Source organism: Archocentrus centrarchus, chromosome 22 (assembly GCF_007364275.1).
Source record: "Archocentrus centrarchus isolate MPI-CPG fArcCen1 chromosome 22, fArcCen1, whole genome shotgun sequence".
NCBI classification, from domain to species: Eukaryota; Metazoa; Chordata; class Actinopteri; order Cichliformes; family Cichlidae; genus Archocentrus; species Archocentrus centrarchus.
In genome coordinates, this window is record NC_044367.1 from 16,160,887 (window position 1) to 16,305,065 (window position 144,179).

A 144,179-nucleotide genomic window follows, 5' to 3' on the forward strand; every position below is an offset into this window, starting at 1 on the left:
ACCTGCAACCACTCTACAAACAAACTGGCTGTTGTGGCTAATATTGTCCTTTGTGTGCAGTGTACCAGCCTCAGGCTCTTGTCATTGTGGCCTTGCACATGGACTTTAACTGTGCGTTTCTTCCTCCAGGCAAACCCTGCTGATGTGTTTGACTCTCTTTCCCCAAAGCAGTGGGCTACAGAGCCCAGCTCGGGAGCGGCCTCTCTGCATGAGATGCCTTTTCCTCATACTGTGGTCTGCTTGCCTCAGTGACTGTGGTTTTGTTTGTTTTCATGTTTGAATCCTCCTTGTTTCGTAACGCATTGTTTTCGTCCCCTGACGCATTGTGAAAGCATGTCTTTATGGTCACAGCACTGACTTCATGAAACTTTTCTCTAGCTGCGGAACTGGGAGCAGGAGACATGTTATTAAGTGGTGTCTGCTGACCTCTTGTGGTCAGCATAAAAAGTGCAGTTTAAAACATGCAAGCGCAGCCAGTTTCATTCTGTTTCCAATCATATCCTTAGTGGAAAAGTTTGTAAATTAAGCCAAGCAGCAGTACAGATAGAATTCATTTACATTTGCATCTCATTTTCTAGGCCACTGAATTATTTGTTTTTTTTCCACATTCACATGCCATAAGAAGGTGCTGAAATGCCAAATTCATATCTAAAAAATACTGAATATCACACTTCAATACTTTTGTGTTTTCAGTGACTTAAATGAATGAGGGTTTCGTATTTTGTTTACAAACTATGCAACTCTTTTTTACTGTGTAACAAAGGCAGTCAAATTGTTAATATTTGATATTTTCCTATACAGATCTTTGTTTGTGCAGCAGCTTCTGCAGAATTTAGATCAATTATTTATGCTCATGCTCACTCAAAAGATATTTCAACATGTCATAGCAGGAAAAGCACTTGTGGAAGTAATTATCTCACCACTGCTTTTCTCGATTTAGGTGTGCCCACTAATCATGATAATGAGCCAACATAAACATACCAGAGTGGTGACACCGGCGCTCCTCAACAGAATGCAGCTTTTAGTATTTTCAGATACACTTTCAATAATGCTATAACTGGTGATTATAATCATTCATGTCTTCATCGGTTCCTTGTCTGATAAACAAAATACAGGAAAACTGTTTAAAATGCCAGTCGCAATTTTGTGAAGCCGCAGTTTGTTTGATAAATATACAGTTTTTGCAGGTTTGCTTCTACACATCACAACAGTGGGTTTTAAATCAAAGAATATGTGATTGAAGCACAGGGTTTCATCATTAATTCAAGGGGTTTTGCAAAAAATACATTCACTAACTGTTTAGGATTACAGCCATTTCAGAGGCTCAGAAATACTTGGACAATGAACTGATGAGCAGTTTCATGGCCAGATGAAGCCTGTTCCCTGGTTATTCCATGACAAGTGAAGCAGACATAAGGAACTGAAATCCGAGCTCATGTTCCACCTAATAAAGCCGCCTGTTACAGCACAAAGTAACCGAATTTTGTCATTAACTCTGGCTCTAACTTTGGCTAACCGGAAGTATAAAACCGAACAGCGGAAGTAGCAGTCTGTCATGGCAGCCTACGTGTGCTCTTCCAGAAACCCGTGGATATTTATTATAAAGTTCATTATAAAGTTTTTACAGAGGTATAGTTACTATTTTCATGACACAGAAACAGATTTGTTATTTATAATAACAGGCTATTGGTATTTATATAATTTTAAAGATATAAATATTGTTATTTATAATAACAGGCTATTGGTATTGTAGCGATTCTCTTAGTTAGAGAGCGTGTTGATGTTGTGGGATTTCGGACTGTTCGGGAGGTTCGTGAAGGCAGCATGGAGAGAGAGAAAAGACCGAGAGCTTGCCTGTGTGTGTGTGTTGCTGTTCCGTTGTTGTAGTTGTGGTTGGCGTGGCTGTGGCCTACAGCAGCAGTTTTTCTGCTAATAAAGACGACCTTTGTTGTGAACATCGCCGACTGTGGAAGTGTGTTTACAACGTTACATTGGTGTCAGAAGTCAAACTGCTAACCGTCGGCTAGCCCTGCTTCGGCTACCTCAGTTGACAGCCTGCGCTAACTATGGCAGCGCAGCGAGATGTGGCCGGGGCCCGCCCGAAGATCAAGAGAGAGGCTATGGACAGTGACTTTGGGGGCACGCTGGGTCCTGAGGGAGCGGACAGTGCCGGAGAGCGTTTGGCCCGCCTCAGACGGACTGCCAGAGGCCTGGCGGCCGCCGCTGGCTTTAGCCCATCGACTGCAGGAATATACGCGGGCGCGGAGACGCCCGCCCCGAACAGCGCGGGGCCCGTGCTTGGCGATAGTGGCGCCCGGCCCTGCCAGGCAAATGTGAAAACCCCCAAGTACTCCGGTAAGGCTGACTGGGAGGCCTTCCATGCTCAATTTGAACTGTTAGCGCATGCTGCGGCCTGGTCCACAGACACTAAAGCACTCCAGCTAGCCTTGTGCCTCACTGACGACGCTTTGGCATGCCTGCTGCTGCTTAGCCCAGCGGAGAGGGGTGACTACAGGGCTCTGGTTGGTGCTCTGCAGCGGCGGTTTGGGCAGTGTGGCCAGCCTGCTGTCCTGCGGTCCGAACTGACGAGTAGACGGAGACAACCGGGTGAGCCGCTTCGCGCTTTGGCTAATGACATTGAGATGCTAGCGAAGAAAGCATATGCCCACATGCCCATCGACGTGCAGAACGAGCTGGCCAGAGACCAGTTCATCCGCGCCATTATCCCTGGTGAGCTGCGCATCCAGACTCAACTTTCCCACCCCCGCAATCTGCACGAGGCCCTGGAGATGGCCTTGGAGAGGGAGGCCGTGGTGGCTTCTGCGGGGTGCGACCATAGCGAGTATGACCCGGTGGTGAGGGCTGCGGTGCCGGAGGCCCCGGGCCAGGGGGTGCCAGCTTGGGCGGCCGAATTGACCGAACTGGTTCGAGGCGTGTCTCTACAATCTTCACGCCGCGGTGCTCGTCCTCGCCGAGACCCTCCTGTTTGCTGGACGTGCGGACAGCTGGGCCACATCAGCGTGCGATGCCCAGACCGTGCCGGTGTTCAGGGAAACGCCTCAGGGCCTGCGTAGGCGGGACGGCGCAGGCCCCTTCTTCTGTGTCCCAATCCGCCGGGGCGCCGGTGGACAGAGCCCAACGGTACAGCTGGGGGTGTGGGGCTCAGCTCCCCCCAGAAGCAGACGACAGCACAGAGTCCGCGAGGGTGGTGGGCTGGACGCGTGCAGGGGATTTTTGTCACATCCCCATCACCCTGGCAGGGGCTCCGTGCACAGCTCTGGTCGACACTGGCTCCACTGCGACCTTGATGAGACCTGACGTGGTGCCGGTAGGAACCCAGTTGGAACCAACTACAGTAAAACTGCGTACAGTGACTGGTGAGTTAGCCCCGATGTTGGGAAAAGGACTGGTCCCTATTCAGGTGGGGGGCCTGGGAGTGAACTTGGAGGTGTGGGTGGCAGCGGTGCAGGACGTTTGCATATTAGGCCTGGACTTTCTGCGGGCCTCACAGAGTGTCTTAGACCTGGGGAATAACACGCTGACCTTTCCAGGGGGCCCCATGGTTGACCTGGTGCGCCCCGCACAGGCCCCGAACCTACACCCGCCAAAGTCGAGAGCAGCGGGGGTGCACCATGAGGCACACCTTCCGCCCCCGATCTACCCCCCTGCACCCCTGTCCCCTGACCCTGATTTAGCCACCGTGGTGGGTTCTCCTGCCTCAGACCAGCACACTGTAATGGGGGAGGGGGATAGACTGGCAGTAGTGAGGGACATATGGACACGTAGCTGCCAAGATTTAGATCATCCACAGCGGGAGGAGCTGTGGCAGGTGCTGCTGGAGTTCAAGGACATTTTTGCTCTGTCAGAAGACGAGGTAGGCTTAACTCACCTCCTGCAGCACGACATTGACACGGGAGATGCACGGCCTGTGAAGTCACGCCCTCGCCGCCTCCCCCTGGCGCATCAGGCTGCGGCTGATAGTGCGATCGGGGAGATGCTCAGGGCTGGCGTCATTGAACCCTCCGACAGCCCCTGGGCCTCGGGGGTTGTGATGGTTAAAAAGAAGAAGAGACCCAAAATGAGATTCTGTGTCGATTTTAGGCCGTTGAACAGTGTGACTAAGAAAGACTCATACCCGCTGCCCCGCATTGATGAGTGCCTGGATTTGGTTTCCGGCTCTTCCTGGTTCTCCTCGCTGGACCTGCGTAGCGGGTATTGGCAAGTGCCCCTCAGCCCCGCAGCCAGACCAAAGACTGCTTTCAGCACAGGCAGGGGGCTGTGGCAATTCCGTGTTCTCTGCTTCGGCCTATGCAATGCGCCGGCCACGTTTGAAAGGTTGATGGAAAAGGTGCTGGCCGATATTCCCCGACAGGAATGTTTGGTCTACTTGGACGACATCCTGGTCCACGGAAGTTCCTTCGAGGCAGCTCTGGCATCCCTGCGGCAGATTCTACAGCGGATAGCGGCAGCGGGCCTGAAACTCCACCCTGATAAGTGCTGCTTTATGAGGAAAGAGCTGGAGTTCCTGGGACACAAAATCGGGGGTGAGGGTATCAGTACGCTGGAGGAGAAAGTGCAGGCGGTGAAGGACTGGGCAACCCCCACAAACTTGAAGGACTTAAAGAGCTTCCTTGGTCTGGCGTCCTACTACAGGCGGTTTGTAAGGGGGTTCTCCTGTATTGCTGCACCCCTGTTCCGCCTGCAGAAAAAGGATAGTGACTTTGACTGGTCAGCAGGATGTGAACAGGCTTTTGAGCGGCTGAAAAACGCCCTAACAGAATCTCCCACCCTCGCCACCCCGGACCCCAGTCTGCCGTTTATTCTAGACACAGATGCCAGCGATGTCGGAATGGGGGCAGTGTTGAGCCAGGTGGGGCCAGCGGGGGAGAGAGTGGTGGCGTACTTCAGCAGAACCTTTAATAAGGCTGAACGACGCTACTGTGTGACGCGAAGGGAGCTCCTGGCCATAGTACGGGCAATAAGTCACTTCAGGTACTACCTTTGTGGCCTGCCCTTCACTGTCCGGTCAGACCATTCAGCCTTGCAGTGGCTAATGGCGTTTAAGGAGCCAGAGGGGCAGATTGCACGCTGGCTGGAGGAATTAGCGCCATACGTCTTCGAAGTGAAGTACCGAGCGGGGGCTCACCACGCCAACGCAGATGCCATGTCCCGCCGCCCCTGTGCTCCAGCTGGTTGCCGGTACTGCGAAAAGCGGGAAGCCCGGGAGGAGGAGCTCCGGGCTGGGGGAGAGCATGATTCCGGGTGTAGCGGAGGTGAGCTGGCCTGCAGAGTGGCACAGGTGATTGACCCGCTCGAGTGGAGAGCGCAACAGGAGCAGGATGTTGACCTCCGGCCAGTGCTACAATGGGTGGAGTCTGGTCAAAGACCGCAGTGGAGCGGAGTGGCTGGATACTCACCTGCAACTAAAGGACTGTTTGTGAAATTTTCAGCTCTCCGAGTAAAGGACGGAGTGCTGCAGAGAGCCTGGAAGGAGCCAGCTACGGGGGAGGAGAGGTGGCAGGTGGTGGTCCCCAGGGCCCTGAGGGAGGCAGTTTTGAAGGCCTCCCACGGAACCGCCGGGGTGGGGCATTTTGGAGTTTCCAAAACCCTTCGGCGGCTCCGGCAGAGTTTCTACTGGGGGCAGCTCAGGAGGGATGTTGAGGACTTTTGCCGCCGGTGTGACCTCTGTGCAGCGCACAAGGGTCCCTCAGACCAGTCCCGGGCCCAGCTACAGCAGTTAGCAGTGGGAGCCCCGATGGAGAGAGTAGCAGTGGACGTGATGGGGCCTTTTCCACGCACAGACAGAGGAAATCGTTATGTCTTAGTTGCCATGGACTACTTCACAAAATGGCCGGAGGCATATGCCATACCCGACCAGGAGGCGGAGACGAGCGGCCCTTCATAGAGACAGGCTGGCTCCATATAAGGGTGATGTGCGCCCGGTCCAGTCGACCCCCCTGAGAAATGAAACAGCCACAGCCCCAGACTCACTGACTGTGCCCCCTTCTACTGCCCCACAGCTTCCTCCACTTTTGCACCCCATCCCAGATCAAAAGCAGGGTGCTGCAGGACAGCAGACACAGCCCCAAGTGTCGTCTACAAGGGGGCTGCAGAGGCAGAGAAGACCCCCAGGTCACCTCAGAGACTTTGTACGGGATCCCTCGGGGCGAGGGATTTAGTGAGGGGGGGGCAATGTAGCGATTCTCTTAGTTAGAGAGCGTGTTGATGTTGTGGGATTTCGGACTGTTCGGGAGGTTCGTGAAGGCAGCATGGAGAGAGAGAAAAGACCGAGAGCTTGCCTGTGTGTGTGTGTTGCTGTTCCGTTGTTGTAGTTGTGGTTGGCGTGGCTGTGGCCTACAGCAGCCGTTTTTCTGCTAATAAAGACGACCTTTGTTGTGAACATCGCCGACTGTGGAAGTGTGTTTACAACGTTACAGTATTTATATAATTTTAAAGATATAAATATGTAATGGGACATAGCCAAAATGATGATAATAAATGATGACGATGTGGGTGGCATGGTGGTTAGCACTGTTGCCTCACAGCAAGAAGGCCCGGGATTCGATTCCAACTTGGCCTGGACCTTTCTGTGTGGAGTTTGCATGTTCTCCCCGTGTTTGTGAGGATGTACTCTGGTGTCCTCCCACAGTCCAAAGACATGCACTTAGTGGGGCTAGGTTAATTGGTGATTCTATATTGCCCATAGGTCTGAATGGTTGTCTGTCTCTCCGTGTTAGCCCTGTGACAGGCTGCTAACCTGTCCAGGGTGCACCCTGCCTCTCGCCCTATGACAGCTGGGATGGGCTCTAGCCGCCAGCGACCCTGAAAAGTAAAAGGGGAAGAAAATGTATGGATGGAATAATAATGATGAAAATAGCACTCAAGGCACGATCTTCTGATAGGAACGGAAATTCTTTGTTTCCTACGGTTTGTTTTAAGGGGTGTACATGTGTCGTTGCACACAGCGAGAAAGCTAACGTGCTAAAAATTAAATACATACATTGCCATGTGGAAGTTCAAACATGTAAAGTAAGTACTGTTGATTTATGCACCTGCAGGGCTCGATTCTTTCTTAGTTTACACGTCCCTGCTGTTCACGCCATTTGCAAATATCCTACGTTGTTGGTTAGACGTAGAAGTGCGTTGTTCATATCACCTGTGAAATAGTATTCAAATTATTTGTAATCTTAATTATTTTTTTAAAGATTTTATTCATAGTACATTATTTGTCACATGAATTGATAGATTGGCGTTCACTCATCTTCTCTGTTGTATGTTTTGCCCTAGGTACATTGAGAGCATCACCAACTGGAAGAAAATCTCAGAAAGTGGGGACTGAAAATGCGTTGGTGTCCAGTATGTCCGAAAGCTTTTCTGCCGCCATATAAACTGAAGCGACATTACTTTATCCATACTGCTCAGAAACCCTTCATCTGTAAAGTCTGTGGAAAAGCTTTCACACAGGCCGGGCATTTAAGAAAACATGCTCCATGTCCACAGTTTTTTAACTAATAACCAACAACCAAACTGCAGTAAACCAGCAGTCAAGTTAAGAGTAATTGCAACATAAAGCTATCACCTGTGGCTTCTTTTAGTGGCAGTACACCCAAAAATATACTTTATATAAGTGATGGCACAATAATTCAGAAAAATATTTCGAATGTTGTGAGTACAGTACTTCAGGGGCAAGTTGATTCTGCAAATGTGGGCACATCTGCAAGCACTGCCCATAATAGAAACACTTGCAAAAGTCTGCTTAAAGTAATTTCCTTCATTTCACCACCTTTGGATTCACTCTCAAACTCATAACAGTACAAAGCAGTTGGAATGAGGCAGTGAGTCAACTCAGACCTTTCCTAAAATGGCAAATATGAGAGTGCATTTAGTACCACAAAGCCTGATCTCCAATATTAGCAAAATAACTTTGAAACACCGGTGTCATAAATATCTCAAAACCTTCTGTTCACCATCCAAATTACGATAACGTTTTCTTATTCATACTGGACACAAACACTACTTGTGTCCAGTCTGTAGGAAAGCCTTCAGGCAGAAGGTGCACTTAAAGTCTTATTTATGCTCTTCAAATAAATGTTCCCTTACTGGAGATACAACAAGGGAAAGACAGAGACATTTTAATGGAAATCAAACCTCGGATTTGCAGCCTCGGTCATCACTCAAACCACCCCTCCATCTCAATCCTGTGAATTCCTCAGTGGAGCTGGAGCTGGAACCTGAGCAAGACTGAAATCAAATCGAATGCAACTGTAAAGCTAGAACAGCCCTTAAACCCGATTACTAATAATACGTTATAACAATACGACCGGCAATACATGAAACATGGAGGCTTGAAACAATTCCATAGTCAGATCTGTAGTCGATCATTTTAGTTGGAGGTTAATTTGATCCAAAATTCACAAGTGCTAAAAATAATTAGGAAGTCTTACCCCTGTGCAAAACAGCAACACTGTGAAAGTGTCCAATTCAAACTCAATAAGACACTGGGTAAAATTGACCTTGGTAATGCAGACCCCTATGGCTCTTTTCTCCTAATAACAGCAGGAGAAGAGCAGAGAAAAATCTGTCGTGCTACCTGCAAGCAGCGAATCAGTGCTTTATATCAGTGCTGCATTTGTTAAAAATGTTTTCCTTCTGCATCCAAGCTTCAACGGCACATGATGATTCATATGGGACAAAGACCCTTTGGATGTGAGATATGTGGAAAGCGGTTTTGTCAGAAACCGCACTTGAGCGTCAGCTGTTGGACTTATATGTGGTCTAAGTGCAACAACCAGCGATCGCATTATATCAACCGACCACCTTCTAGAATTGGTGGGTTTGATACGGTGGCAGATGTTCCAGCTCAGAGAACGTCGGTGCCAATAAAGGATTTTAAGACATCTGCTGCTGTAGTTTCTGTACAACATGTGGATCAGAACACTGCTATGATAGGACACAAACTGTTGCCACATACACTAAAGAATAACAGGGTTGTGCCTATGAGAAATGTTTCAATAGAGACTTTGAAAAAGAGACTGCTAAATCACCACAAAACCCAAACAGTGCACAACACAAGTGCTTCCAGTGTTGAAAGTGTTTTCCAAGTGCCTCTAAATTACAAAGGCATGTGATGGTGCACACAGGCATGAAACCATTTCATTGTCCTGTATGTGGGAAAGCGTTTAGACGAGCTTCTCATCTGAAAACCCACGAAAGAACTCACTATAAAGGAACTCAGCCAAGCCACTCAACCAAGGCAAGAACGTCAGCAAACTGAAAGTGACAAATGAAAAGCAGCTTTTCCCAACAATCACTGCTCATATCCCATCACAGAAAAAGTCTGTAAACAGTCACACTACACTTTCAGAATTTGCAGTTGTTTGTAATGGGGTGAATGAACTGCCCTGCAGCAGGCGTGCAAAATCCATTGCAAAAGTAAACAGCCTCTTAAAGACCAACTCTAAAAGTATTGTGTTTTGTAAGAAAGGGAAGCTTTGTGTGTGCAGAATATGCTCTAAAAACTTTACTTCTCCATACGAGCTCTCAAGACATTTGGTCACTCATTCTGGGACAAGGCCCTACAGATGTGCTTCATGCAGCAACACTTTCACAGAGAAGGGTCACCTGAGCAAAAATGCAGACAGAGTAACAGGACCTCAAACAGCATTCAAAGTGGAAGGATAAATGCCAGACACCTTCCAGATAAGTGCGCTGATGGTTCAGATTTGAATGCAAGAGAGGAACCAAACTCTCTGTATGCCAGTGTTGTAACCACCACTGGCATGATGAATCAGAAATAAAGCAAAGAAAAAAATTGTAAGCAGGCTACATACCATTGGGGTAATTCATTTCCCACCAAACTAGATTTTGTAATAGCTAAGCTATACCACAGTCAAAACATGCCAGCTTCACTACTGTTACATGAGTATGAGAATAAAGCACATGATATAGAAATACAGTTTCAGACCAAAGGAGTTACAGCTAAAAAAGAAGGTGCTCTGTGATGAATTTGTGGGTTCAGTAGCTGAGAATCGGATCCAGTCAAATGACTACTTCTGTGCACCACAGTGTTTCAGTACGTGACAGGTGCACTGCGAGTTTTCTGAGTGAAAAGCATCTTAAGCAACACATTTGTGCAAGTAATGTTCAAATGACAATCTAAAGGAATCATTGTGGCATTTGCTATAAAACGGTTGTGTCTATCTCTAAACTCACAAGGCATTATGTTGTCCATACAGGGTAGAGGCTGTTTAGGTGTGGCATTTGTGTCAAAGCTTTCACACAGTCTGTACATGTCAGAAAACACCAGCTGACTCGTTAAAGTGTTTGCTTTTGGTGTAACATTGCTTGTGTTTGTAATGAGAAAAAATAAAATTTGTTTTATTTGGTATTTTTCTGTGCTTCACATTAAATTTTCACATGTTGATATAGTGGAAAGTTCTCAAAAATTATTAAGTTTTGTGCTTCTTCACTTGTAAACTGTCTTGTTCTTTTAGCTGCTCCCTTAAGGGGTCGGCACAGTGGATCATCCTTCTTCATCTCAGTCTCTCTGGCTTCCTCCTCTGTCACACCAACTATCTGCATGACCTCCTTCACTATGTCCATGAATCTTCTCTGCAGTCTTCCTTTTTTTTCCCCTCTTGCCTGGCAGCTCCATATTCAGCATCCTTTGTTCAATATATTCACTGTCCCTCCTCTGCACATGTACAAGCCATCTCAAGCCCGTCTTTCTAACCTTCTCTCCAAACTGCTCAACCTGAGCTGTCCCTCTGATATATTCGCTGTCCATCCTGGTCACTCCCATTGCAATAATTAGCATCTTCATCTCTGCCACCTCCACCTTCAGCTCCACCTCCTATCTTTTTGTTAGTGCTGTCTCCAAACCATAGATCATAGCAGATCACGTGACCATCTTTTAAATCTGCTATCCTTCTGTCACAAATTACCCCTGACACTCACCTACTCCACCCGCCTACCCTCTCTTCTTCACCTCTCTTGTGTACTGTCCCTTGCTTTAGATGGTTGACCTCAGGTATTTAGACTAATCTACCTTCACGGCCTCTGCTCCTTGCAGTTTCACTGTTCCCTTAAATTATAAACAGTTCATATCTTTATATGTTTCATTACTTCTTCTTTTTTCTATTTTTTAACCAATCTATTTGTCTTGTAATTTCACTAAGATTTTTTTTAAGCTGATTTAATTCCCCCAGCAGTTTCCAGACACAACATTTAACTTCTGTTGTCAACAAATATGAAACCGGAGGGAACGGAACGGATTGCAAGCTTTCATAATTAGGGGACGGTTTGAGAGACGTACACTTGCAGGAAGTTAGTCGCATGCAGCGCGTTTGCTTGTGTAGATTCGTAAGCAGCAATCCGACGGCAGTTACGCTCATGCTGAAATAAAAATAAAGGTTAGTGAGCTAAATTCTGCTAAGCTTATGTCATTGGTTAAAGTTACTGCTATTCTCTGAACTATTTCTGAGTCAGTTGGATCTCAGTGCTACTATTTAGCTATATCATCTCACCGAGAAGGCTAAGATTACTAATGTCATGTTACTACTCTGTGAACTTATAACGCCAAGTTTGGCGTTAAATAAAGCGCAGGACAGTCAGTTAGTTAGTGGATGTAACTGCATATACTAGCACTCTTTGTCAGTTATCCTGCTTTACTTTTTAGCCCCGATTGCGAACTTTCTCAGTGTTTTATTACCGTTTATTCGTCCATGTTTGTAAAGCCATATGTTTAATACACACAGGTTCGGAATCGTTAGTTTTGGCGTATCGATACTGCAGGTTTCAAACAAATTATTTGTACTCTCTCTTTTTTTTTTCTCCCTCACAATCGTCTTTTTATTTTAGCCGTTGTTATGGCCACCACGGAGAAAGAAACCCCCGCTAAAAAGGCTGCTGCGCCGTCTGTATCCCAGATAAATGCGGAATATGTCACGCAGGTAATCAGCATTTATTTTCTTTATATGTGTGGTCCAGTACTGTGCTTTTACGTTTTCCCATGATGCCCTTATATTCTATGTTGTGCCATATATACAAAGACAATGGTTTTGTTTGGGCTAAGGAGATAGGGCAGGTGGTTGTGACTATGCCATAATGTTCAGTGCTCAAGACAGCCAGCTTTTGCTGGAGATTTTTACTTCTGTGTGTTTGGTAAGAATAAAACATGCAAACTAGAAAAACACAATTTATATATTTTCTTTACCCTTTAGGTCTTCCACCCATACGCCAACCTCTAATCATTTGTTGCGTTTTGCATGTTCATGCAGCCATATTTAATACTGTGGATGATTTCTTCTTTTCAGTTGGCTAACAAATATTGGGCACCTCATGCAAAGAATAAACTACCCTTTGACCCTAAGGTGAGTTATTTGCACTTTCGAGGTGTAGGTATAACTCCTATTAGTGATTCACTGGCACTTTTTGGCAAATAAGAAGACATTCACTGGTGAAAATAGCCAGAATTTTGTGTTGTGCCACGTTATTATGCTGTCCTTATAATTTGGATCACGTGGCAACAAAAATAAAACAAACAAATGAAAGGGCGATATTGGAACTGCTTATTGGCCAAATTGTTATTTTAATCATAGGTATCAGCCCAGAACCGTTGCATTGCATAGTTTTGGTCACGTCATATGGACTAGTTTTATCGTATCTTTAAAAAAAAAAAAAGTGCACTTTAATGATTTTGTTTCAAATAGTCAAAAGGCATAAAGTGGCAGCAAGCATGCTACCTAACACAGAAACACATTTTTTAACTGAGTTTTTAACTGTGCTTGCGTGATGATTTCAGTGTTCTTTGTGGTTTCTTTAGGTGATGAAAGATATTTATGAGAATGAGATTCTCAACTCCAAGTAAGTTTCTGTTGCATTTTTTCCCCCCCTTGAACTGCCTTTTTTAATGCAAAGAACACATTTTACTATTCATCTGTGTTATACATTTTCAGATTCGCCATTAGGAAAATTATGCTGCTTGAATTCAGGTAAGATATTTTAACTCGCATTTCTTCACATTACCATTCAAAACAATCATTGGGGAAAAAAGAAGAATTGTCAGCACTACTTACTGAATGGTTAATAATTTATTATTTTCTTATCTTTCAGCCAGTACCTTGAAAACTACCTGTGGGTGAACTACACTCCAGAGGTGTCCAGCAATGCCTACATCATGTCCATTTGTTGCATTGTCAATGAGAAGTTCAGAGAAAATGTTCCAGCCTGGGAGGTAAAATAGAATGAATAAACAGTACCTTATTGAAGTTTAGATTAATTGTCGTTGCATGTTGACTGCATTTGATTATGCTTGCCACCCCTAATGCAGGGTCTTTCTTTTTAACATTTTCTGTTGCTTGGTGTATTTCAGGTATTCAAGAAGGAGCCCAACCATTTTCCATTTTTCTTCAAATGTGTGATGGAAGCTGTGTTGGCAGATGAGCAGGTTGGCCTTACTCTGAAGGAACAAACTGTGCTCCTGGTCTTCTTGGACCACTGCTTCAACAGTCTGGTATGTACCACTACACAAATATCTAATAACTAACCATCTGGAGAAGTTAGTGTTATTCTGCAATAATACAATAATGTCTGCTCCTATGGGAGTCATGAGTTTATATTTTGGTGGGAATATTTACATAGTTTAAAGTGACATAACTTGTCTATTAAAATCAGTTTAGAGATTTTTTTTTTTTTTTTTTTTAAATGTTGCTTTGCTTATCAGGTGTAGGTGAAGAGCAGGTGTGGTAATATAAGCTTAGAATTTTAAATTAAGACTTTAGCAAAAATAGATAATTGCTGTTTTACTCCAAATAAAATTTAAATTCAGTTACATGACAATTTAAGTAATCAAATTAAGGACAGTTTCTTACAGTATAATGGAAGCAATGCCAACATGCCTTGCCAAAGAAGTGAGAATTACTCCAGTTATTTGTAATGTCCACTAGGTGGCAATAGTAGACAAGCCAGGACAACCTAGGCCATCTCCCTCTGTATCCTCTGCAGCAGCATTAAACCACAGGGAAGCATTGCAGATGTCTCACTTAAAAATGTGCTGTGGTAGCCTGCTGCCCTTTGATTGTATCCCATAAAGGCCTCTAAATATTTTAGTTGCAGACTTTTATTAGGGGTTTGAAGTATAATAAAAATCTGTTATGCACAATGCAGTTTGACAAGCCGCTCTCCCACTCAGTCTTCCTGTCTTTCTTTTTCATTCTCTCTCGCTGCACTTTCCTCCCAGGAGGTAGATTTGATCAGAGAGCAGGTGCAGCAGCTCATCTCTCTGCCAATGTGGATGTGCCTCTTACCAGTAAGATGTCAAACTATTATCTTAATTAAGAATCTGTGGTGGTTATTTGCACACCAAGTAATGTCAGTGTTTGCTAATTTTAAGTGAATGAATTGCTTCCTTGCTGTGATGCTAATCCCTATTCAAACTGAATCATTACTCATTTTTTTTTCTATCATGTTTACAGTCCAGACTCCAACATGAACTGAAGAAAGTTCCCAAACTGCAGAAGTTCTGGAATCTAATCAAAAAGAAATTTGATAAGATGGATGCTGACGCAGCTGAGCAGTAATGATATTTCCTTCGCTTGCGTGTTAAAAAAAAAAAAATCTATACAGATTTAGAGAATCTGTTTCTAGCTTGTTTTTGATTTACTTTCTTTGTGTTTCCTCAGGGCAAAGAAGGAGAGGACCTTCCTCTCAGCTCTTATTAAAAAGTTTCATGCAGTTCTTGCATCAATTCCACCAACAGGTAAATAGGAAAAAAATGATTTTTTGTCCTTTGGGAAATAGTTTTACACAACTATTTAATGTGGGCTTTCTTTTAAATCTCTACTTCCTGAAAGTTTTTTTTTATAGAGCTCAGGTGACTATCTTTGGAACTTTGGCCCCAAATTAGAGATCCAAAAATCTCAAAGGCAAAATGTGCATGTCCATTCTCTTTGTAGGATTAACAAGTGCATCTCTGCATGGTCCTCTTTTATAAATCTTAGTCATAGTAAGATTGTACTCACATGCACAAGCTTTCCACTGTGGTTTTTAACCATGAATATACACTCCTTTACTTAATCATTTGCATAATGAAATGCTGTTTGCACCTCGAGCTATTAGACATGGCAGTGAAAACAACAGCAAAAAGAAGTGCAGTTTCACTGAAAGAGAAACTAAGACACTGAGACATGGGCAGAAAAAAATGTCTTTTCATTGAATCATTGGCAAAAGTAAAACTACTGAACTGAAAAAAGTAACTGAGGCTGTCAACTATGTGATCAGCAAAGAAACGGTTGTACAGGTGAGAGACAAAATAGTGCATCTGTTCACATAAGGGAACCAAACCATTACTACACTGCTGCAGCTATTTGTAACTGTCACAAGAAATATACAGTTAATAAGAGCCCTGACAAAATTTAGTAAAAACTCAGTTGTTTGCAGCACAGTTTCTGAATAGTAGATCATACTTAAAATATGTGTGCTGTCCTCGCTCTGAGTTTCCCGTTTTCACCAGCTAGACAGCGAGATAACTATTGTGTAAACAGAAAATAGTAATAATGAGAAATGCAAGCCATATGAAAAAGCTGTCTTTTTTATTTTTTTAATTTTCACATATCAGGACTGACTTGCTATAAAAATACTGATTTATAAATACCAGCTGGTGTGTGAACTGGTGCACACATGATTTTACATACTTTACATACATCTAGAACAAGCACTCTTGAAAAGCAGGTATTGCCCATATGAACCACCACAATGCTATCCATTGTGTTTTCCAGCCGTTCTCGGCTCATTCTCTTCATTGCCTTGATGCAGCTTCTTCAGAAGAACTGGTTAAATGTTAGTGCTCAAAGGTCAAGGTCATTGTGACCTCAGACACATGGATATGCTGACTGTAACAAAATTCCACACAAATGTCTAATAGGATAAAGTGGTGAAGTGATACCAATGCTGTTTTATACCTAAAAGGTCAAAAGTCGCTATGACATTGTAATGTTCTGCATAAACACCCTTCTAGCATTACTGAATGCCATATCTCAGGAGGAGGACTAGAAATTGTGACCATATTTAACATTTGGTCAGATACTGGATTGTCTTCAAGTCTTCCCATGTGTTATATGGGTCTGGACAGAAATAGATGTAAACTGTTGCCAGTTGCATCGCTCCTTCCTTTCTTTTTGAGTTGTGCAGCTGCCCAAGGAGGATGTGTTCCAGCTGCCATACAGCCAACGGCGCTCACCGCTGTGTTGTAATGCAGGCCGACACGCAGGCCCCCCACCTGAATGCTAAAAACAGAATGTGTGTATACGTGTTTTTAGATAGAATTCAAACCTGACAGATTAGATCAAAATCTAAAACCCAGTAGGATCCACATCACTCCAATACTTACGGCATGGCTCACCTTCTAAGTGCGCACATACACACTTATGCACCAGCATGCCTAATGAGAGCTGAGGACCCAGCATGCTGCTGTGCTAGCCATGCAGCATCTCATAGCGAGGCTCACACACTCAGCACGGCACCGTGGCGTTGTCCATATGCGTTTGCTGTCCTCATGTCCTTGTTGAAAACTACACATCATCCTTTAAATCCTCTAATATTCCATGTCTTTTTTTGGCTTTGTCTGTTCATCATATTTTATATGTTCCTGGAAATATGGATTTCCTGCACCAAAGATATAACCTGAACAATGCTGTCCTTCATTTTTCCACAGGGCCTGTGTCCATGGACCAAGTGCATTACTCCGAGAGATTCATTGAACTCATGATTGATTTGGAGGTAAAGCACAACCTGCGTAATCATAGCCTTATTCAAGAAACATAACCTTCTGTCATATTTGCTTTTTTTTGTTAATTTACATTGAGAAATAATTCATTCATTCTTCACAGATTATACTTGTTTCCATGTGATTCTCGGTACAAGTGTAGCTCTACAGTATGTTTGTAATTATGATATCCTGATGAAGGAACTTGTCTAGACAGCATTTTCTGCAGATCTCATTTCCCTTTTGTCCTTCAGATTTATAGCTAACTCATGTCAACAACAGTCACTGGATAAATGCTCTGCATCAGCTTCACTCTCGGTGCTTCTCTGATTCCTGTCTGCAGAGCTATGCACTGTTTGAAGCAGTAGCCTGATAGTAGTATGAGAGGTTATTTTCAGCCTGATGGTTTTTGGCATGTGGTGTAAACTGTAAATCATAATATAATAAAATGACATAATGTTTGGAGATAGCCAATTAAACTTTTCATAAAAGTTATGTTTGAAGGAACAGTTAGTTAAAATATCCTTGTTTTGTTTTGGGGGTTTTCTTTTGTTTGTTTTTTGTTGGTCTCTTTAAATTTATAACAGATTGCAGATTTGAATTCATTTTCAAATGTCTATTTTGTGTTCTTAATTTATCTGCTGTGTGCTCTGCTGTTGCCTGGAAACTTGCGGCAAAGGTCTTGCAGGTGAAAGATAGTTATTTAAAAATATCCATTTCTTTCTGCTGTGAGCTGCAGTGTTGTTTCCTGTGAAATCTGCATGAAAAAAAAAGTCTGTATCCCAACAAATCTGAATGAAAATCATGTTGTATCATTTGGCCTGTTAGTTTTTCACTTTGAGAGGCTGTAAAAAATGTCTCCTTAATCTACAGACCCCTGGACTGGAGGAAAAAACATAAACATAGCAAAACTTGATTTAGTTGCTGTAGTTGCCATGCAGTCGAGTGTATTCTACACTGGATAATCATGGTGCATTTTTTTGTCTGTTACGGAGTCAAAGTTTGTATTTTGATGGTGATGAAATGGCTTTTAAAGATAAGAAATATTTATGACCCATCTATACATTTTGTAAAAGAAATAATTAACTTTATATAATGTTCAATTTCTTACTTATAAAAGTGGTGTTAAGACACAGTGTCAGATAAGTTGTTACTCCTGCCTGGGCAGACCTCCTGTTACTACTGAGCGAGCACAATAGATGTCATCTGGCTCTCTGCTGACAGACTGGCCTTGCCATTCCTGGCAATGGCTAGTAGCTGGGCCATTGACTGTCCCCAGACACATCTCCTGTCCTTCAGCACTATCATTTTACAAAGCCTCAGTTGCCTGAAATCCATACTTCCCCCCTCTGATGACAGCATGAAAATAATTGCAGTGAAAAATACCCCTGTTATCATGTCAGTTCTGTGTTGGCTGTCAGGACTGTGTTGAGATCAGAGATTTCTGTTGCATATAAAGCAATGTGCTTTTTCGCCATTTAGGTATTATTTCCTGCACATGCTGCCTTTGAACATCAATTTTCACTGATTGATATAGATATTTTGTTTGTGTTTTGCCTCGCTGTTTTGTATTTCATATTTGGTTTCACAACACTTTTTTTTTTTCCAGGCAGCACTCTTTATAGTGTGAATCTGTATGCTGTAGTCACTCTCTCTCACTCAAGAGTGCTCTTTGTTATATTCTCACCAAAGCAGCTCTGTTATCTCTTTTTGACAGGCCTCCTCTGTTCTTGCCTTTATGTCATGTTCCTGTGCTGCAAGCATCAACCAGATAAATAATGACTATAGAAGTAACTTAGACAGTTTTTGCCATGTTGTCTTCACATCTTTCTGGCAACAGAAAAAATAAGGCTATCATATGTTTCAAAACAACCTCATGACATACAGAGAGTAATCAGTTAGATGCATTGGTAGTCATGATGCTGAGAGATGTGGTTATTCTCGAGCCACTTGGTTTCTTTGACCACTAAGAGGTAGTAACTTTTTTGCCCTGTAATGAACTGTGATCAGAAAATTTTCCAGAAAATGTTTTTCCACTGAAATAGCATCTTCCCCTTCATGTTTCTACACTTGAAATTTTTGTTAAATTGATATTTGTGATAGATTTGAGGTAAGGAATTCTATCCACAGATTAAACGTGAGATCCACTGCTATAAACATGGTATCCTGTGTGTATAGGCACTGCTGCCCACCAGGCGTTGGTTCAATACAGTGCTGGATGATTCTCATTTGGTGGTCAGATGTCACCTCTCCGGCCTCACCAAGAGAGAGAAGGAGGGACACCTCTTCTGTCAGGTACAAAAAATGAGCAAATATTCATTAAAGCTTGCAATGATAATATTTGTGTACAGAAAAAAATATTGCATTTGCTTTAATATCATTTTTATATTTAGAACTAACTTGTGTTACTTGCTCATCCTACTAGTTGCTGGACATGCTGAAGTTCTATACTGGTTTTGAAATCAATGATCAGACAGGAAATGCCCTGACTCAGAAAGAGATGACCACTTTGCACTATGACAGAATCACTTCTCTGCAGGTAAGCATTATATGAAATGTTTGTACATTCATTGGCATACACTATATGGACAAAAGCACTTGGCCACCTACACATTACACCTACAGGAACTGCTTGGCCAAGGAAACCCATGCCATGAAGCTTCCAGCACACAGTTTTTGTGCTGATGTTAATACCATAGGAGGTTTGAAACTCTGCAGTTACAGAGTCAGCAGTGTTGGGCGACTTTTACTCACTATGCACCTCTGTAACCTGGCTTGGTCTGGCTGAGTTGCTGTGGTTCCTAAATGCTTCCACTTTGCAATAATATCGCTTACAGTTGATCATGGAATATCAATGAGGGAAAACAATTTACCAACTGACTTGGTGCAGTGGTGGCATCCTATTATCATACTGCATTCAAATTCAGTAAACTCTTTAGAATGGCCAATTCTTTCACAAATGTTTGCAAAGCCAGACTGCATTGCTAGTTGCTTGAGTTTATACTTCTGTGGCAATGGGACTGAAAACACCTGAATTTAGACATTAAGAGGTGTGGACTAATGCTTTTGTCCATGTAGTGTAATTTAGCCATACAATGTAATTCTTTGAATTTGCAGCGTACCTCACAGTTGTCTTTAGTTTTGTGCATCTAGAAATCATGTATCACATCTGTTTTTTATAGCTGCAATAACAAATGGAAGAATCCTTGAATCTGAACTATTTCCCCATTTTGACACTTATTAGAATTGTTATCAGATGTTGTCTTTATGGGTGAAAGAGTTAACATAATGCCAGATTCAAGATTGTTGCCTTTTTAATATGACTTTGGAGATCTTAGGAAAATATATGGATTAATGAGCTAAAGTGGGGGGAAATAATGATTTGATCCCCTGCTGAATTTGTAAGTTTGCTCACTTATAAACTGTCTCTATTTTTTATGGTAGTTTCATTTTAATGGAAAGAGACAGAATATCAACCACAAAAAAAAAACACATTACATAAAAGTTATAAATAGATTTGCATGTCATTGAGTGAAATAAGTATGTGATCCCCTACAACCCAGCCACAGATTGGATTGCAGGTAATCAATCGATCAGTCAATTATGGATACTCCTGATCTCAATTTGTTATGTGTATAAAGCACACCTGTCCACAGAAACAATTTCTTCGATTACAGCCTCTCCACCACCATGGGCAAGAGCAAAGCGCTGTCAAAGAAAAGAAAATCTTGCAGTGCCAACAAGGTCCCCCCCTGCTGAAAAAAGGCACATGTACAGGCGCATCTTAAGTTTGCCAGTGAACATTTGAATTATTCAAACATCAACTTGACCCACCGTGTTTGCAGGAAGAGAAATGCTGAGTGTGACCCAAAAAACACCATCCCCACAGTCAAGCACGGAGGGGGGAAACATGCTTTGGGCTGTTTTTCTGCTAAGAGTACAGGACATCTTCACCACATTGAGAGGCCAATGGACGGGGGCCATGTGCCCTAAAATCTTGGATGAGAATCTCCTTCCCTCAGCCAGAACACTGAAGATGGATTGTGGATGGGTCTTCCAACCCATCCATACTGCCAAAACATACTGCCAAGGCAACAAAGGACTGACTAAAGAAGAAGCACCTCAAGGTCATCCAGTAGCCCAGCCAGTCTCCAGACCTCAATTCTATAGAAAATCTGTGGAGGGAGCCAAAGCTTAGAGTTGCCAAGCATCAGCCAAGAAACCTAAATGATTTAGAGGGTTAGAGGAGTGGGCCAAAACCCCCTCCTGAGATGTGTTTAATAACCTGGTAACCAATCTCAGGACACATCTTACCACTGTGCTTGCTGTCCAACAAGGGTTTCTCCACCAAGTACTAGGTCATGTTTTGTTTGGGGATCAAATACTTATTTCACTCAGTGACATGCAAATAATTTATAACTTTTAATGTTGTGTTTTTCCTGGATTTGTGGTTGATTTGGTTGATTGTGGTGCTTTGGAAGTGAGCAAACTTACAATTTCTTCAGGGGATCAAATAATTATTTCCCCCTCTGTATGTTTTAATGGTGGTGTGTATCTAGATATCAGTTTCTTTTGTTTTCTGTCTTGCAGAGGGCAGCCTTTGCTCATTTCCCAGAGTTGCACGACTTTGCCTTAGCCAATGTCGCAGCAGTAGACACCCGAGAATCCTTGACCAAACAGTTTGGGCATCTAAGGTAAATAGAAACATTTTAAAAAAACATTAAGAAATAAGGAAGTAGCATGTTGTGAAGGATTTGTTGGGAGGATATCCATCATAACTATTAAATTAGCTAGCAACAGAATATTGTTTTAGCTGGGAGGAATGCAAATGTGTAAATGTTTTGCATATTAATTAGATGTCAATGACTGTTTTTGGCATTTACCATTCTGCCTTATGTCCAAGAACCTTTGGACTAGGGTTTAATCCCGGGATCCGGGATTCCCGGGAAATGCGATCAGAACCATTTCCCGTTTCCCGGGAAACGTTAGACGGGAAACCGGGAAAAAAGTCGCGCGCGTTGATTTGACTTTCAGAAAGAAAAGAAAGCTTCAGAATGTTAAATTTAAGGGAATATTGAGAGAAGGGTTCGTTTAATGCGAAAAGCATTACTCTTCATTTCAGGCACGTTCAGCCTCCGTTTAAGGCTGGCTTCAGCCTTCATCTCAAGCGTTTTAATAGAGGTATTACACAGTTGTACTTTTTTCCTCTTTAATTTGTTGAAATCGTAGGCAATGTGTTTACCCTAAGGTATTTTGTATTATATAATTTTATATTATTATATATTGTTATATTGCATTATATAGCCTATAAAATATGCCTGCCCTGAACAATAAAGAAATATCTGTTTAACTTCGAGTGTTTCTTTTCCTCGTTTGCAGCCGCTTACTAACAATCATGAATTAGGATACGGGCCTAATGTGTGAAGAAATTATCATGAAATAGATTGCTTTAACATATTTCGCTTTTAAAATGGAGTTGAGTAAAATGTATATTTTTTAGGCTATAAGGATTGGCCAGTTTTTCAATAGACGATTCACAGCGAACCTACTTTAACCCTCAGACACGGTGTTATAAATTTGCTGTTGCCAGAATGGCAATGACCAAGTCGTAGTGCATTACTCAAGGCCCTGTGTTATGCCATATTATAGTGTAGTACGGTAGTTAACTTTTCAATGACTATTACAGCGTTCCACTGGTGGAGATATAGCGCAACAGATGTCGCCACGACAGCGTGGCTGAGCCTTTATCAATGCTGTGGAGATGAACCGTATTGTTTTGCACCAGCAGTTGTAAAATCGCTTGTTATAATTCCATGTACAATGGAGGAATATTCGAATTATATTTGTTAAGGGAGTGTTGAGGAACGATACAACACCGCATAGCTCGAGCACTCGAATGTCGAGATGTAGGTTTTATTGCGTTAATCAAGCCGACGTTACCCCCTACTGGGCATAACAGGACATAGCTGGAAAGCTACCTCTACAATATCACAATAGGTTAAGGCCGACACAGGCTACAGAAGGCCTAATTAAAATAAAAAAATAAATAAACTTTTTCCCGGGATTCCCGGGAAATGGCTCGTCATTTCCCGGGATTTGATTCATGTCATTTTCGGGAAAAATATTAAACCCTACTTTGGACTTCAAAAGCTCAAACTCCCAATATATAGGTCCAAAAGCATTAGTTGCTAGCAAATTGCTACTATGTTCAGAGGTTCTCCTGAACACCATAAGCTACAAGCTACAGTTGAAACGAAGAAGGAAAAAATCAATAATGATGTTTTTAGCTGACCACAGCAATATAGTGGGATTTTTGCTTACACAACAATCCCCCCAACTGAGGCCCGTGTCCATGATCATCTTTCTCCTGTGCTGTAGTACAGCAGCGCCACCATTGCCGTCTGACTTCCCTGCTAAATGGCAGCTAGTGAACCCTTGAACAGGCAGCTGGTACCAGCCAGAGAGAGAGGCACGCCTCATTAATCTAATCGATTTGCAGTGGCTTGAGAATAAACTCTTGGAACAGCTGTTTGTCAGATCATATTAGCCTGCCAAAGAGCCAAAAAGCACCCTCACTTTGATGAACTGGCCCGTGTGTGTGTTTTCACTTGTTCATATGTAAATGAGATTGAAAAAGAAAATGATTCATTAGTAATTCGTAATTGCTTCAAGGTTTAACCTTTTCTGAAGTTGACATTTTCAAATTACTGACCTGAACATTTTTTTAAGGTCTTTAAATCAGTGTTTTGGCTCTGCATTGCGCTAAGTCACTGACTGATTACTGTTTTGTTTGTACAGTATGGGAGTTCTTTATTTGTCACAGTTGTTTGAACAGCTCAAAATTTGTCTTAGCTGGCAGTGTTTCCACATACATATTTTTTCCCACTTCAGTAGTGGATTATAAATACTTAAACCCCACGCTAAATTTCTTTGAATCAGGCAGAGGGATGTGAGCCAAGCTGAGCTGAATCAGGTAAAGACTTAGTTGAACCATTTCTAGGAGCAGGAGCTCTGCTCCTTTCCCCCAGAATTAATGTTTTGAATATAGCAGGAACTGCATTGTTCACTGCTCCACAACTGTCACCGAAGCAGCTCCTGGGTAACTCCAAATATACGATCAGATTTAACGAGGCACTTTTCATCCAAACAACTCGCGCTAATGCCAGTTTATTCCAGCTGTGCTACCCATGGGCTAAGCTCCCAGTCAGTTGCCGCTCTGAATTTATCTGCTAAGTCCCCAAAATACACAAACACAGCATTATTGCATAGCTAGCCCACACTTATACACAACCTTACTATTACATATACACAAATAAACATAAACACTTTTTTCAGGTATGTTAGTGCCATTTCAGGTCACAAACGAATTGAATGATCAAAAAGAAGCCATTACTGTGAAAATGGGAAGAGTCAGCCATCACTACAGAACACATTAAAATAAGTACCATGAATACTTGACCTATCACTTGTACAGATCCTTAGATTTTATAGATTTATAGTGTTTATGGAAGTTTTTTTTTTTTTGCCTCTGGGACCACTGTGGCCAATGCCATGATGTTTTTAAAGTGTTAAATCACACCTTAATCTTGCATGAAATAGTGCTGATTGCATCTTGTGTGCTAGGAAAATAAATAAATAAAAATCTCCACATTACAGCCTGCTTCACTTTCCCCCACTTCTAGTATGAAGTAATCCACTCAGTGAGATAATGTGAGATAAGAATTTCTAAACCAAAACAAGAAAATAAGGTTTCCTCGGAGGCTTCCACTGTTTTTATTCCATCAGTCTATTTTTTTAGCAGATGGATGTTAGGATTCTTGATCATGCTTCGGTAAGAAATTTGGTTATGTTTGTGGTGTGATGCACATGTAGCAACATGTTATATTATAAACTGTTTGGGTGTGTTTGGCAAAAGAAACATGTAACCCCGACATAACTGGGGGTTAAATTACACTTTAATATTGCATAAAATAATGTTGATCGCATCTTGTGAACATCAGCTGATTGCGCTACATGAGGAAAAATCAAACAAAGAGGGGGCAGTATCGGATTTCAGCTTGTCTGTCAGGTGAACCACCAGTGCACCTGACTCAGCCTCTCCTCCACACAGTCCTCATTTATAAAGTGCTCTACAAACCTGAGCATTATAGCATTATAGTGGATTTTCCCATTTCAGCGAAGCTAGCCAGCAAGAGACAGAGAGTGAAAGTGGACAGCTTTTTCTTATTTGTTTTTTGTTTTTTTTTTAAACATAAAACTGTTTTAACATAACATTACAAAAGTGACCTCACTTTGACTGTTTTTTAGTTTTAGTTTCTTTTTTTCCACTCAGTTATCAGTTCTGTCACTACTTAGCTAGCATAAACTAATTTAAGGCTTTTAGCGACAGCCCACCAGCCAACACACTGATGTCACATTCTGTGCTGGCACAAGATGGCACTACCCATATTCTAAAAACTTCAAACACTTATTTCTTAAATCCAGCTTCACAGACACTGTTAAATCTATGACTGCATGGTGCAAATTAAGCTTAGTGCATCAGCACCGCCTATCCTTATGAATGTAATATCAGGAAAATGTTGAACGAAATTCCTTTTTATTTAGAAACTGATTAGAAGTTATTGGCCAAAGGTGTAGGTCATAGTGAGCACTTGACACATATTTTGCAGTAACTTGAGTTTTGGTTTACCCAACCCCCCACTCAAAAAGTGTGTAGACATGATACACAGTAAACTTACCTTAGAAAAACTCCTGTTACGCCACCCATCCTTACCATACCCTGCCAGTGGCTTAGCTGTCAGCACCCTTGTTGTCTGACCTGGTCTAGCCAGCTGCATTACTTATAGTGAGTTGTTGTGCTGCTGTTATTTTGTTGCTAAGGGAAGGAATGTCCACATGATCCATGGCAGGACATCCACTGGGCCACCAAACTGCATCATTGGCAGAATTGCCACCCCACTGCTCAAGCGGGGCATCACAAGTCGCAAAATGTATGCACATACACGGTTACAGTTGGTCTGTCCACGTGTGGCTGCTCAGGCCTGTCAAAGTGTGTCCAGCCCTTGTCCCTTGTTGGGCACCAAACCCTGACTGTGTCACAGTGTGTCAGCCTGATTAAAATAGTTCTGTATGCAGAGAGCCACACCTCAGCCTTCCAAAGCGGAGATGGGCTTTGATTTTCATAATCCTGTCTCATCAGTGCACCCCGACCCCTTAACGCACACGCTGACAGAGCAGGATTTCAGTGTCAAAGCAAACACAAGTACTTTATGCTGCAGTGTTAATAAGCACAAAGACTTTGTTAAGGCTCTTATCCTAACACATTCACAGTGTTGCCATTTGAAAAAATCTCTAAAGAGGAGATGTTTTCCAAAAAAAAGAATATGAACCTAGAACTTTAGGTATTTACAAAAAATTACCAAACACAGCATACCAAATTTACACCCATGAAATCTTACTGCTTTTGTTCATTTTCCACTTTTTTGATGCTTCTAGCATGTTTTTAAAATGTTGGGACCATTGTTAATTTTGACAGCAAATTTTGATTTAGTTTTAGTCATAGTCTTTTGATGAAAATGTAATTTAGTTTTAGTCATAATTTAGTCATCTGAATAGTTTTAGTCTAGTTTTAGTCAACGAAATTATCGTAAGAATATAGTCGATTAAATCTACAGTTGATTTAGTCGACTTAAACATAAAGAGTGTAAAATGTAAATGCTTTTTCTTCAGTTCCCTTGAATTAGTCATTATACACACTTACACAAAATTAAACATTTATTAAAGGTTATTAAAAGTTATGGAATATTATTAATAATAGCATTAGCGTTTCACCTGCTTCCCACACACCTGATCATTAACACCACCTTACTGAGATAATCCGAGCGTTTTACAGCAGGACACGCTCTGAAAGGTACAGGGCAGTGTTCAGGACTAAGATCAGGAAAGGCTAACCCACCGCGGTGTGGAGATTTTCTCTAAACACAAACGCTAAACTGGGAAAAACACTTTACCCTGCATGACATTAAAATGCTTACCTTTGCAAACCAGTCATCTGGGTGACTGGTTTGCAGATGTCGTTTAAGATTTGTTGTGTTTTTACCCGAGATCGTCGCCCCACATGGTTTACACATCGTTTTGTTTGTCACAGCGTCAAAGGACAAATGTGTCCATTCGTCGGCTCTTCTCTTTCTCCCTGCTGACATTGTTTACCTAATTTAGTTGTATCGGAAGTAAAGACAAATCACAGGCTAGTTTGTCCTTCCTGGATTTAGAGCATGTTTGCACAACTGTGCGTTTGATTGGATATTTTCCTAACTTGTCCCGCCTTGTCACAAAATTACGTCAGTTCTGATTGGATGTTTTCCTAACTTGTCCCTGCCTTTCACAAAATTAAATAAGTTCTGATTGGATTTCGTCCCCGGCAAGCATTTTCATCTCGCTTTCATTCGTTGATGAACGTGTCAATTTTGTTATTGTTTTTTAACCTTTTAGGTAGTTTTTAATTAGTTATCGTCATGAAAAAAAGGGTCATCGACGAAAACTACGACGAAAATATTTCGTCAACGAAATTAACACTGGCTGGGACAGGGGCCGCCATGTTGTATCACCATCTTCCAGCATTTGAAAACCAAGGAAAATATTAAATGATTGAAAATAGTTCCCTGTATTTCTTGATGTATAATTTCATCCACTCGGCACCTTGTGTTTTTTCCTTTTTTTTGTGTGTTTGTTTTAATATAGTTAAGCATCTGGATTCTTTTACTGCTCTTGTCATATGTGCAGAATGTTGTTTGGCATTATCTTATAAGTTGCTCATGGTATGTGCACTACTGCAATACCATACAATCTGAAATGCTGAATTTTGAACTGTTTGCTAATAACAAAAGTGGTCTCTCTTCTGTGAAACACAATATCCACGATTCTCCAGAAAAGAAACTTATAATTTGGAATCATAAGACCACAGGATGGTTTTCCACTTCACAGCTTCACTTAGTCTTGTTTAAATTCAGTTTTTCTCTGCATCAGGGAGTTTACACGTTTCACATTTGCTGATGCAGTGAATGACATTGTTAGTGGTTATAGGAGTATACTCAAACATATGGTGTCTTATTTAAAGTAATGCAAGATCATGGCCATTCAGTATTGTGCAAGGTTCTTTGTGCTTGTATTTTAATAAATACAATTAATTGTTGAACAGTTTCCCCCCAATAGTGTTGTACCACTCCCCGTCTTCTAAAAGACTTAGTACTTTTTTTTAATAATAAAGGGAGAGGTACAGATTTTAAAGAATAAAGCTCTTTATAAAATGATTAGCCTTATGGTTGTTCCTGTTGAAATTTTCATCACTTGAATCTTTACCAAATCATTAGAAAGTAGTTAGTTATTATTTATCTCTGCTCAAGACAAAAGTGTTAGCTTCTGTTTCTAACTGACTGTTTATCTTTTTTCTCTATAGTCCCAATATGCTCCACAAGGTGGCCTCATATCTATGCCTGCTGCCTGAACTGCCTGAAGGGCAAGACACCACTATTGAGAAAGAGGTTCTTCTTGAATTGCTGGTAAGCACACTGTTGGCTTTTATTGTGTTATCTATGCGAGCATGTCAGTTTTTTATGATGAGTTTCTTGAAATTTAAAAACTGAAAGAGGAAAAAACCATTAAACATTATGTTCCCGTTGTTTTTCTGTAATTCAGATATTGACATATTTATTCCAGTGTTTGTAGTCAACGGTTAATGCTTAAGACCTTTAAATTAGTAAAGCTATACATCAGAAATTGGCTATATGTCAACTGAAAATATAAAAGATGTATCAATTGTGTTTATAAAACACTTTATTTTATTTTACAAAACATTCACTGGTCACTTGGTGATACGGTATAATAGGTTTGGCTTTTACATTTGAAAGTAATTAGTCTCTTGACCTTCAGATACATATAGTATTCCCATTTCACTGGCCTTTCCCCTGTGAATTTGCCTTCTAATCCAATAAATGCTTCATGTGGGCATTTCTGTAATGTTGGGTAAATTGTAGACAGTACTGATGAGATGGAGAGCCGTTTATTTCTTTCCTTTTATGGAATCTCTTGAAAAGCCTAAGCTTTGATTGTGCTCTCTGGATGCCCTTCCCTTGCTGTCCTTATCTTCTTTTTAAAAACCTCTCCAGGAATCTGGTGGACCCTTGTTCATCTAGTCTCTCCAATACACACTCACCTATTTATTGCAGACCTCTTCATCAAAGTGGTTGTTTCAAAGCTGTCCTCATGCACAATTACCTATAAGAAGTGATGGAGAAGAACTGTTTTGTATTTATCTGATTAAATTATCAGCCAATAGGGGCGCCTGGGTGGCTTAGTGGTGGAGCCGGCAACCACATACGTATGCCGTGCCGTGTTACGGTGCGGGCGGCGCGGGTTCACGTCCCGGCCTGTCGCCAATTTGCCCGTGTGTCTTCCCCTGTATCTTTCCCCCATTTCCTGTCTCTCTCCACTGCTAACAAAAGCTGCTGTGGCCAAAAATGCAATAAACTCTTGCCAATAAACATATTATTTGCAAGTATCAGTCAAACAAACCATTCTTTAGCCAATAAAATGATGCAGATTCACTATATGGACAAAAGTACTGGGACACGTGTCTTGATTTTGGAATTCGGGTGTTTTCAGTCCCATTGTCACACATGTATATAAAAAAGCACCTAGCTTGCAGTCTGCCTTAATGTAATTTGTATAAAAATGGGTCATTCTAAAGATTTCCCTGAATTTGAGCATAGTACCGTAAGAGGATGCCAGCATTGCAACAAGTGGATTTCCTCCCTCCTAGAGAGTCCACAATCAACTGTTTGGGAAGCACAGACGCTCAACCATGAAGTGTCAGACCATATAAAGTTACAGAGCGGGGTCACTGAGTGCTGAGGCGCAGATCCTAACATTCTCTGGCATTAACATCAGCACAAAAACTGTTTACCCAGAAGTTTCATGGCATGGGTTTCCATGGCTAAACAGCTCCTGTTAGTGTAATGTGTAGGTGGTCCAGTACTTTTGCCCATATAGTGCAGATATGTATAGCAGAGGAAATCAACAGCCGAACAGAAGAACTATATTGGTTTTGGAAAGAAAAAAAAGGTTGTAACTAAAGGTTTGTCACCTTTATTTCTTTTATGTCTTCTGGCAAGGGAGGAAGTTAAGATCCTAAGATCCTAAACATTGGGCCAAACGGGCAGTGCAGCATTTATTGCCAATTTCTCTCCAAACATATTCTGTGAGTCTTTATCTCTCTCTTGCTGTTTCCCATCCACACGCAGGTGTCTCGTCATGAGCGCAGAATCTCTCAGATTGAGCAACTTAACCAGATGCCCCTTTATCCAACGGAGAAGATAATCTGGGATGAGAACATTGTGCCAACAGAGTATTACTCAGGGGAAGGTGTGTGTGTTATTAATTAATGTGTGAATTGTTACTAAGTTGGCATGTCTGTGAGATGATGCGAAGTAGAGTACGTACTACTTTATCTGTGTAATCTGTGGCTCAACTAAAACACCGGGATTTAACTGACTTTACCATCTAAATGTGCTTTAGTCAGTATAAACTCAATTAATGAATTAAAAATGTTCTCTTTAAACTTTTATATGTATATGTGTGTTTTATCTTTTCAGGCTGTCTGGCTCTACCAAAGCTAAATCTCCAATTCCTGACCCTTCATGACTACCTGTTGAGGAACTTTAACCTCTTTCGTCTAGAGTCCACCTATGAGATCAGGCAGGACATAGAAGATGTGATTTGGCGCATGAAACCATGGTGAGATGTCCTCACTTTTGTTGGCTGCACAGAAAACCTGATCCATAGTCCCTTGTTAGATTCTTAGCTAAAATATTATACCACTGAAAGAATAGTAAAAACATGTACGTTGAAATAGGACTGATAAACATTAGTGTTTCTTTAAATTAAAAAAAAAAGCAATAACTAATCTACAGCACACTTCGTCTTTTTACTTTAATAAATGAAGATTTTTATCCTCTGTGTACCTCTCACATGGTGACAGAGCACAGTGATAATAATTTATGGCATTTGGCACACCACATTTTAAAACCCATTGCTTAACATAATAAGTGCTCCCATTATGTCAAGTTGGTGTACCAACTTGCTTGTTGTTCCTGCAGAAGTAAATAAGTAAGCAGTAGTGCCATGTGTTGCCCCAAATCCAGCTGATTTTCATTCTTGACAATAGCCCACAGCGCTTGTCTTAACTTCTTGTTGTGTCTGTCTTTCTAACAGGCAGTCAGAGTATGGTGGAGTGGTGTTTGGAGGCTGGGCGAGGATGGCTCAGCCAATCACCTCTTTTTCCATAGTTGAGGTTGCCAAGCCCAACATCGGAGAGAGCTGGCCTGCTCGTGTTCGAGCTGATGTCACTATTAACCTCAATGTACAAGATCATATCAAGCATGAGTGGGAAGGTAAAAGAAGCTGACCGTTATAATGTCAAACAAACAGATTACAAAAATCAACCCTCTTATGATGGATCACCTTCCCATTTCATATTGCCTTGGTATACTTTTAGCTTTCCTGTTTTTTTTCCCCCTCTTTATTAAGTCTCTGAACACTTCTACGGCAGTTTATAACCACCATAAAGTCTCCCCCTTACTGCTGTATTCTATCCCATCAGGCTCATGACCCTTTTTTCGGCCACAGAGCCTCTTTGTTTCATTTCCTGGCAGCTATAGATAATGTCAACAGGAGCTTGATGGACGTGATTCACTAGGAGCATAAAAAGCACACCAAAGCCTCTGACTGGCTGTTTACCACAGCTTTCCAGAAAATGATGCATATTGGATTGATTATTATCGAAAATGAATGTACAGGAAAAAAATGTAATCACTAGATTTAAAAAAAAAAAAAAAAAAGATGATTATCCACTGGATTAAAAAAATATATTTGACTGACATCACTATTCTCTCTACTGCTGCATTTGTAGTTTTATTTTTTGTAATTCAGTGAGTGAGAGATATTACTTCCAGTAATTCTTTCCTTAGAGCTTCAGGTTTTAATGATCAGGCAAATGTTGACAGGGTGGTTCATCTTCTTCCCCCACAGTACTACACACTCTCATTTCTAGTTCTAAGTCATTTCCTTTCCTTCTTTCGGCATCAGCCTGATTCCCATAAACCTTTAATTTCCCTGTAGGTCTGCGGAAACATGATGTTTGCTTTCTGATCACGGTGCGCCCTATGCTGCTCTACGGCACACGTTTTGACCGGCGTCAGTCATTTGTGGACCAGACTGGCCTTGCGTATGTGAGAGGCTGTGAGGTGCAGGGTATGCTGGATGACAAGGGGCGTGTCATTGAGGAAGGTACGCTCATATATGTTTCTGCCTGCACGTATAGGCTCACACACAGCAGTGACACCTTATATCCATCTTCCTATCAGACCTGTACACAATCAGCCCTAGCAGCTGATCCTCAGGAGAGGGTCAGAATGGTGTCATCATGGTGACTGTCACAGTGAGACCTGGCTTTTTTTCACCTTAAGACGCCATTAACCTGTGGTCAACAACACCTGAGAGCTATTGCCCCTGCCCTTTGTTCTATTTATTGGATTTAACTGAAGGGCATGCTCTGGCTTGCTTTATCTATGAGGACACTCAATGTACTGGTCCTGTGAAATTAAGTAATGTGCTACATAAGCTACATTCACCTTAGAAACAAGTTGTTGCCAACAACAGCAGATTCTGGCATTAAAAAAACGAAAAAGGAAACATAGTTCTGCAACAGTGCTCAAAGCAGTGTTGGCTGGTTCAGTTTTTGGTTGCAAGTGTGCAAGTCAGAACATGCATCCATGTGCTGAAATATCCTTTCATCTGGTTTAAATATGCAGAGGAGAGGGGCTTTCTAAATAGACATGCCGGAGAATGTGTCCCAGCAATGTTGGCTTGGTTAAACTTCCAGCTTCCCAACGGGGATAAATGGTACTTTGGCTTGCTGTGTGGAGGGGAGATGTCATATAAATCACTGGGCACTTGGTCAACCTCGGGGAGGGGGCGACACAAGACAACATGTACATTTTGGGACACTCATAACTGACTGACATACTGTCTTATAAAAGTGTACTGCTCAAATATAGAAGATTTATATGATGTTTTAAAATGTGTTCTTAATAACTTGAACAAGGTATGTCCCCTTAAATCAAGTATTGATTTAATCCTGCCTTTTAATAACTGACGGCCTAATACAGTGGCATAAATATCTGTTATAACAGCTGATACACTTGCATCCAACTGTCTACATTGTTACTGAATAGTCTTGAGGGTGTAACTTCCACTCTTAAACCATCACCACACCCATTTTAGTGTGGTGGAATTTATTGTTCCCCACATAACTGTGCACATGGGCACACATGTCAGAAACAGACAGGATTGGTTTCTGCTCTGTGCCCTGCAGCTCCACACAGAATCCATTTAGAAATCTGGGATAGCTGCACACTGCTCCACACAGGCTCCCTATGAGAATAGGCCTAAAGCTCATGGCCAGTCAATCAAGTGTCACCATGTAATTCCTCTTCCTGAGGAGGCATTGAAAGTCTTAGTTAGCTCTTTTTAAAGAGGGTTTTTTTTTTTTGTAATAGGCATTAAATTACTCTGGTTTTATATCTGAGTATTAGCCAGTTTAGACCCACTTAACACTGACTTTTATCCTTTTTCTCTGTCCTCAGTTTTACAGTCCTGACCTATACTTAGACTTTCTTTAGACTGTGTAAAACTTTGTAACACTGTTTTTTAAAAAAAAAATGCTATACAGTTTCAGATTTTTTAGGTTATGATTATTTCACTGCTGTAATAAGTAAATCCTTGCTACTCTGGTCTAGGTCCTGAACCAAAGCCTAAGCTGCATGGAGATGTCAGAACATTCCGAGTATGGCTAGACCCGAACCAGTACCAGCAGGACATGACCAACAGTATTCAGAGTGGCACTGAAGACCCATATGAGACCTTCAACATCATCATGAGACGCAAACCTAAGGAAAATAATTTCAAGGTTTGGATTGCCTTACCTTCAGACCTTGAGCTCTGCTTCTACCAGCATCACCCTGAGTGATGTATCACCCTCTTTAGTGTTCTACCTCTCAGGTTGGGGCCAGGGTGACTCTGAGGTTGCCACTCAATCAAGGCTCTATCAATGATCCCCTTAACTCTTGTTTAAGGCTCTTCTTGTGGAAGCAAACTCGCAGTGTTTCAAAATATTATGCTTGCTGTGACAAGTATTACTGTGGTATACAGTCAGTATAACAGGCACGTGTCCTTAGAAATTTAATAAGATGCAAAACTTTGCCCAAGCTTTGATTTTATGACCTGTTAAATAGATTTCACGTCATGGAATTCGAGTCATAAGAAAATCCATCATGTGAGTAAGTGAGACTAAAACTTAAAAATACCAGTTTTGTGTAGCTTTGCTCCATTAAATTGTTAACTGGGACGAAGAAAACGCTTAGCTTTTTTCCCCTTCCTGCATCTCTTCTAGAGCTTTTCATTACAGCATTGTCAAATCTGCTATTTCTAATTCTGTGCATCCATTTCTGTCTTTCACAGCCACAGCAATTACAGATGTTTTTGAAGTATTTCTTTTTCTGAATTTGAAAAGCGCAGCAACTAACTGGTATTCAGGCAACATTCCTATCCATCTTTGAAGCATGACAGCCATAAAAGTAAACACGCTTACCCGTTTGATGCACAAAATATTAGACAGTTTGCAGCTCATTAAAATATAACTGACAGACTTATAAATTATCTGCTGTCCCATCAGCCTACCACAAAGGTATTCTTATCCAGCTAAACTGTCTTTTGTGGGATGGATGTCTGTTTTGTGGTGATCTCATCTGTAACACGTTTCTCTGTCTCTCTGTTTCAGGCTGTGCTGGAGACCATCAGACATCTGATGAACACAGAATGTGTCGTCCCAGACTGGCTTCATGACATCATCCTAGGTTATGGTGACCCAGGCAGTGCGCACTACTCAAAAATGCCCAATCAGATCTCGACATTGGACTTCAACGACACCTTTTTGTCACTGGACCACTTGCGTTCATGTTTCCCTGGTTACATCATAAAGGTCGCTGAGGAGAACCCTGAACTTCAAGTTCCCCCATTCAGGTGAATTTTAAAAGAAAAATGTTAATCAACTTTAAACATGTCTGCTTGTGTAGCCATATTTATGTACTTGTTATAATAATACTGTTATAATAATACTTTGTATTTATCCCTCCTTTCTTTTGCTTTACCAGAATCACATTTCCCACCTCAAACACAGCAGACAAAGGGAAAAAAAGAAAGGCTGATGAAGAAGAGGAAGACAAGACCTTGAGTGTTGAACCCTATGTCACCCCCAACCGAGGGCCATATCCCTACAATCAGCCCAAACGGTAAGCGATAAACACTCATACCTTTCCATTTATCATTTCATGAGATTAACTGTAAGCTAGTTGTACAAGATGGTCAAACTCTTTCAGTCAGTGCAATGACCTCTTTTTTTTTTCTTTTTTTCTTTTTTTTAAGGTAATTACACCTTCTACCCACATGATATAGTACACTAGTATATTTTATAATGTTATGTGCATTAAATCCTTAACCTTGGATTCAAAAACTTAATGTCAGTATAAGCAAGTATGGAGGTGCAAATCTCTAAGCTGTGTGTATTGTAGGTACCTTACACTGAGCTACTGATCTATTCTGATATGTGTCTATAATTGTCTCCATGGTATCTGCTGTGTTTTGCATGTAATGTGGTGGTGGTTTGGTTGTTATGCCCATATTTATAGATGAAAATTTAAAAGTGAACAGAGGAGGCTTTAATATTCCCGTACTACTTAAAACACCCCAAAATTGTGCTACATGAAAAATTGCAATTCATCCTGTGCTGCCTGAGCAATTTCAGTTTGCAGTTTGATATTTAAATCTTGATAGCAACAGCATGTCTGTGGGGAGGCCCTGACTTAGCAATCTTTCAGTGCAGTTTCCAAAAGCATCTCAACACTTGCAGCACAAAGCATCTCTTAGAAAAACAAATGAAGTCATTTGAATACAAATGCGTTTAAGCTTCCAAGGGTATTCAGTGTCAGATTACTTGATTCATAAATTTCAAGTATGTACATGTCTTACAGGAATACAATTCAATTCACTTCTACTCAAATTGAAGCCATTCGAGCTGGGATGCAACCAGGACTAACCATGGTAAGGATTTAGTGTTTGATGTTAGGAATTGCTCACTGTTTTAAGATTGAGTTGAAGCTGTCCATAATTTATTTATTTATTTATGTATTTGACAAAAAAATGTTCTCATGTCCATCTTGTAGAGTGATGACAACATTGACTGAAATGTCCTGTGTAGTTTCGGCATTGGCAATTAAATGGTCACCCAAAACTAAACTAGGATTACATTCACCAGTTGGCATGCACAACCAGAAGAAATTTCACTCCAAACTGCTTTTTTTTTTTTTTTTTTTTTTTTTTATAAATGTCAAAAGTTGTTTAACACACTTGTGACAAGAGTGCTATTCTGTTGTGGTGACTGGAAACTGGCAGTGGGATCTAAGTTATTTATTGTGCAGCTAGCTGAGGTAAATATGGCAAGAAGGCTATAAGCAGAGTCATAAAACAACTCTGTATGCATGCCTTCCTCTGCCACTCACTTCACCCCTTCTAACCTTTCTTTTTGGCATATGTAACAGTCATTAGCAGCCATAACAAGCACACACTACCTCCTGGTCTGCCTAGCTTTCATGTAGAGAAACGAAGGAGCTGATTATGCACTGATTTATGCATGAATATGTAATTGTGCTTACTAATTTTAGCAGAGATTACTCACCTGAGAGACCCACACTAAGACCAACCTGTTTCATGAATATTTATTTAGTAAATTTAATGTGCTGTTCCCCCCAGTTAAGTAAATATGAAGCTTATTATCATGGTAACTTGTATACCCGGAGAGGCTTAAATATTTATGCCTCCTATATTCCTCCTACAGCTTTCTTCTTTGTTTTAGTGGCTCTCTTGTTACAGGCTCTGCCTGCATGTGCGTATCAGTGGCCTAGCTTTACCTTTCTGTTGTCTGCTGAAAGGTTGCCTTTGCATCTTATCTTCCAATTACCAGTTTTTTTATTTTATTCTTTTTTATGTCCTACAGTTAAAATGCTTCATTCCTTTGATATAATCCCTTTTTTACTTCCTGCCTCCAGGTTGTGGGACCACCAGGTACTGGAAAGACAGACGTTGCTGTTCAGATCATCTCAAACCTGTATCATAACTTTCCTGAGCAGAGGACCCTCATAGTCACACACTCAAACCAGGTCATTACTCCCCCCATCCAAATACACACACACACAGCACCTACATACAAGTCCTATCTCTGAAAAGTTTCCCTAACACATTGATCAACTAAATGTAAAGCCGTCAAGAGAATTTAAAGCTTGTGCTCTGTACTGCCCATTAATCAGGCAAGAGTCTTATTCTAACCATGCAGGAGAAATTAAAATCTAAGCTCCCTTGTGCCCTGGTCCCCCCCCCCCCCCCCCCCCCCCCCCCCCTCAGTATTTAATCATAAAGTAATCTGCTGTTGCTTTAAACTAGTGGAAGCATGCCAGAAGGAACCTTAACCACCAGAAGCATAGTTTGATTATAATTATTCTCCTGCAAACGACCCCCTCCCCAATTATTTTCCTTGCAGAAGTTCACCTTATAGCCTGCTAAATACTTAATTTAACACCAATATATTACATATAAATGAGAGATTTTTATTGTCTTATTTGTTTTGTTTGTTTTGGTTCATTCCACACAGGCTTTGAACCAGCTCTTTGAAAAGATTATGGCTCTAGACATTGACGAACGCCACCTTCTGCGTCTGGGCCATGGAGAGGAAGAGCTGGAGACTGAGAAAGACTTCAGCAGGTGAGGACAGCAGACAACAGGTGGAAAGAAGTCATGCGCGCACACACACGTGTGCAAATTGGTCCACCTAAACAAACAGTAAAGCATATGTGAAAACTGAGACATGAATTCCCTCAAGTGAACAGAATTACAGTGTATCTAAATTTCAGAGGCAACTCACAACACACGTACATTAACGCTGTTTCCCACATACACAACGAGTCTGAGACAGTACATGCTGCTACACTCATATGTCAGGCTTTGGACCTGGTTTATTTTCATTAGGTATTGTTGGACTCCCAGTCCTTTCCACCAGCCTAAGGGATCTGTCTCAGCAGCCAAGCACTTAGAAGCAGCGCATGCCCAAGTAACCCATCCATAGCTATTCTGGACCACAACAGTTGATCCGTTGGTTCTACCCCCTTTTGAAAATAAAAAAATAACAAACTAACAGCAGACCATGTAGAAAGAGTTATTTGGATCTACCACTGTTTGAAGTGTTTGCATATTTCCCTAAATATTACAGGATATTAACTGGTGCAGCACCACATGATAAGTCAGATGGGAAAGTAGCTGTAGTAATGTCCTTTTCCTACCCCAGGAGTACACAGATCCATTTAATAATTAATTTACAACAATGTGATTGAAAATTAAATACATTCATAAATAAATAATATCATGAATACTCATTTATTCATCTCAATTCATTAAGGAACCCTTAAATCTTCTTAAATCAGTGGTGATTGACATTATCTGAGTATTATCAAATACACTCATCATGCAAGTTTAACACTAAGTGCAATTCATCATGTAAAAATGGTGGCAGGACACAGGCAAAAAAGCCTCACCAGTCATCATCCTAGTGTTTCCCAACTATCTTGCATATCCTTTTTCTTAGTGTGTCTAATGCCTTTAAGGATAGTGACTCAGTACTACTGGGACATAGTGAGATGGGAGAAAAAAAAGAAGGTGGGGTCACTATACATATGGCACACTTCAGAAAGCCAGAGTATCACGAGGTACCCAAAGCATGCACAGTTTTATATAGTTGCTAATGTATTTAACACCATTAATGAATGAACCAGCCAGAAACTTCCTTTTTTTTTTTTTCTCCAGCAATCCTTTTCTGCCGCCACCTGAATATAAATAGCTCATTGTCACTTAATATTAAGTCATTTTTTATGCTGTTACTATTTAAAGTGTTCTTATATCCTACATTGTTAATTACCATTTTAACCATCCATGGCACTGAGCAAATTGCACCCTATAGCTCTCAGCATTCCTAAATGAGCAAGGGAGGGGTTACACATGCGTCTCATTTGCTTTACCCTTTGTATGACTGCTGCCTCCTGAGAGTGGATGATTGTAGTATGAATGATGCTGTATGGAAAGTGGGCATCTGCACATGAAGGCAGTCTCATGCATTCTTAAATAATGCAGTAACACAAGACATAAAAGAAAGCGCTCTAGCTAGCAGCATTTAATATGTTCCTGCCTGCCTTGCTGTCTCACAACATGCAGACTCCACACTTCTTCCACCCCACTGACACCAGAATGAGGAGACAGCCAGTGAGATTTAATTAACACTGTATATGAGATAAAAAATGGACGGCAGTGCTTTTCTGAGTGCTTAACAAAGGGGAAGCTACAGCCTCAATTAACAATGCTCCCATGCATTTCATGAAAAATTCCTTGCCATTTTAATGAGGTTTTGAAAGTAGATCTTGGCGGCAGCTTAGGGAAGGCCATGTTTAATTGTGGATATTCGCATCCCAGGTTGTAAGGAAAAATATTTGTCAAGAACATACCGTGATTCCAGTTAAAGGCAGAAATTAAATACACCATCCTCATTCAGATTTAACTGTAGGCACTGCTGCTGTTTGTATGTTTTACATGTGCAGGAATTTACCCCAAAAAATGTAAGGCTTATAGATAGATATACAGTGCACCTGTACTATACTTTTTTTTTTTTTTTTTAAATCTATTCTTGGCTTTGGTTGAATGTATTACAGGTATGTCAACCTAGGAGGCAAGGTCACTTCTCACTTTTATTTAATTTTACACAGGCCAAACAGGCAGAGCAGTGTGATCGTCTTTGAGTCATCTGCTGACTGAGAATCTTTGGAGAGGGTTTAAAAATAGTGTTCACCTCTAGTATTACCCTGTAACCCCTCCTACTTCCTGCCTGTTGTCTCACTGCAATTTGATGACACTTTTCAGCAGTGTTGTTTAGCTGCATAATGAGAAGCACGATGTCCCCAGGTGACCATAACCAAACAGCCAGTATTTCACACAGTCAAGTCAGTAATCACAAGGCCCTGTCTCACATTTGCAGGCTGAGGTTTCCTTCTTGATTGCTCAATTGCATGTAGGCTCATTTAACTGCATGCTGCTATGAATCATACATGCAGGTCATGTGACATGCTGGTGTAGGTCATGACCATTGTTGGATTCATTACTCACTACCTGTTTATTTCATGTAGAAAGTAATTTGTTACACAGATTGTAAAACCTATTGAAAATATACCATTGAACACATACATACAACCCAGTAAAGATGATATAAACAAGATCTAAGTATTACCACAAAACCAACAGTAGATTTGAAAGCCAGTGCTAACAGAACAATATGGCAACAGTAATTCTATTGGACAAGCAGGCAGCATTTTCTCTGCTGTGTATCACAGTCCTAGTTGTCTCTTCTTATGTTATCTGATGAAAATCAAGCTTTGGCCATAGGGGATTAGTATAACACCAACCAAGGGGGTTGTTATTGGCGAGGAGATCTTTCACTACTAGCTAGTCTGCTCATTTACACAATCAAATTTTAATTTACTTTAATTAATCAAACCTACTCTAATTATTATGCCGTAGTTTGTCTAGCTTTATATAGGAAGCATGATTTCTATTAAATATCACTATTGTGTCATGTTGTGATAATTTGTTATATTTAGTTGTAACTGCCTCCTTATCTTTACATGGGTTAATTGTTAAGATTGTTGACTAACACCACTGTGCTGTCTGCAGATACGGCAGGGTAAACTACGTCCTAGCCAGAAGACTGGAGCTCCTTCGAGAGGTTGGAAGGTTACAGGAGAGCTTGGATGTCCCAGGAGATGTTTCTTATACCTGTGAGACTGCTGGACATTTCTACCTTTACCAGGTAAGACTGTACAGCGGTGCAGACTGAATATGCGCATATAGGCAGTTTTCCACTGCAGACATTTTTGTGAATTTTTTGGATCTCAGAAAGTGCCCCTGTAGGAGCTCAAGGCAGAAGGAAAAAATTACCTAATCTGGAGATAGGTATTTTTCATGGACCCCAAAATTTCTGTAGGGCTTTATGCTGATAAACTTGAAACAAATGGGAATTTAAAAGACAGTAATCTATGAGAAACAGGATGGAAGACTGCTGCTACTCTCTCAAACATCAACAACCTAAAAAATTTACCATGCAGGTGGACACAGCACAGCATCCAGTCCTTTTCAGTTTCCTTCATTGCTTTTTTTTTTTTTTTTGGTTTTGTTTTGTTTTGACCTCACACACGTAGTTATAGATATAACTTGTTTTTTTTGGTGCACTCAGAAGTTGAAGTCAAGGACAAAGCTGTCACAGAATCATTACATAACCTCATGAACACACAGCATTGGAAACAGAAAGGCCTGGTTTTGCAATATGGGAAAAAAATGCAAAGTGTGATGTTGGATGTATTTTGTATTACAATCTATCATACAAGAACAAAAAACAAGAAAAAGCCTCCCTAACCATCCTTCTATTACACATCTTAACCTCCTATACATGTGCGATTTTGATATTAATTTTCAGGTAGAGTTAAAGGAGATATTCTGCAGAAATAATTTGAATGGATTTCTGTAATGACCGCCCTGCTCCTCAGACTGCTGATGAATGAAATGCAGACATTATTGAAGTTTCTATTCCTCTGACACCCTGCTCTTTCTGTCCAGAATATAAATATTTTGAAACATTCTTAATTCTTTTTGTTTATTCCTGTCACCGCATCATTACTGTCCCCTCAGGCTGCAGGGGAGATTCAACTGCTGGCAATTACCTACTGCAATTTCCCCTGATTCACTAGAATGGTTCCAAAAATAAACATTTATGACATAAAGTTGCAAGGATTCAAGTGAGAGCTAAAATAATGTTGTGTATAAATATTCTTTCTTACTCCTTTAATTAAAAACTCTGATTGAATCTCAGTTGTTCAATTTAAATCTGTTGTGCAGGCACCAGAACCAAAATGATTACAATTATAGAGTTACTGTTCAAACATTTTCAGACCCAAATGTTCTTTGTCTTTTGAAGATGTTGGCAAGAGGTTGTTAGTATAGTGACAACTTGACCATGGGCATACTTCCTTGATTATTCATGTGAAAGTGAGTGATTGTTGATAACAGTGTCTTTGCACATATCATTAGGGTTTCCATGGTAGTCCTAATAGTCTGTGCAGACAGATACTTAACATACAATTAAGCTGAGCCCTCTGGCAGACTCATTAATGCCAGCCTTAATGTTGTTTTTTTTACAGGGGTATTTTTTTATAGAAATAATCTACCCTGCTGTTTGGTTTTGGTTATTAGATGCTCAGCAGGAGCACCTCAGTGAGAGTGAGGCTCTCTCTTCTCATTTGTTCATTTGTGCTTATTTATTTATTTAGCTATAGTCTGGATATTTTAGAACAAATATAGGATGCACCATTTAAGCTTGGCAGAGCCATGCAACTCTTTCTGCCATTTAGAAAATTGTTGTATGAGAACATTCAAACATCAACTAAGTGGAGGCTTGTGATCTGTGTATTCCCATACAAGAACATCCACTGGTCATTTTCTTAATGTAATGGCTAAGTGACAGAAACACTTAATTAGTGGTGGCCCAAATAAAATGCTGAAAATGCTAACATTTTATTGGTGTGAACAGGTATGATTTTTTTTTTTTCTTCTCAGCGTTATTTCAGTACCACCTCTCATGCATTACAACCCACTTTAAAGCAATTAAAACTTGCTAGAAAAGCCTCACTCTGTTGAAGGTGAAAAACACATGAAACTCAAACCCGTATAAGACATAGGTATCTGATTCTCAGCTGTATACTAAATATCACTACTGGGACTCTTTGAGAGGGTGTTTAGTGACTGTCGTCTCTCTTCACAACAGGTGATATCCCGCTGGGAACAGTACATGAGCAAAGTAAAGCCTAAACAGGGCAAGAAAGTGGAGGTGGAGACTGTTGCTGCACACTTTCCCTTCCACAAATACTTTTCCAACGCTCCTCAGCCTGTGTTCAAAGGTCGGTCATATGAGGAGGACATGGACATCGCAGAGGGCTGCTATCGCCACATCAAGAAAATATTTACCCAGCTAGAGGTAAGAAGGTCACAGGGCCAAGAAGTACAGTTGTTACTTGAGTTCAAAAAGCCAATTTAATTTTATTTATGTATTTATAGATCATACAACATTACATGTAAAACCAATGTTTATTTTTAATTACAGCACAAATTCAAATTAGCAATAAGCATGTACCCCTTTAATTTTGTCACAGAAACCCACATATACCAGCTGTATTTGATCATTTATATACCAGCTGTCTTTCCAGGTATTCCACATTTTCTCTTGCACAAGTAACTGCTTTCCTGGCTCCCACGTTAACAGATTGTTGTAGGTTAATAGTGACTTTCCACAATTGTGGATGCATTTTTCTAAGATTTAGTTATTGCTTTGCATTTTATACCTTGCTTATTGCTTCAGGTTTTTCTCTGTCAATCTCTTTCACACCCCTTCACACTCACAAACACAGCTGAAGGTCTGTTATTATTCCTTCTCAGCCCATCGACTGTTTCTGTAGGGATAACAAAAACATTTCAGATTTATGGGAACACCAAGGTGGTCTCTAAAAAGCAATAAAAAGTTATTGGCTAGAGGTAATATCCCAACATGTGTTGTGACCTTGATTTATCTGGCTGGCCTCTGTATCACTGCATCACAGTACCTCTCCCTCCTCCCTGAGCCTCACCCATGCTGCAGTGTAATCTGTACACCCATTAAGAAGTATTGCTCTATGTGGTGCAGGGTAGCAGAAGCAACATTATGCTGAATATGCTTATCTGTCTACCTTTTCAAATATAAAAGCAGTTTTGAATAAGCTGTCATAGGAATATCCTAAGAATTTATGGCTAGGCAGAGCCACAGTGTGCCTACTGCGTGCATGTATAGACATCTGCTGTTTACTGCTCTGCAATCCCACCACATCGTTCCACTTTTTACTTATTTTTGGTTTCCTCTTCCTAGTCTTTTCAGTGTCCATGAAATCTTACCATCTTAATATCATTCCTCAACTCCTTTGGTGCCATGGGGGTTAAAAATAGACTTCATCAATATTCCATGTTTTGATTAGTTTAATATTAATGCTAAAATAGTAACACATTAAATATTTATACTGTGGTGCTGTCCGAGTCTCCTTTCCTCTATTCCCTCCACAGCTAGTGTACCAACCTGAAAATAGCCTGCCTGTTTGCCCATACTCCTCTTCTGTGCATCCCCTTGCAGCTTTTTGTAGTGCCATCATATCACCACTCGGAAGTGAACTGATTTATATTTTAGGTTTAAAAAAAAAAAAGTTCCCCTAAATTTTCCCAGTGTAACTCATGTAAGAAAATCTTTGCTAAAGTGCTCCTCAAGCTGCAGCTACTGAAAAACAAAATACACCCCATATATTCTGCAGAAGAGCCCTGCGGCTGGCTAGTTTCTCTATCACTGCATCATGAGAAAAGAGGACTCTCACTTCTAATGAGAGTAGAATGCAGTGGGATTATGTTAATTATACATTTTATTAAAAAGCAGAGTACTGTAAGTTTCCAGTCATTTAGATGTCCATCACGACTTTGTTGAAGTTCAAAATTGTGGTTCATCTTCTGGGTGTCACTTTGAATTAAGCACTTCAGCAATGAAAAGTAAAGTCAATTGGAGGTATTCAAATGCATGGATGAAAGATAAGCTATTCATGCTGTATCATTATGTGCTGACTACATTCCTGAATATTGAAGTGTAAGATTTTATTACCAAAGATTTTTTAAATCCGTCATTTGTCATACTAATTGTTCGTTAAAGTCACTCCTCACCCTATTATGGAAAAAAAAAATTACTTAATACATGAATAAATATTAGCCATTTTAGTTCTTAATGATATTTTACTTTTTGTGTTCCCTTTTGTTTGGTTTTGTTTTGTTTTTTTAATGTAACATATCACTCTCAAGTGATGTCATTCCTGACACTCACATTCCTCCTTTTCTATCCTGAAAGGAGTTCAGAGCCTTTGAGCTGCTGAGAAGTGGACTGGACCGCTCCAAGTATCTGTTGGTGAAAGAAGCCAAAATCATTGCCATGACCTGCACACATGCTGCACTCAAACGTCACGACCTGGTGGAGCTAGGATTTAAGGTAGACTTTTGTCAGTTGAAAAATAAAGGGTTGAAAATCTGGTTATATATATATTTTTGGCTGCAGTTAATTTAAGTATTTAAACATGCCAAAATGATTTTCTTTAGTATGACAACATCCTGATGGAAGAAGCTGCACAGATTCTGGAAATCGAGACCTTCATCCCTCTATTGTTACAGGTGAAACTCTTTTGACTAAACCCTAACTTGTAATTGTTAAGTTGTAGCACTAAGACTGAAATGTTAGACTGTTCTTACCTTAAAAATTACTCTGCAAAAATTATAATTAAAACCTGTACTCAACCCTTTTCAACCTGACTTTCCCTGTTAAGGTGTTCCTGATAAGCTTGTAAAATGGTATTGGTCTTTGGTAGCTGCGACTAACATTCTGAGTTGTAATTTCTGTATATGGACAAGATCATTAGGCACTTCAGCCTGTCCAGTAACCTTGCCAGAGCTGCTCTCATTATCCCTCTTCACCACGGAGCCAGTAGAAAGTCACAGAGCCTTTTGCCAGGATCCTGATTCTCCCCTTCCCTTTTACTACCAGCTAGTCATACTCTATTAGTGATTGGCATTTAAATAAGTCTTAGACAATGGTTGAAATGTTAGATTTGTATGAGGACCAGCTCCAAATAAGAACAGTGCATTTGGCAATATGACAAACTCAGGGTTCTAGCCAGAAATTTTTTTCAGCCCGGTGCCAGTATTGACCAAGGTGAATGTGTAATCTACTGCGGGAGCTGTTTTTTGCTAACATATTTTATAGCAGGCGCCAAATGCTGCTCAAATCATATGAATTTAACATGAAACTCTCACACGCAAATGGTGTGGCTGCCAATGTAGGATGCAACATTAATCTCCCCACTCCAGAAACCTCTGTCACCATTAAACAATCTGATGTTACCAATCAAAGCATCCTCATCCACAGAGCACACCACATGGGTCTGAGTCCCTGCGTTCAGACACAAAAGCATAGCACTTGAGGTAAATAAACACATAATATAAACGCAACTTCAGCTAAGGCATATTCAAGGTAAGACAAATTTCATAAGTGTCAGCATCCTTCACACAGTCATTCAGTCCTCATGGTGTTGCAGCATCCTCTTTAGGCTGCGGAGGTTGAATCTCACTGACTTGCTTCCCGATTGTGACTATGGCTGAAACCAACTTATGGGTCTTTATCCTGGTACGTCAGTAGACCAAAAACCAACCAGCAACCAGATGGCACCAGAATCCAATTCTTGTACCAAACACTGGGCCAGCACCCTCTCATGTGTTTCCATGGTCTTACTGTAGTATGGTAGTAGCAGATAAGCAATATCAATAATAGTGGGGGAGCTTTCAATGAGTGTCTTTTCTCAAAAATAGGGGTCACTGATTATATAGAGTTTAATCTGTCCCTAAATTAGATGGGTTTTTTGTTTGTTTTGTTTGGGGGTTTTTTTAATGCAAAGAAAACAATTATTTTGGCTTCTACAGGTTTGTAATTTTAATCCAGTCTGAGTCTTGTTGAGGTTGTATTTTGAAACTAGTCAATGTAAAACCTGGAAGGATGTCAAAGATCCTTTGTTTCTTTTAACTGATACGGGGTCAAGGATGTAACATGCTTGCTTACATGTGTCTCTGTGACTGCATTTGATCTTATTTAAGTGCTGCTGGTAACTCTTAAATGAGCATCTGATTAGGTGGGCTTTCAGTATTCGCTCACACACTGTGTATTATTGACACTGAGCATCTGGTCTTAGCCTCAGTGCCACCCAGATGCCACTTGGGTGGGTGGGGGAGATCACAGGACTATGCTATAACATACAGTCAGTGGATTTTAAACCCACAGTTTGTTTTCCAATTGAAGCAGTTGTTATTTAAAAGAAAAAAAAGTTGCCATGGTAACAGCAATTTTTAGATCTATGTTTAAGTATACCTCTGGAATGTTACCACAATTCAAACCTTAAACATTCTTAAGATCAAAAGATCCTGTCAATCACGAGAGAGGCGTATGGTCCAGGTTTCAGTATTTATTAATACCAAGCTGTTGGGAGACAATCCACAAAATGTCATGGGGGAGAACGCCTAGCATACGTGTCTCCGCAAAACCTCGCGTTACTCTCGACATCGCGAGACCGACTTATACGGCAACACCGTTAGTCAAAACAGTGCATTAACACAACTGTCTACATCCCCCTTTGTAGGCCTAACATGCAAAATAAACACAACTGACTGATAGTAGGTCATTTTAGAACTTGTTGTTAGAACTTGAATTGACAATCAAAGCTGAACATATCAAAAATAAAACAGAGTACAACTGAGTTAAGGTGGTGCATAAACGTTACAGTCTAGAGCGAAACAGCTACTCATTCTAACCAACAAAATATAACAGTTTACACCATGTGTACATTTAAGCCACTTATATAATGGTGCCTTGATTTAAGTTTTACTTTCAGTCCAGGTACTTTCTGTTTGGCTTGGAAACTCTGCCAAATCTGGTGACATATGTGGATGTGGAAGGCTGTGCCACGCTTTCTCTCCGGCTCTCCTGCAGTACACTGTTGGGACTCTTTTCTGCAGTAGTTGGTATTTGACACTGTTCTGGGTATACATGTTCCGCGTCAAGGTTTGTTGCTTCAGGTTGGTGTTTATATTGAGGTTGTTTCTGTTCGCTTATATGTGTGAGTGGGGTCGAGGAGGTTGTGGTTCCATCACTGGCAGGAGGTGCTTTCTGTTACGTCGGTACTCTCTCCCTTCAGACTCAACTACATATGAGCGTGGTTCATTGCATCTTCGCCTCACAATGCCCATCCTGTCATATCCTTTTTCCGTTTGGAGTCTCACTACTTGATGTGGTAGCAGGGGAAGTAAGGGTTTGCTGGACTTGTCATAATAACGTTTCTGTGTCTCACGTTTCTTTGTGAGCTGGGCGTTGACATAAGCCGTTGATCTTGCTGCAGGTTTCAACAGATGTTTGCAGATGGGCAGGACCGTCCGGGTCCGCCTGGACAGCAGTCTTTGTGCGGGATCTTGTCCCGTGGTGTGTTACGCAGGCTTAGCAGGTTCAGGTAAAAGTCTGTCCCATCCCTTTTTGTCGTCTCCAGCAGCTTCTTTGCACTCCGTACAGCACTTTCACTGAGGCCGTTGGACTGCGGGTAGTCGGGACTGCTCGTCACATGTGTGAAGTCCCAAGATTTGGTGAAGTCACGGAATGTCTGACTCGTGAACTGAGTGCCGTTGTCTGAATACAATTTCTGTGGTATGCCCTGAACAGAGAAATGTCGTTTTAGTTTGTTAATTACACTTAGGGAGGACATGTTGCTGAGCTGGTCAACTTCAAACCAGCCTGAGTAAGAATCCACGAGTACAAGGTAGTGGTGGTTCTCCCATTCGAATATATCTGTGGCAACGACAGACCAGGGCAGATCAGGTACTGCGTGTAGTTTTAGTGGTTCTCTTTGTTGGTGTGGTTTCAGGCTGTTGCAGGTACTGCATGCTTGTATAGCAGTCTCCACATCCTCATTTATTGAAGGCCAGAATGCACATTCTCTCGCCCTCCTCTTTGTAGCTTCCACACCTGGATGGCCCTTGTGTAGCGCCTTAATATACTCGGAATGCAAGGAAGTAGGGATGACAGCTCTGTGCCTTCGCATGATGATGTCATCCTCGACGGTGAGTTCATCGTGGAGATTGAAATATGGTTTGGCCTCTACGGGCACTCTCCCTGTGCACCTGGGCCATCCATTTCTGATAAACTGGGTGATTGTCTGGAGGACTGGGTCCGTGGCTGTGTGTTCACGCAGTTCAACAAGCCGCCGTGGGGATATCAGTTGGACTGACATCACCTCAAACTCGTGCTTTTCCTCATCTGAAGGACCCACATCACGTCTAGGTGCGCGTGAGAGGGTGTCAGCCAGGTAGAGGTGTTTCCCCTTTTTGTACATCAGGGTCAGGTTGAATTTCTGTAGCGTCAACATCATGCACTGCAGACGTGCAGGGATTGCATTAAAGGGCTTACTGTGGATTGTGACCAAGGGCTGGTGGTCAGTTTCAATCACAACAGGTTTGCCATAGATGTAGTCATAGAATTTGTAACAAGCAAAGACCACTGCCAGTAGCTCTTTTTCAATTTGTGCGTACCTCCGTTCTGTCTCGGTCAGTGCGCAGGATGCATAAGCCACTGGCATGTCGTTCTGAAGGCAGGCAGCACCTAAACCATGTTGTGATGCGTCACAGGTGAGAGTCACAGGTGAGAGTCACAGGTTTTGTGACATCGTAGTAACGGAGCACTGGTGGCCTTGTGACACACAACTTGAGTCCATCAAACGCATCCTGTTGGTGTTGCGTCCAGCTCCAAGCCACATCCTTGCGTAGCAGTTGCCGTAGTGGCTGCGTCAGTTCGCTCAAGTCAAGTCAAGTCAAGTCAAGTTTATTTATAAAGCACGTTTAAAAACAACAGCAGTTGACCAAAGTGCTGTACATTTAGGATAAATAAAATAACTTAAAACACAATGTAAAAGAGATAGTTAAAACAGGAAGCATAAAATTATAAAAACAAAAATAAAAATAAAAGAAAACAACATCAGTAATGTATCCAGTACTCATTTTGATTTAAAAGCCAAAGAATAAAAATGGGTTTTCAAACGAGATTTAAAGATGTCAACTGTAGGGGAGGTCCTGATGTGAAGGGGCAGCTTGTTCCATAATTTCGGAGCAACGACTGCAAAAGCCCGATCACCTCTATGTTTTAATCTTGACCTCGGTACAGTTAAGAGCATTTGCTCAGCAGACCTCAGTGATCTGATGGGAGTGTGCAGGCTTATAAGATCAGAGAGGTAGGTAGGTGCTAACCCATGCAACGCCTTAAAAACAAATAATAAAACCTTAAAATCAATTCTAAAACTGACTGGTAACCAGTGTAAGGATGCAAGTATGGGGGATATATGGTCTCGTTTATGAGTGCCGGTTAGTAATCGTGCTGCTGCATTTTGAATCAGTTGCAGACGACGAAGTAGCGACAGACTGACACCTGAATAGAGACTGTTACAGTAATCGAGTCGAGATGAAATGAAAGCATGGATAGCTTTCTCAAAATCCGTGGAACAGAGAAATGGCTTCACCTTTGCAAGCAGACGAAGATGGAAGAAGCTAGATTTGATGACGGTATTAATGTGCTTGTCAAAACTAAGATTTGTGTCAAGGATCACCCCCAAGTTCCTTGCACAGGGTTTATTATATATCTTTAAGGGGCCAAGGTCATAGAGGTCAGGGGTACCAAACACAATGACCTCGGTTTTCTGCTCATTTAATTTAAGAAAGTTTTGAGCCATCCATGTTTTAACTTCCTCCAGACAGTCCAGTAAGGCCTTCAAAGGACTCACTGAGTTTTTTTTCAGTGGCAGATAGATCTGCGAGTCATCTGCATAACAGTGGAAGGGGATGCAGTGTTTTTTAAAGACTGAACCCAAGGGGAGCATATAAATTGAAAAGAGGGCTGGGCCAAGAATGGACCCCTGGGGCACCCCACATGAGAGCAGGCTTTCAGAGGAAGAAATCTCTCCCAGCCTAACTGTAAAACTTCTGTTCGTTAAATAGGATTTGAACCATTTAAGTGCAGTCCCTTTAATACCAACAAAGTGTTCCAGTCGAGATAAAAGGATACCATGATCTATGGTATCAAAGGCAGCACTAAGGTCTAAGAGTACTAAAATGGCAGAGTCCCCCAAATCAGTAATAGTTAAAAGGTCATTTAAAACTTTTAAAAGTGCGGTTTCAGTACTGTGATATGCTTTAAACCCAGACTGGAATACTTCAATAACACCATTTTGGTCTAAGAAGGTCTGGAGCTGAAGGAGGACAACTTTCTCCAAGACTTTTGAAAGAATGGCAGTTTAGAAATTGGTCTGAAGTTGGATAAAATGGTTGGGTCAAGGTTTTGTTTTTTAAGAATAGGTTCTACCACAGCGTGTTTAAAATCAGCAGGGACACAACCAGAATTAAGACTGCTATTGATAATAGACAGCACACTCTTTCCCACTGTGTAAAAAACATCCTTTAGTAGGCGAGATGGAATAATATCTAAAGGACATCTTGTTGGTTTCAACTGGTTGACTACTTCATTCAGCAGTGAGAGAGACACGGGCTCAAAGTGGTCAAAGGTAGTAGCGGTTATTGTGTGAACAGATGGGTCAGTGACAGGAGGGATAATATGAGACCTAATATTAGCTATCCTATCAACAAAAAATCTTAGTAATTTTTCACACACAGCTTTAGACGCAACAAGAGGAGGAGCACCGGGAGGATTTAGAACAGAGTTAATAACAGTAAATAAAATGCGTGGTCTGTGACAGTTATTAGACACAATCTCAGAGAGATACTTTGTTTTTGCTGCTCTTACAGCTCTCTGATAGTTCAGTAAAGATTCTCTGAGCGCATCAAAAGACACTTGAAGTTTATCCTTTTTCCATTTACGTTCGGCTTTTCTACACATCTGTCTGAGTTCTCTGGTGCCACTGTTCAGCCAAGGCTCAGTTTTAAGTTTTGGTCTCCTGATTTTGAGAGGAGCAATGGTGTCAAGGATTTCTGAACAGGTGGAATAGAACAGAGAAAGTAAGTCGTCAGTGTTCAGCTGGCTGGGCCAATCAAGAAGTACTGCATTGTAGCTATTTTGATAGCAACGAATAAAGTGATCAGCAGTAACTGAATTAACCATACGAGATCGGTGTGTAGGCACATCAGGTTTGGCTGACTGACATGAAAGTGAAATCTCAAATATTACAGGCATGTGATCAGAAAAATTAACCTCACAAATTTCAATGTCACAGAGAGGCAGGCCACTAGACAGTACAAGATCCAGAGTATGTCCATGTTCGTGTGTCGGGCCTTTAACTAACTGCGCAAAATTAAAAGAGTCCAAGACATTTAAGAAATCATTAGTCATGGGCGCATTTAAGCAGCAGACATGAATATTAAAATCACCTAGGATTAAAACACTGTCATATTTCGGCATAATTCCTGCCAAAAATTCAGAGAAGTCCTGGATAAAATCCTTGCTGTATTTCGGTGGTCGGTAAACCAGTGCGCACAGTACAGGGGTGGACAGCTTGATTTCAAATAACTGCAGTTCGAAGCTGGAGTAAACATCAGCTGTTAGCTGCCGGCAGCTGAAGCTGTTTTTATAGACAGTAGCTAGCCCTCCGCCTCGGCCCGTTAACCGAGGAGAACTGAAATAGTGACAGCCTGGAGGGACAAGTTCAGAAAACGGGCTCAACTCACCCAAGGTTAGCCAAGTTTCCGTCACTAGGAGAAAATCCAAGCCTCGAGAGGTGAAGAAGTCATTCAGGATAAAAGTCTTATTGGCTAGAGACCTAGCATTAACCAGGGCAAGCCTGGCTAAAACAGAGTTGCTATCCGGCTGCGATGCACGACCCAGGGGGCGAAGATTCCGGTGATCCACTCCACCTCTACGGAGACGGGGTGAGGGATGCCGAGGAAGCTGGACAGTAGGTCGCGGAGCCACAGGTACAATCCACCGATAAGCGGGTTCCAGTGATCGCCAGGATATGGTCCACTTGGGGTCCGGGGCAAGACGGTTCAGAAAGTCGCGGGGGTTGACCATCGGGGAGTGTTTAAACTTCGCTGACACACCACCTCGTTTCCCTCGTTTCCTGTGGCGTTTCTTGTTTGCATGAAGACAAAGTGGGCTGCGGCGAAGGTACAGAGGTACAGTCTCCAGCACAGGTGGGACTCGAAACTCCTGACGTCCTGGAAGTAGTCGATATTGCTCTTCAACAATGACTTTGATAGTTAGAAGGAATTGGCGGTCATAAACCAAAAAAGTGGAGACATTACTGAAGAGAAACAAAGCGAAAATAAGCAAAACAGGTAACAGCTGACGGCAAGCCACACACACCGGCGCCATCTTGAATCCAGTGGAGCTCATTCTTTCGCTCAGGTTCGGGATGAATTTACCCAGGTAAGTGACCATTCCCAGAAAGCGCTGCAAGGCTGATTTGTCCTCCGGAGGGGACATTTTATTGATTGCCGCTATTTTTGTAGGATCAGCTTTGAGGCCTGTCTCAGTGAACACGTGTCCTACGTAGCTCACCTCCCTGAGCCCGAATTTGCATTTGTTTCTGTTGAGTCTGAGCTTTATTTTTCTGGCCCGGTCCAGAACCATTCTCAGATTTTTCTCATGCTCTTCTGCGTCTCTACCACCAATAATAATGTCGTCTACGATTATAGCGCATGGGTATCCGGCGAATATTTGTTCCATAGCTCTTTGGAAAACCTCGGAGGCGATATTGATGCCAAAGGGCATCCTGAGGAATTTGAACCTGCCGAAGGGGGTAGTGAATGTGGTGTGGAGAGATGAGGCACTGTCTAATTTAATCTGCCAGAATGAGCTTTTGGCATCAAGGACGGAGAAGACAGTGGCGCCTGACATTTGCGCTGCCACCTCCTCTACTGTGCGCATTGGGTGATGGGGGCGCATTAGTGCTTTGTTTAAGTTTCGTGGGTCCATGCATAAACGAACCTCATCTGTGTCTTTCTTGTGTGTAGCAACCATATTAGAGACCCACTCAGTGGGCTCGTCCACTGGTTCGATTACTCCAAGGTCCTGCATTCTCTGGAGTTCCAGTTTCACCTTTTCCTGCATTGCCACAGGAATGCGGCGGGGGGGGGTTGATGGCTGGCACCACGGTAGGATCTAACTTCATTACATAGGTTACAGGTAGTTCACCAAGTTCATCTGTAAACAAGTCCGCATATTCCTGGAACATCCTCTGTGATATGGTTTGATCCTGAACAGTGTCTATGTGGTGTACATCTTTGCTAAAGGTGACCAGTTTCATCTTCAGGCTGTCTTGTAAGCCTAGTATAGGCTGTGCATTTTTGTGAATAACTTGGAATTTTAGCATGTGGTGCTGTCCATTGAGCTCACATTGCAGAGTCACTGTGCCAATTGACTCGATCACAGTCCCACCAAAAGCAACAAGTTTTATCATTCTACTTGGTTTGCATATTTCTTCATGTTTTTTGATGGCTTTGTATGTATCGAGGGAGATCAGATTGCATTTGGCCCCAGTATCAACTTTTAATTTAAGGCTTTTGTCATTAATCATGACAGTGCAGTGTCCTTCCCCTTTGTAACAGTCCTCAGTGTGTATAGTGTCGATATTGTTGTCTCCCTGTATTGACAAGCCCTCAACCATAAAAGTGTCAGTGTCAGAATCTGCCTCTGTCAATAGCTGTTTACTTGTCTGCTAGACTTGCAAACTCTTGTTGATCTGCACAGCTTCTTGAAATGGTTGTAATTCCCATAGCCGTGACACTGCTGACCAAAGGCCGGGCATTGGTGGCGTTGGGCAGGGTGCGTGCCTCCGCAGTAGCTGCAGTTTGAGATCAGTGTACTTTCCGGTTTGGCTTTAAATTTCAACTGGCCTTTGGGTTTGTTACTGCGTTTTATCTGCATGGTATCCACACTGGCAGCTGTCGCATATTTAGGTGCAGAGAGGGTTTTTGTATGTTGGTCTGTGAGCTCACTTATTTGGCAGATACGTATAGCCTTTGCTAGCGTGAGGTCAGTTTCTTTGAGTAAGGAACGTCTGACACTGTCATTACATATTCCAACGACCAGTCTGTCTCTAACAAGTTCATCCTGTAATTGGCCGAAGTTGCACGTTTTGGCAAGGTTTTTCAGTGTGCTCACGTACGATTCAACTGTTTCTGCTGGTTTTTGGCCTCGAGAATTGAAATTGTGTCTCTCCATTATCACGTTTGTTTCCGGGTTACATATTTCTCTAAATTTTCGTAGCAGGCAGACGGGATCCTCCCGGGACTCCGCCTGTGTGATGACGTTTTCGCCATCCGTGACCGCGGGTGCATATGTGAATGACTGCTCCCTTTCTATAGCCTCCGGTCCCGCCAGATTGAGGAGTATGTATGCTCTCGTCTTGGCAGGCTTATCACTGTGTGCAGCGGTGATAAATATTTCGTATTCACGTTCAAACTTACGCCAGTTTTCTGCTACATTTCCGTCAAAGACGAAGGGATCGGGACGTCTGAATCCATCTGCCATTCCGGCGATTTATTCACCTCCTTTCCTGGTGCCGAGTTGTCTGTGAAATTCCGTCCGGCTCAGTCGCAGCGAGAGAGATCCCACTTCTGACACCATGTCAATCACGAGAAAGGCGTATGATCCAGGTTTCAGTATTTATTAATACCAAGCTGTTGGGAGACAATCCACAAAATGTCATGGGGGAGAACGCCTAGCATACGTGTCTCCGCAAAACCTCGTGTTACTCTCGACATCGCGAGACCGACTTATACGGCAACACCGTTAGTCAAAACAGTGCATTAACACAACTGTCTACAGATCCCATCATCAAAAAGGCCTTTTTTGTTGTTGGCATCCTTTGCTCTTAAAGTCTTTAAGTATGCCAGAATCTTGAAAACACATACAGAAAATCTCTCCTGGTTTACACAGCGCAGTCTTGTAAAGCGTAACCAAAGAATTAGATTGCAGATTTAGAGTAATATCATCTGGACTTACTTGATAAACAAAGATGCCACGCGGGGTTTTTAGAAAAGCTGCACAGTTCATCAGATCACACCTGGGACAATCTCAGTCACCAGATCCTACACAAGTTTTGGAATCCCAGACTGAAATTCAGCAGAATACAGCTGAACAACCCAGTTCTGCGACTGGGAGAAATGCCTCTAAGTTATCGCCGATAAAATCCAATCAAACTCAAGCCAAATCACTGAGTTTCACTCAGTTGTTCAGTTGTTGTTTTAGAGGCTCAGAACAACTGGATGAAACTGAGGACATAGAAGACCAACCCACCTCTACAACTGAGGGAAATGTCTCTGAGTTATTGGCGGTAGAATCTGATCCAACTCATGGTGAGTTGGATTATGAATATCCTGAGTCCAGAGGCTTGGAAGAACTGGGAGAAACTCAAAACATGGCAGACCAACCCACCTCTGCAACTGAGGGAAATGTCTCTTGAGTTATCAACACTAGAATCTGATCCAACTCTAGCCGAGTTAGATGATCATCACCCTGAGCCCAGAGGCTTGGAAGAACTGGGAGAAACTCAGAACATGGCAGACCAACCCACCTCTGCGACTGAGGGAAATGTCTCTTGAGTTATCAACACTAGAATCTGATCCAACTCTAGCCGAGTTAGATGATCATCATTCTGAGCCCAGAGCCTTGGAAGAACTGGGAGAAACTCAGAACATGGCAGACCAACCCACCTCTGCAACTGAGAGAAATGCCTGTAAGACACAGGAGCTCTCTGAGAGTACAACCTTGGCCTCTCGAACAGTTGAAATTCAGAAAAGGAAAGAAGCCCAGAGGCTCGAAACAACTGAAAAAACAAAAGGAAAAAACAGAAAGAAGAAGGAATGTAGAAAGTCAGAAAAAAATAACCATGAGGTCTTCAGATCACAAAGGGGAAAATCTCAGGCAGTATATTCTATGAAAGATCTGGAAAAGTCCTTGATTAAAATTCAGCAGAGGAGGGCAGACCAACCAACCTCTTCGACTCAGAGAAATGCCTGTGAGACACAGGAGGTCTCTAGAAGTACATCCTCTCTGACAGGTGAAAATCAGAAGAGGAAAGAAGAAAAAAGAAAGAAGAAGCAAAGAAGAAGAGAGGAAGAAAATCCTGGCCTCAGGCTTGTTCCCACACGTTTGAGAGGAGATATTACAGTCTACAGTTATCTAACTGAAACAGAAGCTCCTTAAAAAGTTTATTCTGGAGCCAGAGCCATTGTCCTGTGTGTTGGCTGAGGAACAATTTTCATCCTGAGGCCATGGATCAACTGCAGGACTGCAATTCTACAAAAATCTTCCATGGTCTGGCAAAGAAGTGCAGCTCTCATACAGAGATTGTTGGCTCCAGAAGACCTCAGAATAGCTGCTAAAATTTGTATTTAAATTATTGGTAGTAGAAAACCTATTTCAATTGGTTTGTATTCTAAATTTTAAGATGTAGTTTTTATATAACCAAAACAGCAATTGCCCCAAGTAAATGAAACCAACCAGTCACGACAGATGGCTGCCCCTCCCTGAGCCTGGTTCTGTCGAAGGTTTCTTCCTGTTAAAGGGGAGTTTTTCCTTCCCACTGTCGCCAAATGCTTGCTCATAGGGGATCATTAGATTGTTGGGCTCCTCTATAATACTGCTGGGGCTCCGCAGTATTATAGAGGCTTGGGGAAATTGCTGTTTTAAACTGAATTTACATAAATAAACTTTTTAAAAAAAACATACGCAAGAGAGAACAGTTTTTTCTTTTGTTTTTTTTTTATTGTCTCACTCTTCCTGGAGATTGGCCACGTATTGAAATCTAAGGAAATGGGAAATTTCTTTATATGTACACATTTATGTTGCAGAAGAACAAATGAAAGTGCACAGGGAACATGTTTTTGAAGGCAAAAAAAGGAAGGGGGGGGACCCTAAATAGTTTTGCCATGGTAACCAGAAAAAAGAGGATGGAGCATGGAGTACTGCTGCTTCTGCTTCTTCAGGATGGAACTTCAGACTACTAAAACATCCTCAGACTTTTAAATATTCCCCCAGCCATGTTTCACTGTGGTTTCATTCTCTCTCTCCTGTTGGTCTCCTTACCTACATTCATTGTGTTTCATCAGTAAAAGCACCAGTCACTGTGAAATGCTGGTTGAAGAATTTATAGAATTTATCCCCTGCTTATCTATGTTACAAAAACACAGGTGGGTCTGCAGAACTCCACTTTTGGAGCCCACCTGTCATAAAACTTCCTAAAGTACAACATGAGGTTACAAAGTCATGTGACCCAAAGATGCTCCTGCATCCAATCACCAAGGTCTCAAGCATATATGAGTATTGGCTATAACAGGCCTTACCTTTACCCCAGTAACTTTAACTTATTCAGTGTTCATTAATTCAGTGTGTGTGTGTGTGTGTGTGACTCGGCCAGAAATTTTTATTCAGCCCAGCGCAGGGGGGTTGCTAATGCTAAGCTCCAACTTGTTAATTGAGTGACGGTGCCTACATATGTAACCAGAAAGCACCTCTGAAGCCAAGGCAGTAATCAGTTTTTGTGGACATGTAGTTACATTTCTCAATGTGCATGTTAAGTTAGGTTCAGAGAGGATTTTTGGTTATGTACGTAGTACCAACGCAGAATGCTAAACCAGGCCTTATTAGATCGTGAGTGATCATTTTTGCATATAATCTAGAAGAGTTACACTTATATATCATGCATTTAATGTGTCCAAGAGTGCTGTTTACTTTCACTAATGGGTTTGACAGAAATCACGTAAAAAGCTTACCCAATAAAAACATAATCCAGAGGTTTTAAGGATCAGCTGCTAAAAGCATTTTCTATGTTCAAATATCAGTCACCATGTTGTAAGCATAAATTATCACGATTTTAATGCAACAACAGGAAGTGACATCATCTTGCTGGGAACTGTAGATTTTTTCTTGAAGGCCTTTCACAGCTCCACTGTTGCTGAAAAGTAATGTTTGGCTATGGCTTTCTGAATTCAAGTAGGGCTGCAACTATAAGTTATTTTAGTAATCGATTATTCTATCAGTTATTCCATCAATTAATCAAGTAATCAGATAAGAAATAATTTTTCGTAATAAAAATTCATCTGCACATTTTAACTTCTGTACTGCAGTTTTTCTGTGTGAAACAAACAGCGGTGGATGGAGCAGCTATAAAGTTCTCTTTTCTTCATGTTGCTGATCAGGTGGTTGATTAAGGACCTCCAGCTGTTTCCCAGTAAAAGTTTTAGGGTGGTTACAGGAGTAAGCCCTGCTGCTTTGGACGTCTCCTTTTTCTCCACCTGAGCACCCTCTCAGTAACGGTTCCGCCACTTTGCGCTTGCTGTGCGTGTGCAGACGGACTGCACGTAAAACAGCTGCTGCTGTGTTTTTGTTGAAAAACTGGGGGCTGCATGAGCTAATCCGGTGTTGTGCGAAATTCTGTTCCCCCGTGAAAATCTGTTCCCCCTGTTTCGGGAGAGTGAACTGCAGCCAGAGAGGCGGATCCGACAGTCTTCACGGCGCTTCTGATCAATTTCTCGGTAAAAGTCTTTTACAGTGTTTATTCCTCTCATCAAGAACAACAACTCTTGTGAATATGAAAACATTTGCTCTTTATTTGCCAAAGTTACACGGGGGGAACCAAATATTTCAGCCATCCAAAATATTGTGTTCCCCCTCCATGAAATGGGAACAAATTAATTTACGAGCAAGTCTTTTACAGTGGCTTTTTTACCGAGAAATCGATCAGAAGCGCCGTGAATTCAGTCGGATCCGCCTCTCTGGCTGCATTTCGCGCTCCTGACACAGGGGGAACAGATTTTCACGGGGGAACGGAATTTCGCACAACACGGGCTCCTGTTTGCTAAATGCAGTGACAGCAGAGCTCTGAAAGTGAAGCGGTGAAATCCTCAGCCCGGCGCGAGGGCGTCTCAGCTCCGTGCAGCGCCTGGCGATCAACCGCTAGCTAGAACACTGAAACTGTATGTGAATATGTGTTAGACTTTGCATGTCAGATGTTGATTTGTACAGCTAATACAGTATTTACACTTCTGTTTATTCCTGTAGTCAAATTTAAATGTAAACTTAAATTAGCTGTAACATCTGCACTGATCCGTATGTATTTTCACAGTAAATGTATTTTTAAAACAGTATTTTTACAACTTATTCATCTTGTGTTCCCCTATCTGTAGAACCCAGAGGATGGCTACAGCAGGCTAAAGCGTTGGATCATGATTGGCGACCACCACCAGTTGCCCCCAGTCATCAAGAACATGGCCTTCCAGAAGTACTCCAACATGGAGCAGTCTCTCTTCACCCGATTTGTCCGCCTGGGAGTGCCCACAATAGACTTGGATGCACAGGGCCGTGCACGTGCAAGGTGGGTCACCAGGCAAAATACAATCACAGTGTCCAGTGCGTCGTACAAGGATAAAAGAGTTTTTAGCTTAATATGAAAAAATAATGCCTTAAACATATTTTATTCTATACAAAGCATTGTTTTGATTTCTTCTTTTTTTCTATATACTGTCATGTTTTACACTATAAAATCAGTTGTCCAACAATCAAGAACAGTCAAAACTAAATCAATTTAATTTAGCTTATTGAGCCATCTTCTGAAAAATTGTGATGCTTTGTAATGGACAAAAAAAAACATTCAGGCAGTAATGCTAGGTTCAATTCAGTTTTATTTATGTAGCGCCAAATCACAAGAAACAGTTGCCTCAAGGTGCTTTATATTTTCTCTACAATAATTATAGAGAAAACAGTCAAAATGACCCTCTAATAGCAAGCACTTGGTGACAGTGAGAAGGAAAAACTCCCTTTTAACAGGAAGAAACCTTCAGCAGAACCAGGCTCAGGGAGGGGCAGTCATCTGCAACGACAAGTTGGGGCTGAGGGGAGAGAGACGGGACAAAAGACATGCTGTGGAAGAGAGCCAGAGATTAATAATAACTGATGATTAAATGCAGAGTGGAGTATAAATAGAGTAGAAAGAGGTGAATGAAAAGAAACACTTAGTACATAATGGGAACCCCCCAGCAGCCTAGGCCTATAGCAGCATAACTAAGGGATGGCTCAGGGTCACCTGATCCAGCCCTAACTATAAGCTTTATCATAAAGGAAAGTTTTAAGCCTAATCTTAAAAATAGAGAGGGTGTCTGTCTCTTGAATCCAAACGGGGAGCTGGTTCCACAGAAGAGGGGCCTGAAAGCTGAAGGCTCTGCCTCCCATTCTACTCTGAAGTATCCTAGGAACCACATGTAAGCCAGCAGTCTGAGAGCGAAGTTTTTAAGATAAGATGGGACCTGATTTTTCAAGACCTTGTATGTGAGGAGAAGAATTTTAAACTCTATAACTCTATTCTAGATTTAACAGGGAGCCAGTGAAGAGAAGCCAATATGGCAGAAATATGCTCTCTCTTTCTAGTCCCTGTCAGGACTCTAGCTGCAGCATTTTGGATCAGCTGAAGGCTTTTCAGGGAGCTTTTAAGGACAGCCTGATAATAATGAATTACAATAGTCCAGCCTAGAAGTAATAAATGCATGAATTAGCTTTTCAGCATCACTCTGAGAAAGGATGTTTCTAATTTTGGAAATATTGCACAAATGCAAAAAAGCAGTCCTACATATTTGATGAATATGTGCATTGAATGACATATCCTTGTCAAAAATGACAAGATTTCTTACAATGTTACTGGAGGCCAAGGTAATGCCATCCAGAGTAAGTATCTGGTTTGACACCATGTTTCTAAGATTTGTGGGGCCGAGCACAAGAACTTCAATTTTATCTGAATTTAGAAGCAGGAAATTAGAGGTCATCCAGGCCTTAATGTCTTTAAGACATTCCTGCAGTTTAACTAAGTGATGTGTGTCATCTGGCTTCATGGATAGATAATCCTGGGTATCATCTGCATAAAAATGAAAATGTATGCAATGCTTTCTAATAATACTGCCTAAGGGAAGCATGTATAATGTAAATAAAATTGGTCCTAGCACAGAACCCTGTTGAACTCCATAATTAACCTTAGTGTGTGAAGAAGACTCCCCATTTACATGAACAAATTGGAGTCTATTAGATAAATATGATTCAAACCACTGCAGCGCAGTACCTTTAATACCTATGGCATGCTCTAATCTCTGTAATAAAATGCTATGGTCAGCAGTATCAAAAGCTTCACTGAGGTCCAACAGAACAAGCACAGAGATGCAGGATAGGTGAGCAGGATTGTCAGGTTCTGTTCAAACAGCCATAGGTTGGAAATGATACCTTGATACTGGATTTACTGAGAAGAGTTATCTCACTGCAGAGCACAACAACATAATCAGAATAACACCTGTTAACATGGTAACGTGCATAAAAATGCCAACACAAATTAAGTAAGTTTTCCATCATTTTGTGCATCAGGTGTTTCAAACATAGTATCAGTTAAGACACTGGAATCCAGAGTGAGTATTGTGCAGAATGAGAAACACAGTGCTTGTTATCTTTTAATGTAAGAATCAAGTCCACTCCAGCTATTTGGGATAGCAGTTCATGGGACACAGCTCACCCCCAGACGTGATGCATTGTTTAAATAACTGGGCAAACACCAAGAAATTGATGTCATTTTTGTCTTTAAGCTTATTTACTGCTAAATTGGTTTCTCATTTAAGTTTTAGTTGCATTAAAAGCAATAAATACATATAACTTGCCTTAAGCTGTGGGAACCCTGATGGTGCTGACTGATAAAATTTACAAGGTGCTGCTGGTGTCCTGTTAGGGAAACGGCATTCTAGTAACACAGATGTGGCCTAATGATTGTGTGATTATATTGCTATTCCACAGCCTGTGCAACTTGTACAACTGGCGCTACAAACACCTGGGGAACCTGCCTCATGTTCAGCAACTTCCTGAGTTTCAGGTACCCAACCCTGGCCTGACCTTTGACTTCCAGCTTATTAATGTGGAGGACTTCAATGGGGTGGGAGAATCTGAGCCCAACCCTTACTTTTATCAGGTTAGTAGTTTCCACAAATAAACACATTTAATGTAATGCTTACATATGCTTGTATGCCATTTAGGGAACACATTGAAAAACCTCTTAATACTAACTTTAAAAAAAAAAAGAACATATGATTAATAATTTCAAAAACAGAAATGGCCACATCCAAAAACATTGGAATCTAATACTAAAAGTCAAACAATTACAACTTCAGGTACTTTGCTGCCTACAGTATGAACTACTTCAATTGAAATAACTGTGAACACCCTAGACATAACACTGTTAGTATTTTGTGTATATGTATCACAGCTAGGGGTGTGCGATATTGACAAAAAAAAAATATCTTGATATTTTCTGTAATATTCTCGATAACGATAATAAACGATATTTTGCATTATTTAAAAATGTGTTCATACAAGAAGTGCAAGCTGGTAAAATATAAAACTTAAATCAGTGTTTTTGAGACATTAACTTATTTTTTATTTTATTTAACCAGGAAAAACACAGATTAAAATCTCTTTTTCAAGTGTCCTGGGCATGACAAATGTAAATAGAAAAATTTCGGCGAGTTTTTCAAAAGCAATTGCTTGACAGAATGGGGGGGGGGGGGGGGGGGGGTCGAAAAAGAGGCTGTCCAGAGGGATTCCACCTACATTACAGCAAAATGAAATCACAAACTGATTTGAATTTCCTCCCCTGGCGCAGTGTGTTCACTCATTTCCAGCTTTAGGTGTGTTGTTCAGGCAGCTATGCTAGCGCACACAGTACAGGCGCTCTCAATGCACACGCACAGCAGCCTATACTAAAGCATAAAGTAGTGAGCGTGTGGAACCGAGGCGTTTGATTTTTTTTTTTTTTTCCTAATTAACCTACTCAATAATGTCAGCTCGCACATCATTAACACGGCAATTATATTATCGTAGACGATATATATATATATCGCACACCCCTAATCAAAGCTACAGAAATTGTTAGAATAGCTGAAATGGTTCATGTTAGACAAGTTGTGGAAGTCCAGGCCTTTATAAAGAAACACACTCACACACATAATATATTCATTACTCTGCTTGGTGTGCAGCTAACATTGGGTGTCCAGCATAGACTCGTGTGTTTCTCCTTCACACTGGAAGACGAAGACGTTGCTGAGACACAAAGCCTGTCTGGGCATAGGGCAGGGTCAATATGGATGTTTACGTTGGCCGCACACCAGCTCAAGAGATCAAAGCTTAGTGTCAAATAAAAAAGGAAAAAAAAAACCTTATGATAGATTTACATTGTTATGGAAGGTTTTTGAAATATACACATCTCTCCATCAAGAGATGTAAAAATAGAATAGCTGATAGAAATGTAAGATAGATACTGTAAACAAAATACTCAACGAGTTTGTAGTAATCAGAGCCAACAGCACTGGATTTCAGGTAACAATTATCCTGTTTAGTCACTGAAATATCAAATTGAAGTGTTCAGTTTAGAACCTGTTTACTCATTAAGCATATCACATTGCTTCATGAATCTGACCACTACAGTCATGCTGTGCACACTAAAGTCCCTGAAGCTTCTTATTGTTGTTAATTCAGCACCATGTGGAATTCTCGCGGTACCAGGTCATATGAATCTCAGCTCCATTTGCCAGTTGCCATTTTGAGTCTCCTCAAGGGAATCACCAGTATCACTCATTATGCTTGACACACACACACAGATGCACTTTCCTGGAAACCAAACGGGATAAAATTGACACCAGAAGAGAAATTGTATCCAGTGCACACTAAATACATGTCACAGCTGAGCAAACACTGCCACAACCACTGCTTTGTGCTTACGCATGAACTGTGCACAAACCATACACAAATACTGTGTGTGCACAATCTGTAGTGCAAAGGGTGTTTTCCTGTTGCTTTGCCTCATTTGCTAAAGCTCTTTCCATATTGAGTCTCAGCCAATTGATAGTACTTCACTGTTGTCAAATGGCTCATGAAGAGTAAGATGCTTATCTAAAGCCACAGCTTCTATTTGAAAATTGCCTCCCTTAACCACTAGGCTTGTTAGTGTAGACTTTTCTGCTTTACAAGCTACATTTTAAATTGCATAAGAGCAGTGGTGGATTTTACTTACAGGTACCCTGGATTTATATCTCTCATTACCAATAATGTGTTTGTATCTACTTTACAGTGCAACTGTATGTAACTCTCTCTCCTCTGTCCCTGTTTGATCATTCTATCCTCTGCAGTCCTTATGTAGGCATGGACCACTGATCAAACCTCAGTAGATTAGATCTGACCTTGTTATGGTAGCCAGCTTCTTTTGGGGTTTGATCTTATGCATGTTAGACCTGCGAATTAAAGAAAGAAATCTATAAATGTCACAGATTTTAACTTAGATGTCTATTTATTCTTTATATGCTATATTGTCAGAAGTATTCACTCACCCATACAAATCATTGAATTAAGGTGCTCCAATCACATCCATGGCCACAGGTGTATAAAACCAAGCACCTCAGCATACAGACTGCTTCTACAAACATTTGTGAAAGAATGGGTTGCTCCCAGGAGCTCAGTGAATTCCATGATAGGATGCCCCCTGTGCAATAAGTCCAGTGATGAAATTTCCTTGCTACTATATTCCACAGTCAACTGTTAATGGTATTATAATAAGGTGGAAGCAATTGGGAACGACAGCAACTCAGCCACAAAGTGGTAGGCCATGCAAAGTGACAGTGGCTCAGCAGCTGCTGAGGCGCATAGTGCACAGAGCTCACCTGCTTACTACAGAGTCAGTCGCTACAGACCTCCAAACTTCATGCGGCCTTAGGATTAGCTCAAGAATAGTGCGTAAAGCGCTTCATGGAATGGGTTTCCATGGCCGAGCTGCTGCATCCAAGCCTTGCATCACCAAGCGCAATGCAAAGCGTCAAATGCAGTGGTGTAAAGCACCCCACCACTGGACTCCAGAGAACACATCTCCATCAAATCACGCTTCTCTATCTGGCAATCTGATTAATGAGTCTGGGTTTGGCGAACAGTATTTGATCTGACTGTGATGTGCTAAGTGTAAAGTTTGGCAGAGGGGGGATTATATTGTGAGATTGTTTTTCAGGAGTTGGGTTCAGCCCCTTAGTTGTAATGAAAGGAACTCGTAATGCTTCAGCATAACAAGACATTTTGGACAATTTCATTCTCCCAACTTTGTGGGAGCAGTTTGGGGATGGCCCTTTCCTGTTTCAACATGACTGCAGACCATTGCACAAAGCAAGGTCCATAAAGACATGAATGAGCAAGTTTGGTGTGGAAGAACTTGACTGTCCTGTACAGAGGCCTGACCTCCACCTGATAGAACGCATTTGGGATGAATTAGAGGGGACACTGTGAGCCAGACCTTCTCATCCAACATCAGTGGACCTCACAAATGCATTTCTGGAACAACGGTCAAAAATTCCAATGAACACAGTCCTAAACCCTGTGGAAAGCTTTCACAGAAGAGTTGAAGCTGTTATAGCTGCAAGGGGCAGGCCAACATCATATTAAACCCTATGAATTAATAATGAGATGTCACTCAAGTTCATATGTGTGTGAAAGCAGATGAGCAAATACTTTTTGTAATATAGTGTATGTGTGAGATGCGTATTTTTGGCTTTTGTAATATGAGTGTGGTTTTATAAATCTTTAAATACAGAGGGTCACAAGTAACATTTACTGTGCTGAATCCCCCTTTTTTGGACAAATATGTTATGATCGTTAAAGGTTTGTGCCATTTGGAGGCAGGTAATGAGGGAATAAAGAACAAAGGATGTCATTGTTTTTGATGTGCTTATTCCAGTGCAGCTGGATTGGGAACTGTTGATGAATCTGCATGCATTATTATCAAAGATGCGAGGCTGCAGTCCACATTTAATTGAAACTGAATGAATAATACATGATGTTTCCTTTTTTTCTTTTCTTTTTTGGGTTTCATTTGAAGGGCAGAATGTAGCCTTGGAACCAGGATGAACAAGCTTAGGAATTTGATTGAAAAGTTTCATGAATAAGTTTTACATGCATTCACACTGGGAGGAAAACTTTGATGTAGTTTTAGGTCCTGGAGATTTGTAATACAAAATGAGAGATAATTATTTCAGATAGGTGTATTGGCAGGTTATAAGATTGTAGTCATTGTCAGTGTGATTGTTTGAATATGTACTTTTATCTTACTGTGCTCCTGTGATGTTCTAGAGGTGAGCATTTTATATGCACATTAGGTAACCTGTTTTATTGTTTAAGTGCTTTTCATTGCCAGTTTCTGAACAATTGCTAACTAAAAAGAGACTGTCCCTGACTTTCTTGGTTGCCTCAGACAGTCTGGGGACTAATGTGTATGTGAAAAATGAGGTTCTGATTTTCCGTGAAAATCCAAAGGGTGTGACTACAATCTCTAGTGGTAGCTTAGCAATGGACTCCTGCATCAACAATCAGTTTCGTAGCTAATTATTCTAAATTAATTGATCTGCCAGTTTTTCAAGCTTAACTTCATCAGATTTGTGCAACATAGTAAGTAAACTCTGCTGTCGTGAAACTAGTACAACACACATGACCTACAGTAGTATAAAATGGTTTAGGACAGGCTTATTTATGTATCTTTTCTTTTTTTTTTTTTTTTTTTGGCTTATGCAAGCAAATACTGTTCAGGCATGTGTAATGTGTGAGCAAGACTGGAATTCACTTAATAGTCCCTGGTGTCAATATTAACAATGGTTTTCTGAGGTTATCAAGACCTCCTTTATCACGGGCTTCAATAGGGACCGACTTTTTTGGAGTGACTATCTAAGGAACTGCAACATCTGACACTTTAGCACATGCTTCATTTTCATTTTTCAGCCCCAGAGGTTTGGCAGCACTGATTCTGTTCATTTTAATAATATAATATTATTCTTACCAATCCTTCTATCTCTCTCCTTGTGAAGAACCTGGCAGAGGCAGAGTATTCTGTGGCTCTATACATGTACATGCGTCTGTTGGGCTACCCTTCTGACCGCATCAGCATCCTCACCACCTACAATGGACAAAAACACCTGATCAGAGATGTCATCAACCAGCGCTGTGCTGGAAATCCATTCTTTGGTCAGCCCCACAAGGTAAGCGCCATTTGAAACAAACCTCAAAGTTTAAGAAGCACCACAATTTTATGTATCATATTATAAATGCACAAACAAGATGTGATAAAAATCCCAGTGTTAAGTGACTGTACAATTCAAATGGCACATAAACACACTCCATTATTGGAGGTTATTCCTAGGAAGTACTGGGCTTAACAGTTCTGCAAGTATTCAGTCAAGCATAATTGTTGCAGAGTACATGTTGGTGTACTTTTTAACCTTCAAAATGTGCTCGTCACTTTTTACGTGCACTGCATTTCATTTACCAACACTAAAACATACTTGATTATACATGTGTGATCATACTCTTGCGGGTAACAAATTTGTTCTCTCTTGTGTCAAAGGAATTCATTATCCCACTGGACATGTTTTTACCACCTATATATGCATAGGGGTACAACTAGTTTATTGAAGATGCATAACACACATGACATGTACATGTTTCTTCCCACCTCCGGATGCCAGCTCCGGTTAATGCACCAACCTCTTGTCCTCCATTGCACCGAGAAAGATATTCACAGCTCTCAAAGCCTCTTGCAAGGATTTTCAAGTGTTTCTGCCACTCATTAACAATAATGTGTAAACTCTTCTTTTTTTTTCCCTGTTCAGTTTAAGTAGAGTTTTATATTTGAACTGGAATTTATCGTTGTACAACTTAAAGTAATATTGTTTTAGTGTTATTATTCGTGTTGGGTAGAAGAAAGAGAGTTGTTAAAGGCAAAGAAAAATACAGGTGTGTGCAAGCATTTGAAAAAGTTGTTTGAATGACTGAGAATAGAAGGAGAGTAAATTCTGTGCATGTTCATCCCTGAGGGATACAGTTAGGTTGTTTTCTTCTATCCTGTATTATTCCCCTGAACTTCTCTAGTCTTTCCTCTTTTCCTTTCTTTACAGCGTGTTAAGTCAGCAACCCGCCGGCACAGTTTCTCATCCATTTTCTGTTTGTACTGCTAAATGCTTTTACTCACTAGCCTCAGGTTATGCTTTTCCTCACTCTTCATTCTTTTTCCCTACACACATTATCTCACCTTTCTTCGGTCTCTGTTCTTTTAGGCTTTTCACACGCTTAAAAGTGTCGCAGACTATTTTGGCATTCCAGTAAGAAAATGCCATATCAACAGTTATTTGGAGTGTTGTTATGTCAAGTAGCATAGGGTCAGCAGAAGCATGCCTTCAGTAATATTGCGATAGGTTCAGACATGCATATTTTTTGCTTCTTGTCCAGCATGAGTGCTGAAGTCTCCACACTGACTAGTATGTCAAAGGAAAAGAAAAGCTTGAGCACTAATCCAGCAAGGTGTCATGGTATATTATCTATGTTAGAAGTCATTCTATATACAAATATACTTTTTATTACCCACAAATGCCAGGAAAATATCAAATGCAATGTTCTCATTCCTAGCATTTGTTTCAATGTCTCACTATGGGAATGTGCCTCCCTGCATATTCCTCAGAAGCATTTATCTCATTCCACAATCCTGAATGGCTGGTGATTGCAGCGCCACACACCGTTACGTAGCTTCTGCTACAACATAGTAATTATTCAAACACCTCTTCTTCCTTTGAAGCATATCTCAAGCTGCGAATAGGGTAGCTAGCTTTACTGTCCATAGACAGGCTAGCTGTCTTTTTTGCTCGTCTCTTCCTGAGCCGGAGTCTTCACCATAGACCAGGGCATCCTACCACGTACCCTCCGGTAAGGTGGTTTATTTGTACGATTTAGCACACCTTTGTTTTTTGTTTTCTTGCTGTAGTTAGCAAACCAGCTAAAACGCAGTCATCATCCAGCTAACAAAGATGAACCTCTCATTCCATCACATCAGAGGAAGCAGAGACTCCGGGGCTTGACTCTGCGTTTGTACCAACAAAATGTCGAGTAAAGATACACACCAGGTCTGCTCATGTTGTCTCGGGCTGGAACATGCCCAGCTTGAAGCCCGTGGTTCATATGGTCACTGTGCCTGGTTCACCGTGAAGAGTCTCTGGCGATGGTTAGTGTGCCAAGCTAGCTTGTCGGGAAGAGATCCTTACTTATCCACAGCCAGGATTGCGGCAGATGGTGGTGACAAGGAAGGAATCGCGGAAGCCGAACTGTGACCTGGCATCTGCTGGGGCTCATAGCTGGACCTAGCTGCAGGGGCCCCGCCGATGGAAGATATGTTAGAGTTGGATTATGAGCATGATGAGGACATTTCAGAGCTCCTCATATCTGACGATGAGGTGGAGCTGTTGAAAGAGGTAACGATCTCATGGAAGGACCCACCTGTTCAGCAGAAGCCCAATGGGGGGGGGGGGGGGCTTCTTCCCTAGATTTTGAGGTAATGGAGAAGCACAGCTTACTCTACATGCCCCTTATGGAGCCATTAGTCGCAGCCCACCTCAATCCACAGGTTACTCCCGCTGTATAGGGACGGGCTCTCCGAGGCAAGGGGGGCAGTTTTTCACCCACATCCAGTGTGCCTGGCATTTTTGGCCTGGCCTGTGAGTGGGTCACTCTAAGCATGGTAGGCCTTCCTCAGATGGTGATTACAGTTAAATGACAGTTAAAGTGTACTTGGTTGTCATTGCTGCCTGCCACATGGGGTTTGGCGATAAAACAGTTAGCCACCACCCTTTGATTTGCCATTTTATGCTACTCCCTGTCTCCAGGCTGCTGGCAACCCCTTGGGACTTAGCAGTGGTTTTGGATGGGCTCTGTGGCCCTCCATTTGAACCTCTGCAGGAGGTCAATTTAAAGCATCTGTCTCTGAAGCCAGTGTTGGTGCTGGCTTTAGGGGTCTCAGTCCAGGACATCTGTACTTCAGCAAGCTGGTCTCTCACCTCTCACTTTTGTCTGATTCTACAAGCTGGATGTCTCTGCTCCAAGTGTAGCCCAAGCACTACTGAGCTCTGGGTCCTCACTTGGATAGGTGGACTACTACGATCACGTCACTGTCACTGGTGTTGGCTCTCACTGCGGTATTGTATCACTTCCTGTTCCTGTTTCGGAGCACAGTGTTTTGCTGTCTGTTAGCTGTTATATCTGTATAACTCGATTTATCTGGATAATAACATATTTTAGTGTAATCTTCACCTACTTTAAATAGCATACTCTTTGCTGAATCACCTGTATTCACATTACTCACTTTATTTGTTTTTAGAAATTCGCTAGCTTAGCTCAGCTAGTAGCTTAGCCCTTAGCCGACTCACTACCAGCATGGCTTCTTCTCCTGTCTCTCCTGCACTTTCCTGCTCTGGGTGTCACATGTTTAGTTACTCCTCGGCCTCCTTTAGCAGTAACGGTACTTGTAATAAATGTAGTCTGTTTGTAGCTCTGGAGGCCAGGCTTTCTGAACTGGAGACTCGGCTCCGCACCCTGGAAAATCCTACATCTAGCCAGGCCCCTGTAGCGGGTGCGGACCATGGTAGCTTAGCCGCCGTTAGCTCCCCCCCAGCAGATCCCAAGCAGCAGGGAAAACAGGCCAGCTGGGTGACGGTGAGGAGGAAGCGTAGTCCTAAGCAGAAGCCCCGGGTACACCACCAACCTGTTCACGTCTCTAACCGTTTTTCTCCACTCGGCGACACACCCGCCGAGGAACAAACTCTGGTTATTGGTGACTCTGTTTTGAGAAACGTGAAGCTAGAGACACCGGCGACCATAGTCAAATGTCTTCCAGGGGCCAGAGCAGGCGACATTCATGGAAATTTGAAACTGCTGGCTAAGGCTAATCGTAGATTTGGTAAGATCGTTATTCACGTCGGCAGTAATGACACCCGGTTACGCCAATCGGAGGTCACTAAAATTAATATTGACTCGGTGTGTAACTTTGCAAAAACGATGTCGGACTCTGTAGTTTTCTCTGGGCCCCTCCCCAATCAGACCAGGAGCGACATGTTTAGCCGCATGTTCTCCTTGAATCGCTGGCTGTCTGAGTGGTGTCCAAAAAATGACGTGGGCTTCATAGATAATTGGCAAAGTTTCTGGGGAAAACCTGGTCTTGTTAGGAGAGACGGCGTCCATCCCACTTTGGATGGAGCAGCTCTCATTTCTAGAAATCTGGCCAAATTTATTAACCCTCCTAAAAACTGACTACCCAGGGTTGAGACCAGGAAGCAGAGTTGCAGTCTTACACGCCTCTCTGCAGCTTCTCTCCTCCTGTCATCCCCCCAAAACCCCATCCCCATAGAGTCGGTGCCTGCTCCCAGACCACCAAAAACCAAAGCTAAAATCAGCAAAAAACTATTTAAGCATAAAAATTCAAAAACAATAAATAATACAGCTTCATCAACTGCACCAAAGAATAAAACAATTAAATGTGGATTGTTAAACATTAGGTCTCTCTCTTCCAAGTCCCTATTAGTAAATGATTTAATAATTGATCAAAGTATTGATTTATTCTGCCTTACAGAAACCTGGTTACAGCAGGATGAATATGTTAGTTTAAATGAATCAACACCCCCGAGTCACAGTAATTGTCAGAATGCTCGAAGCACAGGTCGAGGAGGAGGATTAGCTGCAATCTTCAATTCCAGCTTATTAATTAATCAGAGACCCAGACAAAGTTTTCATTCTTTTGAAAGCCTGACTCTTAGTCTTGTCCATCCTAATTGGGAAAATCAAAAACCTGTTTTATTTGTTATTATCTATCGTCCACCTGGTCCCTACTCAGAGTTTCTGTCTGATTTCTCAGACTTTTTATCTGATTTAGTGCTCAGTTCAGATAAAATAATTATAGTGGGTGATTTCAACATCCATGTAGATGCTGAGAATGACAGCCTCAACACTGCATTTAATCTATTGTTAGATTCAATTGGCTTCTCTCAAAATGTAAAGGAGCCCACCCACCACTTTAATCATACTCTGGATCTTGTCCTAACATATGGCATAGAAACTGAAGACCTAACAGTATTCCCTGAAAGCCCCCTCCTGTCTGATCATTTCTTAGTAACATTTACATTTACTTTAATGGATTACACAGCAGTGGGGAATAAGTTTAATTACAGTAGAAGTCTTTCTGAAAGTGCTGTAACTAAGTTTAAGGATCTAATTCCTTCATTGTTATGCTCTTAAGTGCCATGTGCCAACACAGTGCAGAGCAGCTACCTAAACTCTGCTCCCAGTGAGGTTGATTATCTCGTCAATAGTTTTACATCCTCACTGCGTATAACTTTGGATACTGTGGCTCCTCTGAAAAGGAAAGCTTCAAATCAGAAGTGCCTGACTCCGTGGTATAATTCACAAACGCACAGCTTAAAGCAGATAACCCGAAAGCTGGAGAGGGAATGGCGTCTCACTAAATTAGAAGATGCTCATTTAGCCTGGAAAAAGAGTTTGTTGCTCTATAAAAAAGCCCTCCGTAAAGCTAGGACATCTTACTATTCATCATTAATTGAAGATCAAAGAACAACCCCAGGTTTCTTTTCAGCACTGTAGCCAGGCTGACAAAGAGTCAGAGCTCTGTAGAGCCGAGTATTCCTTTCACGTTAACTAGTAGTGACTTCATGGATTTCTTTACAAATAAAATTTTAGACATTCGAGAAAAAATTATTCATAACCATCTCAAAGATTATTCTTCATGTTCGGCTGTTTTCAGCACTGCTGGTATTTGTTTAGACTCTTTTGCTCCAGTTGATCTTTCAGAGTTAACTTCAATAGTTATTTCCTCCAAACCAGCAACATGTTTATTAGATCCCATTCCTACTAGACTGTTCAAAGAAGTCTTTCCAATTATTGATGCTTCAGTCTTAAAAATGATCAATCAGTCTTTATTAGTTGGCTATGTACCACAGACCTTCAAGGTGGCTGTAATTAAACCTCTGCTTAAAAAGCCATCACTTGACCCAGCTGTCTTAGCTAATTATAGGCCAATCTCCAACCTTCCTTTTCTCTCAAAGATTCTTGAAAGAGTAGTTGTAAAACAGCTAACTGATCATCTGCAGAGGAACGGTTTATTTGAAGAGTTTCAGTCAGGTTTCAGAATTCATCACAGTACAGAAACAGCATTAGTGAAGGTTACCAATGATCTTCTTAGAGCCTCTGACAGTGGACTCATCTCTGTTCTTGTCCTGTTGGACCTCAGTGCAGCTTTTGATACTGTTGACCATAACATTTTATTACAGAGATTAGAGCTTGCTATAGGTATTAAAGGTACTGCACTGCAGTGGTTTGAATCATATTTATCTCATAGACTCCAATTTGTTCATGTAAATGGGGAGTCTTCTTCAGACAGTAAGGTTAATTATGGAGTTCCACAGGGTTCTGTGCTAGGACCAATTTTATTTACATTATACATGCTTCCCTTAGGCAGTATTATTAGAAAGCACTGCATCAATTTTCATTGTTATGCAGATGATACTCAGCTTTACCTATCAATGAAGCCAGATGACACACATCAATTAGTTAAACTGCAGGAATGTCTTAAAGATATTAAGGCCTGGATGACCTCTAATTTCCTGCTTCTAAATTCAGATAAAACTGAAATTCTTGTTCTCGGCCCCACAAATCTTAGAAACATGGTGTCTAACCAGATACTTACTCTGGATGGCATTACTTTGGCCTCCAGTAACACTGTGAGAAATCTTGGAGTCATTTTTGACCAGGATATGTCCTTCAATGCACATATTAAACAAATATGTAGGACCGCTTTTTTGCATTTGCGCAATATTTCTAAAATTAGAAACATCCTTTCTCAGAGTGATGCTGAAAAGCTCATTCATGCATTTATTACTTCTAGGGTGGACTATTGTAATTCATTATTATCAGGCTGTCCTAAAAGCTTTCTGAAAAGCCTTCAGCTGATCCAAAATGCTGCAGCTAGAGTACTGACAGGGACTAGAAAGAGAGAGCATATTTCTCCCATATTGGCTTCTCTTCATTGGCTCCCTGTTAAATCTAGAATAGAATTTAAAATTCTTCTCCTCACATACAAGGTCTTGAATAATCAGGCACCATCTTATCTCAAAGACCTCATAGTACCATATCACCCCAATAGAGCACTTCGCTCTCAGACTGCTGGCTTACTTGTGGTTCCTAGGATACTTAAGAGTAGAATGGGAGGCAGAGCCTTCAGCTTTCAGGCCCCTCTTCTGTGGAACCAGCTTCCAGCTTGGATTCGGGAGACAGACACCCTCTCTATTTTTAAGATTAGGCTTAAAACTTTCCTTTATGATAAAGCTTATAGTCAGGGCTGGATCAGGTGACCCTGAACCATCCCTTAGTTATGCTGCTATAGGCCTAGTCTGCTGGGGGGTTCACATAATGCACTGTTTCTCATTCACCTTATTTACTTTGTTTATACTCCACTCTGCATTTAATCATTAATTGATATTAATCTCTGGCTCTCTTCCACAGCATGTCTTTCTCTCCCCTCAGCCCAACCGGTCGCGGCAGATGACTGCCCCTCCCTGAGCCTGGTTCTGCTGGAGGTTTCTTCCTGTTAAAAGGGAGTTTTTCCTTTCCACTGTCGCCAAGTGCTTGCTCATAGGGGGTCGTTTTGACTGTTGGGTTTTCTCTGTATTATTGTAGGGTCTTTACCCACAATACAAAGCGCCTTGAGGCGACAGTTTGTTGTGATTTGGCGCTATATAAATAAAATTGAATTGAATTGAATTGAATTGAACTACTTGCTAATATCTGGCAATTGCTTGAGATAAATTTGTCTGGCAATATGGGAAATGCCATTGGGAAATTCAAAATCTTAAATGATGAATCTTGAATTTCCCATAGTGAGACATCGAAACAAATGCTAGGAATGCAAACTTTAGTTTACTTGCGTAACCCCAGTTCTCAGAGTAGCATGAGTGAGATGTCTCACCAGACAGCCTTTCTTGCTGGGGCGAAGCTAGAAGAGGTGCTTACCTTGAATAATGATTATGTTGTAGTGCAAGCTCCTTAAGGGTGGGTGGCTCTGCCCAACGTAGTCATTGCAATCACCAGCCAATCAGGATCGGTGGAATAAGATAAATGCTTCTGCTTCTGCAGGGAGGCACATCCCCATAGTGAGACATCTCACTCATGCTACTTTGAGAACTGGGGTTACAGAAGTAACCTAAAGTTTTTGCTTTTCACTCAGTATTTTGTGAACTTTACCTCCCCAACCCAAATGAGCTTTGAAGTTCAAATCTCATTTGTTATTACTGTGTAGATAAAAGTGAACCAAAGTATACAGAGGCCATTTTGTCCAAAAGCAAGCAGGAAATATGCAGGTCCCTCCAAGTATGATAGCAATTTGGAGGCTAAAATAACAGTTTATTGTACTATCCACAGGGATTGGGTCTTCACCGATTCCCTGCTGCTGTGTATGTCTTTTTTGCTGTGCAACCCTACCTTGTTGCTTTGTTTTGAAGTACATTCCATGCCCTGACAGCTAGCCAAAAATGTTGCTTAGCCATGTAAAATGTCCTGCAATGTCAAGACATAAAGCATCATTCATTGTGCTCATGGCCTTAGTCAGTATGCATACCCAGTAATAAAGTGACAGGAGTGACAGGTTGTTAGATTTGCTGAGATGAAAGATAGCCAGAGACGGAGAGAGATGAAATAGAAAGAGGGACTCTTGTGGGAAAAAATGCTGAACAGCTGAAAGGTCATAGCGCTGAGCACTGTGTCCACAGTGTGTCTGACAATGTGTCACAAAGGGTAAAACAGCGCAAATGTCAACAGCCAGCTTACTTTACTGTTATAACTTTAATTAGAAAGAAAAGCAGATGAAGGCCAGTTAGCACCAGTCACAGTCCCAATGTCAAATATACTCACTTAAGCTTTTTACTGAATTCCAAACAACAGTATGTGTGCAATTATGCATTTTTCTTGTTCTTTATTTTATTCTGTGAATTTTACAGAAAACATTCATTCCGCTCTCTTTTCTTTGATTATACATTTTAAACATAAAGATAGTATTTATTTTCTGAACCTTGCTCCAAAGAAGTGCTGGAGCTCTGGCCAACTGTCAGTTTAACTATCTAGTTAGTAAGAAAATACATCAACTGGGTCAAAGAGAGATGAATGCAAAGTGACAAAGTACCTATTTAAGGTTTCAGTCTTCATTCTGAATGACCCTCTGCAGCTGTCTAACTCTTCTACGTGACCATAAACACAGTCTTCATTTACTGAGAGCAGCAGCCCCAGCCTCTTTTACAACATGAAATCTGTGTCCAGAACCAGGACGTCTTACAAGCAGATATGATGATATGGCTGGGAAAGGTGTCTTAACATTTCCCAGCATTGCAGCTTTTAGACAGATCTGAAATCCCAAGACACATGTTGACCCGAACGCGCAAGCAATACAAAGCTGTTAACTCTGGCATCCCTGTCATTCCTCTTTTGAAAAATTGAATAATCCAGTGGTCTGATTATTACACATTCCCAGCAGTGATTACCATAAATAAGACATAGCAGGATGGAAAGAAACAAAGATGGGAGAGGTCGGTGATTGATCATAAGCTAATAGTGTGTCATTGTCTCCATAAGAAGAAAGCATGTTGGAAGAAAATGATTGGCATTAAGATAGCTGTTTGTGTCTCACTGTGTATTCTGTGTGTGTGTGTTTCCTTATGTCCTCAGACATGCAATGACATGACCTCTGTAATTCTCTCCCTGGAAGATTTCTCATAAATAACTAAACACCATGCAAAATGCTATACCTTGGGGAGAATGTCGATCCGGGCTTTGTTATCACTGTAGGCTAAGAATAACTCCCTCTCTAAAGAACCCCATTTCCTGCAAACCAAGATTCACCATTTTCTTGTGTGTCAGTATGTGCATGCTTACATACCATAGATGTTTGGCCTCATGCTATCATAAAACTAACATATTGTTGCCTCTAGTGTTGCACCTGTTCTACATAGCAACAGGGCGACGTAAATAAATACCTCATTAGCCCCATCGCTCTCAGTTTTACACATTTAACACACACACACACACACACACACTCTCCTCACATTAACTTCCTCTTATCCAAAAGGGGGTTTGGAGAGGTTCACCAAGGATTGCATTTACTAATAAGTGGTAACCACAACCACAGGATGATTTATTTAGCATGGCTTGTTAATGAATGCTGTATGGCTCCTCAGTGGTAGCTGATGTCCTATTGATCCATTTTAGAGCATGAATCTATAGAGGACAGGCCAACCTCTTTCTGCTAGACTTTGGGTTGTTTTTTTTGGTTTGTTTTTTAAAGCATGTGGCTTACGCAACTACACAGTTGCATTTCCTGTAAAGTAGTAAAACAGGACTTAATAACTTGTCTTTTAAACTCTATTTTAAGTACTGTTTTTATTTGGTTCTGTTATTTTTTGCAAGATAGGGGACACATTTTATCATATTTTTCATTAATTATTTTCATACTGTACTATCGGTTTTTCATCAGTTCAATTGATTAATTTAATTCTTTAAATATTGTAGATTTTACCAGACCAGCATGCTTTAACCAAGCATTAACCACTGAGTGCTCCATGTGGTTTATAATCAAAAGCAAAAGGAGCACCTGGCTGATTGCACTATGGTTGCACGCATGCTGTTTACACCAGCTTAATGACTACATCACAAAATGTATACATTTAAAATGTGGTTTTGGACTCACCCTTAACACCCTTAGGATACTTCTGGTCCAGCTTGGAAATACCACTAAAAATAGACACAGATCAAGGCTATATGATGAAGAAAGAGCTTGCATACACTCTTCAACACTGTCAAGGCTGTGAACTCTTGATGGGAGCAGCTCTAATCAAACTATATAGTTAGGATGGTATGAAAGTTTTCACATTCTTGCGCCTCATCAAGACCAGCCCTTTTATCAAATTTGAAGTGCACATAAAGTAACATGACTGACAAAGTGAAAACAGAGCTCTGTTCTTTATGTGGGAGAATAAGTACACTTCTCAGCAAGACAGGATTACTGGGGTATAAAAGCAAATTGGCTGACACGAGTTCCCTTAAGCTTAGGGGGAAAAAAAATCCCACGGAGAGTCACTTCTCCTACATTCTCTGTCTCCCTGAAATAATCTGTGACGCAGTCAAGTAACGACCCCCCCCCCAGGGGCCCAGGTAAGAGGCTACTGGTGGCAAATGCCCTTTAAGCCGTATTAACCCTGCTGGCTGCCCGTGTGGCCCACAGCGATAACGGCAACAAAAACAAACTACAGTCGCCGTCTCTTAACGTTCCCCCTCAAAAAGAAAGAAAAAGAATTTGAGACGGAAAGCAGTCTCGCTCATGTTTCTAAACATTTCAGCTAAATCCTTACACCTACCTAAAATCCAAACACTCATTTACTTTGCAAAGCATATCAGCTGCCGGAGCTTAGTTAGCATATCTTTGATATTTTTGTGTATTTGTGTCGTGTTGTTGAATAATAAATATATTTGTGTCTGTACAGGTTACGACAGTGGACAGGTTCCAGGGTCAGCAGAACGACTACATCATCCTCTCCCTGGTCCGCACCAAAGCTGTGGGACACCTAAGGTAATTACTTCTGTGCATGCCAAGCAGAAAAAAGTATCTGATCCAAAATAGCCTTCAGCTCTCTGCAGCTATTCTACTTTAAAATACTTGTGTAATATGAAATACTCCTAAGATAAACATCCTCCAGGGAAACAACACTGCAGAAACGCTGGCACTTAATTCTCTTGAGACAGCTGCTCTCAGGAGGATTTTTCTTTTTGTCATGTGTAACTACTGAATTAAGTTTGCTGAGGGAAATAACAGTGCTGCAGTTTTGAGGGAAGCATGAGATTAATTATGATGCAGGAAGGATAAAGGTGCTTCAGGATGCATCTATGGAGCTAACAGTAATTTTTGTCCTGGTTAAGAGAAGTCATTGTGCTCTGATGATTAGGCTGACAGTAACTAAGAGTGCAGTTTGTGCAGGGAAGCTGTAAAGCAGTCAGTATGATAGCTAACTACTTTTCAAAAGTACCTCATTCCTCTGTTCTGGTCAACCATACTCCTTTTTTGGCCTCTGCTCTCATTAGTAGCTTCATTTCCCGTTATGTTTGCTTTCTATTCTTCTGACTCCTGCTTCCTTCCCCTATTTCACTGAATTAATTTGTAGTCAAATGATCTTTCACTTCTCTGCTGCCATGAGATCCCAACAACCTCTTTCTACATTGTGTTTTTATACCAGGCAGCTGAACCACAACACTTCTTCTTCCCAGGCTGGCCAATAGCTGTGATGTACAGTAGCTGCTGTTGGGGTTCACAGCTTTATCACAGAATTGGACAGTCTACAAATTGGAGCCCAAGTGCAATTTATAAGCCATTTCCTTTGTAGCTCTCGACGCCCCACCCTTCATCGTGGCCATTTAGCTGGCACAGAAAACACTTATAAACTCTATTTTGTTCTTTTTTCATCTCACAGATGGAGCGATTAATTGATGTAGCTGAAAATGAGAAAGCACAGCTGACTTACAGAGAGGGGAAGTTTATCTTACTGGCAGTGCCTGCTCGCTTCTCTGTATCATTCATTTGATCTTGTCTCTGACTGGATATTACATTCCCACCTTTTACACATTCTCAGTGTAGCAGTTTTTCAGCACAGGGGGCATACAATAGTGCTAGGCCTTCTATTCTCCTTGATTAAGACTTCTGATATCATGGAACTTTAAGACCCTGAAAACCAAGTTATCAGGGTCTGTGGTGATTTTATATAAGAATATTTGAATCAAACCTTTTGTGATTACCCTGTCAGGCTGCATCAAATCTTAGTTTAATTTTGCTTATTTAGTTCATAATATTTATTGTTGACTGTGGTGCGAAGGATATGTATAAGAAATCGACCACTACAAGCTGTGTCCTTAAAGTTTGTATCAAGATTAATGAATGAGTAGCCATCAGTCACCATCATCATCAAAGTCCTAGATTGCAGTAATGAGATGGACAGAAATTCAGACTTTGGGAGAACTGGCACCGAGTTCTTACAGCGTCACTGCTGCTGCATCCAGCCAATTGGAATAAATCATTTATGTAAAATATAAAATAAACCAGTACAGATTTCTTTCATATATGATAATAGCATTCCCCATAGACCTGCAAGCAGACTTGAATTTATAAAATTAGTACACTTCTGTTTTAATAACAGAGCAATTAAAATACCAGAAAATGTCTCGTTAATCCAATTTTTATAGTTTTTCTTAATGGTCATTCATATGTTGGTATCCCTGACAGCTTATTAATGGTCAGCTGATTGAAAGAGCAGTGCTTCATGGGAGCTCCTAATGCTGTCCATTGTGTTTTTCTCATAATGGAATCACTGTGGTGTACCACTGGCTTTTACTTCACAATCCTCCTCCTCCTCTCTTCCCTGTCCCTGCCCCTCTCCTCATGGCAATCTGCAGCCGTGACAACCACAGGGGATGCAGCTGACCATATGATGAGCTGACCCTTGCTTTGACAGGGGGAGCATTCCTGTGATACACACAAGCACATTCGCATGCAGGAGCACACACTTTGACAGGGAAGCACAGATCCAGAAATGCTCTGACATGCACGCACACACATGTGAGAACACACACTGTCCACTTTGCCCTGTCATGTCAGAGCACAGTCCAGGTGGGCGTCCCTCAGTAGTGCCATGTCCACAGGCTATCATGCTTCATGATTGGTTCATCTGCTCCACAGCTCTGTGCTCATTGGTGTAGACAGCGGCAGTTTGTCTCTGTGGAAATGTTTCATTTTGTACCATGCCCTCATTTTTGCCTGAAATGTGCAGTAATTTTCACATTAATCTATAGGCTGCTCACAGTTACTCACTCGTACCCTGCACAATGGTTCCCATAAGCCTTTCTTTTTTCTTTTTTTTCCTCCTCTTCATATTGAGAGAACTCATCATGCATATTGCAAAGATTAATCCTCTTAATCTCATGAAGTGCTCAGGTGGACTCTACATTTCATATTTTTGGCTGTACTAGAGTATACATGTCGTATGTGTTGGTGTTTATTTGTAAAATCCTCTATAAAAAAAACACGTCTGTTGTCATATTTGTCAACATCAAAAGAAAGACTATTTTCAGTATTGCCAGAGCTGCTTGAGTAATCCAAAGATGTCTTCTTTCTTAAATGCTGTCCTCTTACAAATGTTTGGTCTCACGCTGTAGACTTGCAGGTCAGCTAAATGCTAAAGTTGAATTTGGTTGTCAACACAGATAGCTGAGACAATATAAGGATTCATTAGGTTCAAAGGGAACCCCTTTTTAAATGGTTTACATTACGACAAAGCATATTTTTGTGGCTTTTAAAGGCTGTCCAAATCTTCTCCCTTTCCTTGTGCATATGTATTGTATAGAATGTTATTATACAGTATAGTGGGATATGTACTATGAGCAGTGTATTTTTCCCCCCCACTCCTTGACTTTGATATATAGAAGAATATGCATGCATCTAGTGGCATTTGTCCACAGTACAGCAGACAAAAAAGTACTTTTGCTATTACAGCAAGCCAAGCAGGATTCCTCCATTCTCAGAGAAATGACTGCCTCTGCCCCTAATCTCTTAATACTACTTGATGGCATAAAAAAGTAACCTATCCTATCTACCCTTTCCCGTGCTCTCCTACCTCTATCTCTTTGCCTGCAGTGCTTATCCATGCCCTTTGTCTTCCATTTCTTTATTTCTCTCTTAGCTTCTGTATTTTTCCCTCTCAAGAAGTGCCTCTTATTCCTCACTAAACCTCTTTCCTCATATACTACGCTGCTTTTTCTTCACTCCCCCTTCAACCATTACTCAGTCCTTTCACTGTGATCTCTTCACTTCAGTTTTTGTTTTTGCCCCTACACAGGATCTCTTCTCCTTTTACAGTTTCACACATTTTTCTCCCACCCCTTCATGTCTTTTCCCCTCAAGTCAATCCTTTACTTTTTTTTTTTTGTCTTTCCACAGGGATGTGAGGCGTCTGGTGGTAGCCATGTCAAGAGCCAGACTGGGCCTGTACATCTTTGCCCGAGTGTCACTGTTTCAGAACTGCTTTGAATTGACTCCTGCCTTCAACCAGCTCACTGCCAGACCACTGCAGCTACACATTAGACCACATGAGTACTACAACCAGGAACAGCCTGTAAGCACATACATACATAGGCACATGCAGGTCTCTTGAAACATAATACTTTCTTCCATCTCCACCATCCCATTTTATCGTTGCTGCTCCAGCCCACTGGCTCTGTCTAATCCCCCTTTTTTATATTCTTTATGGAATCTTCATCCCCCGTGGTCTTCACTGGTCCCATGTCTTACTGCAGCTTTACCCATAGGTCCCAGTCTGTTATGAGCATTCTGCAGACCAGCTGCAAACATGGGAAACACAGACCTGGCTATAATTAGCCCCGAAGGTCAGAAGACAAAACCACCCGACTGGCCAGCATGAAACAACCATTGTCTGGTCACGGTGTCTCACTGACTGGCGTGTGTGGCAACATTGATGTCTAAAATACCCCATAGCCTCTCTGACACTTCCTCTGACACTAGAGTGTTCACCCCCATGGGGACAGTTCTTTCGGGCACACACATGTGGCCCCTGCTTAGCCCGTCTATCTAGAGTCAGTAAACCCCCGCTGCTTACACACACATAAAGATTAAAAGTCAGACTTTGTCTGGCAACACTCGACTGGAACTGTCACGGGCTATTTAACGGTGCTAATTTAGAAACCGCTATTAAAAACAGCTGCTTAAAACTTCATATGGAAGCATGCATATTTCATCTGTAATCATATGCAGTCACTGAGAAAAATACTGACCCCTCAGTGTTTTTAGTGATGGTTTTACTGCAGAGAAACCACACAGAGTTAAAGTATGCAGTAGTACACTTTGACATGATGCCCCCAGGGCATCTGTGGACATCTCCCCTGTATTTAAGAGGCAACCACCAAGCAGATTGAATATTCTGTTTGCCTCAGTCTTCAGTTTAGCCTGCAAGACTCTGTCTGCATACTGATAATATCAAATTAAAAACTCTACATCCTTGACTTCTTTTGGTAATGTGTGAGCAGTGATCACTGGAGAGAGAAATTTGTTTCACATAACCAGCGGGTAGCTGTGGGCTGCTAAATTGTAATTTCCCTGCACATTTTACCTCAGATCAATACCTAACCAAGTGGTGTCTGAAAGAGTGATCCCTAACAAGACAGATAAAGTTATTCATTATAATTCTTCTCTAGTCACATCCTGGACTCAAATCAAACTTCTCTTACTTCTATCCTTTTGTTTCTATCCTTCAGCGAGATGCTTCTGGACAGCCCGACCAAATCGTGAAGAATATGCCAGAAATGGCCAACCTGGTGTATAATATGTACATGCACATGATCCAGACCTCCCAGCTGTATAGACAGGTAAAACCCACAAAATGGACAGTGTGAAAAGGAGCTGTGTAAATCAACTAGCAGCACACCTACTACTGTTTGATACTACAGTATCCTAAAAGATTCCTCTGTAATAAACTTGAGGCAATTTAAAACTGGCAATGTTCCTGTGTTGACATGCTTACAGATGTCATCAACTTTGTTGGCCGCTGTCAACGCCTGTCCCCTGTTGCCATTTTTGTATTTTTTTTTTAACCTTTAACTTTTAAAGCAGTAAAGTAAATAGGTCAGAGATAAGAAATGTTGAGGTTGTGCATATAGAGAATGAACAGGCCACAAAGCAAAATGTTATGAGAAGTTCAAGTAGTTTTTCCAATGTACGTTCATTGTCATAATGTCTCATGTGCTCATTTAAAGAGGAATAATAGAGGATACTAAAAATATATGTACTTAAAAAGAAGAGACATTTTTACTATGAAGCTGTCTGTACTACAATACCCACGTCAAAGTATAACTTTCTATAGAATATATCTATATTTCAAACACTTATTTGCAACTCTGCTAGACACGCTTACTAACTAATACAGTCTGAGTGCTGCATTAAATCCATGAAGATTGTGATGTTCATTTTTTCCTTTATATGTATTGACACACTGTAATGGTTATTTTAGAGCCCGCTGTTCAAGGTGGTGTTTAATGGCATTGTGTTAGACTGGCACACACACCCCCGCCCCCACCCCTACTACTTATATTTATGATGGCAGGTTGAATAACAGAAGCACCTCTGCACAACACAGTTAAACAGCACCTCAAGTTGAACAAACACCTCTTTTAAACAAAAACTGCAAATGAAGGACTCATTACAGGGCTTCTGTATAGGATTACATCAGTTTTGGCTGTGTGCTCTTATAACTAGTTAGCTGGGTATATTTGACAATATAATGTCAAAAGTAAAGTGGAAATATTTTCCTTCATTTTTTTGAATATTTTCCTTTTCTTCTGACTTCTCAGCAGCAACAGCAAGAACTGGCTCTGCCTCCACCACAGACCCAAAAAGATGCTGGTGCTTTGCCGACCACAGCTACATCTGAGGAACCACAGGAGGAAACCCCCATGGAGCAGGAAAACCCAGAAGGAATGGCGAGCACAGAGACAAACTCAGAGGACACCAGTGAGAAGGAAGGAAACCAGGATACAGAAGGCCATGCTAAGATGCCAGAGCATCCTGGTAGAGACAGCGACAGTGATGGAGAGGAGAGCGCAGATGAGCAATAACAGTAGAACATCCTGATATGGAACTACTATAGAGGGACCAAATAGATCCCCTAAAGAAAAATGTAGTGCTTAGTCAGCAATTTTAAATTTGTTTTGTACTGGAAAGAGATCCTTGTGATGTTTCATTATCTTTTTCTAAAACATTTGATTTTCATTACTATCAGTACTTTATTAAAAAAAAGGAAATTATTCAAAGTGTGGCGTCATTACTATACTGATACCCAAGCACCACAACTGATAACTCCACTTTATATATCTCACACACATAACTAACACATACAGCACTGTGCAAAAGTGTTAAGCTACTCCTCATGTCTTTGTTTTGCTAAAAAAAAAAAAGGGGGGGGGGGGGGGTAGGCACAGTGATTTATTGGAACATGCAAACAATTAGAAATATAGTATTTAAGGTGAAACGAGCTTGAAAGTCAGCATTTGGTATGACCACCTTTATTCTTAAACAGCCTGAATTCTCTAAGGCAAGTGTTCTTGTAATTTATTTAAGTGGTCTTCAGGAATAGTTCTCCGGGCTAATGTTGAGGTCTGGGCTCTGAGATGGCCAATCCATGACTGACCATGTTGTACTGTGTCTTTTTTCTATCAAGGCATTCTTTACTGCATTGGCAGTGTGTTTGGGATCATTGTCATACTGGAAAATAAAGCCACTGCCAATCAGAGCTTTCCAGATGGTGTTGCGTGATGGATCAAACTCTGATTTCTGCATTCATAATTACAGAGGTTTTGACAAGTCTGACAACATCAGTGGCTGAAATGCAGCCGCAAACCATGACAGAGCCTCCACTGTGTTTTCCAGATGGCTGTGGACACTCACTGACCTCCTACATGCATACTGACCACGATTCAAACCAGAAATTGCTAATTTACACTTGTCATTCCATAAGACCTGTTGCCTCTGATTTTCATTCCAGTTGTTGTGTAATTTGACAGACCTCAGCCTTTTCTCCTTGTTTTCCATCCTTAGGAATTGTTTCTCGACAGCCACCCTTGCATTTCTGATGAGTCTTTGGCAAACAGTAGATGGATAAACTGAAGGGTGAGTTGCATCTGTCAGGCCGTGTGAGGACTTTGCTGGATTTGTTCCTATTTCACAGGGACATGGCTTTCAGATGCTGTTCATCTTCTGTAGATAGTTTTTTTTCAGGCCTGCCACTTCTTTTGTCTCCACTTTTCCAATTTCCTCAAGCGTTTTAAGAACACACTGCACACCATGCTGAGATATGCCAAGTTTTTGGCTAATAACCTGTCCAAGTGTTATTTTTAGCAATTTTCATAGATTAAAAAAAAAAGTGGTAGGAACATTTTTAGTGTTTTTGCAACAGGCTGCTAGTAACAAAGTGCCTAAAGATACAATTTAAAATGGGTTCTTTGCTAAGTTGGTTGTCATGTGTAACATAACACTGGTTCATCCCTTGATTTAGGAGTATTTTTTACACTTGGATTCACAGGTCAGTGTTAAGTGGCCTAACAACAACAAAAAAGACATTCCTCTGAAAGTGGTCAGGTACAAGGAAAATAAGTGGAAAAAATCCAAAGAAATACAAAAGAAAGGACTTACAGTACTGTATACAGAGACTGAGAGACTCTGATACTTTCATACATTCATCTACTTCCTACTGCATAAAGCACAGTTGAAATTTCATTGGCTCAGCCTATACCAGCAACAGAAGCTGCAAATAAGCTCCATTTGTAGGTCAGTCACTTCATCCAAAGGCCAGTGTGCGTGCTGGGGGATTTCAAGTTCCCCTCTTTATGTACACAGTCACTCAACCAGCAAGCCTCAAATTATCTGCCATTCATGATTTTGTGTGGCGTACTAACAGCAAAGTGCTCCACAGCTGGATAAATCTTAGGGTTAACACACAATGACCAAATTCAAGAAAATAATTGAGCAGGCAGAAGGTGTGTTGACATTAAAACAACCAAAACTTGAAAATATAAACATCAATAAATTAATTAAAATGAAAAGGTTAACACAGTCCATAACCCTGCAGGCAAAAACACAGACTGGAAATTAATTCATTATCATGCACCAGATGATTTTTAAAATTTTTTTTATTATTGTTACATCATACCTCAGGCAAGCTGATAGAACAGGTCAGCTGCACAGCTGCTTGTGCCTGGGCTAGTTAAAAGACCTGATGGAGAACCATGTGTTGATGGATGTGGAGAGACATCATCTGCATTCAGTCAAGTGTGTAGCCATGAAATGTCTTTCTTTTTTCTGTCTCCTGAGTGCAGGGCACTCTGGGTTAAGGTTTAACATGAGTATTTTGGAGTCATAAGACATGCCTTTTTGTTGGCTGAGGAAAGGATTAGAATGAGTGGTTAGATAAGAGGCTACCTCTGTTGGCTGAGGCTGCACATATGAATTGCTATAAGTTTTGACATGGAGCCAACAAGAATATGACCTGTGTCACAAGGATTAAATATTTTATAGGTTATGGTTAACAATTTCCTGACTTTTGTATCAAATGTTCTGTCATATTACCCGCTCCTAGAAACCCATGACACCAGGCATACTTCTCTCTTGAGTCACATGAATGTCTGCATTGTGTAATGTCCTTCCTCTATTAAGCCTCTCAGTTAACCTTCTGTTTTCAGCTTTCCTCATGAGAATTCAGTCGCCTGTGGTACCTTGTTGTAGTAAATTAGAGCTAACTGGTGGGAAGTGGCTACTGCTCTCACACACACATCATCTCTGTGAGCCTCCAGGAGGATCTGGGAGATTTGCTGCAAACAAGAAGGAAATCGGGTGCACACGTCCTCCACAACCTTTCCTCTGCTGAAGGTGAACATGTCTTTTATACTCACACGGCAGGTATTCATTGGGTTAATAGCTACTTTGCAAAGCTCTCACTTCTAACCTTTGCTAAGAGCTGATTCATCACTGAGACTAACAGCATGCAGAGAAACTGTTGAATATTCATCAGCGTTTTGCTTGCTGTATGTCGACTTGTAATTTAAGATGTCTTTAGTGGTGTTGATAAAACTGACATTTTTTTAATAGGTTCAGATCTAGGGTGGAGGGTGGAGTTTTTTTTTAAAGGTGCTTGTAGTAAATTTAACAATGCAAAAGCAAAAAAATATATGAGGTGAAGAATTTGAAGCGTTTTCATGCCATTTGTTTATATAATCATTGTGGTTTGGTGGCTCCTCCAGCTCATCTTTTTTTCTTTTTTTTTTTTAAGTGAGGGCATTTACCAAAGCACGAGATCCACCATGGGACACACTCGTGTTGAATGTTTAATCTATTGCCCAACACTACGTGACAGCAGTGTCACAACAGGAAATTACACATTACATAGAGTCAAGACAGCAGAGCCTGAAGGGGAAGAGGATCTGACCATTGTGTCTTAAACCTACACCAGGCTCAGAGAATCAGTCTGACAACACACAACGCTTTCACGCTCGTAAAACCATCAGTTTTACAATCTCAACTTAAAGGCTTGGCCTTAGGGTCGATTTTTCTGGAGGATTTTATTGCACAAAAACATTTAAAACCTTATTCCTCGGGCCAGCTTATCATGCTTTGTCAAGAGCGGTGTCTAATCCTGTACATACAGATCATTAACAGGACACATTTCAATCTAATAATCTCCCGTCATCACTGAAGAAGCACTGCTGCTCACAGGAAACACAGCTGCCGCTGTAGTGACTGACCCACCGTCACATGCAACCTGAAGTACTCTTTAGCAAGACTTTCTGCCAAATTCGAACAGTCTGCTAGTTCTGTTTAACAGTTTTACTGAAGTCAAAGCGTTTGCCCTTGCAAAGTGTGCCAATGTCCTCTTGAAGTAAATTATCATTCTAAGCTTCTTCTCTTTTTCCCAGACTAAGATGGCCACTTGCGGGTCATGTTTCTGGTGCATCATATGGCTCATTATTCTGCTGTGCATTGGGTGGCCCATCAGCATCACCTTAGGGGGTCTCTACGGCCTCTTCAGCCCCCTCACCACCTGCCTCGGCCTGGACCGACTGTCCGATTTACTTCTGGAGGGAGCCAATGTTGGAAGAACCTGTGCCAATAACATGAGGCACAGCAAGCCTTTGTGCTGAAATCCACCCTTTCTGATCGAGACCAGACAGAACAGAGGTCGAAGGTAGAAAGAGAACAGGCTTCACCTCAGGAAGAACTGCTAATGTCTGATTTATGCGGAACTATTCCAACACAACTGGCAAACAAGCCACTGAGAAACTTTCTAGCAACTTATGTCCACAAGTCCTGGAAAATGGATTCCTCTCTTACTGGTAACATGTAATTAACTACAGATTTGAAATTTCCATAGGTTTGTCAGGAAGAAAATAGGCTTGTTGTTCATGGTCTGTGTTTGCTGTTTAATTTATGATGACACTGCATGGAGAAGATAAGAATGAAAATGGCAATTTAAACAATGGAAATATTTAGACTTGGAAATGTCTTTATGGAAATGCGATTAAAACTGCTTTGAACTTGCCCTTCGTGTTTGTTGATTGACTTTTTGTGCACTTATTTTGAGGAAAATCCATGCCGTGAAATAACGAACATAAATAAAGCTGCAGATTTGAACAGACGAATTTGAGGTTTCATTCACTCATTTTTGTCTACTTGTGTTTTCACATTAGTGGGTCACAGTTGTTTGGGTCTCATCCAAAAATGAATTAAATTGGAGTCAGGGAGACAACACTGAGGTGCGCTGCTAGGTGACGCCAAGCCCAACACACCTCTACACATATATAATCCTATTCATTTTCAGCCAGCTTTCTTCCGATTGGCTGCCCATCACAAACAGAATGTTTGAAAAGGAGGTAGATGGGGCTATTGCACTCACAGCACTCCTGGTACCTGAGATGGATATCCCCTGTCTTTTGACATCATGCAGAGCCAAGAGCAGTCTATTTAATATGAACTTCCACAGCTGTCGAGTACAGTATATGACAGAAAATAAGGAAAAGTAAAATGATGACTTTAAATTATTCTTTTGGCCACCTGGAGGCAGTAAAACAGGCAGTACACACAAATATTAGAGATTTTAAAGATCTCCATATAGCCATGCCATGTTCAGCCACTGTCAGCTTTGTTCCTGTTTGGAATTTGATGATCACTGCCACACAGTGTAAGGATTTATTATTAGTAGTAAAAACTATCCAGAGCCTTTCAGATAACACAGCACTAAACTGACCATACTAAGTCAGCAAAACACTGAAGAAGCACTCAGAAAATAAGTGTACAAATAAAATGATTTAGTGGCAAAGAGCTGATCCTCACACTGACAGGCAGATCATAAACTTCTCTAGCAACTTCCCTAGCACCAACTTTCAAATGATAAATGTAGTGTTCAGACCCATTAGCTCAAAGATCTTCTAAGCTACTTGCATTTGTACTGTTGTTTTCTACAGGGAGGGTGTAATAAGTTTGAGACTGCAACTGGCTCTGGGCTAAACAAGTAAACTTGTTATGAAAGTTTTGAGCTTGTGGTTCAGTGTATAGGCCAAATTTTCCTTTGAAAATATACATTTCAAATAAAAAAGGAAAAGCCTCTGAAGTGCTAGATGGTTGCACAGAAGTTTTGACACTGTGGGCTCCTGCCTGAGTAAGTTATTGAATTTTGAAAGTCAAGACCCACAGGAAAAGTTGAGTGGTTCTCAGCTCAGAGCTTTGAATGAGAGGCAGACTGGCTTTGTGGACCAAGTATAATTAATCTGAGATTCTTCACCCGATAATTGGATGATGTGTTGCTTTTTTTTGCGTGTGCTTTGTAGCACTTTCACAACTATTTCAAAGCTAGAGCTAGGTCATTGCACAGTAAGCATGCAAAAGATGTTGAGCTCAAAACTCTGTACTTGGCAAAGTGCAAAAATTTAACCAATATGTTACTTTTGTTTAAATAATTGGTTTCAGATAAAAACAATTAAACTAGCACAAAGCTGAAAGCATGCAAAACCAAAACTTTAATCAGCCCAAAGTTTTTTTTTTTTGCAGTTTTAATATTTTTTCTATTTAGTGCTTATTTCTTAAACATATTTTGTTACTCACACCATTGCTAGTCATGTTTTAATTTTATTAACTATTTGATTCTATGTTTTGTTCATGTATATTCAGGCATTATGTAATTTCACATTCTTCTGACCTTAATGCCCCCCTTTTCTTTGTCTTTTTTGCCATAAAACTTTAATTTTGACCTTAAGTCAAGTCTATGCTATTATTCCATGCAGTCTCCCAGAGGGACATTAGCCTATGTTTAATTCCATTTCTTTAAGGCTAATTGTTACATTCAACCCATATGACTCAGCCCAGTGTGCCCCCGAGCTACCGTGACAAATAAGGGAGGGAATGCTTGTGCTTGACCAAACATTTTAGAGGAAGATCATAGTAAATTACCATTTACATCTAGCACATACTAATTTAGTGACCGTGAGCCACCTTTAGCTGTGTTACTGCTGTTGGAGTGAGTAAGACTTGCTCTAGTAAAGCTTTGCCCCCCCCCGTTAACCTTCACTTGCAGTAACTGGCACACTGAAAAAGAACCAAAGCTAAAAGTCAAACAGTAATACATGGCTCCAGAGGTTAAATGGAACATTCCACTCTGGTCTCCCTTAAAGGGGGATCTGCCATGACTCATCAGTGAAATCAGTAACTTAAATAACCACTTGTTACAGCCAAAGTATGCAGAAGAGCATCTCTGAACACAACGCATCAAACCTTCAAGTAGATGGGCAACAGCAGCAGAAGACCACATCAGGTACCACTCTTTTCAGCAAAGAATGGGAAATTGAGGCTACAATTTGCATGGGCCCACCAAATATGAGCAACAGAATATAGGAAAAAAGGTTACCTTGTCTGATTTGTCTCAATTTCTTCTGCGGCATTCAGATGGTAAGGTCAGAATTTGGTGTAAACAACATGAAAACATAGCTCCATCCTGCCTTTTATCAATGATTCAGGCTGCTGGTGGTCGTAATGTGTAAGGGTTATTATCTTGGCACATTTAGATCCCTTACTGGGCATCGTTTCAGCACCACAGCCTACCTGAGTATTGTTGCTGACCATGTCCATCTCTTTATGACCACAGAGTACCCATCTTCTGATGGCTGCTTCCAGCTTGATAATGCTGCATGTTACAAAGCTCAAAACTGGTTTCTCGAACATGAGAGTAAGTTCACTGTACTCAAATGGCCTCCACAGTCACCAGATCTCTATCCAATAGAGCACCTTTGGGATGTGGTGGAACAGCAGAGTCACACCAATGATGTTCAGGCCAAGAATCTTCTTCAACTGTGTGATGCTGTCATGTCAGTATGGACCAAAATATTTGAGGAATGTTTCCAGCACCTTGTTGAATCTACAATACCAGTCAAAAGTTTGGACACACTTAGGGTAAGTGTGTCCAAACATTTGACTGGTACTGTATGCAAAAAAAAAAAATTAAGGCAGTTCTGATGGCAAAAGGGAGTCCAACCTGGTACTAGCAAGGTGTACCTAACAAAGTGTCCAGTGAGTGTATAAGTTCACAGCAAACATCACAGTAAGTTCACTGAAAAAGTCAGCTTAAAGGTCCATCTGAAGCACCTTTCCTTCTTTTATCTTGGTATATACATACTTTTTGATGCTGGTGCGAGATGAACAGCACCACATGAAACAGAATTACAGCTCAAAAGAAATCCGAAAGGAACCGATGGGGTCGTGCAATGGCAGTGTATAACTGAACTATTTATTGGAGAATAAATGTGCAGTACTTTCATGAGGCATAATTTTCTTTTGAGGGTGGAGCAGATTTACCTCCACAACAGCATCTCTGAACCCAGCAGGGTGGATGCCTGATGCAACAAAAGCAGCACGTTAGAACTGCTAATATGTACATGCTGTGGAGGCGAACTAAAACAGTTCAAATGTGTGCGAGACCGAAAAGCAAAAGCCTGTTTAGCAGAGCGTCTTCAGGTGTGTGGGTTCTTTGCTTAAAAACTCAGAAGCTTTCCTATCAGTTTTGACTGGCATCATGTATTCTCAGCTACCACCAAAATAGCTCAGGATTCAACACTTAGGAGCCCCTCTAAATACTTACCAAAAATGCTCTTGCTGAGCAGCCTACCTACAAATCCTTGTAGCTGTCAATGTTGAAGCTTATTCAAATTTGATTCATAAATTATTCATGTTCAAACTAAACTGCGTCTTATCCCCATTTTCTAGCCTTAACTATTGACTGAAACTGTGACAAAACTTCAATCATTCTTTCAAATGCCGGCTATAATCTGACACAAATTTCCTTAATAAATGAGGTAGCCAATGCCCAAATGCATATTGCAATATTCATGTGGGTGCAATATGAGACCTATTTAGATTGCTTTTTGTCTGCCCAACTCTGCTCCCAAATATCCTGAGGAGGAAAGCCACTTGCAATAAATAAATAAATAAATAAAAGATAGATTTGAATTCAACTTTGTCTGTTTTTTTTTTTGCCCCAGAAGACTTGGCATTGGATACAGAAGGCAATAGGCCTTAATGCCAAGTGAGAGAGAGAGAAAGAGTGTGTGAGAGAGAGAGAGAGAGAGAGAGAGAGAGAGAGAGGAGGGGGGAGAATAGTAAATTTTTTATTGGGGTCTGAGACTGGCTATGGAAAAAGCCTGTTCTTACTGGCTTCAGGGAGACCTGGAAAGCAAAGAGAGAAGATGAGTATATGCCTCCCCATTCAATTAGCCACATACTGCTCTGTAATTTCTCCCCCAAATACAGGCACATGTGTGCACACACAAATACAAAGTTACATGGGTACTCTGTGAAATGGCTATATGAGTAAATGTCGGTTTGCCAGGCCTCACTCTGAGCCATTTCTCTGATCAGCAGCAGAGAGAACTTCTCCTGGTCTCCAACCTTCTAATAAGAGATTTTAGACAGGGTTTATATTGTTGTTGTTTTGTTGTTTTTACTGAAATATCCATCTGTAAAAACAACAAATCACCTCAGTGGGAATTTGATGGTTTGTTTTAACCTGGTCACATTAAACGGTCACTCAACCAATCAATCAATAGATTCTCCATAAACATGTTTGGACCCATTTTTTTTTTTATTTAATCAAATATATGAAAATGGTGCACACAGTATGCTGAAATAATTAAAATCAGGAAATAGCTGCTCAAAAACTAAATAAACAAGTATAAATATTTGACTGAACTTTTTCACTGTGTTTAAGTCAACATCACCAAAAGTGAAGAGGTTTGACCCAGTTTTACTGTATAAGGTTTTACTATGCTGCACTAAGACCTTAATTATGGAAATATTATGGATTAGTTAACAGTGTGGTAAGTGTGCTTGTTACAGAAAACAAACATGTTTGAGCAACAGTCTATTAATAATTAGTAATGCAGTTTTTTTCCCCTAATTCTGACCATTTTAAATTACTCTAATATTTAAATGTAATAATTTCATAATGATGCTGTGCCATGATAAACATAAACAAGCTTTTATTTTCACCTACACTTCAGCACTTATTTTCCAAGTGTCTCTTCAGTGTAGCCCCATGAGCTTATTATGTAACGGATGTTCATAAAGTATAAAAAAAAATGAAAACTGTGCACGTTAGGAAAGTGTGGCTTACTGTCCAAGTATCAGTGATAATGAATGAGCAAATGCTTGCAGTATAACTTCAGGCATAGTGACAGTGATCCAAAGTGTGTGCTCCTTTGAGGTACTCAGCAGAAGACTTTAACATAAGCCAAAAACATGTCACTCAGTATTCGGTGCACGGGCCAGAAAGAGGACACCCAGTTTTCACTGAGCAATATGTTTCATGTCTTCTTTTGGCTGCGACCTTTCAATGGCTCCTGATGCTCAAGAAAGATGAATGTTGGAACGGCCAAAGTATTTCCAGACAGTTTTTATTAAGTGAGCTTTTGGTGAACAGCTGATATGCTTCAGCCCTGGGACATTTCAGCAACCCTTCATGTTACCCACTTAGCTGCTGTATCAGGTGAATAACTTCCCCTCAAGCTGGGTTCTTTAAAAAGGCATGTACTTTGTTTGTGATGAATTCCCTATAGAAAATCAATATGTTTTTTTTGTTCTGGACAGTTTTGTCCTTATTATTGCATCTCCTCGGCTGAGTAATGATGACGATCTCCGGAGGGGTTGTGAGCGGGACAAGAACGATCATGCCACAATGATTTAATCTCAGTAACTGCTAAAGTGAAAGTCACACTACAGGACTATTTGAGCAGCCTCCAAGTGTCTCTGTGTATAATTCAGGCACTGGCATGAGCCTTTCACACCAGTGGAAGCTTAGAAAACAGACATAAAAATGATTTTATGGTTACACTATACATATCCTAAGCATGAACCCTGGCAGTGACAGGTGTGCACATACACTAAAAAAAAAAGAACAGCAGCTAACACTGAAATGTAATTTTCAAACTATTTAATATTTTGGCACAAGGGCAAACTTGTCCACCGTTTGCGCTTAAGCTACAGTTACAGTGCTGTACTTCATAGATAGACTTAACTTAGCTATGGTCAAAAAACATTAGGAATATATTTGAATACTGGGGCAAAAGGATGCTTAAAGCAGACCACTGCCTCCCAATTATTACATAAGACCAAAACAAAGAGTCACACAGTGAAGGGTTATGGCTTGGGGTCGGGTGACAGCAGCATATGATTCATGGCTTGCTGTGCCCTTTTGTCTTGTCCTCCTTGTGGTGGGACCATCCACTGCTCTTAGCCAATGTTATTTTACAGCCTTCAGAACTTGGTCTCTGTCTGTTTCAAGTAAACCGGCAATGTCATTCCCTATGTCTTGTTCTTTCCTCAGTGCAGGAATAAAGAAAGAATATGGCATATGTCACAACAGAAGATGTCCCTTTTTTCTTTATTGTTTTGATGTTGGAAACAGCAAATAGTATCAGCAAAGTATCAGTAAAGGTTTCCTGCAAGGACAAATGCATTATCTTTGGCTGTTATTACATCACAAGGTAATTATTAGACCAGTATTTGATGTTTGAGGTAAGACTATCTGTTCAGACAGAGAAAAAGAAACAAGTGGAAGTGCCTTCAATATACTGCAGTGACCTTTGACATTATACTGTGACCAAGTAATTGCCTCTATTTTTGACCTATGAGCTCATGAGTGTATTTTATGCTGAATACACTGAATGCAAATACAAGAGAAGGGGCTCAACCATGAATTAGATTATTTTCCAAATGCAAATGTATAGCATGCACTATGCCACCACATCAATATTTTACAGACAGGCCATTGCAATTATGGAAACTCACAGATTTTATGCAAATCAAGTCTTTGAATGCATCTGCAAAAATCTCTTTTGTTTTCCCTCATGGCAAGTCCAGCATGTTAAAAAAAAATATGCATACACAGTCTTGCTGGACACAGAGTGAGAATATTTCTTCAAGAGGATAGCTTCTATCCTTGCTTAAGACAAAGTCGACATGTGAGACCTGGAGTTTCTAAAAAGTCAGGCAGCTGCTCACACCAGCTTTGTGGCACAAGTTGTCTCTCCAATTGGCACAATCACCTTACGTGTCTCCTGTGAGTCTACATCACAAGCAAATATATTACAATAACAAAAAAGCTGTGGATATTTACCAATATTACATGTGAGTCAGAAAGGTGTAAATACCTGTAATACAGGAAGGTGTTACCTATTTTTAAATATAGGAAGTAGTTGGACTGGGTTCAAACAATACTATTGGAAGTAGAAATGTGTGACTAGATTAGGACTTCTACAGACACAGTGAGGTTTCTAAATAATCATGCAGTGATTTATCGGTAGGAAAAAGATCAAAAGGAAGCCTGCCATTGTCTCTTTGTCCTCATCTCTGTCCTCCATAAATGGCAGTAGGCACAGATGTCCGCGCGGGATTTCCCTCTACTTGTCGTGCCTTTCATGGACAGGCTGTTGTCAATGGGGCAGTGGGCTACCAAATATGGAGAAGGGGTCGCGCCGTTTGCCCCCCCCCCCCCCCCCCCCCCCTCACGGACACTGTCAGAGTATAAATTGGCGGGGCATGACATTTCAGCACCCCTGGTTTACACACTCAAGAGTCGGCCTCTGGTGCTAATCTGGTGAGTACACATACGGCTGACCGAACGGGAGTGAAAATTACAAATAATGGATTTATTACAAGAGGATCCGTTCAGGAATTTAAACAAACGGCAGCGACTTCCATCTTTTACTCACAAACATCATTATCCAAGTTAAATTGATCATCTCATCAAAACCGCTCAGTGGATCATCAGTTTCTTTTGTGGATTACTAGTGATACAAAATACTAACAACGGTATTAAGTTACGCAGCGCTAATTTTAGTGACTAAAATATCAGAATAGGCACCACACTAATATTTAAAATATATACTTTATTCTATAATATATTACATGAAACTAATTCATCATTGTCTATGTCTAACCACCATTTCCTGACTTCAGTGTCCACCAAAAACGACCTTATGTGTGTTGTTTGCTCTCGACCTATAAAGAGAGGGCAACCTCTTTAATCACCCAGTCCAAACAAACAGGAAAATTGGTTTTGGAACTAACCGTGCACGTGCGCGCACCCACCTGTGTGTTGCAGAGCTGCCGCCATGTGCGACGACGAGGAGACTACAGCCCTGGTGTGTGATAACGGCTCTGGCCTGGTGAAGGCTGGATTCGCCGGCGATGATGCACCACGCGCAGTGTTCCCTTCCATCGTTGGTCGCCCACGTCACCAGGTAAATTAAATTAAACTATTCATAAACACAACAGTGGTACTGTAGAGACGAGTATGTATGATTTATCCCTAATCAAAAATAATCTATGGCTTTGCAAGACCCAGCAAACCTGTGCGTAATTGCGCACGCATCTCCAGTATAGTTTATCCTGGAGGAAACCGACCAGCCATGTTTTGTTGTAATCAGCAACAGCTCCCTCACTACATCACCGATTCCTGATGTTTTCAGGGCGTCATGGTTGGTATGGGTCAGAAGGACTCCTACGTCGGGGACGAGGCCCAGAGCAAAAGAGGTATTCTGACACTAAAGTACCCCATCGAGCACGGCATCATCACCAACTGGGACGACATGGAGAAAATCTGGCACCACAGCTTTTACAACGAGCTACGGGTGGCCCCAGAGGAGCACCCCACTCTATTGACAGAGGCCCCCCTCAACCCAAAGGCCAACAGAGAGAAGATGACACAGATCATGTTCGAAACTTTCAATGTCCCCGCAATGTACGTGGCCATCCAGGCAGTGCTGTCCTTGTACGCTTCTGGACGTACCACGGGTATGGCACAGTCCTCTGGCATGTGCTGTACAGTATTTTAGTAGATTAAAAAAAAAAAGACATTAAAAATTTACATTAAATGTTTACATATTCTTTGTTGGCTCTAGGTATTGTCCTTGACTCCGGTGACGGTGTGACCCACAACGTTCCTATCTATGAAGGGTACGCTCTTCCCCACGCCATCATGCGCCTGGATTTGGCCGGTCGTGACCTCACAGATTACCTCATGAAAATCCTGACCGAGCGTGGCTATTCTTTTGTCACAACTGGTGAGTGTAAACTGTCAGTCACAAGCTCTAAAAAACCAGTGAGGCCTATAACGCAATAACAATATAATTATTTTACCACCTAAGTCAGCGTTTTTTGCTTCAACAGCACAGCCATAAAGATAAAAAGAAATAAATAACTTCTCTAACTACAAGACCCTTGTCTGACCTCCATCAGCTGAACGCGAGATAGTTCGTGACATCAAGGAGAAGCTGTGCTACGTCGCTCTGGACTTTGAGAATGAGATGGCCACCGCCGCTTCTTCCTCTTCTCTAGAGAAGAGCTATGAGTTGCCCGACGGCCAGGTCATCACAATCGGCAATGAGCGTTTCCGCTGCCCAGAGACCCTCTTCCAGCCCTCATTCATTGGTGCGTAAAAGCGAACACAACATCCAAGTACAAAATTAGTTGCAGTGACACTGCTGAAATGTCGCACCGAATAAACTGTAAGTTTTTGTAATAGTCGTTCACACATAGTTTAACGTTCATTGTAGTGTACAGAATGTTAAACTCACATCTATCAACTCAAGATTGAGTTGGAACCTGTGAGCAGGATTGTTACAATACTAATTTGAACTATTCATTGTCCATATATAGAGATCCTGGGCTTCTCAATGAACCAGCAGGGGTAGGTGTCAGTTTAAGAATCTTTAACCAGATATTGCGGAAAGTTTTAAGTAAAGGGTCTGAATATTTAGTGTTCGCTTATAAATTATAACTTTGGCCTATTCTTAGAATACTACCACAAACGTATAAATGAATTGTTTTCTAAGCACATTCGGGTATATTTCTCATATTAGTGACTAATCATGGTGGCCAACTGGAGGTTCCAGTTTATCTAGCCCAGGTTTACCACTTCATCACTGTAAAATACATATCAGTCGTCTGTTGGCGGAGCTGTCCATTTCAGCACCTGTTGTTGCAGCTGACTGCGCTGTCAGATGTGTTCTTTACTGCATGAGGAAACACTCACTCACTTATCTTATGTGTTTGCAAAGGAATGGAATCCGCTGGCATTCACGAAACCACGTACAACAGCATAATGAAGTGCGACATTGACATCCGTAAAGACCTGTACGCTAACAACGTTATGTCAGGCGGCACCACCATGTATCCGGGTATTGCTGACCGCATGCAGAAGGAAATCACCGCTCTCGCCCCAAGCACCATGAAGATTAAGGTAACTTGACACACTGTTGAATAACACATTGAGAAGTCTATCGGAAGATTCCCAAGTTGACAAATGTGTTTGTGTTTAGATTATCGCCCCCCCTGAGAGGAAATACTCTGTGTGGATCGGCGGCTCCATCCTCGCCTCTCTGTCCACCTTCCAGCAGATGTGGATCAGCAAGCAGGAGTACGATGAGGCTGGACCCTCCATTGTCCACAGGAAGTGCTTTTAAGAGTCCAGCTGCCCACCTCCTCATTGCACTCACCCTTTATTACCTCTTCCAGTCTGTGTCGAAACAACCGAAATGATGACTAAAAGCAGCAGTTCATGTGTTGCTGTTAAATTCTTTGTTTACACAAGTGCAATTTTTTGTGAAGATGTATACGTTTATAAATAAACAAGCAGCCTACATTACCTCTTTCTTTCTTTCTTTCTTTCTTTCTTTCTTTCTTTCTTTCTTTCTTTCTTTCTTTCTTTCTTTCTTTCTTTCTTTCTTTCTTTCTTTCATCACGTGATGGACTATTAAAGGTTATTAAGATTTGAATTAGAAAAGATTGTAGTGGGCGGAGAGGATAAACCACCTCATGAGAAATTAACCTCGCAAAGTTTCATTTAGTGAAAATGCCACTGTCACGTTTCCCTGGATAAGAATTTTATATATATTAGCTAGGTTGTGGGGACACACCGTGTTAAAAAGCAGTGATAAATTCATTATAAAGTAATAATTTAGTAAGAGGTTTTTGTAATAAAGCTCCTTATTTGGGGGAAAATTTATACCTCTGGCTAAACATGTATAATAACACGTATAATAACGTGTAAATAACAATAGTCTAATATTAGCATGAGCACACCGTACCATAGGTTGAAAACTCTGAGCAATATACAGGGCGGGGTCACATATTTTGCTTCTATTTTTAAACTTCCACACAGACAGAGAGAGGCAGGCAGACAGGCAGGCTGCCTTGTAAAGCGATTAGCAACTCGGATGGTACTTTCATTCTGTCACTGTATCCAGAGCGTCATCTTTGCCCGAGGTGGAAACAACAGCTACCAACCGGGCCAGCAGCCTGCGACATGGGGAGGATTCCTCTGGGCATGCATGGCTGCCTGCCCAGTAAGAAAGAAAGAAATACTGGCTCCACTTAGCCTATAAAGCTGTATTCGCTATAGGTTTCAGATCTGGACTAGAACCGTAGATAAAACAATAGGTTTTGTAAAAAAAAAAAAAAAAAAAAAATATGCAATGTGAAACACAAGCTACACGTCGCCTGTCTGTAAATGTCTGCACATCTATGAACCTATTAAGTCAAAAGCACAGAAAAGTCCCCTTGACCTTGTTCTCAGAACGCGGTGCAACCACTGGCACTGTCCAGGAAAGATAGACGTTGTTCTATGTGGTGCAAGTGTAGTTCTGTAGTTCCGTTTGTTAAATAACACAGTGTAGGGATTGTTTGCCGTGAGAAAAAAAAAAAAAACCCACGCAAAATCCATAAACCCAAGCTTCTAGTACTCTGGTCACACCAGTCTAAAGAAGAGTTCACTGAATGGTGTAGATCATGTCCCAAACTAAATCACAGGAAATCAGAAACCCTGATACTTCTGGCTGCGCTCCACCGACCTGTCTACACGTACGTAACGCATGGGAGGGGGGAGACTACTTAAAGGCGGATTAACGCTGGCAAGACATTAAATCCAACCTCCCTCCATCCAGACGCAGCGCGCAGCCCATCAAACTGATCTGAAGATCGAAAATAGGAGGGCTTATAGTAATCAGCCCTTCAGACTCTCATGACAAGGAAAAGTGTGGCAACGTGGTGGGAGCGCTCGGCACACACAGCAGGACTGGCGCTGCGCGCTCAGCGCATAACCAACCAGATAGCGCGCAGAGAGAAAGAGAGAGGAGAAGGGTAGCAGCATCCCGTGACGGATGCATTTTTTAGCTAAAATCGGACGTTGTGGAGACTGACAACAGCACTAGGCAGAGAGAGAAGCTGGACGGGAAATAAAGCGCTTTTTTTTGGAGGGATTTGAACACAGTGCCGTTGCGCCCTCGTCTCCTCCGGATGCTCAGAAATGGGGGAATGGACTATACTAGAGAGGCTCCTGGAGGCTGCTGTCCAGCAGCACTCTACTATGATAGGAAGGTAAGATGACCAACAAAAACCAAGATCAACAGAAGAAACGCAGCAGCCTCCAGGATCGTCTTTAGCATGGTTCCCAGTCCCCCGTTTCTGTCTTGTGCCTCCAGGATCTCCTGTAGCATGGTGCCCAGTCTTCGTGTCTGTGTTGTGGATTTTTCTGTCTTGTTTCACAGATTTCCTTTTTCGTCGTCGTCGTCCTCCTCCTCCTAAACGAGACGGCTAAGTAAATCAGTTAACAGCTGTCTCTTCGAAACCTGGGATGGTGCTGCGAAGTTAAAAGCCTAAACTAAAATTCACGTGTCGTTTCATGTATTCATTCATCCATTTATCCATTTGATGTTGGGTGGTGAGTTTGAGTGGTGGTTGTGCACTCACGGGTGGCAGAGAAAGATTGAGCGAGAGTCGGCGTTATCACCTCCTTCCATTAACAAAGCACACACAGGTACAGTCACAGCAGCAACACCGATTCCTACATGTCATTCCCATTAAATCATAAAACACACGGTGTATATAGAGACCGACATACCCATTAAAGAAGCACGTTGTTAGAAACACATGACACGTCAAAGAGCGTCCTGTTTCAGCACTGGACAGCTCCCTACACCAACACGCCAGATTTAGACTCTAAGCGCATCAGCCACCGAGGCAGCGCACAACTGAACCACATTTACAGTAACCGTACATATTTACACGTATTTTCACATTGTTGTTTGCTTGCTTTTTAGGATCCTACTAACAGTGGTGGTCATCTTCCGGATTCTAATCGTAGCCATAGTTGGAGAGACTGTCTATGATGACGAACAGACCATGTTTGTTTGTAACACCTTACAACCGGGTTGCAACCAGGCATGCTACGACAAGGCATTTCCCATTTCACACATTAGATATTGGGTTTTTCAAATCATCATGGTGTGCACTCCGAGTCTTTGTTTTATCACATACTCGGTGCATCAGTCAGCCAAGCAGAAGGAGCGGCGCTACTCAACAGTCTATCTGACACTAGATAAGGATCAAGATTCGCTGAAACGCGACGAGAGCAAAAAGATAAAGAACACCATTGTTAATGGAGTACTTCAGAACACAGAGAACTCCACCAAAGAAGCAGAGCCAGACTGTTTAGAAGTCAAAGAGATTCCTAATTCGGCCATGAGAACTACAAAGTCCAAAATGAGGAGACAAGAGGGCATCTCCAGGTTTTACATCATCCAGGTGGTTTTCAGAAACGCGCTGGAAATAGGCTTTTTGGTGGGTCAGTATTTCTTGTATGGATTCAACGTCCCCTCGGTGTATGAATGTGATCGCTACCCCTGCATAAAAGATGTCGAGTGCTACGTCTCCAGACCCACGGAGAAGACAGTGTTCCTGGTCTTCATGTTCGCGGTCAGTGGGTTTTGTGTGGTGTTGAACCTGGCAGAACTCAATCATTTGGGCTGGCGGAAAATCAAAACGGCCGTGCGAGGTGTGCAGGCTCGGCGAAAGTCCATTTATGAAATCCGAAATAAGGACTTGCCGAGGATGAGTGTGCCTAATTTTGGCCGCACTCAGTCCAGTGACTCAGCTTACGTGTAACACACGTGGAAGAAATCATGTAAAAAACCATGATGGACATGATGGACAGATCCGCACGCTGAATTCGTGTCATGACTTAAAGAGTGGGCAATTTTTTTTTTTTTATTATTATTATGTGTTGGTCTTTGACAGACTTCATGGCAAGCGTGGATTACACGTTTGTTTACTTATTTATTCTTGCACTGATGCAACTTTTTAGTAACGTTTATACTCTGTAGGATGGTAAACGGAGGTGTTCACATATTTACTCTGGGGCTGTTCTGCTGTACTTGAAGAGAGTAAATGCAAAAATAATTGCACTAAGAGGTGAACACTTGAGAGCCTGACCTTATTCATATGTGCTACTGACCTGACGGTGTTTTTAAGACATTTTCTTTTCACCTGTTTTGTTTTTGGCACCAACCTAATTAAATGGCACCATACAAAACAAAAATCTACCACCCAGATTTATATATAAATATAGATATATAAATCCTTACTGACTATGGCTCAGAGTAGATAAAACACATCAGCTTAATTCATGTTTTTTTGTTGCCTGTGTTGCACCACTGACCTTAACATATGTATCCATTCCACTGCTTAATAGCTAACTTGCAAAACAGTATCTGGTGAATTTGCTGCAAACGCTAACGTCTGTGATTTCCTTAATTTATGACACACCAAAGCGCCCACTGCTTTTATTTGTGAAGTGTTTTCTTGCTTTTGTGTAATCAAGTGCCATACTTGTATATAGACATAATATATATATATATATATGTATACATATGAATATATAAATATATAATAATCATCATGAACGCTGATTCCCTGCTTGGATTATGCTAAATACCGCCTAATTTCTTATTTGCTTTAAATGTATTTGTTGTGATTTAAAAGAAAAAAGATATAAAGTTTTATCTGTTTTATTTTGCAAATGACTGGAAGAAGAAATGAAGTGCTACTCTTTTTTATATACAAGAAAGAAATGTCTCTCCCCAAATCAAGCTGATCAAAACTGAAAAACAGCACAAAATTGAAATTTTTATCAAAGAATGGGCAATAGAAATCTGCTCTGGTGCTACAGTTTTTCATAGAATGGTTTTAAAATGTAACCGAAACAGACCAGGAAAAAAAAAAATCATTTTTTTTTTCTGTGGAAAATAAAAGTGGGATTAATGTACACCAGAAATGTGTGCGGTGCAGTGCTTTGTGTCCGCTGCTGGAGCTTGTTTGGACTGACCTATCACACAGATATTCAGTGGAAGTTTTGCTTTGGTGCAGTGAAGATTTTAGCCACACCCACTCAGTTTAAAAAAAGAAGGAAAAAAAGAAAGAAAGGAGAAAAAAAAACCTACCGCAGGACACACCTTGTACAGGATCTCACCGCTCTGCAATGTGTTGCAAGACTGATGTTGCTTCCATGAAGCACATCAATACTTCTGCTACATAAAGGAGCAACCTAGGGGGACTTGTAGTCTTTTTTAGCGTAGATGAATTATTATTGAGCAAATTGTTGTGAGACTTTACTTGTAATGTGCAGGGAAAAGCTGATCATTATTCTGAATGCTGAAAGAGCTGCCCTTTCTGCTCATCCCTTCTCTTCTTATTTAAGGAAAGGAAGCAGCCTGAACTGAGGGGAGGGTTGTGTGCATCTTCTGAAGGTCAGAGTGAAAACAAAGATGGGGAGAGGGAAAAAAGAAAAGAAAAAGAAAAACACAAACTGCTCAACTCTATGACCACACAAGGGAGAGAGAAGAAGGGGGAAAAAAAGACACATAAAGATACAGAGGAATGTTTGCAGGTGACTGTTGCAGGTGATCTGGGAAAAGGCTGGTCCCTTCTCATCTAGGATGACTCTGCAAAGCTGGACAAAGAGGAAGGGCACCTGCACATCCATCTCCATCTCTGCAGGGAGTCAAGATTTCTCCCTAAGTCCTGAAGTAGGAAAAAAAGAGGACAGAAGACCTGTTTGTCAACTTAACTCAGTGCAGTGCAGTTTATAGCTGTGTGCATTTGTCTCTCTCTCCTCTTTTTTTTTGGCATTCAATTGCTCTTTAAAATTAAGATTAAAATTTAAAGTATAAATCCATCACCACAAATAAATCAGGGAGCCTGTATAACAGGATGCTGTTGTTTTATTTATTTTCTTGCAACACTTTACCTGTTTTCAAAATCCATCCAAATACCAAAATTATTGTGGTATGTTTGAATGCAGTTATGCATGCTGTTTTGCATTTACATCATATGAATGTTGCAGGTCTCAGCAGAGATTACACTGTGCACATGTCTACATTTTTGTGGTCATGGCAGCTGGGCTACGAGTCACAAAGAGTGTTTGCTTGGTAATTTGACAGGTGCACATGACAAATAACTTGTGGGGGATTTCCACATCTGAGACAATATAGATGTACTGCATATGGAGACCAAGTAATCTCAAGGACCTGCTATATGCATTTATCTGCTGGCGTTAGCCACCCTGACAACTGCAGAAGAACACAATAAGGCCACATGCGAGCTATTTTTAAAACTATAAGTCAAAACACTGCAGGAGCACCTCTAATTTCATGTGATTGCAGATGCACAGGTTGAAGGCAGGGGATTTTAGAGTCCTATTTTCCCCCCTTTAATGTGAGTCATAGACAAAGAATCACCCTTATATTAAAGGGAAGGTCTTCTGCCTAGGCTGTATACTGTGGAAGAGGAAGGCTCTCATCTCATAAACAAAGGGCATTTTTTTATGAGCACTGTGGGCCTCTTCATCATAACTCTGGCCACCTTGCTTCATGATAAAAATAAACCATATGCTGCATGTGCACAGATGTCAGAGACAGAAGATATTCTTCATTAATCTTCAGATTTTTATAATTGTTATGAATGAATTATGAAACCATTTAAAAAAATAAAAATAAATAAAGAGTAGTTCACTTCCACGAAGAGAAGATTTGTCTTCTTTGAATGGTAGCTATACACCACAGAGACATCTGATTTCAGTTATGTAGCTGGCAGAATGAATCTTGAAAACATTTACACTTAATCTTTCACATTAATTTACCATCCCACACAGAAAAGAGAAAAAAAATCCGTCTTATAGTAATTTTTAAAAATATTTTTATATAAGGCTTCTAAAACTTAAATCATTTGTCATATTATGATTTACTTAGAAAAGCAATATAATTACTTGATTCAACTTCTAATAACACAATAAAAATATGAAGCATACTATAACACATAGGTCTTATGAGACATACAATACATACAAAATGTAACCATTTACTATTTAAATTAAAACACACACATGCACACCACACAAACATACTATAATGTAATAATCACCAGACAGAAAATAAATTCTACAGTACAAAGAAGTACAAGCAGGTACTAGAAATAAATTTCAAATTGTTCTAATTTAAATGTCATATTAACAGGAATTCTGCTCCATAGCGTGGAAGTAGTTTGAGGTTCAGTGAACTAATCTACTCAACTACTTTGTCCTGGTTTTGGTTTCTCATGAGAAGAACCAAAATAGTATTTTTCCTGGTTAGGAACTGAAAATGTCATATATTCTGACCAGAGTGTGTTTATATTTGAAGGACAAGCTGAGGCTATCAGAAACAAGTGATGAAGCTGAAGCACTGACATCTTTATTAAAAATCATGGCAGCAACCTTACAATGGCAAGACAATGTTGGCTATGTGCATTTACTTGGCTTAAAATATGAGAGCTTTATCTAAGATGTAATTATTTACAAAACATGATATATCTGAACTAATAACAAATATTATTTGGTATCTCTTGAACCTACTAAATACATAATGTCCATACATACAGAATATAAAAATGCAAACATTTACTGTGCTGGAAAAAGCAATTGGAACCTTTGGCTATGACATAAACAAGTTTATTAAGGAGCCAGCAAACCTGTCCAATCAGTGAATCAATTAATCATTCACCGAGGTTTTGACACACTGACTGTATAAAATCTCTAATATCTGAGTTTGCAGTTCACAATATGCATCTTCTAATGTCAAGAATCATTGTTTTGAATAGAGCTGGATAGGGTTACAAAGTCACGATAAAGCATTTAGATATTCATCAGCCCATATTTATACAATCTGCCCACATGTGGAGATCATTTACAGTAGTACTGTACTGATTTAGTACTGCGAAAGTAAGTATCAAATGCCAAATGATCATAATAAAATAAAAATAAGCCAGAGTAACAGAAAAAACATCACATTTAGTTAACACTTGTTCATGAGTCCACTGTATGTAAGTTACTGAACAGGCATGAGGTTGAATGAAAGACACCACGACTCTCCGTAACTTTTCCATTTCTCCTGAACTTTGCAAACAGCACCTTTACATGCCACTTGCCAACTGTGGAGTGATGAAACTAAAGGAAATACCATTCCATCCACTTGGACAGCTGTCATCAAGAGGAAAAAGAATTACCAAGTACATCAGGAATAACGCAAGACATTTTCAAGGTGGTCGTTCAGTTGAAGCAGATAGAAGGTAAGTCATGCAGAAGGAGAATGACCAAACACAACACAGTAAATATACAACAAAATGGCTTCCAGACTTTAACCCACTAAAGATGGTGAACTTTCTAAAGATCCTAGAAACATGTTTCTGTGAAGAGGAAGAACCACACACCAGTGTTTTTCTTGCAGCATGACTTGATCTGTGTGGCCTTTCAAATCCAGAAGTTTCACCTGAGAGTGAATCCTGCAATCCCTCTACCCCAAAACAAGCATGTCCTCCCAATTTCCCCTCTTTTACCAATCTGAAAAGAGAAGGCTGGCTCCGGGGGAACACTGCTTTAATTCTGCCTTTTGCACAGATTACAGCATGAAAAGGGGAGCGCAAACAGAAGAAAAACAGTGAATGTGGGTCTTTTTGATCCACTCAGCCAGAAGCAATGAAATTAACCCAGTTACGGTAGCACATATGCATGGTATAGCATGGTATGGGCAGATATGGCAGACACTGAAACAAAACACGCTTGATGTTTGTGTTCATGTGGAGGAGGATGCAGTGTAGCATTTGCACAGTGTGACCAAGTTCCTAACTTTCTGTCTGCCAGAGGAGGAAAGGCATCCACTCTGTTCTGGCTGTAATGCAGGTTTCTCTGTCTCCAGCAACAATAGTTTGTCTTGCTCTTCACCACTTTGCTTTACAGCTTCTCAAAGAGGCAGAAAAGCAAACTTTTCATTCTCTCATCTGATCTTTGGTTGCTTTGTCTTTAAACATCACCAATATAATGAAATCTTCATGGTACAAGGACTAAAGGACAGTGAACATCTGACAGAGTCTGCTTTGAGGGATTTGGCTGGCTGGTTTGGTTGGCGGTTAGGTCGTGTTGACCCATACAGAAGGATTTGGTTGAAAACAAGCACTGGCACTGACAAAATATACCTGACAGACCTGAGAACAGATTAATTTCTCATCCATTTTTTAATGTGACCCGAGGATTAGGAACATTAGCGGATTATACTCACATTTGTCAACCAGAGGTTCACAGTGGGACAGCCAGCAACTGGGTGAGGACACAATGCACCTGAACCCAAAATCTGATGGATTCGTTTTTGCCAGGTAGGCCAGGCTAAGATGGAGTTAGTCAGGATGAAGAACTTTAAAAAGAGACCAGGTAACTTTGCTCATTTACATTTTAATACTCATTTTCTTTCCATGCAGCAATTTTCCGTAGTGAAGATCTAGCACTTCTAAGCCCCAATCTCTGGAATACTACAAATTTTTGCAATACTGCACCAATTTCCTCTGGTAAAGTAGTTTGTTATTAATGCAAATCAGATGGGACCAGGCCACACTGCAGCAAAAAACAAAACCTAAATCGTTTCTTGCTTGTGACATTTCAAATTTCCCTCCTGAAGTGACAATTCATTCTCACATCTATAGCCTGTTCCAACTTTGTACACCCACTTGCCTCCTCTGCATTCCCTAATAGCTTGTACTACACACAGCCCATCGACCCTGAGAAATGTTTAGGTTCTGCACCATTACACAGCCAATAAAAATCAGTGGCTGGCAAGCCTTAATCGGACACAGAGCTGTTCACCGGCCAATTGAACTTGTACTGATATAGGAGGTACAGAATAGCAGTGTGCAGGATGGAGGAGACAGAGGCAGAGTATAGAGATATTAATTTACTACTACCCACACTGAAATGCAGTCACATAAAGAGAAGGCTATGAATCATTACAGAGGCACACAGGGACAGAAGATAACATCCATCTGGTAAGATTTGTGGGTGCAGAATAAAAGGATCAACTTTTAACTTGTCTGCTTAGCAGCCAGATGAGTGGGAAGCCGCAGCTATCAAAAATAAATAACTAACAATTAAAAAACATTTATATTAAGAAATGCAAATGCAGAGCAAGAGAAACAAAGAAATGATAAAAATATACATTCATGGTGAATTAAATTGTTGATAGGTTCTAGGGGATGTGCAAGATTAAAAAGAGGTAATGGGTTAGACTGATACTTGATTCATGGGCTACATCATCCAGTCTGTCTCTCTGTGGTTTACCTTTGAACTCTCTATGAACCAGAAACACTGCTGTCTACTGTAAATATCCTATTTCACCCCGATTTCTACCTTTTCTTTCTTGTTTCCTTTCCCTCTTGCTAAAGGATCTACTCCGCCTTTCTCTCACTCGCTTCCCTCTCCTCAACCTCCCACTACCTCTAACCCCCCCACCCCCACCCCCCCCAGTGTGTTTGTTTTCTTTCCCATTGCTCATCCATTCTCTCACCCCTATTCTGATGTGATGCCACTTTGCTGTGAATCACACGGCTGTCGTTTTAGAGGGTCCTAAAAAATATGAGATCACACTTTTTTACTGTGTAGTTATCACAGTCATTTTTGAATGCAGCTCTGTTCAGAGAACGCTATGGTTGACTTAAAAATGGTGCAAAGGGATTCAATACTTAAATGAGTCAAAAAAGACTAAGAAAGACTGCAGTGTATCCAGTGGTGTATTGTACAGTATCACAATATATATTTGATTATTGATTATATTAATAATGACTAATGATTAAATGCAGAGTGATGTATAAACAGAGTAAAAGAAGTGAATGAAAAGAAACAGTGCAGCACAGGAACCCCCAGCAGCCTAGGCCTATTGTAGTATAATTAAGGGATGATTCAGGGTCACCTGATCCAGGCCTAACTATAAGCTATAAGTTATAAGCCTAATCATAAGAATAGAGAGGGTGTCTGTCTCCTGAATCCAAATTGGGAGCTGGTTCCACAGAAGAGGGGCCTGAAAGCTGAAGGCTCTGCCTCCCATTCTACTCATAACTATCCTAGGAACCACCATGTTATCGTAACACAAAAGCTGCCTGTTGCCTATGAACTACAAATACTCCAGATAGTGTGCAATTACCCAAAATGACCCATTAAGTGACATACATACGTATTTTAAACCTTTATGCACACATGCTGGGTTGCTCCATTGACAGTTTTTCAAACAAAAACAGAGCTGCTGGGACGTCTGTGTAGAAACGTATGCTGCTGTTGTGACTGAAGCGTTAATTATGCTGAGAAATTTTGTCTTCGGCTCTCCTTCCAAGCAGTCCAGTTTCACAAAACACCTTCCCCCACACATGAGAAATCCATGCCGGTCTGTGAGCCAGCCTGCCAAAAGATGTCTTAGCTGTACGACACTTAAAATGTGTGCATACAATTCCACCTAATCATGTGAGATCAACCGTAATCCGAATTATTCATTTCACTTACAAATCTAGCAGCCAAATTTGTTAGCAGGATTGTAGCAGCCAGGCTTTGACATGCTGCAAGTGTTGATTGTGTTAATGATTCTCTCTTTTCTCATGCCAGCTTGTCTTTACAGCCAAAGGTAACACTGCCATGATTTCATAACATAATTAACAAACTGTATTTGGATGCTGTAACAGCAAAACTGGACTGAATAGCTTAAAATTGAGAAAAAAAAAAGAACAATATTATACTATGAAAGCAAAACCATTGCTCAAATGCACATGGCTTGATTGAAAAAAGTTCCAAACCAGCAATCTATAAAGAGGCAGGAGAACCAATGAGCACCTGCACAAGGATGGTGGGGGCAGAGTTCAGTACTGTACCTTCAGGCTGCTGATGCAGTGGAATACTTAAAGAAATGGCTTAATGGTATTCTAGAATCAATACACAGGGAACAAGCAGATGGGCTCTACCTGCTGAGGGTCTGTTTTTTCAGACTTCAGTTGATTTATGCTTTCACAATCCAAACATGTTTATTTTTATATTTCTGTCCACTAAAATTATAGTTATTGTCCACTACAATTTTAGTTATTATGGAGAATATTACCATTGTGAAAAATGGTTTATACATTTAATTTATACAGATTAGCTCAGTATCGCAAAGAAACATGAATCCCGATGACAGTTTTATCATGCTGACTTGCATCAAATAAGGGCAGTGTTTTCAACTGTCCTTGGGCAGGAAAACATAATTGTTCCACCTCACATCTTCCAAAACACAAGTTAAAAAGATATCCCCACTGCTGGCCAACAAGACTCTAGACATTTGGCAAATATCCATCTGTGATGGTTGACTTGACAACAACAATGCATCTGCTGTAGCAATTACACTTTATTGATCAGTTGCTGTTGGTTTGATGCATTAGACTGCTACTGTACATCACTTTCTGAATGTGGGTTGTTTGCTGATTTCTTTGTTTACTTACTTTGAGGTAGAATTGTGCATAAGAGCTTTTTGTTGTGTATTTTTCCTTTTCACTTTCCATCACAGCAAGTGTTTGAGTGTTGTGAATCTAACAAAGACTGTGTTTACTCTAAACTGTTCAAAAGGTTGCTTTGAGGGAACTAATGCGTAACTACCAGGGTTATAATAGTTTTGGATTTTACATTATAGTTTAGTTTTAGTTAGTTTTTACTTTTTTTTCTCTAATTCAGTTAATTTTAGTTAGTTTTCAGAGTGGTTTTGCTCGTTTTTATTAGTTTTTATTTTTGGTTTTATGCTTAGTTTTAGTTAGTTTCAGTATTAGTTTTAGTATTTTCATACTTAATCAGGTACGCTTTAAAGATACCCTTTAAAGAAATAAATTCAGCAACCAACTGTTCACAGACAGCAGAACTACATGCTAAATGTGTGTAATATTAAGGACACACATGAACATCAACAGGGAGAAACTGCTAACAATATGAACTCCAAAACTCGATAAATTCTACAATAAACTCCCAATAAAGTTCAGCCTCAGTGCAGCAGATTAACAACAGCTACATGTGGTGTTTGACAAAAACAAACTCCTTGAAGGAGTCAAAGCTCAAATCCAGCTGCATCCTGATGTTCTCTCCACCTGATGCTGCTTCTGTTTTGGAGCTAGCTTGGTTAGATGCTCGCTAATTAAACTTGCAGGGTCTTTGCGGCCTCTGTAGCCTACGGAAGTGTCCGACCTCATGTCCGCATTTATGCATGTATAGCTGGATTGCGTGTGTTAATTACCTTGTGGTTGTGTGCTGGGGGTTTTTTGGTCCTCGCTCTTTGTGCTCAGTTTTTAGGGTGCAAACATATTTGTCCCTGTTTTTTCACTTTCTTCATTCCTTCACGTCCATTCCCATAGTTTCAGCAGCTCCCTCCAGGAATTTGCTGACATTTGTGAGTCCTTATATTGATGCTTTGATTATTAGTCCTGATTGTTATTATCTGACTGATAAAGTAGCCGGAAACGCACAAGGACTAAACACAACGTTGTGGGCTGCGTTGACCCGACGAGTAGTCACGTTTCTCTGGAGGTGCAGGCCGGGTTGCCTTGTAGGATGAGAGCGGTTTCCGTAGCTGCCTTGTGTGCGCTTCTCAGGTCTACTTTGATGTTGGTGTTTTTTTTCCTGACTAAGAAGTGTTCCGTACATCATCCACAACATCATCCACAACAAGACACTCGCTGCTATCTGTGCTATCATAGTAAAAAAAAAAAAAAACACTCCACATGGGACTCTCTGAGGAGCAGCGCGGTGTGCGCACGCACGCACATGCGCACCCATTTGCCCGACGGCGTTCCGAGCTTAAACTCGGAGAGAGGAAAAAAATGATTTCATATCAATCCACAAGACTTTTGAAAAAATAACAATATCTATAATTTCAGTTAGTTTTAGTTAGTTTTGTAAACTCACAATTCAGTTTTAGTTAGTTGTCGTTTCTTCCTTTTAATTTTAGTTTTTATTTATTTCAGTTAACGACAATGTTTTTTCAATTTCAGTTTTCGTTATTTCGTTCGTTTTCGTTAACTATAATAACCCTGGTAACTACTTTTGCCAAATAACAGACAAAGATGCAAGATGTAAGACCCTGAATACATATGCCCACACAAGTGCCTCTTCCGAGCCTCTTTCCACATTGTCTTGGCATTAAGTTGTTTATGTTTTGTTTTTGCAGGTATACATAATACACATAATAATTCTGCACTTTACTCTTTTTTTTTTTCTTCCATATTAAAGCATTTTCTCTTCCTAAAATTGCCTTGTTTTCTTCACAGGCATGTAAAAGGCACTTGGTACAGTGCCTCTCTAGTTAGAGCTGGTCAGGCTCAGGCTGGTCTGGGAGCTCTCCCATGGCCTTAGGAGGCACAACTGGAGACAAGCTGGTCTCCCTCCAAACAGAGATTTGGGTTCACATGACCTGATCAAGCAGCTGTCCCCCCCGCAGTCCTTCCCTGCAGCATCACACACTGCTGACTGAGTATGTCCTCTGTGCAGAAGCTCTGGTCTTTTCATAGAATTATATTTATATAGCATAACCCCGCATGCTATTTCTAGGTACTTTACATACTTATGTATGCATGCTGTTACATGCTCATGGACAGGTCATGGTATGAACAAAGCAGTGAGCAGAGTTATTCTCACTGTTTCACATAAGCAATAAATCTGTACCCAGCTAACTTGAACAGAATGCTGTGTGCACCCCATGTTGACATAGAGACTACAGAATCTCCTCATGAATACTGAGTAAGCACTGGTTTGTAGCTTGCCAAGTCATAACAAATATTGCAGTGGAAGGTGGAACACCCAGAAGGGATGCAAAACCAAAAGCATTCATATTAAACAATATTTTGTAGAGTCATTTTGTTTCCAAAATTACTCTACAAAGCTTGGAAACTGTTAGTGTAAATATGAACACCTCATACAAAATTGTATGACTGATGGAATTTCTTCACTTAATAACTGGAGTGGAACAACTGAAAACCTAAAGACAGATTAACCACACTTAAGGTTTGATAGCCTCTGCTCCGTGCTTGTGTGAAAATATTGAACAAGCATGCCATGACACTGAGAGAGTGACGTGAATGAAGAAGAAACACAAAATGGGAGCCCCTCAGCAGCCTAAGCCTATTACAGCGTAACTAAGGTTGGGTTCAGGGTCACCTGATCCAGCCCTAACTATAAACTTTATCAAAAAGGAAGGTTTTAAGCCTAATCTTAAAAATAGAGAGGGTATCTGGCTCTCAAATCCAAACTGGGAGCTGGTGCCACAGAAGAGGGGCCTGAAAGCTGAAGGCTCTGCCTCCCATTCTACTTTTAAATACCCTAGGAACCACAAGTAAGCCAGCAGTCTGAGAGCAAAGTGCTCTATTGGGGTGATATGGTAGTATGAGGTCTTTGAGATAAGATGGGGCCTGATTATTCAAGACCTTGTATGTGAGGAGAAGGATTTTAAATTTGATTCCAGAAGCTAATGAAGAGAAGCCAATAAGGGAGAAAAATACTCTTTCCTTCTAGAAAATGTCAGTGCTCTTGCTGCAGCATTTTGGATCAATTGAAGGCTTTTCAGGGAGCTTTTAGGACAGCCTGATAGTAATGGATTACAATAGTCCAGCCTAGAAGTAATGAATGCACAAACTAGTTTTCCAACATCACTCTGTTACAAGATGTTTCTAATTTTAGAAAAGCAGTCCTACATATTTGTTAAATATGTGCATTGAAGAACATATCCTGGTCAAAAATAAATAAGATTTCTGTGTTACTGGAGGCCATAGTACTGTAAGTATCTGGTTAGACACCATGTTTCTAAGGTTTGTAGGACCAAGTACAATAACCTCAGTTTTGTGAAGACAGTGCCCTTCATCACCTCTGTACATAGTTGGCTGATGGCTGTATTCTGCTTTATTTTTTGAAAAAAATTTATTTTTAGTGACAGAGTAGCTGCTTATTTTTTCCACATTTCTGTCTCAAGTTGTTTTTTTTCCTCTCTCCACATTTCTGTCTCATATTTTTGTGAAAACTAAACTGAAAATGAAAATTCAATCTGGTGTCATTGACTTGAAGAACACCAATGATTCATTCAAACAGGAAGTAAAAAATGGATCAGAGGAATCCTAGAAACTAAAAAGAAGTCCTCTCTTCTAAAAACAAAAAAACAACAAACATAAACAGTATATACAAGATAGACAAGGCCACTGTGATGTCACTTGTTGGTTTATGGACTCCTTTTCCTCCAGTTTGGGCAATCTTAGTTTTTCAAAATCAGACTGAAGTGAGAAGTGACTCTCATTGAAAAACTGAGGACATCGAGGCTCATATTCTAGTGACTTAATCTAGTGACACTTTATTGCAGACACAGACTTCCACTTGAAATTTGCATAGTGTAGTTGGTGTGAGTCTCCATGGACAAATACACATGGTCACAAAAAATGGCAGGCATGCAGAGCCTCAAAAACACTGTCTGATGATTAAATTTAAGTCACTCAGACTCAAGAGGACCCTAGCAGATTCATGTATGCGAAAACTATAACACACCAACTATCAATCATAAAATAGCCATGTTTTATCATCTTTTTTCACTCCAGATGGGGACTGTAATTTACAAAATGAACACATGTTGCATTAAAAAAAACTTGAAAGTAATGACTAAGGGCATTAAGTCAATGGAAAAATGTTTAATGAGGTCATAGTTTAAGTCAGCTGTAATGCTCTTCTCTCATAGATGTTTACAGAGTCAGATCAGAGGGGTCACTGCCTGCTGGCCGTAAGAAAGAATGCATCGCAACTGAATTTGAGAAACTGCTGATTCAGCTGTCATGTGAGGTTCATATTTTCTTTGTAACAGTATACAAATATATTTTTCTATAAATAATTTACTACATGTTTGACACAAGCTGAACTGGCAACCTACCACATACATACACACATGCATGAATTTTAAGTTGTCTCTTCTTCCTATGTAGTGTAGCATGCTGTTGCTGTACAAAGTCATTGTCAGTGCTTTTGAGTTAGTGGATTTAAACTTTTAGTTCTTGTATGAGAAAACTGGTTATTTAAAGCACCTGCAAAGGAATGTGTTTGGACAGCTTAGCTAGACTGTAGGAATATATTTTAGATTTCCTAAAACTACAAGAAAACATTTTATATGCTAATGTGTCATGCCACAGACAGATCAAAACCTACTCTTCAATGCTTACCGTACATTTTTGAGTCATATTTAAGATGTACACAACATGGTTGATGTCTTTAGTGATGCTGAACTCTACAGTCTGACTGGTTCATTATCCAGAGCTGCCCAACAATTATAATATAGTCAAATTTGTAAAGACATATTCAAATTATTTAATGTCATATGAGGATAAGCAGAAGAAGATGGATGGATGGATGGATGGATAAAAACATTCTGTTGATGGAGCTCAAGACACAACACAAAAATGCATTAAACTAGAATTCTATTTACATACCAACTTTCAGTACTGTGTGTCAAGCGAACAAAATCATCACCACTGCTAGGCTGATTGATGTGGTAATCAAAACTTCAACTAGCAGCCCGCCTCATGGCCAGTATAATGTCAAACAGGAAAAATTGTTTGCATTTGAGAGACAGAAGCTATCATTTGAGCTCTCTGTGCTTATGTACAGTATGCCATCTAAATGCAAAATGCATGGTGTGTGTGTGTGTGTGTGTGTGTGTGTATGAGAGTATGGATACGGGAGGGGGGCTGCAATTGGTTATCATCAAAGCTGTCTCTCTCTCTTTCTTTATGTGTTTGATTGCCTGGGCATGAGGGAAGGTTTTAATTATATTTTCTTTTATTCAAATGAATAATCCTGAAGCACAGTGCACCAGGGTTCCCTCTTGGGAGACGTCACACATCTGGCAAAGACTGTGCTGTTTTTGTAACACTCTTTCTCTCTGGGTTACTGGAGCTCCCTTCTTTGTCTCTTTCAACATCCAGAGATCTCCATAAACACATTTATTAATGAAATCACATGCTAAGGGTACAGTTTATGTTGACTGTTTTTGTTCAGTGCTCATACCAATTTACCAAAGCCTCACTGTTCTTCCAATAAAAATCCTTAAGAAAACATGATAAGAAATACTTATTTTCACCACAGTTGGGAAACTCTTTATCATTATTCATCACTAACCAGAATAATTGTTTATGGTAAAAAAATAAATAAATCAGAAAATAGTAATTTCATGGAGTTCAAAGTGATATGCTTTGGTATAATATATTTACAAGACCACTCTGGGAGTGAAGTCCTCTGCCAAGGCCAGTGCCCTACCTTGCTAACTAAAGAAGCAGATCTGAATGAGCACCAAAATTTAAAAGGTGCTTGTTTTGCCCAAGCGTAACCCCTCCACTAAGTTTAAAGAAAATCTTTGCAGCAAACAGATAAACCAATAAGAAAACAGCAATGATGATACATTGCACCTATGCCAAGCTGTTGTAAAAAGAAAGCAGTAAATTTTAAAAATAAATGTTTGGAATTCTTTTTGTTTGTTTTTTATTTTTAAAAGTAAATGTTTGCAATTTTGTTTTATTTCTCTAACTTTAATAATGTTTGAAGTTCTTACTGATTCAGTGAATAACAACTTTCGCTCTGGACATATAATCATAGTCAATGCATGCAAACTTATGATAATGTATGCACAGGGGAGAACATGCATACTTAAATGAAACCACTGATTCATAGCAAGCACCATATGTTTAATAGCTTCTAAATGTAGTAAATATAGAGGAATTATAAACTATGCAAAATACCTCAATACCTTTTCCCAATCACTGGACTGGAAGCACTGAATGGGACGACGCTCTTACATTATGCTCAGTCAATCCCCCATTTCAGATTGGCTCTTCACATGACTGAAATAGAGTGTGAAATTTCTGTTCAATCATTCATGAGTGCAGACCTACATTAGATCACCTATGTACATCATCATGGGTGCCATAAATGAGAACAAAGCCAGGACAATGTAAAAGTAAGGAAGGGTAAGTAGAAAATGAAGAGATTAGACATACAGCCTGCCGAAGGAGAAAAAGAACCAGGAAATGGAATCCAGGGAGACGTGAGGCCGGTGTCTCTTCCAGGCAGCCAGACGTGACTTCACCACAGCCTCCTTGTTTGTGGATATGATCTCACTCATGCAGACAGAGACTATGCCATCCAGCGTTAGCAAGAAGCTGCCAAATACTTTTATGCAAGTTGCTAGCCTCTGTGGAAACCTGCAGCAGTCTACAAGCTGTTTCGAGCCTTTGATAAATCATGCAGTGTTTACTACTACACGGGCTACAGAGGAGAAACCCAAATCCCAAAAACATAATCCCAACTCACCTGCATAATTCATCAGAGCTGAGGTGTAACTGTGCTCTAACATAAAGATGTCTGGCTGAAGATATCTATCTTTACGCTGTCAGAGCTAAGCCCTGTATTCGTTTACATTGTAATAGTGCAGCCTTTGTTTTACATAGTTGATGTGCTTTGCAAGCAAAGTGTCATCTTTAACAATGCCATTACACATTCTTCTGAAGTTCCAGTCTAGCTTTTGATATTTGTTTGATATTTGTTATTTTTTCAAAGATAATTCCTGTTTATTCAACAGTTTATTTGGAGGTGGAATCATAAATCGGTGTTCTTAATAAACTCTAATCATACAGGTAAACACAGGTTTGCAAAAGCAACTTAACTCATTATCCTCTGTACATCTTAGCAATGAACCTTTGTAAGTGCACTGTACATCAAAACCATTCATGAACTAGACCCATAATTCCCATACAAGATTAAAGATGTTTCTATGCTTTTTCCCACTATTTCAAATCTTTCATATACTTTGTAATGAACTAAACACTTATGTGTATGTAAAGATAAGGCTCAAAACTGCAACCATAACCTCAAAAGTCTTTTTGCCCCTTCATAGTTTTGATGGTGACACAGTTTTGGATGACCTTGTTTGTCGTCCCCATTCTGGCACATCTTTTGCCATTCTGGCCCGCTCTCCTCACCCACCTCTGGGTGCCCATGTCTGCCAGCAAAGTAAACACTCACTGTCAGTCATTTTTTTTTCTGTGGAAAGGCTGAGAGCCTTCCCTCAGGACTCACATCTCCAGTCAGCCAACCAGTTTTCCCCTCTCTCTCTTCCCGGATGTCCCAGAGTTCATGTTCCACTTTGGCCTCTCAAGTGGCAGGAGACAATGAAAGGGAAGTTTGTGATAAAAAGTGAAGTTGCTGACGTAAAAAGTGAAGTTGCTGATGGAGGATGTCCTGAGGTTCATCTCCAGAGAGATGGATTCAGGTAAAACTGAATGATAAGAATTATATACAAAAACAAATGCACAGTACAAAAACACAAACTTTAGCTAGTCCCCTCATGGATGTTTTAGTGCTCATGGGAGCCACTCTTGATTCACTCCATTGCTCACTTGAGAGTCTGCACCTACACACTCAACCAGAGACATACTTTCCATTCATTTCTTTTTTTCTTTCTTTCTTTTTTAAAAATTTGGGCCCCATGCAAACTGATGTAGAATGCAGAGAATTTTAGTGTTGGCAGTATGCAGGGGCATCTTCTTTAAAATTTAATTTGAGTGCTACGAGATGGGTCAGGTCCTAATGCAGCAGTCTTAGATAAGGGTGATTTTCTGAGTCTGGCTCACAGGGCTAAAGGCTACCAGAGGGATTAAAACTGTGACTTTCCACTTACAGAAAAATATCTCTATATGCTACAGCTCATATCTAGATAGGTTTTTCAATATAAAACAGGTAACGTTACCTGTGCTGCACTGTCTTGGTGAATTTCTCTTAGACACCCTCTGATTGCACAGTCAGCACCTTACCTAATATATTTTAACCCTGTTAATAGACCATAAATGATGGCTTAAAACATGTAGTCAGCTGAAATGTTATCATGATTCTTTTACCTGTAAGTCTAAAATTCACACTGAGCTCTAAATGGGACACATCTCTCTGTGCATACCTATAGCCATCAACAGCCGCATGACCATAAAGGTATGAGCAGCTTCTTAACTTATTCCAAAAGCTTTTAGTGTTCTGTGCTCAACATATGTCCTTTAGAGTAACACGTTTCACTAGCATGATGGGCTCCAAAACTGCAGCTCAGTCAGCTTGTTGATGCTTGTGTTAGGAAGCTAAGGTAGACTTTAAGACATTGACCAGGGTGCCAATTACAGGAGGGAAATGAGAAGCGCTGGGTGCCTTTCTTACACTCCATTAGCTGACTCAAGATGTAAACTCTGAGATGTTCTTTGATCCATTTTGCCACACCAGACATCATGCCTGTCACCCACTACAGTTGGCATCAAAAGTGGAACAGAGCAGCTAATGCAGTGCTGTGAAAGCTCTACAGAATACACTCGTTTCTCCATCCTTCGTTAGTTCCTTCCTATCACAAATCTGGAGCATCTCCCCTTCTTCATGTCTCTTTGATTACTTGTTTGCTCATCAGTGCCAGAGCTCAGCTGGGGCTAGTGTGCCTTCCTCATCTCTCGTCCTGCACTCTGTTTCTGAGAGCTGCCAGAGGCTATTCAGACAGCAAACACACTACACTACACAAACAAGCAAGCAAGCATTCAGCATGCACGCACAGACATATAAATATTGTTATGGTAACTTACGGGTGACATACAGTGGGTAGACAATCCTTGTCCAGTTTACTGCAGTCCACATTCTCAACAATCACCACTAAGGACAATCAACACTTGTCTGTATATTAATTAATAATTAGCAGTACAGTGCTTGCTGTCAGAGGAATGTTGATATTTGAAAAGATAGATGTCAAAGAAAGTAGAAGTTTATTTATAAATATTCTCATGAGGTGTGGACATTAAAAGACCACAAAAGAGTGTGAAATCACAAATTAGTGTGACATGTGATGCCATCTACCCTGCTCAATATTTGCTTGTAGAGGTTTGTTAAACTGAACTGGTCATCATGATGAGGTCAAAGCAGAGCCTTTACTGGTGATGTTACAAGCTAGGAAACATCTGCCTGACATCATCTGTGAGGTTATAAAGGAAATGTACAAAACCTGAATGACTTCAAATTTGACACTGCACTGAACCACAGGTCTGCCAAAATCATCAGATGAATGGTTGTTGAGAAAGACAAAGAGCAGACAGACTCACATAGAAATTCCTACTTTTATTATGCAGTTTGCTACTCTCATATCCAGCAGGGAAAATGCAACATTAACTTTCACATTCTTTCTGCTTTCTGCTAAAGGTTTAGCATGGATTGTAGTTTTGGGAATGAAAGTCTTTTAAATTCCAAAATCGTAGGACGTTCCAGGTCGGAAATCATTATATCAGCTTAAATGACACTGACACCTTTGTCTCCAAACAAAATGTTAGCTCGCCTGCAGGGGTGAAGTGTTTTCATAGCGCTATACTTGTAAGTAATAACGAAAAGCCACAATGACTAATGAAAATAAAGAGCGCTGTTGAATTACACAAAGCGGAATTGTTGCTCATTATTGGGACTGCGTATGACTGAGTGGTCGCCAATTTAGCTGTATTATGTAATAGGCAGTCACTTTATATGTGCAGCAAGTTGCTATGGTTTCCATTTTGTAAAGCGTTTTTTTCCACTTAACCTTTGTTTCCCCGTTGCTCATGTCTGTTTTCTGTGTAACTCTGTGTTTGTGCACCTGCTAAAGATTAAAGCGTGGTCGATGGTCCAGAGCTCTTCTCAAAGTGGCAGGGGCCGAGAAGCAGCCTGTTTCCATTAGCAGACCTGGATATGTGTGCTTAGGACTCTGTGTTCTCTGACGTTTTCAGTTTTTATTCCCCTTCTACTTCTCTGCTGCACTACAGGGCCATCAGTGAGCAACATATGTATGTACACAGAAAAAAAGAATATCTTCCCGTGCACAAAATCACATTAAATTGTTGAAGCAATTTTCCTGGCTGAAATTTCAATGAGAAGCATCACTTTTTTTTTCTCTGTTCTGATTCATTCTGCAATGTCCTGCTTTGTCCTTTTCAGCCCTCCCACCCTAATACAGTAGTTGGTATTCTACACAGCAAAGCTTATATTTGAAGTAATACAGAAATGTCATTCAGCTTCATGCCTCTTTCCCAAACATTACCATACAAATAAAGGCAGGAGAACAAAAAGATCAGTATTTGTGTTAAGCTTAAATCTGAATTACAGCTCGAGAGAGCTACATGGATCACAACCCAGTAATAGTAATAATAATGAGAGTAATAAAAAGCTGTCCAATACTGAAATGCAGGGTATGGATTGGACTAAATTGATCTAATAAATTATTCTTTTTCATTGCTAAGCACATTCAGTGAATTAAATACACATTACTCCATTGATGCACAGTGTTTACAAACATGCAAAATGATCTGTATATATTTTTGCAATTTATTATTTGATCATTCAGCTATTCAATGACACTGACTGAGATCAATCCAAATTTAGTCAGTACAGAGACAGTAGCTATAGCCACAATAGATATTCCTCTCCATCCCTACAGTAATTACTATGAGGAGGTATCAGTCAACATACATCTACATGTGAGTTTATGCAGGAATTAGCCAGGTGTGAGTTGTAATGGCCAAACACAGACAAAGAAGAGCACTGGGTGAAAATATGCAGTCCTCTCATTCATTTTAATGAGGCCACTCTTTTTGGTGCACTGTGGGTGCCAACTCAGACTAGGGCAAAAATCAGAGCCACAGAGTGTGATATCTTTTGCCAAGGTGCTGCAGTGGCCAGTCAAGCATGCACAGTTCTTTGTAGAACACATTGTAATGGGAATGGCATAGTTTCACTGTTCACCTATCAACCACGCAACAGAAGACAGAAAAGGTTTGTAAAATCCTCGCGCATGATGTCATAAACTGGGTCACAGTGTTATCTGCTAGTATCTGATAAGTCTTCATCAGGTTTAAGATTGTATTCAGTCTGACATTCATTATAGCAAAACTGGACTTCCCCTTTTCTCCTTCTATTAATTTCTTAACATCATGAATGTCTTTGAGGAGTGACTGTCTCTGCGTGTCCTTATTCATATTTGTTCTAAATAATTATGCTATTTACATATTTAATGCAATCTATAATCATGTGCATAATATTATATTTGTTTAAACCATGCTGATACCTTTGCACTGAGGGGAAAATGAATCAATACCTGAATGTCTTTTAATTAAATTAAAGCCTTTGGCTATTATGCAAATAATGATCACAAAAAGAGAAATGTGTTATGTTTATTGCTATGCATAGACTGAGATAATGGCACTCAAACTCAATCTCTTGCTGTGGAGTCACCTTTTGTTCTATGTGCTTGGTAGTTTATTTTGTGTGTATTTTCTTACCACAGGCTACTCATGTGCAGATTGAGCAGAAATACCGCACAGTACAGTAAACAGCTGTTTAAAAAGAGTGAATTCTTTTCTCGTTAATGATAAGTTCTTTATTAGGACTATTTTTCTCCAAAATGCTCAATTCTCTCATCTCCAAAAGAAATTAGCACAATAGATGGAGAATTTGCAGCTGCTGGAACTTTAAAGAGCTGTAAAATTTTGGTATTCAACACAAAAAAAAATGTTTGATCCACACTATCTCCCTCTCCTCATTTGGAGCACAGCTTAACTGAGCCGAATGAAAAGCAACACTATCTCATTGTTTCAAAAGCAGATTATCTGTGACTTCAAAACCCCCACTTTAGGCAATGGAACACATTGTCGTGCTGTATCCGCACCACTACTCTGTTTCACACCATGAAAGATTCTAAAAGAAGAGCAGTGTTAATCTCTTTCCCGATGTGAACCCACTGGAGGAAGGTGGAATCTGTCCGTTTTGTTTTCGAGAATGATCTGCAGCAATACAGATTCTCTCGCCTATCTCCATTACTGTATACATTAAATAGCATCAGTGGGTGAGTAATGTGTACAAACATGAGTGTAAGTGAATCTGCCAAAGAATTCAATGACTGACTGCTACCTTATCATTCACCAAGTGTCAGCGGATCAGTGAGTGAATCTTACTGCCACAAGTAGGAATATGTGTTTGCATGTGGGTGTGGATAAAAGTGCTGTCATGGATGGCACAAGACATACCTTGGACTTTACTTTGAGCATTTTTGTTCTAGTGTAAAGTCTCACTCTTCTTTTCTGTTTGAATTTGGGGATTTACTGCTCTCCCTCCTCTTTCTTGCATTAAAAAAATAGGACGGTGGCTTTAGTCACTGCTCTCAATTATTGACTTCATTATTAATTATTAAATTCACTCATTTTTAATCTTCATTTGATAGTCTAATGTATCTCATTGTTCCTTCATTTGTAGTCATCTGATGTTCTGTTTATGCAATTACTTTCTTACTAAGATGTTGCACAACTACACAACTGCAACCCTGTTTATATATTGAAGGCAGAAGACTTGCTGCTCCTCATGATATATCATGAGTAGCTGGCTCCTTGACTCCTAGAAATGGTTTTCACAAAGCATTTTCTAATCTCGTCAGACAAATGCAGACAAATGATCTTCAACCCTAAAGCATATTTGCACCATTATAGTTACTGTGTCCTTCACACAGGCCCTGCATCTATTAGCAACACATATTTAGTAATGTTTTCATTCTCTAGATAAGCCCCATTAAATGACATTTGCACTGCCCATTGATGTACTGGAATGCACCATTATTTTCATCACCAAATGTTTTGGACTCCTCTATTGAACTGGTCTTTTACATTTGATGTACTGTATTCAACATTATCACCATCTAAATCTTTCCAGTGACAAAATGTTTTATTTCCAGAATTCCACTGTATATTATCTGATAAAATACTGCCAAGTTTTGCTGTGTCACGCTGTCTCACATGCCACAGCCTCCTCCCTGCATTAGTAACAGATATATCTTTATGCAGAACTGGCCCTGTCCAGGGACAGGACATCAATCCGCTTTGTGTCTGCAGCTTCTGCCTCACTGTGCCTCCTGCTCTGCTGCTTGCCTCTCTGGGTGGGGCCTAGTTATTGAATTGTCTGTTGCTTTGTTTTGTCCTGGCAATCTTTCCTCTTTTTTTCCCCCCTCTCTGCTCCAAAATCATGGCCCATTTATTCTAACCTATTATTGAAGCCTGGCTGAGCAGAGTGATAGATGATACTTTATAGCACGGCTATTGCTGACACACATACTGCTTCTACTGGTTAAGCGTACAACAGGCACTGATTAGACACACACACACACACACACACACACACACACACACACACACACACACACACACACACACACACACACACACACACACACACACACACACACACACACACACATAGTCTAGCAATTATCCTAATTTATGAGGGATGACAATTTTATTAATTAACATGACCGTGTGAGGCAGTAAAAAAAGATGTGAACATGAACAGTATTACTAATTGGGGAGTGAGAGTGAGGGAGGGTTTGTGTTCTACTGTGTGTGCTTTGTTTTGACATGGCTCATAAGTCACAACACAAAATGGATTAAAGACAAGGTGTAACTAAAGACAATTTATGTGCAAAGGTAAAAAAAAAATGGAGAAAGCAGCAAGCTCTCATAGACAACCTGAAATACAAACTCTAAAATGTACCTTAAATCAGCTGATTCCTCTGAACTACTCATGGTCACTGTGCACATGTTTAAGAGATTGCTTGGCTGCACTAATCCCACTGGATGATCCTGTTTGCTTGTTAGACTCAAGTAGACTCGAATCACAGCCCAATGACCTTCTCTTTACCTCCAACACTAACTCACTGTTACGCTGTACCTCCTAATGAGGACATCAGCTACTTGCATGTTTGCAACTTGTGGGTGTTTTTGTGGCTCTGTGCTGTCAGTTCAAACTTGATTCTACATGAAACGGTTTGACCAGAACAAACCTCTGCATGCACTACATGCAATGTAAAGAGAAAAGCTTGTGTTTGTGATAAAACCTTTGCATAGACCAAAATAATTGACACATTTCTTCCTCTAACAACACTTGCCAGCTTAGCCAACCCTGAATACTGTATATTGTAGCTTACATTTGCACCCATTCTCCCAAAAACAGGGTGAATAATTTCATCAAAGCAGTTAACATAAACTGCTTTACATGGACTTATTAAAAGTGCTCTGGTACAAGATGACTTTTAGCTGCATTCTATATTTCTATGGCAAAGATCAAGAATACTGTCGAACTCAGCCTCCAGCCTAATACATCCAAAAGCCTTAAAAACTGCAAATCCCTTGAGTTTTTCCACCAAGTGTTTCCTTCATAAGAAACCATGTTTTTTCAAGTTTTTTTTTTTAAGAAAAAGGCATTGATGTATATGCAATTTATTAACTTTTTAATAAATCTATTTGTAAAAATTAAAGGATAATTATATATAAAATGAAATAATATCCCATTTTTCCTTCATTTAATCTTTGATGTAATTTTGCTCATATAACCCAATGACTGGATGATTACATTGAAGATGGCTAGCTAAGGAGCTAACTGGCTGTATGACTTTGCATGATGTTTGAACTTATAGTTAATAATAAGAGATGCAATGCTTAACCATGCTCATCCCACATACACAACTCAACTGCTATAAATTCTGTTACATTAGATTGTGTTGTGTTAACTGTAAGCCTGAGATTAACCTCTCCAGAGAGAGGTGATAGGACGTAAGGATGCAATGAAGACATGGCTGTCATAGACTGTGAGCTAACTACCTCCCAGCTCACTATAGCGTGAGACTTACTCTCCTGGACTGGAGGAGAAGCACTGCCTGCATGTCAATGAGACCGATTCCCTGTTAACTGTCTGAACGCACAAGGTCTCTTGTCTCAGACACATTGGCTGCCATCTGCACCCTGAATGGACTGCTCTGAGGGTGTGTGTGCATGTGTATATGGGTGGAGGTGGGGGTGGTGAGAAAGAGAGAGCTTTTCAGAGCATGGGCTGTAGTTAACCCCATGCACATGACTGCCTGCTTTGAGAAGCAGAGAGATCATTGAGAAAAAGATCTATTTTTAGACATGAAATGGGGAGGGGATAAGCATGAGTGATCCGCATATGGATGTATATGTGTGTGTGTGTGCGCGCGTGCGCGCGCACACATATAAGAAGATTTGATTCTATGGGTGAGAATGATGCATGGTGATAGTCTTCCAAGACAACATCACAAAGAAACACAAGCTTCCTTGCACTTCACACACAATCACATAAGCCACACGAGTCCTGGAGAAAACGTGTGCACACTCACTCACTCTCTCACACACACACACACACACACACACACACACACACACACACACACACACACACACACACACACACACACACACACACACACACACAAATAAATCTGGATATCATCCTATTGTGCCTGCAGCTAGGCCTGACAGACCTAAGTCACACACACTCAGAAACACACACATACATCCTCCCTAGCAACGGAACACGTGATGCTAGTATTGTGTGCCCAACCTTTTCACGTTCTCTCTCTATGTCTCTAATCCATGTCTTTCATCCTGACAGGTGCCAGCGGCTGGTGAACCAGGCTGCAGATTGATGATTAGAGTGGGCAGAATGGACACATGGACTGGTACCAATCTGAGGTCATGTGAAAGTCTGATGAGGAGTGAGAGTTTTGTAAATGCTGATTGGGTTAGGCCCTTCATTTACCCAGAACCAGATTGGTAATCTGACAGTACACATGGCCTATTTAAGGTTTTTCATATATTCCTATTAGAAATGGATGATGAAGTCAGTTATTAAGAGAACATTGTCCAAGGCAAGGGCTTAAGAAGTGCTTCCTGTGAATGCTTATTATGTCAAAAGCTTTCAGAGGTTTTGTTTTTTTAAAACATAAGACACAAGACCAAAAGTGTAATAAACTGAGTGAATATTGCTCTATAACTGCTGACTAGCACCAGTAGTTATCCAAATTTTATTCCAAGTGAAACAGTGAACTAGTTAAATACAATATTTTGAGAATAATTGGTTTTGTCAGAAAAAAATCAGAATTCAGAAATTCAGAATTTAAACTTCCAAGCATCACGGCCATGTTAAGCACTTGAGGGACCATGGGACAAAAATTTGTTATTCCTTCATATACTGGGTGTCCTTTTCATTTAATTTTTCTGACAACCAGAAACCAAAAAGTACTGCAAATGCTAAGTTATTAGATTGATGGAAAAGTGGAAAATTGTTGTTAATAATTTGATTATTTTTGTTTAAAAAACCGAAAAAAATATTTTTACATTTTCTGAGGTTTTTGCTACAATAATAAACTATAAATCTGGGGAGTTTAAAAAAAAAATAATGATGGGACATTTTCTGAGATTATAGATACTAAAAAAAATCTTACACAAATTATGCAATCGTATTTGCTCACCTGCCTTCACACACATATGAAATTAAGTGACATCTCATTTTGAATCCTTAGGGTTTAATATGATGTTGACCCACCTGTGCATTATAACAGCTTCAACTCTTCTGGGAAGGTTTTCCATGGGGTTTAGGAGGGTGTTTATGGGCATTTTTGACCATTCTTCCAGAAGTGCATTTGTGAGGTCAGGCACTGATGTTGGACAAGAAGGCCTGGCTCGCAGTCTCCACTCTAATTCATCCCAAAGGTATTCTATCAGGCTGAAATAAGGACTCTGTGGAGGCCAGTCAAGTTCATCCACACCAAACTTGCTCATCCATGTCTTTATGGGCCTTGCTTTGTGTATTGGTACAATCATGTTGGAAGAAGAAGCAGCCATCCCCAAACTGCTCCCACAAAGTTAGAAGTCTTGGTATGCTGAAGCATTAAGCTCCTGTCACTGGAACTAAGGGGCTGAGCATAACTCCTGAAAAACAACGCCACACCATAATCTCCCCTCCACCAAACTTTACACTTGGCACAATGCAGTCAGACAAGCACCATTCTCCTGGCAACTACTAAACCCACCTTGTCCATTGGATTGCTAGATGGGAAGCATCCAGAAAACATGTATTCACCCCTCTAGAGTCCAGTGGCGGTGTGCTTTACACCACTGCATCAGATGCTTGCCTTGCACTTGGTGATTTAAGGCTTGGATGCTGCGGCTTAGCAAGCTATTCCTTGAAGCTCTCTACGCACTGTTCTTGAGCCAATCTGAAGGCCACGTGAAGTTTGGAGGTCTGTAGTGATTGACTCTGAAAGTTGGCAACCTCTACACTATGCTGCTTTGCATCCGCTGACCCAGTTCTGTGATTTTACATGGTCTACGATTTTGTGGTTGAGTTGTTGTTGCAATTGCTTCCACTTTGTTATAATACCACTAACAGTTGACTGTGGAATATTTAGTAGCAAGGAAATTCCATGACTGGACTTGTTGCACAGGTGGCATCCTATTCTTTCACAGATATTTGTATAAGCAGTTTTCATGCTTAGGTGCTTTATTTTATACACCTGTGGTGATGGAAGTGATTGGAACACCTGTATTTTGGAACAGTAGGTCAGTCTGAAATCCAGCCAGGGCGTGAATCCAGTAAGGGTCCCCAGGCATATCCAACCTTCGGAAAAAAAGCAAGAGGCTTATAACTGAAGCCATCCTAGCTCGGACGTGGCCTGGATTAACAAGGTCTACAATAGGTGTTGAGGAACCAGGGCATACTGACAACAAGTGGACATGGCATAAGTGGACAAGGGATGAGACTAGGAAACTACTGGAATGCTAATACACATGTAACCCCAGAAAACATCACATCTGCAAGAAATAACTGCTATCACAACTAGAGAATGATGAGGTACAACACAAATGCTATGGCAAGTGGGAGCCAGGATGTCCAGTCAGGGGGTCAATATCATCACTCCCACTCTCTGAGATTGGATACCAAGCCCCAATAACAATGTTGAGTGCCAGGCTGGAGACAAAACAAGAGAACACATAACAACAATGCTCAGTGTTGCTCCCTCGTCACCTAGACCCACAGGACGTAACATGGCTAAAGAAGCTAACTGCACTCCATGAGCACCTGACAGCACAAATGAATCAGCTGCTAATGGATTAGATGAACCCAGAATAGCTGACCAAAGACCAGCCAGTCCTGATCCCCAGAAGGGGTCTGTCCCATCTAACTACTGGCCAATAACCTGTCTCAGTACAAAATGGAAGCCCCTGTCAGGCATCAAAGTGGGTAAGACGCATAGGCACGTGGCTCAATACTTGAGTGGGGCCAAGAAATGAATCAGCAGTAACACAGTAACAGGAGCAAAACACCAGCTACTGGTAGATAGAGCAGTCACTTGAGACTGTAAGACCAGACTGACCAACCTGAGCACTGCCTGGACTGACTACAAGAAAGCCTATAGCTCAGTGCCTCAGACATGGATTCTGGAATGCCTAAAACTGTACAAGATCAACAGGACCCTAAGAGCCTTCATCAGGAATTCAGTGGGGATGTGGAAAACAATACTAGAGGCCAACGTCAAGCCAATAGCAGAAGCCACCAAATGTGGGTTTTACCGAGGAGATGCTCTGTCCCCACTGCTGTTCTGCATGGGCTCAAACCTTGTCAACCAGAATTAGCCACCTCCTCTACATGGACAACATCAAGCTGTATGCCAGGAGTGAACAAGACATCAATTCACTGATCCACATCGCTAGGATCTACAGCAACGACATTGGCATGTCCTTTGGACTGGAGAAGTGTAGTCGGATGGTAACAAAGACAGGGAAGTAGCCAGAACTGAGGGGGTTGCAGTACCAGAACGAAACACTGCAGAAATTGAGGATAGCTACAAGTACCTCTGTACCCACAGCAGGGTATCCCCAGGAATACCCTGCTAGGATAATAAGCTGTCCAAAAGGAGGTGATAGAAGCCAATGATATCAAGACAAGAAAGCTCCTTACCATTCATGGAGGGTTTCACCCCAAATCCAGCACCCTGAGACTGTATGCTAAGCAGAAGGAAAGAGGCTGAGGACTAGTAAGTGTCAGAATCACTATTCTGGATGAAACAACAAAGATCCATGAGGAAATTAGGAAGATGGCCACAACTGATTGCATGCTTAGTGAATACAGCAGAAACCCGAAAAAGAACAGGAGCATGAACAGCAACCATCAGGGAAGGACAGGCCCCTGCACAACATTTACCACCAGCAGATAGAAGAAGTGACTGATATAAAAAAAAAAATCCTACCAATGGCTGGTCAAAGCTGGACTGAAAGAAAGCACAGAGGCACTAATAATGGCAGCACAGGAACAAGCTCTAAGGACAAGATCGATAGAGGCTGGGATCTACCACACAAAGCAAGGGCTGTTAGCTGTTTAACAAATACTCTTTCAAGAATTTTTTAGATAAAAGGAAGGTTGGCGATTGCCCTATAATTAGCTAAGACAGGTAAGTCAAGTGATGGTTTTTTAAGTAATAGGTTGATTACTGCCACTTTAAAAGGTTGTGGCATATATCCAATTATTAAAGATAGACTGATCATATTTAAGATTGAAGCATTAATTAATGGTAGGACTTTTTGTAGGAATGGGTCTGTTGATGGCTTGGAGGAAGTAAGTATTGAAGTTAGCACACACACACCGGAGGCCTAGCAGAGACACATCTGCTACTATCTCTCTGGGAAAAGAGAAGCATGGAACATGAGAAAGCAATAATAAAACATATCTTGTGTAAGTACATTTGTAACCATATCCAATCCTTATGGCATTTTTATAAGTAACAGTTAATCACACATTTTGGCATCAGTTTTTAACTATACAGTGTATGCATCATGTGTATTGATTACACTTTCTTGTTACAAAAACAAAAACCCAAAAATCTATCACCAACTGTTACTGGTTCAGCTTACAAAATAAATGGTTGCAAATGAGAGCCCTGCTTTATGAAAATTAAGACCTGCTGTTTAAGAAATATATTTGTGCTATATTTAAAAGAAAGGTATGAGGGGCAGAGCAAAGGGTCAGTCACTTTAATAGTTGAATCTCATCCCATCTCATCAAAATCAGACATGGGAAGAATTGCTTGGTTTTGGCATATTGACCTTACCATTAGTAAAAGCAGGAACTAGGGACAATAGGTCACAAGAAGTCATTGCTTTATTCTTAAGGGGTCACAAGCCAAAGCAGTTGAGAACCACAGGACTGAGCCATCACAGTAAGTGAGTTGGGGCCCTGCTTTCCTCAACCTGCACATGCATATGCAGTCTTTAATAAACTGCATGTGGAGTGTAGTGGCAACACACACACACACACACACACACACACACACACACACACACACACACACACACACACACACACACACACACTCAAATATACATACAGTATATACGCTAGAGCAAGTCATTGTAAAGAATGAGTACCATTCAATCACCTGCTTAAAGAGATTAAAAATTTCAAAGCTCATGCAAAGTTTGATCTACAACACATTGGTCACTGCTTAGTAGCTAAAGTGACAACACTGGAAAACAAGCAATTATACATGTACACACAGGCTGTCACTCACATTAGCATATTTTCATTTGCATGCATGCTCATCAGCACAAATACCCCTTCTCTTGATCTTTAGTTCTTCCTTCATATAAAGAGGCATACAAACATTAGTGCATTCAAATGGAGAACTGTCTCTTGAAGACTGTATTCTCGCAAAAAAGTCTGACAGAGCATATCATCTCCAATATATATAATAAAGAGATATAGTGGTAATGCTTCAGCAGAAACAGTCTTATCAGCCACCCTCACAGTTGTGATCAATTTCTCAGTTCAATCACCCAAACAGAGATATCAATCCCTTTTTGTAATAACTCCAAAGAGCCATCCGCCCTCTCTAAATCCATTTCATCTCATTCTCAGCCCTCGTCCAATAACCCATGCCCTACCCCTCTGCCACCCAATCTCAACACGACACCTCTCTTTCATCTATGTGCTGCAGCACAAGCTTGTTTTCATTCCCTCCCCCTTCAAAACAGTGTCCACGGATTCGACCTTTCCAACTGATTGTGCGCTGACCCTGCAAAAAAACCAAAGGCATTATTTCGGTTTTAATTATTCATATGTGATGAGAGGCTCTGGCTTTTCTCCACTGCAAGCCAAGAAAACAGTGCTTCTATGGAAAATGTATGGGTGTGTTTGTGTGCATACACATAATGTACATTTTTGTGCCAGTGTGGCTGTTTCCATTTAAAGGTTAAAGATATTAAACAAATTTCAGGTTGTCAAAATGTAATTAGGAGAATGAATGTTGTAGGAAAACATCACACTTCAGAGACTTCCACGGCCATCTTTACAGTTGTTTCCAGGGAATAATGACTATGTTGCTGACACTGATTATATCCTTGTTGGATTCACATTTGATAATAAATAATTTTGTCTCATTTACACCCTGTCTGATTGTTTGACTTTTGGAGTATGTTCATTTTGAAAACAGAGAACACAGTTTTCCTGGGGTTTCAGAGTTCAACAACATGCTTCCTTAAAACTGTCTGCAGCAGGATTTAAGGTATTTTTTTCTCTTGTTTTGTGGGTGTGTCAGAAGTGCTGCCCAGTCAGGGGGGATACGAATATGACTTTGTAAATTTAAAAAGAAAGTGCTCCCAATGGATGAGGTTTGGGTCATATAATACGTGTTCAACATAACAGCATTTGCATTCAATTAATTGTTTTGCCACAGTTTGCCTGGGTTGAACTGTGGTGAACACAGTTCTGTCATAACCAAGAGAATTAACCAAGCTGGAAAAAAAATCAAGTGTTAATAAACTGGAAGTATCCTTTAAATTTGAGTATTAACTCAAAGGATTAGTTAAAAAGTGACATTTGATATATGCATTCTACTACATTTGAGTTATAATAACTGCTACTGTATATAACTGGGTCTCATACCTCTGTGAGGACACTCTAACTCATCCAACTTTAAAGTGATTACTTTTCACACCAAGCAGCAAACACGTTTCTTTCCCCAGTGACACCACTGCCAATGACACATGACACCTCCAGGAGAAGCAAGAATTTAAACTCCTTACAAATTTCACCATTAGGCTGACAAATGAAATGCAGACTTTAAGTCGGTAGAGTGAGCCTCAAAAGCTGGTATGGAGTGGATGGAAGGAGATTATAGGGGGGCTCATCTCTCCAATACAGGGTAGAAACTGCTGACAGTCAAGGCGATGTAGGGTGTCATTTTTCTGATGCATAAAGTCTGGATGTTCATTACCCCGCATATCATCACTGAGCACAGCGAGGACCCTGAAGCTCTCCACATTCCTCTCACTCCTCTCTCTCTCTCTCTCTCTCACACACACACACACACACACACACACACACACACACACACACACACACACACACACACACACACACACACACACACACACACACAGAGTTTTGCTGTCTTTTGCTCATTCTCTCCCTCTCTGATGATGATGAAAGACTGGGATGCACACAGCCATCATTATATACCTCAAACCTCTAAATGTGTCATGGTTTGGACTGTCAGGCACAATAATGGCTACTTATAAGCTAAACACATTTAAATATTGTGGAAAGAAGCTGAAAAAAAAGCAGTGCTGGAAAAATCTAATCTGGTAATAAATGCATTTTAAGCAGTTTTTTTTAAAGGTTTTTCACAAATCATGTAATGCTTCTATATGGGAATTTTTCACATTTGTAAGAATACTAAAACAAAATTAAGGTGTTTTATCTTGCTCCAAAACACCTGCATGACACCATGACTAAGACCCTTCGCCCCCGCATCTCCATGGCGACACCACTCCTCTCGCCAGGCGCCAGGGTCACCCACTCAGGCGAGCTCATTAGGGCTGTTGTCACATCGGCCATGCCGCCCCTGGGTGCCTTTGAAGATGACACTGTGCGTGTGTGTTGCTGTGTGTACATTGCATGTGTGCCTGTATGCCCTTGTGAATGCAAGTTTATCTGCTCTAGAGAGGGGGTGTGTGAGCATGATCAGATATAGTGGGACAGCATTGTGTTTTAGTAGTAGTTCCTTGATCTTCAATCCTACATCTTTTATAAACAAGCACAGATATGGAACTGTAGAGGGTGTACTTATCTAAATACCACCCTCTCCTCCATCTATCCCTCACAGACACACACATGCATACAACAAAACACCCTTTCCTCCCAAAGGGCACACAAAGAGAAGCTTCTGAGGAAAGTTAAGTGAGATTGATCGGTTCAGATGATTTCAGGGCAGTTCCTCCCAAAGGGCCGCAGTGATAACACTACTGAAATGCTGACAAATGAACCAAATGTCTGCAATAAATGAGACAAATGAAAGGCAGAACTCAGAAAGGGAAAAGTTAGTTTAGATTGTAATATTTAGTTCTGTTGGTAATTAATTCATTTCATTGTCATTTGCTCTGGGCTCGCCTCAACCTCTGGGGCCGTGTCTTCAGTTATTAATTAGCTGCAACAGAGTCTGGCAGAGTGTTCAAATATAGATTAGGAAATATGTCATGTGACTCGCTCATATACATACACAAACACACACAAATATAAAATGTACATGCTATCCTGGCAGCTGTTCAGAATAGAAAAGATGAAAAGGAATGGAAACAAACACTCAGTTTTGACTTACTAACATGGGATGAAATTATATAAAGGCTCCCCTGAGAGCTACTCTTATTCTAACTGGTCCCCTGACTGAGTCAACTGAGGTAATCTGCAGAGTGAGATTAAGAGACCTATCAGCTGTCCTCCTGTTTCTTTCAGTACTTTGCCTTGATATCTATAAAATCTGATATCACTTACCCTCAAGATAGTAAGTGGTGATAAATATCTTGTTATTTTTGAAAATATAATGAAAGTGAATGATACCAATAAACCTGACAGATGTCAGATTTTCCCACCAAAATAACTTGTGCTAGTTGATTTTATCTCATGTGGCTAACTAGCAAACAGTGATGTCAGTAACATATAACGGGTTACTTTAATCTGACTACTTTTCTTTTTTGGTAACGAGTAATCTAACGCGTTACTAATCAGATTAAAATTACTTATCCAAATCACTGTGCGTTAGTATTTTTTGTCATTTTTCTTAGTAAAAAGATATTTTTTTTGCTTTTTTCTTGCGTCTAGGGGAGTGACGTCTGGCTGTCACGTTTTCAGCATGAGGACAATAATACCACACAGCAACACAAACAATGGAGGGAGGAGAGAGATGCGCGTTTTCTAGCTGGAAATACAGGCACTATTTTGAGTTTGTGTCAGCTAAAGATGACAATATCAAGGTTCGTTATGCACTCTGTGCTGGTGACAAAGTGCTATCTAGCTTCAAAAACACTACGTCAGAGCTGAAGAAACATTTGGAGTTGCAGCATGGCACAAACTTACAGAGAAAGTCCCACCAGGTGGTGTGAAGCAGAGACCTGCGTCTAATGCAGGAGGCCCCTCACCACCCAAACAACACAAGCTGGATTTCCGTACCAAACCAGTAAGTGGGGGAGAGTTGAAGAAGCTGGTCACAGTATGTAGTAGAGGAAATCCTGCCCTTAAACGTGGTTGACTCGCCCTGGTTTAGTGGTTGTCATTTTTATGTTGAGACGGGGGGGGTGAGGCGGGGGTGGGGTGGGGCAGTGATTCCGATGTTTCGATGTGCTTTTATATGTAATGTCTTTGCTTATATTGGTAAATAGAATGCAGTCAACATGATTTATGAAGGGCTTATATATAAAATGAAGAAATAATCTGTTTTGCAAGAATCTTTAGGAGTCTGTGTTATTGTACCTACATTATTATCAATCCAGAGCTTTTTGGCCACTTAAAATATCTTTATAGAACTGTGATGTTATATTTGTTACAATTTCTGCAGCCCTCTTAGCCAGATTTCTGTTTAAAAAGACATTTTTAATGTCAATGACAGGTTTTACCTTGATAAAAAATGAATATATAAAAGTCACTATGCCAAAAACTGATTGCAGCTTCTACCTTGTCATAGAAATGCTGTTTCTCACTCAAAATAACCTGATATCATTCATGAGAGATATGTTTGACATATGTTTCACAGATTATAGGTCAACAAGTCATTTACAGCAGTTTAAAGACAGGCAATAATTTTTGGGAAAATACCAGAAATTGCTTTTTGGTAGACATCACTTTTTGGCACAACACCGGCAGCTGTTGAATGTAACTAATGAAGTAACTTGTAATCTAACTTAGTTACTTCTAAAATTAAGTAATCAGTAAAGTAACTAAATTACGTTTCAAAGGAGTAATCAGTAATCAGATTACTTTTTCAAGGTAACTATGCCAACACTGCTAGCAAATTAGGCTAATGCTAGGAATTATGTAAATATGTAAAATTATGCAAATACAGTTTATCATATGGTTTAGTGACTGCTGTTTTAACAGCAGCCCTGTGTACATCTGTCCTTATTTTCCATTCTATATTATGGGCTGCAGGCTGTGTTTAGAGGTGGCAGAAGCTTCCAAAGGGAGCTCACATTAAAAAAAAAACAAGCACATGCTTTAGACCTGAAAAGGTTTGTGGAGGCCTAAGTGACAAAATAAAGGAAATGAAAAAGAAAAAAAAAAAACACTCTTACTACTTCAACGGCACTTCAGAGGCTAAATTATAGTCTGAAACCAATGAAACTTGGTGATAACTTGAGACTGACGTCTTTAGCTAATATATACTTTAAGTATACACACACATGCTATATATAGATATAAACAATAAATATGCACAAATGATACCTTATTTTGTTTGGATAATCCTCCTTTCTGACCCTAATAATGACCTTACTATACAAAAGGGACTTCATGTTGTATGCAAACTGAGCCCATACCCTCATCAGGAAAGTAAATACACAGAAAGCAAGCTAGCTGAGGGCCTTTGCCATACACTTATACACAACTGGGCATCTTCCTGCAACCACATAAGACACCCCTTACTGGCTATTAAAAAATGCAGGTTTGATGGATTTCTGCAATAGCTTCATGTTTCAGACCCAAACGTTACATCCAAATTTGATCTTTTATTGTCTATGGTAGTGTCTAGCTAATCTCTGGTCAGATAATTGGTGCTTTGGACAAGGGATTAAGAAATCAGAATTAAACTTTAGCAAATTTATATTTATTCAAATTATCACTGCAATGCACTGTCATTGCAGTTAGCTGTAATTTTTATATGCAGTACAGATGCACAAACTAGAATTCCTATGTTTTGTTTCCAGTATGTTCTCTGAACAAGCCTGACTAGGCTGGGCAGCATCCAGAGTGGATTTGCTGTGACACTGTCTCTTCTAGCCTCACGAAGGGAGGCTCGGCTCCCCTCAGAATGGCCTGGGAGCTTGTCAGTGGGCTGCCTGTCAGCATACAGCCAGGCTGGGAACGTTTGATGTACCACATGAGGATGAGAGGACAGATGGGAGGAAGGAAGACGTGGATGAAGGGGAGGGAAAAGGAGATAGGAACAGGTGAAAATAAGACATATACCAAGGGAGAGTAAATATGGGTATAAACCTTACATAGTGTATTTAGCCCTTTACACCCAAGATTATTTATGCTTGACAGGTGTTTCATTCCAACAGCAGCATTGTTGAAGTAACCAATGGATAGTGACATGCCTTTACAGTCAAGGCAAGCAGGCACAAGTCGAGTTGCTAATTAGCTAAGTATTGACTTGAATCATCATTTACTGCATAGCCTTGAGGATAGAAAGCTGGAATTAGAAAAGACTTTGCACATTCAGTGCTGGCAATGTCACCAAGTTAACACAAAAGGGTTACAGACAATCTTGCAATGTTTGTTAAGGTCTTCTTCCAAGCCAGGCTTTGGCACAATAACCAGATCCCACTGGATGTCAGGGAAACTTATCATATTTCACTATAATGACTGCACCCAAAGGAATGATAAAGGCATTTGTAATTATACAATGCTATTCAGTGAAACTACAACAAGCTCAAATGCTTACTTATTAATAATTACCAACATTTTTAAAATAATTTTTGGAAATGAAGTAAAGTTGTTTCTCTTTGCTTCTCTTGTCTTGACCCTTTTCAGAAAGGGTACTGCCGGCTTCAATTACACGAAAGCAAGCCAAAATAATGGTCTCTCGGCACTTTAAAATGCCTGCATTCTCAGTGTCCTCATTAAATGTGCATAAACAGTCAGGCTCACACAGTTGTATTCCCCATTATCACTTTATCACTTAAGGCACATAGAATATCACATCCGCACCACACTCAGAGACTCTTTATAATAGATCTTCCTCTCTCATCTCATTTATTCAGCACATCTTCCACCTTAAAACATTGGTAAGCTAGTCTTTGCAACAGGAGCAAATTTTAAAGCTGAAATCTGCTGAGACTGTATGTAAAAGATTCTGTCACCAAAATAAACAATAACCTATTTTCGCCACAATCCAGCACATAACACAGTGTAACAAGGTGTTTGTTTTTGACAAGCACAATCCTGTCAAACTTTGCTTTTGTGGATTTTAGAATGATTTTTTTTACCCCCCAAATAGCTAAATTTCACAATTTTTTTTACTATTTTTGGACACAAAACAGCAAACATAAATTTGAAAGGCACAAAGATTTATTTTTGAAACTCCAGAAACAAAATTTTTTTACATTAAAAATGAACAGTTTTTCTTCATTTGCGTGAATACAACATATCACTTTCACGTATGAGCCCCCAAATGTAGTCTCGCATCATGTTTTTATTGAAGGATCTCCGATATCTGTGTTCAAAGTTCATTATATCTCACCATAGCTTTTCACCAAGGCTTCAATCAGTTCCAAATAGTTATCTGCCTGGCTGCTGCCAAGAAATTTATGAAGAGAAAACAGCTTTTAAAAAAAAGGTTAAAACCTAAATGAAAACCACTAGTAACTGGCATTATATAAATTTGTAAAATAATTATCCAAACCACAAAAGCAAAGTTTTAGGATCAAAAACATTTTTTTGTAGTTTGTTTACCAAAACATAGTTTGAACCCAAAGACAAGACAAAAATGGAAATTTGTTACCCAGTGTAATCACATGCAGCAAGCAGTGTAGGTGACTGGCCTCCGATCTCTGGTGCTTTGGGAGCACTCCAGCCACACTGGAAGCACTGCACCATTTGTTGCCCTAATTAAGAATTCATTTGCCACTAACGATGAGTTCTGACCTCCATTTCCTGTACCTTTGTCTCCCCCATGGTGTAGTAAATCAGCCTAGAGTGATAGTCTTGAAACACACACACACAGACAGAAAGCCTGTTACACCATGGCATGGGGCAGAAAGAGGACAAGCTAGAAAAGAAGGACAAAAGAAAAAAGTCAGGAGGAGAAGGACAGGGTAAAAAAAAAAAAGAAGAAGAAAGGGTATAAAGGATAGGAAGCAGGAGATGAAGTAGCAAGAAGAGAAAAGAAGAAATGAACTGGTCACTCCAAAACCATCAAAATAAAGGTGCAGAGTAAGGCTGCCATTAATATGGAGCCTTGGGGAATGCCTCTGGTACTGGCAAACACTGAGTTCTGCATACACTGCGTACACTGAACACACCATTGTATCCTTGTATTAGACAGGAAGCCTGCAAATCTGCCCCTGATGTGACACTAGCACCTCACCATTACCAAGATGTTAGAATGCTAATACCTATACTATTTTTGCAAGTGTGTGCATCAATACATTTACTGGAGGTGCACTATATAAATGCTTACTATGATAATATATGTCATGTAATGATTAGGCATTCTGGACAGATAAATCAGTGAGTGGGTGGGGGTAAGAAGTGAGAAGGAATAAATGAATAGTTTGCCATGTTAGAAAATACACTTAGATGTTTTCTTGATTAGAGCTACTGTAAGGAAATTGTTAACACTCTGAAGCTGCAGTTACGTCCATAGGTTTAAAGAACACTCTTGAACACCTAGGTGTGTTATTGTGAAATCTACAACCAAGAGACAAAGAGACACCTTCATGAATGCAAAGACAGTTTACAGCAAGGTGCAAACAAATGGTTACGCTCAAGAAAATTAATTTGTATGGGAAGAGAAAAGCGTGGAAAAGGACAGAAATAGCTCATGGTCTGAAGCATCCAAGCATCCCTGTCAGACATGGTGGAGGCAATGTTATTTATGGCATCGGCATGTATGGCTGTCAGTGGAACCAAATCACTAGTGTTTACTGATGACGTGACTACTGATCGGAGTAACAGGATGAATTCTCAAGTGTACAGGGATACACTTTCTGCTCAGATTAAGCAAAATGCTGTAAAACCAATTGGACATAAGTTCATGGTGCAAATAGATAATGACCCAAAACATACTGCAAGAGAAGCCCAAGAGTTTCTCAAGCTAAAGAAATGGAATCTAATTCAATGAACGAATCAGTCACCTGATCTCAACCAAATAGAGCATGCTTTTCATTTAATGAAGACAAAACTGACGGCAGAGAGATCCAAAAGCAAGCAGCAACTCAAGGTAGCTGCAGTAAAGGCCTGGAAGACATCTCAAGGGAAGAAATGCTTATGTGTTGTAGACATAAGTCAGTCACTGACTGCCGAGGCTTTTTATCCTAGGGGTTATGGACTCAAAATTATTAGAGCAATATGTTTGAGAATGTTATCGATCTTCTAACTTTTGGCAAGAAAGTGAAAATGTGATTTTTTTTTTTTTTGTAAAGCAATAACTTCAGCATGGGTTGAGCAACATGGTTTTGTTGAAAAATGGTTAAGGAAGAAAAAATCCATATCAACCCTTCAGCACAGTGTAATTCAAGTACTCTAAGCAGGAACTTGACCCCTGGAAATAATCTGGGCTCTGTTTTCAGATTTTAGAAATTCAAGCACATGACAGGGGGCTTTCACAGGTCATTCACGGCTTCTTTTCAGGTGGGTTATGCACAGGACTTTCAACCAGGAGAGCAGAGTTTCAATCTTGTGTGTTGCCAAAAGTCAGCGATGAGCTATTTTTGGTGAAAATATGTTATTCATTCACAGTTATATCATGTAATTTCTGACAGTATGACATTTTTAAACACTTTTATAAAAAGTCTTTTTATAGAGACTATTAGAGCTAAAAGATAGATTATCTATCACTGTATGGTCAATATTATTATTGCTCTTTTGTTCTGCATCTTAATTGGGGCCTTTCAAGAATACTGCTACTCTTATTGTTGCAGATAGCAGAAAACAAACAGTATTATCTTCAGCATAAGTACTTCCCAGTACTAGAACAATGTCAACTGATTTAAACTGCCACGGCTTTCCTGTCACCACACTCAGGGCTAGGGCCAGAACTGGATATGCTTGGCTGAATATGAGCAGGACAGATTGCTCATTCACGCAACACAACGACAAAGACAAATCCTTCAAAGTCCCTCGCTTGCACATGCACATCCAAATGCACCAACTGGCACGCAAACAAGCACCCTTCACCACAAATGCACACACATAGTCTGCTCGGCATGATAGATGGGAAAAGACACAAAGGTCAGCAGTCAGCAGGGCTTCACTTAGACAGGACTCGGATTCTTTTACATCACCTTGACTTAGGAGATGGAGCTGACCCAAACCGATCTTTTCCACAGTCGCTGCACTGTAATATACAGTACAGGTCAGCAACTGTATTAAAGTGCTAGAGCGCTAAATGGCTTCCTGTATATTGCCAGCTCTTGTTTAAGTTGCATTGTGCACTCTACTGTCAAAGCCCAAATGTCTCTAATTTTCATTTCCCACCAGCATGTAAAGAAGGGATCCCATGTGACTGTGAATGGCACGTGCATTTATCTCATCCCTGTTTGCAGATCAGTACTCCAGACAATGTGAAGGTATATGTTCCTGAAAGGTTATCCAAGGGAAGTAATATACTGACACCCCCCCCCCCCCCCCCCCCCCATTCTCTCTCACACACACACACACACACACACACACACACACACACACACACACACAGTGAGGTGACAGGTTGTCACCCTCGTTGACCCTCCTCCTTCATGTGTATTAAATTAATACAAATAAAGACACCAGCAGATTTATGAAAGCTGCAGCTTACTAGAAAATGTCTAGGAATAACTTTAATATATTTTGGGTTAGTGTTAGGACTCACATAAAGTATAAATAGAACCTGTTACAGGACCAGTTGTCTTTAAGCTTCTCTTCAGTACCTTTGTTTCCTCTGGTATCCAGTACACTGCCAGGATCTAATCAAATCTCCTTTAGTTGGCCTGACCTTGGTGGTGTGGTGTCAGTAGACAGGGTTTGGGAAAAGTCAACATGACAATGAGAGAACACTGATGGCCTTAGTGTCAGAACTAAATAGGCT

General features: G+C 40.7%; 3 protein-coding genes and 1 long non-coding RNA gene across 4 annotated transcripts; all 4 read left to right on the forward strand.

The window, feature by feature from the left end:
- Window positions 1–11,299: 11,299 nt before the first annotated feature.
- aqr (aquarius intron-binding spliceosomal factor) lies at window positions 11,300–85,471 on the forward strand. Its single transcript, XM_030719166.1, has 36 exons — window positions 11,300–11,411; window positions 11,860–11,951; window positions 12,315–12,371; window positions 12,824–12,864; window positions 12,957–12,992; window positions 13,114–13,234; window positions 13,373–13,513; window positions 14,240–14,308; window positions 14,475–14,575; window positions 14,682–14,758; window positions 16,712–16,776; window positions 18,941–19,057; window positions 19,188–19,301; window positions 21,353–21,456; window positions 28,218–28,320; window positions 30,061–30,181; window positions 30,412–30,553; window positions 31,031–31,209; window positions 31,937–32,104; window positions 33,616–33,785; window positions 34,656–34,897; window positions 35,029–35,166; window positions 35,905–35,974; window positions 36,979–37,089; window positions 37,578–37,687; window positions 40,694–40,829; window positions 42,837–43,046; window positions 44,979–45,116; window positions 45,224–45,295; window positions 59,843–60,030; window positions 62,478–62,649; window positions 67,568–67,738; window positions 79,112–79,197; window positions 82,609–82,783; window positions 83,940–84,050; window positions 85,032–85,471. Exons 2-36 carry the CDS (start codon window positions 11,868–11,870, stop codon window positions 85,293–85,295), a joined length of 4,404 nt encoding a protein of 1,467 aa, XP_030575026.1. The 5' UTR covers window positions 11,300–11,411; window positions 11,860–11,867; the 3' UTR covers window positions 85,296–85,471.
- Window positions 85,472–87,899: 2,428 nt separating this feature from the next.
- On the forward strand, window positions 87,900–89,767 carry LOC115772826 (uncharacterized). The gene is made up of 2 exons (XR_004019052.1): window positions 87,900–88,101; window positions 89,145–89,767. It is a non-coding gene; the product is annotated as an uncharacterized LOC115772826 (long non-coding RNA).
- Window positions 89,768–97,315: 7,548 nt separating this feature from the next.
- Window positions 97,316–100,414, forward strand: LOC115772699 (actin, alpha cardiac muscle 1). Its single transcript, XM_030719093.1, has 7 exons — window positions 97,316–97,363; window positions 97,871–98,009; window positions 98,238–98,562; window positions 98,670–98,831; window positions 99,007–99,198; window positions 99,828–100,009; window positions 100,089–100,414. The coding sequence occupies exons 2-7, from the start codon at window positions 97,881–97,883 to the stop codon at window positions 100,230–100,232; spliced, it is 1,134 nt and encodes a 377-aa protein (XP_030574953.1). The 5' UTR covers window positions 97,316–97,363; window positions 97,871–97,880; the 3' UTR covers window positions 100,233–100,414.
- Window positions 100,415–101,697: 1,283 nt separating this feature from the next.
- Window positions 101,698–104,878, forward strand: gjd2b (gap junction protein delta 2b). Its single transcript, XM_030719536.1, has 2 exons — window positions 101,698–102,144; window positions 102,867–104,878. Exons 1-2 carry the CDS (start codon window positions 102,074–102,076, stop codon window positions 103,708–103,710), a joined length of 915 nt encoding a protein of 304 aa, XP_030575396.1. The 5' UTR covers window positions 101,698–102,073; the 3' UTR covers window positions 103,711–104,878.
- The last annotated feature ends 39,301 nt before the right edge of the window (window positions 104,879–144,179 follow it).

Bases quoted from the DNA above. Each gene is read 5' to 3' on its own strand.
- LOC115772699 (XM_030719093.1), top strand. From the start codon at position 97,881: ATGTGCGACGACGAGGAGACTACAGCCCTGGTGTGTGATAACGGCTCT. The intron at 98,010-98,237 runs GTAAATTAAATT...TGATGTTTTCAG, and splicing joins TTGGTCGCCCACGTCACCAG to GGCGTCATGGTTGGTATGGG. The intron at 99,199-99,827 runs GTGCGTAAAAGC...GTGTTTGCAAAG, and splicing joins CTTCCAGCCCTCATTCATTG to GAATGGAATCCGCTGGCATT.
- gjd2b (XM_030719536.1), top strand. From the start codon at position 102,074: ATGGGGGAATGGACTATACTAGAGAGGCTCCTGGAGGCTGCTGTCCAG. The intron at 102,145-102,866 runs GTAAGATGACCA...CTTGCTTTTTAG, and splicing joins CACTCTACTATGATAGGAAG to GATCCTACTAACAGTGGTGG.
- aqr (XM_030719166.1), top strand. From the start codon at position 11,868: ATGGCCACCACGGAGAAAGAAACCCCCGCTAAAAAGGCTGCTGCGCCG. The intron at 34,898-35,028 runs GTGAATTTTAAA...TTGCTTTACCAG, and splicing joins CTTCAAGTTCCCCCATTCAG to AATCACATTTCCCACCTCAA. The intron at 79,198-82,608 runs GTAATTACTTCT...GTCTTTCCACAG, and splicing joins AAAGCTGTGGGACACCTAAG to GGATGTGAGGCGTCTGGTGG.